Genomic DNA, 144,179 nt, shown 5'->3' with positions numbered 1-144,179 from the left:
GTGGAACTGACCTGCTCGTTAACTCTTTTGCAGAAGATGGCAAGAGTAAAGACAGCGGCGATGGGCGGAGCTAAGTAACTCGTTACGGACTGAATGTAGTCGAAGAGCTGGCCGCTCTGAGCTGACTGGACGATGGGAATCCATGCAATGCTGATGCCAATGAGGACCAAAATGAACAACCTACGCACACACACACACACACACACACACATACCCAAATATACTCAAATCTCTTTGAAAGGAAGTGCATCACACATTATTAATCCACAAAATACACTCAGACAAACAGCAGGGTTTCTTTAGACGATTTTATTTTACAAACATATTGACATTTTCAACGTTGTTTACCTGCCAGCGATCATGAGCTCCTTCTCGGAGGCTTTGCGGCGGACCTTGGCGTAGATGTCCATGGTGAAGAGTGTGCTGGAGCTGTTAAAGATGGAGGTGAGCGAGCTCATGAGGGACGCCAACATGACAGACAGCATCAGACCCCTGAGACCTACACACTCGAACACACACATTATCAGGAATGACAGTTTAACACTGCTCTGGTATAAACAACAGTAAAGCTTTTCACTGAATCATGATGGCCTTAAAGTGGAAATCTGGCCCATCTGATGCTTACCGTTAGGCATGAGATCCACCACCATCTTGGGGTAGGCAATGTTGGTGCAGCCCACCTCAGCATCGCAGTACGCTTTACACAACTCAGGAACCACACACGCCACTTCGTCTGCAGCGGGAAGGACAGAAAATCACACAATCACACAATCGTTGTATGCAGAAGAGGTGGTATCAAAAAGTTTTAAGACTAGTTTTCTAACATGCCAACAGATGGTAGCACAGAAAAGTAAATATTTCATTTAAATATAATATTGTAAACAGCATCTATAGAAATAATCAGTATTAAAAAATAATTCCTAAAAAAAACATGACATTGTTTTATAACTAAAAATATAAACCAGGCTAGTCATGCTACCTCAACTGAATACTGTAGCTAGCTAGCATAGGAGTAGTTAGCTAACAGCTATTATGGTACTGCATAAATAATACTCGTTACTTTATACACATTGACACATTATATATAATTCTTTACAAAGTAACGTTGGTACTGACTTAAAAGGCACACATAAAGTGCAGTGTTATTAGCTGCTGTGAAATAAGCTAGTTAGCTAAACTAAACGTAGCATAAGTGGATAAGCAGGGTAAAAAAAGCCTTAAATATACACTGAAACACACAACAGGTGAGGCCACGTGCTAATAATAGTAATAATATAATGCCTAGACAAATCACTCTATTTTAAAAAACAATATTCTTTTACTTATATACAGTATAGATAAATGTTTTAGTTTTTTTCTAATGATGCGAGTTGTATTTTTAGAATTAAAATATATGTTATAACAGCGTATACAATATACAGTATATATATATATATTTTTTTAAAAACCTATTTAGCTAGCAAGACATGGATAGCCAGGCTTATTCAAGTGACTAGCTCGCTAGTCTTCTAATATGGAGATCTACAGCATGAGTGTTTAGTAGTTATATGACGTTAGCATATTGATGACTAGCCAGGTCTTGCTAGCTTCATACAGTGTATTTAAGTTTCAGACATGGATAGGGAGCGATACCTGGCTAGTCATGCTAACTCACATAGCTAGCTAGCTTATTATTAGTTATTACCAAACACATTTGGTACATTTCAAACCCTAGTTGGTCTGTCATTTTAGCTAGCCTGACTAGCCTGATGCTAGCTATGAAGGTCTCGAACATAGATATTATGTATGAGGAGTTTTGTACGGACAACAAGGCTGTACACTTCCATGCCATATAAGTTAATATCTAATGCTACAACAGATTAAATTAGAAACCTAGCTGGCTAGCAATTTATTATGTTTTGTTTATTATGTCACTTTATAAATTATCATAAAATGTTCTAATTAAGAGGTTGAAACCTAAACCTATAAAGGGTAAGTTAATAAGAATCTGATCTGATATAGTCTCTCTTGGGGACGGACCTGTGTAGAGCACTCTGCTGATCATGCCGGGGAGCACCATGAGGAACATGGGCAGGAGTTTGAGGTAGCCACACAGGATGCAGCCGGCCTTCACGTGGGACATGTTCTTGGCGGAGAGACAACGCTGGACGATCACCTGCGAGCACAGATGTGATGTTTATCTCTAAATTCCTCATATATATATATATAAACTTATAAATACATCTAAATACGTTGTAAAAAATAACACTAGGTAACACCTGAGACCTACATAAGCCTTACATGAGAGCTGATTTAACTAAAGGATTAATCCAACAGGCAAGAGAGTCAATAAAGATTGTTTTAGCAATATTCATGTTAAATTGAGATTACATTAATTTCGAGTTACGTCTTGTAGTTTTTATTGACATGAGGTTGTTAGGACACTTTATGGGCTACAATGTAATGACAAGTAACTTTCAGTTTTAGTATCTGCTGTTCTGGTTTTTATGCAGCTAAAAAAAATAGCAAATAAAAAAAAAAGACAATAAACTACACTATAAACTCCCTCCAGCGAACTTTCAGCTAAATCTTTTTTAATTTTTTAATTAAAAGTATTTTTAATGACAGAAGAAAAAAAAGGTATGTATGTCTATTAAATTCATTTTTATTAATATGTTCATTTTTTTACTGTTTTGAAATTAGCACAACCAATTTATACAGCAATTTTCATTAATGAAGCGGCCAAAGAACTAGTTGATGATTGTAGCTTTTGATCGTAGCGCATATGGGTAATTAGCGGATCTGTTCATCCTTAGACTGATGCACGGCGTAACTGATTTAGTTACAGTTCTGAGAACAGTTTAGATTTGTTTAGAACTGGTTAAACCTAATAATTTCTGTTCTAGTACTGTTTTCAAAAAATACATCCGGAGACTTGCGGTTTTAGAATTTGCATCCAATCAGATGCCCTCTGTGTCTGTTTGAGGAATTTGCATTTATTCTATAAAATTATTTTTTACATGTTCAGGAAGCATTAACATGATAGCACTAATAAATTATTACTTTTTTTAAAGAGCAAAACCCCAGAAAAACAAACCCTTAAATTAACTGAACTTGTAAAAAAAAAATTATAAATAAATAAATACATAAAAATCTCATATTAGTGAGAAACTAAAAACTCATCAGACAGGACGGAAAACTTGCAGCTTAACTCAACACCTTTTGGCCGATCAGAACACAGAATTCAACAATATGGAGCGTGTGCTGTTTACCATAGTGTACTGTGTCAAAGATGAGCAGAGCGAATGTGTGTGTGTGTGTGTGTGTGGTGTAAGTGATTGAGTATTTTGTCCTTTCCTTGAGACAGGTCCTGTCACAACTGGCTGTTTATCTAATCTTCTTCATGAGTGTTCCAGAAGGCGTGACTGTCTAAGTTTAGGCCAAGTTAAAACCAGAAGCACGAAGCTCTACTTAGGTTTAGAGTCCAATGATAAGGAATTTGTGTGGTGTGTGGTGTGTGTGTGTGTGTGTGTACGTGAGGAGCACCTGGTCCGTGCACCAGTACCAGGCTGCCTGGATGGTGAGGCCGAAAATGAGGCCGGGCCACGGCATGTCCCCGGTCAGCGCGTCTCTGAAGATGTGAAAGGAGTCTGCTCGAGGAGTGTAACACGCCGCGCTGTAGTTCCCCTTTTCAGTGGGAATGGCCTGCATGTACTTCTCCTGCAGACCCTCGTAGCCTCCCACTTTATCAAATGCTGGGGACACAGAGAGAGAGAGATGGGTTCAGACAGGATGAAAAATAACTAAATGTAGAAAATGAAAAGACAGACAGAAGGAAAGGAAGAGCATGAAAGAGAAGCGAGAGAGAAACAGATTGAGTGATGGCCAAAAATGAGAGGTTTAGACAGGCAGAAAAAAAGAGTTTAGGAAAAGTCAAGTATTAAAAGAAAGATGAAAAGATGGACAGCAACAGAGAGAAGGAGAGAGGTTAGAGGACGAGACAGACTAGAGGAGAGAACATAACAGAAGCAAAGCCGTTAGATAATGGACTCAGAGATAAATTATGGAAGAGGTCATTAGAGGATGGATGAGGAAGATAAGGGGAGAAAGACAGGAAGAGATGGAGAGGAACAGCAACGGAACAAACAATAAGGATGAAGAGAAAAGACTGACTGGACAATAAACAAAAAAACAGGTACAGTGTGTGTGTGTGTGTGTGTGTGTTGTTTGCTCACCGAAGCCCATGAGGATGAAGGATCCCACCACCATTATGATGGTCTGTAGTGTGTCAGTGTAAATAACTGCAGCAAGACCACCTGCACACACACACACACACACACACACAGTCATAAACACATGCTCATTATCACTCAACACAGGGCCAGGAAGACATGCTTATTAAAACAAGCTCATTAATGCACACCCATTACCACATGTTTATGTTCAACACACTCTCCAGCGCAGCTTAACACACACATATGTGGTTGAGCAATATCAAACGAGGACGAGAGAGGGCGCTGTACTGCGAAATATAACATTTCATCACAGATGTGCTGATATCCAGCAATACAGCACAACTTCAAGTGTGAATTTTTTTTTTATACAACAGTTTCACAAACACTGTTTGTGAACGAACTAACCGCGACTGGTAGAGCTGGTGATAGAGTAACGGGGGGAAAGTGGTTTTAAATTCTATATTATATTTCTACTTATTCCACTTTAGAACATAAGCTTTATAAGCTACTGTAATGTACTGTGTAGATCAGGAGTTAGAGGGCGATTTGGGATTCAGCCCTGTTTTTCGAAGCTAGTTAGCTTTGTAGCCGTATATAAAAGAACATGGACGGGTCGGATGCAACTCAGTATGACTTTTTAGCGATTAAAAATGACATGATGTTATCAGATGTGTGTGTTCTTGCGGAAGGTACTCCTGTGACTGGTTGTGAATGTGGGTTTTGTCAGGCAGCTGCTCTCTCCTCAGTACCGCGGATCGTACAGACCCACTTTCCCCCACACTGAGACCCACAGTTAACGATTGTAGAACACCTGTAAAGCGGAGTGATACATATAGGTAAATGTCCCAGTGCAGTTACTGTCCAATATCACCCATCCTGGAATGCCTCTCGTCCAATCAGATTACTTAGTCGGAACTAACTGTTGAATAATAGAACTTGTAAAACCTAGCTTATTTGCATACATTCATTATCAGGCTCATTAACACTCACTGACACACTCACTAATAGCTGCCATTGATACACACGGCTGATGTACGTTTCACTCAATCACTCATCGTCTATACCACTTTAACCTGTATACAGGGTCACAGGGGCCTGGATCCTATCCCAGAAGACTTAGGGCATGAGGCTAGATACACCCTGGACAGGGTGCCAATCCTTTGCACGGCACACACACACACATACAAAAGGAGAACATGCAAACTCCATGCACACAGATGCCGAGACGGGAATCGAACCCAGACCCTGAGAGTGCAAGGCGACAGTGCTAACCACTACACCACTGTGCGAACTGATGTACATCTTTAACTTAGATTACTGAGCGAATGCTCTTAAAAAACAAACATACCCAAAATTATTTGGATATTTGCACCCCAGTGACTCCTGTAAATTCTCTGTTTCTATGGAAACTTGTACAAGTGTGAGTTCTGTAGTGGAGAAGGTCCCTGTGATGGAGGAGATGTTTATTTAGCACTTTTGGAAAGAGTCTCCAGTGTTAGATTAGAGGCAAAGATGGGACTTTATGCTTAAGGGTTTAGTCTTAGCAGTTTGAGGGAACAACCGCTATTGTAAGTGATTTGATTTGGCATTACACAACATTAAGTTAAACAATAAATGGATATAAAGAACAATGTCAGGATGTGCTGTTTGTTCATAAACGTGGTCAGTAACAACAACTCTGTTTCATTCCACTCTGCATGATTGATCTTTTCCCTCTAACAGAACCACCATCAAGGGTTTTATTTCTTGTTTTGGTGACCTATTCCTGTAGGTTGTCTTACACCAAAAGCAAAAGCTTAGATCACATGGGGTTCCAGCTTATCAGAGCGCATGGGCAATTAGGCCTAATGCCTCAGATATGAAGCACTAACAGACTCACATCCTCCTGGTGAAAAGCTCTTCTTCTGAAAACAATCTAAATAACAACTGCTGGACTTTACTCTCTGCACGCTGTGCATTTTCACTCAGGAGATAAGAAAGTACATTACTCTGATCTCGAAATCTCCAGAGGACACGCCTAATGCACCTTCCTCGACTTGTTCTCTAATCATCAGCCCCTCAATCATTAGGGGTGAGAGAGCAAGAGCGCAGGCAGGCCAAGAGTTAATTTTCAGACAGACTGTGTACGAGAGACGCACCTGTGACGGTGTAAAGCGCTGTGATGATGAGCAGCATGATAACAGCCAAGTAGATGTTCATTTTCAAAGCTTGGTTAATGAAGATGGCGCCAGAGAACATGTCCGCCTGGTGGAGAGAGACGTTACACACTTATTTGTGAGGAGGTTCAAATGCAGTCACTTAGATAAGACCTAGTGATTAGTGATGCTTGCTTTTTTAGGGCTGCACTAGAGCTAGGAAGCTAAATCAGCTCCATTAACTTCTTGGTTCCAGAATTACATTCCAAATTGCATTATATAGAAACATAGTGTGCTATGTAGGGTGTACAATCCCTTGTTCCACACACCAAGTAGTGCCCTTGATCAGGGGTTAAAGGATTTATCCCAGGGATTTGGGATACAGCCCTGTGTTAGAAGCTAATTAGCTTTGTAGCTTGGCTTAAGCCAAAATAAAACAACACAAAGGCAATTAAGAATGATTTAGAAGTGATTACTAAGGAGACAAATTGTTGCTTAAGATGATGATATGAAAATGCTGAAAGTGCTTCTGTGACTGGTTGTGGATGGGGGTTTTGGCAGGCAGCTGCTCTCTCCTCAGTACTGCGGACCGTACAGGCTTACTTTCACCCATGCTGCGACTGACAGTTAGTGTAATGAATGATCATGAGAACACCTGGGACGTGGAGTGATACATACAGTTAAATGTCTGTTACTGTTAATACTTGAGTAAGAGTTAACTCTCCTGTAGTAATGATGAATGATAAGTCGCTCTGAGCGGCTGCCAAATGCCATGAATATAAATGGAGTCCATTTGATATACGTGAGGCTGGAATCCACTGTACTTAGCCTGCAGTAAAACCTGATCTCAGCACAATGAAATGCTTATTCAACTCAGAACCAGGAACTCTGGCAACATCCACGTCCAGCTCCACCTGTCACTGATACATCATCAGTTAATATGAAAAGTTTGTGTTGGGTTTTTTTGTTGTTTGGGGGTTGTTTGTACTTTTGTAAATGAATTTTGTTGATTTCAGGACAATTTTATGTGACCTCTTATCATTAAATTGTATGCAGAAGTTCTTTATGCAGTATGCTTATGAAATTCAGAGACTATTTGTTTAACTAAGACCAATCTGAAGCACAGAAGAAACCTTGTTTATTCTGACTACAACAAGCTGCAGCATTAGTCTGTTTCCTTTAATGAGTCTCGGGCTTTGTCCTTTTTCTACTAGGAACCCCACATCAGTTTGTTTGATACACAAGGACAGGTTTTTACGCCGGGTGCACTTTGTGCCACAGCCTGCCTATTTTCTACCCAGGCTTGGGATCAAGCATTGCACGGCTGGGTTGTATGATGCATAGGGTCAATGGTCTGCTCACGGACCCAACAGTAGCAACCTGGTAGTAACAGCGCTTACACCCCGTCTTGAACCCCGACTTTCCAAATTAACAACACAGAGCCTCTGCTGGCCTGAGCCACTGCTCCCTTAACATATTTTTAACTACGCAACAATAATAATTCCAATAATAATTCCTTAACTTATCATTTATTACTTATCTAGTAAAGTACTACTTTGTATTATGAATCATCATTTTAAATGAAAGTGTTAGCAATATTTCAAGATAAACCCTTTTAAGAAGTTGGGGACCACTATGCATTCGAAGGACCCTTGAGAAACTTGTTTTTCAAGGTGAAGCATTTTAGATCTTTAAGTTATACACATTACTTGTTACCTTGGTACTTTATCATTAAAGCTGCAGCGTAAAACTGAAGAAGCAATCATCAGACAGCCAAAAAAGAAAAGAACAACATGGCAGCTAAATAAATACATCTGTGGGAAGGTTAAAGTTACTTAAAAATTGATTATTGAAGTCCATTTCCATTTATTGCTCCAGTAAAGCACTCACAGAGATCTTAGTGAAGATGTAGAGGCACAGTGAGAGAACGGAGAGATAGATTCGGATACGCTGTCCTCCGAAACGCTTCTTCAGATACTCGGGCATGGTGACCACCTACACACGGAACAGAGACAGTAGATAGTGTGAGATAAGAGATAACCTCCGTACCAGACATAGAAAGTTATCCGGGGTTATAAGCGTCATCTAACTCAGAGCAGAACTGAGGACGAATTGATCGCTGACCCAATGCTCTGGAAAGGCTTTATATGGTCATGTGGTACAGCTGACAGTCTATGCATATATTATACATAACTTACAGTACATCCAGTTTTAAAGATAATTATGAAAGCAGACTCCTACCCCTGCCTTGATGTAGATTGGGACGAAGATCCATCCGAGAATAAGGACCACAATAAGAGCCTAACAAAGGAGAAAGAAGGACAAAGAGTTTCATTTTGTTTTATACTGTAGGTTCCAGATGTAGGAATTATCATTATCATGTAGATGAATGGTGTATGTTATGGAGGCAGCCATCTTGGACAATGAGAATCAATGTATTTCTTTATGTAGTGTATTTAGGTATCATTTTATTATAAGTTTTAAAATTTTTACATTTTACTGGAAAGTTAGTTGTGATGTGAATAATAATTGAGCCTAATTCCACTTTGAACCACCATTCATATATAATTGAGATTATCAATATTTTAAGCAATTCTCTATGGAAATTTCGGGTGAAATAGACCTTCAGTGCTTGCCCTTACATTCCATTCGAATCCTCCGATGGCGATTCCTGCAGCGGCTCCCGTTCCTGCCAGACCCACGAAATGCCCGCTCCCGATGTTACTGGCGAACAGAGATGCTCCGATCTGAAGAAGGAAATAAGTAAGTGATTATTGAAAAACTGGTGCTTTATACATCCAGCAAGAAGCACCAATGTGTTCACTTAGCAAATCCATCACTCAAGCGTGTCTACACAAGATCAAGGTCACAATTAAGTCAATACAGTATGTACAACCTTTTATGCATATCTGCAATTTAATCATCGAATGGTTGTAATTATGTTGTAAGTTCTGTTTAAATGTTATCATAGAACTGAATTATTAACAGAAAGCTGATGTGCGTGAACAAGGGATATCAAAGGTCACATGTTGAATCAAAAGAATGCATGGGCAAGAACAAATGAACACAGCTTTACCAAGAGAGGTCTAACTCAGGCTGTTTATAGCTCCAATAATACAAGTGATAACGCGGACTAACTAGTGGGTGCTCCAAAACATTAAACATTAGCAATAAACTGATACAATGCCATAAAGTTTTATTTTATTTCTTAATAATCAGATTAATTCTGATTAGAAAATCAGCAATATCGGATGAAAAGAATCATAGATGAAGTGCATAGCATTGATTATCAATTATATAATTAGTAAACTAGAGACAGGATAATGGGCATCCAAGGCTCACGATTGCCAAAAGCCCATCTGGTGCTATCCTAAAGAAAAGCCAATGCAGCCCAAATGCCTAAAAAAATAAATGCTGCCCATCATAGGAAGGTATAAGACCTCCTGATGTATCTCTAAACACTGACTTAACTTGCAAAGACTTTAAAGTAGTTGATCCAGCCTCCAAATTGACCAGATCCAATCCAATCAAACATACACGCAATCAAGTCCAACCCATGGAGTCGCCACCATGCAACCCACAACACCCAAAGGATACGAAAAGGTTGTCCCAAAGGTAGATAGGGTGGATTGGATACCATAGTGAATATGCTAAAGTCATAGCGAAACAATAACAGTGAACTAAAGAATCAACTGAGATTAAGACTGATCATGTTGATGGTAGCTGGGCTTTAGCATTGACCCGTTTTTAGACCAATCCCACCTTCTGTATTATATTTGGTTACAAGAATATGGTCTGCTATATGATTGGTTAGCTTTTCACCAAAATACATCCCAATGGTAATACAATCCAGTGGTCGAGGTACAGTACATAGAGCACTCCTAAGTTAACTGTGATCCCGACCCCTTGTGCCATCAGGACCTGTCTGACACATGATGGCCTTGCACTGTGCTGTTGCAGGCAGGTTTCTGTGGTGGCTTCTTACTGCAGTCTCACATTGCCATGAACAGATATACCATCTGCAAAAGTGTGCTGTTATGGGAAAATAATCAGTTTCTGAGTGATAGCAGTAACTCCGCCCCATTCTGCGGCGCATCACCTCACCCCATCGCTAGAAATAATGTTTCTTAAATCTGATGGAAATCATTCCTCTTAGGTTAGATTTCCCAACTTTTCTGATAAATCCCGCCTTCTGCATTATGATTGCTTACAAGTCTCATCTATGATTGGTTAGATGCTTTACTATGTATAAAATGTGAGTCAATTGGTGCTCCTTCCACAATCAGAGACCCAGTGGACAGTTGAAAGAGAGTTGCCTATTTCTCATTGAGTTTACTGATCAGAAACTAAAGCAGAACTTCCTTCTTGGAAAATCATCCCTTAAACTAATGTTACCCCCACATGGGGCAAACATGCCAAGAAATAATGGATTTATTTCAAAAAGACAGAAGCGATCAGATCGAGTGTTTACATGTCTAGCATTTACTCACTGATGGATTATTATAATTATAAATTCATTCAGTTCGGCTAGGATCGGTTCAGACTGTTTGGATTGAAGTGTTAACATTGTGCATTTTGTTTCCTATTGATTTTTTCCTATAACAGCATACCCCTAAGAGTTTTATTACTTACAGGTTTATAGCCTAATGAAAGCTGTAAAGTCACTTGAGTCTGAAGCTGATCCTGCCTGTGAACTCAGAAAGACCGCGATCATTATGGCCTCATAAAATCCTCCCTTCCCGCCATTTGGCTCAGGGACCATCGGGACTGAAGAATAGTTGTAAACTGTGACGCATTCTCCTCACGAAGCTCTGATTTGTTTTGAGCAGCGATATGAATGGCGGATCCACTCACCAGTTGTTTTCTTTTACTCACACAAAGATAAGCTTGTCCATTTAATGCATGCATAAATGATTTATACACCTGGTCAAAGTTAATGTATATAAGCCAAACCGGGACTTTTGATTATGCAGGACACAGGCATGAGATTAAAAACTGGCTTTATTTCTCTATGTAATCTCCTGCTACACTAATGCACTTATCCCAGCGGTTCGCTAGTGCTTGGATACCATCAAGGTCGAGCCATGATCAGACTTCACGTCTGAAACGCTGGCCTTCCAGGAACTCCTTTAATGACCAAACATGTGGAAATGCCCTGGAGCGAGGTCAGGACTGTACAGGGAATGTCGGGGTAACTTCCAGCCGAGTTCCCGTGATGTGCAAGCGGTGTTGGTGAATGATGTGTGTATAGTTCCTACAGGCAGACGCATCTCTCCTGCAAGTTGGTGATAAGTTAATCTTTGATTTATATTGGGCTCACTGAATGTTCACAGGGATGACTGCAGTGGGCTCCGAGATCGTCATTCACAGATGTTCAGCCTTTTTTAAAATGTTTGCACAATTGACTGCAAGAGTTTCATCTCTGTACTGTGCTTGAAGTCTTTCTCTAAATATTAATACCTTTGATTCAAAAGTCTCGGTTTGATTTGAACTCACCTTGTATATAGCGTGTTCATAAAATGTTAGGAATATTCTATGTGTTTTTGTTAGACTTATATTGTAATTCAGACATTTTATATGATAGTTTGGTGAATTGAGCTTATACCATAAACATGATTCTGCTTATCTGATGTCATTATACAAGCAAAGGGCCAAGGGTAACTATGATGAAGCTGAAGAGATCGATATCTCAGATGGGATAGATTGTTCACAGGACAATCTTAGTCCAAACACATTATAGTAGATCGGTAAGTAAACCGATAATGGGAAAAATATATTATTTAAAAACTAAAAACATTTCTCCAAGCCTGGCACAAAGTGCTCCACTTTACTCATCACGCGGAGAACACCAGCTACATGTGGGTGGTATCACCAGATGAAGGGGAATGATTTTCATCTACAGGGACAGGGGAAAATAGTCACTGTTTTATACTTATCAACCTGTGTCCTTGTCTGAGTTCCTTAGTTAAGTGGACATAATTTGGAAAGATACTGAACATCATGACAGCTTATTGTTATTGAGTTGTGAAATAATCATCAGTCTTTATAATAAACCTACCGGCCACCACACCATGCTGCGTCCAGCCAGGAAGAATCCACCGACTGTGGAGCGATTCGTCCTCACCATGGCCTGCAGAAAGCGACATTCAGTAACAAAAACGTTAAATTAATTCAATTTTTGTGTAGGCACTGAGAAATGACAATGTAAAACTGATATTATTCACTGAATGTTAATGATTAAAGGAGTGTGTTTCTACGGTATATTTGCACATCCTCACTGTGCTGAAAATAATGTCAGGGATTTCTGATACTTCCTGGTAGTGCTTTTGATATGAATGTTAAATCTCCCATGATCCTGTCTTCTCTCTCTTCGAACAAAAGGCAAGTCTTCTTATGGCTTACTGTTGGTTGTTCATAAAAACCTTTCCTTGGTATTGACATGTATTCTGTATTTACATAGGAAATGACTTAAATACCTCTTTTTTCTGTGTGTGTGTGTGTGTGTCCTGTATCTCATGCAGTTCTTCTAATCTTTTTATTAGTTTTAAAAATAAGAACTTACAAAACCAAATTAGCCTGGAACTGAAATATAAATGATGTAATTAAAGAATAACAGTTTTTGAAAAATGAGTTTTACAGTCACTTGCTTAAAGTAAAGGAACATCAACGTAGGACCTTCTCAAATGTAACCCTAATCTCAGCCCTGTCTTAATTTTAATCTGATCACCATGTAGACCAGAACACCTAAACCTGCTGGATGGATGGATGGATGGATAGATATTATTGGGTTATTGTTTTATTATGATGATGAAGATGATGATGATGATGATTATTATTATTATTATTATTATTATTATTGAGGCTCTAATGCAGTCCTTTACTGCTTCCAATCATTATTTATTCAAACACACATCATCATGGACTCCCAATCAGCACAACAGAAAGTTTCTTCCCTGTGGTCCGGATATCCCTGGGAGTCCAAGGTCCAAACCCAGGTATGTTTTCAGGATGGGAGGGGCTTTCTCTTTCTCCTAGCCAGTTATGGCATCTTTGAGCTCATGCATGTGGAAGTGGGTGGATAGCACTTTCCTCCAAACGTCTTATGGCCGTCCCATGATGCCACGTGAGCAGCAGGTCTGAAGGCTGCAGTTGGATTTGCTGCAGAGCTACGTAGTGGTTAGGACATACAGTAGCTGTGACTAAACTGGGAAGAAAAAAAAATTTCTTTTGGGAAAAAAAGGGTTACGGGATAAGGAAAACTGATAAACAGAAAACAAAGTTGATGGAAAATGACAGTTGATTATCCAGAGTTACCCCACGATTGAGGGCAGGGACTGAAGGAGTGATCCGATTGCTGTCCAGGGAGATCATAAGGTCTTGACAGGGGAATAAATTACCTGGGATTAACAGCAGTTCGGTTTTACTGAGATTGAGATTTAGCTGATGAGCTGTCATCCAGTGTGAGATGTCTATTAATAATATTATTATTATTATATTATATTATATTTAATATTAACTGTCATCCAGGATGAAATGTCTATTAATAATATTTAAATGTTCAGTGAAAGTCCTTACTGCTACACACTGCAACATGTAATGTAATGTGGCATGATTAATATAAATTGTTATTTAATTGTTAGATTTGAGCATTCTCCATTTGTAGAAATGAAATGTACTCTAATAACCCCATAAACTCCCAGAATTTATATCATTTCTACAATCAAATGCTATCTTAAAATATGTTAGAATCATTTTAATCTATTACGCAGAATAATACTATAAGCTCGACTAGTGTTGTTCTAGTGTAAACCCAGATTTTCTTCTTAGCACTATCGTGTCATGCTGTGACTACACCGTAACAACACAGTAAAGCATTCAGTATCGCTAACTTAACACTGTTAAACCAGGTGCTAAAACATTTACACGATGCAGGGAATGAAACTCATGGCTAATCTTTTACTATTTTTTTATATAATATTTTTCTATCCTGAGTATTGACTGTGAAAAACAAGAGCTTCAAGTTGGTTTTATGAAGCAGGGTCAATGCAAAAACTGTGCAAAAAAAAAAAGGGAAATAAAACCAAATAATGCTAGATAATGTTAGATTAGCCAGGGAGACTGCAGAATAAAGAGTATCGCATTGTTTAAGTCCCATGGCATTGTTTTATTAGTTCAAAAACATTAACCTCTAGCCGCAGAAAAATCTCATATGGTTAGTTTTATTAATTTGTTCATAACTGTTTTTATTTTATTATTCTTTTTTTATTGTAAGTCTTATAACTTTTTTAGACATATAGCCAATATTTTCTTGGTTATAATTTTTTAAAAAAAAAAGATTATTGTATAATTATCACCTTATGATAATTAGATAACAAATTATTTCCTTTTAATTTAAACACAATTTTAATTAAATTAAGTAAAATTAATTTTTATTGTTAAGATTTATTAAAATGCACATTCCCCGTACACGTTTTTAGGGACACTACATTAATAAAGGACGGGGCTTTTCCTTAAGATCTGGACTCCACAAAATGCTGTAAAGATTCCTTTGACAATTTGGTCCATGCCGAACTGATCACATCACACAGGTGCATTCTGGTGCTGCAACGCTTTCACTCTGCTACATCTCGAGGTTGCTAAATTCTGTCGAATTCGGATCTGGTTACTGAAAAGGCCACTGAAGAACACTGAGCTCATTGTTATGTTTAACAAAGGCATCTTCATGCACAGGACTACTGCACCACCATTCTGAGAAAACTCTGAAAGACCAGAAATACATTTAAAACTGACTAAGATGACGTTTGGTCCCCATTGTGATGGTTGATTGGACCAAGACCCAAACTCCCTTGGACGTATCATGATTGGCTGATTAAATAACTGTGCGAATGATTAGTTGTGTACAGTAATTTATCACAGCATTGTGTTCTCTGGCTGCTGAAATAAGGTTAACAATTCACAAGTGTCAGTCAATCGTTGTTGAAAGATAAATACTGTGATTAAATACATCACTTGTGCACAAACAGACTCACCCATATTCCAACAGCCAGGACCACCACGAAGTAGATGACAATAACGGAAATATCCGCCGGATTGTTGATGGCGATGACCGTCTCATTGTTCTGGGCGCTGCGGACCCTGGAGAAGCCGAAATAATCCCAAGTCATGGTGGCGGAGCTTGTGATACCCGACAACTCGTCCTCACACTGACACACACCTGCTCACACACTCAGCTTCAAATACTGGTTTGTGCTTGAGCGCATGCGTATTGTACACACCTCACACCTTACCTTGTGCACCTGACCTGAGAAAGAGAGAGAGAGAGAGAGAGAGAGAGAGAGATGCACACTAGGTGATACTCAGGGTTAATTATCGCAGATCGTTCACTCCTTCTAGCTGTCAGAATTCAGGTGAACTGGCAGCAGCTGTTAATGTTCAACTCACACGGAAGAACATTTCAGTAAAAACACCAAAATTCTACCCATTTCCAAAAGGTTTGGAGGATATCTTAGGTGGCAGTAACGTGTACGTGACAGAAACTGAGGAACATTCACAGCAGGAAAAGATCCAGGATTATGTTCATCAGCACGTAGTAGTAAATGACTCAGCCATCGGACGTGGTTCACATATCTTTACTGAAGTTTTTCCTTTGGTTCATGTCATGAGCATCTTAAACTCATGTGTTTATGACTTTACAGTACACACAGTGAGGAAGATCACTTAAGGAAATGTACTTTGCTGTTAAAGTGTAAACTGCTATATAGATTTACAGTGGGGAAAAAAAGTATTTAGTCAGCCGCCAATTGTGCTTTAAGTTCTCCCACTTAAAAAGATGAGAGACGCCGTAATGTTCATCATAGATATACCTCAACTGTGAGAGACAAAATAAGAAGAAAAATCCAGAAAATCACATTGTAGGATTTTTAAAGAATGTATTTGCAAATTATGGTGGAAAATAAGTATTTGATCAATAACAAAATTTCATCTCAATACTTTGTTATCTACCCTTTGGTAAAACGTTTTTCTGTAAGTCTTCACAAGGTTTTCGCACACTGTTGCTGGTATTTTGGCCCATTCCTTCATGCAGATCTCCTCTAGAGCGGTGATGTTTTGGGGCTGTCGCTGGGCAACACGGACTTTCAGCTCCCTCCAAAGATTTCCTATGGGGTTGAGATCTGGAGACTGGCTAGGCCACTCCAGGACCTTGAAATGCTTTTTATGTGTGTTTGGGATCATTGTCATGCTGAAAGACCCAGCCATGTTTCATCTTCAATGCCCTTGCTGATGGAAGGAGGTTTTCACTCAAAATCTCACGATACATGGCCCCATTCGATCTTTTCTTTTACACGGATCAATCGTCCTGGTCCCTTTGCAGAAGAACAGCCCCAAAGCATGATGTTTTCACCCCCATGCTTCACAGAAGGTATGGTGCTCTTTGGATGCAACTCAGCATTCTTTCTCCTCCAAACACAAGTTGAGTTTTTACCAAAAAGTTTTAATTTGGGTTCATCTGACTTCTTTCATATGACATTCTCCCAATCCTCTTTTGGATCATCCAAATGCTCTCTACCAAAGTTCAGACGGGCCTGGACACGTCTGGCACTGCAGGATTTGAGTCCCTGGCGGTGCAGTGTGTTACTGATGGTAGTCTTTTTTACTTTAGTCCCAGCTCTCTGCAGGTCATTCACTAGATCCCCCCGTGTGGTTCTGGGATTTTTGTTCACAGTTCTTGTGATCATTTTGACCCCGCTGGGTGAGATCTTGCGTGGAGCCCCAGATCGAGGGAGATTATTATTATGTTGTGGTGCCTGGCACGAGGATGTTGGCAGCAGATCCTTTGGGTACGGTGGGTGGGGTTGTGGGGCCTCCGTGGAGGAAAGTTTGAAGGCCTGGTCGACAACCATGGGCTCTTTGCCTGTTTCGTGGCCAGCATTGGCTTTTCTGTGGAATTGGACCAAACGGGCTGGCCTTTGGGCTCTGATGGCATATATACATATTCTATATGAATATGCATTTCTATACACAAGGGTAGTTCAAGTAAAACTGGGACTTTTGATTGTGCAGAAAAACTCCCTTTATTTCTCTATATAATCCCCTGCTACACTAATGCACTTATTCCAGTGTTTCATTGGTGCTTAGATACCATCAAGATAGAAGGTTTTCTCAGTATGCTGAAGCCATGATCAGACTGCAGTGAGCCGGGATCGTCATTTACAGACATACATCCTAGTTTATAATGTCAGTTAAGGACAATCCTGGCCCACTGCAGTCGTCCCGTGGACATTCAGCAAGGGGGACGTGTCTGATCCTTGAAAATTGATGGATAACATCATCTTGTGGAAGAGACGCACCTTCACGATTGCATGTCAGTATTTTAATATATTGAACGTTGTAATTGCTGTAAAATACTCCAGATCATGTGGTTATATGAAAATAATGCATATATTTCTTTTAGTTTTGTGGCACTCCACTGCGCTCTGGGCTTTTATTATTGATAACTAGCATGCTTAGTTTTATTGTTCTGTTAAAATTGATAAATGTATTTTATATAAATGAGAATGTGTTGGAAGATGAGCTTTAATAAAAAACCTCTGATTTTATGCTGCTTTTAATGTGATGAAGGCTGAATCTGAATAAATCTGTAAGAAATCTGAAGGGAAAAAAATGAAAATGAAAAAATGTTTAAATCTTACACTTACGCGAATTAAAGCGACAAACACCACAGCAACCAAAAAACAAAAACATGCCTTGGCTTTTTTTTTTTTTAGAAAAAGAGAGGGAAATCAAGTCACAATAAAAGCATTCCTTTTCTTGCTACACAACTGAACCATGAAGTGTTCTCGTGAAGGGTGCATGATGCTAATAAAAATCCACACTGCTTAAGCATGATTATTTCTCACATCCCTTGACTGTACAGTTATGTAATGTAATCTGGATTATACAATCTTATTATAGAAATCATAAACCTGCAATTAAAGTAGGCTGAGTCACATTTGTTATTGTGAGCGTTATCAGACCACAGTTAATATGTGATTGTGTTTCGAACAACAATATTGTATAATTAAATTGTATAATAATAATTTGGATTTTACCAAATGATCATAAAACTGTGACTGAGCCAAGGTCAAGCTGGAATGTTTGATCTGCTTATTTCAGACACCAGCAAAGCGACTGTTAGCTTAACCAGTGCAAATGTGCAAATGTGGTGTAACTAATGTTTTACTGAAATTACACAAAACACTAAATAAGTGTACATTTTCTCAAGGGAATTCTGTAGAAATAACCCACATACCTTGTGAATTACTAAGAAGATCATCATCAATTCATGAGGATATTGGTGTTGGATTAAAACAGCATGTCCCCAAGTCTTTTGTCCCTACTTTGGGGTATTAAGGAGACCAAAAATTCTACCCCATAACACTTCCCTCCACTCTCAATACCCTGATCCAAACCCAAAACTCACACACAGCAGGTGGCCTTATACTGTACATACTGTATCAGACAACCTTCTCTTTTACCCTGTACCATTACATTTTAACTCATAATTATTAATCTCCAATAGTTTCATAAAACACATGAAGAGAAGAGTCTCGGACAGAAGTTTCTCACAAGGAGATGACGTACCTCATTTCTCATCTCTTTTTGGTGATGAAGATGTTCACAGATGGTGGCTCTATAGATGACCAAAAATCATCTAAGTAGGTAGCACAGACGGCTTTTGTGAACAATAGGAGTTTGTTGAACAATTGGGTGACCCATCATCTTTGAGGAAGAAAAGTGGTTGGAAAAACATTCTGAATGAGAGTGATAGTACAGTAGATCACTTAAACATTTATGTAATAAAACAGTAAAATTCACAGCTTAGTTAATAGTGAAAGAAGGAGCAGGTTTGTTCCATTAATGGATATATATATATATATTTTTTTTACTTAAGGCATGGCCATATTCCAAGATGACGATGCCAGGGTTCATCGAGCTTAAATTGTGAAAATTTGGTTCAGCATGTGGAATCATTTTCACACACCACCACAGAGTCCAGATCTTTGGGATCTGCTAGAGAAGCCATTATATAGCCATCTGACCTTTCTTTCATCAATACAATAACTCTTGATGGAAATAAATGTTGTGGCATTGCATAAGCTTATCTAAACAATGCCTTGGTCAATGTTTGGCATAATCAAAGCAAAAGGAGGTTCAACAAAATATATACCTCTCCGTAGTTTTGTAGTTCTCCATGTCATCTCTCGGCTGGAACTGGGACATTTTGGAGCTTTTCTCTACCTATTCTCTCATCTGCAAGCTGGGACAGGCAGGTCAAAGATAGGGCTCTCAGCAGATCTGCCTGAAGCTCTGAACAGCTCTTTGGGCATCTGAGAGAGGTTTATGTGATGCTAAAATTCAGCATGTGTTTTTATCCCGGAACACTCATCAAGATTTGTGCTTTACATTTAATTACAATCATAAGGTGAGCAGTTTTGTTCCTTAATGAGAAATAACTTGTAGAGCTTGCGCTCAATTATGACATACACACCCCATACCATTATAATAAATAAATAATAAATACTATTATTAAGGTTAGAACATGATTGTGGCTTAACAAGGAATTATTTATGACACAACTTTACCTTCATTATTAAAGGTTATAAAATGCTTACAAATGATCATCATCCACTTACAGAGAATTACCTATAGATATGATTCATAATTATGATCTTCCTGAAACGTGTTACATAACATATTTCCTGTTATAGGTTTAGCTTCTTCTACTGTAATATGGACGAGAGAAAATAAAGAACTGGTTAAAAATGCTTTTACACTTTTTTCTACTACAAATAATGCAAAATTTTTCAAATGCAGAACAACACAAAGTGTTTTTTCTTCTTCCAATAGCATGGTATTTTTTTTTTGTCAATTACATTATTTTTATTAAAACAACATACTTCACATTTTTGTTCTATTTATACTGTATTTATTTTGTACTGTATGTTGTGGGATATCTGCAAAACAACTTATTTCCTGTTCACACTTACTTTGGCTATATGTTCCTATAATCGTTCCCTCATTAGCCTTTCTTTTGTTGTGTTTCACAAAGACTTCTTTCATATGCATTAATTAAGTTTCCTCCTACAGAAATTTAAACCAGGACTTGTAATAAAATGTCTTGAGAGTGAAGCTGTAAAACACTTCAGACTTCATGCTGAGACTTTTAGCTGCAGTAAAACATTGGAACGGTGCAAAGGCTGCACATCCGTGAATGACGATGCCAGCCGAGGTGGCTCAGAGCCCACTGCAGTTCTTCACATGAATATTTAGCGAGTGGAACGCCTGATTCTTGAAAATTGGTATATAACTTGTCACCAACTTGTGAAAGAGAGGCGTCAGTCTGTGGAAACTGTACACACACTTATTCAGCAACACCACTTGCACATTACAGGAACTCAGCTAGGAGTTATTGCCACAACTCCTGTACAGTCCTGACCTCACTCCAATCATTTGGGCCATTAAGGAGTTCCTGGGAGGCCAGTGTTTCAGACATGAAGCAGGCAGTCCGATCATGGCTCCGGCGTACTGAGAAAACTTTCTACCTCGATAGTGTCCAAGCACTAGTAAAACCCTGGGATAAGTGTGTTAGTGTAGCTGGAAATTATAAAGAAAAATAAAGGAAGTTATTAACTTTCATAACTGTGTTCTGCAGAATCAAAAGTCCTTTTCTATGCAATTCTACACCAAACAAAAACCTTCTATACAACTGTGTGCTTATAACTTTGTGGCAACAGTTTGGGAAAGAACCACCTTTGGGTGTGATGGACAGGTGTGCACATACTTTTGGCAATACAGCTTATGTAACACCTGAGGGAGGTTTATGTACCGCTATAATTCAATGTTTTCATCTCCGTACACTCATTGAGGTTTCTGCTTTACATTAATTTGCAAACATAAGGTGGGCAGTTTTGTTCCTTAATGAGGAATAACGTGTAGAGCCTGCACTCTGTTATGACAGACACACCACATACCATTATAATAAATACCATTATTTAGATTACAACATGATTGTGATTTACCAAGGAATTATTTATGACATCTTGTTGTCACAACTTTATTATTAGAGGTAATAAAATGCTTACAAATTATCATTATCCACTTACAAAGAATTACCTATAGCTATATACTGTAGTGATTCATAATTATGGTCCTCCTAGAACATGTTACAGACCAGTTCAGTAAGATTTTCACTGCACGATAAATACAGTCCACTACGTATCTGAGGAACATCCAGAATTCATTTTAACAACCTGTACAGACCATGCATGCTTAACATTTACTTTTAGTTTTAGCTTCCTTCCACTGTAATTAGATTATAGGGGATTATATAGCGAAATACAGGGAGTTTTTAACTCTCATAACTCTTGAAAGCCCTTCGTACATATTTCTTTGTTATACAAACCCCCTGTCTCACACTTGTTGTGGACATGACTGTCAGATCTGCTGTGGTAGAAAATTCTACAATACAATTGAAAACTCTAAATAATTTAACTTAAGGATGAAAAGTAGCTCTTCTTCTCGTCGTGCTTTGAGGTTTGTTCAGTGGAAAATTACTCTTAATTATAAAATTGTTTAAGTGTCATGTTTTAATATTAACTTTGAACATGACTGAATGGCATTTCTAAAATCTTTTGGCACCCAACCAGGTAACTACAGTACATTGAAGTATGTGGAATTCCCCACTAAACATCAATACATCACTGAGTAGATTAAAGATGAGGTCAGTGCTTTTTGTTTTAAAGTCATTTTTACTTACCACATTTTAATTGCTTAAATAATAAAACATTATTCTGCATAGAATATTTGATCTCTGTCACTGCGCTGCGTAAACAGAATGAATAAAAAAAACAATATGTATCTTGCACCAACATTGAAAAAGTACTAATTTTTTATTCCTATGTAATTTATATCAGCTAATTAATACTGCATTTTTGCACTACTTTCTATTCTACACCTGTTTTTGTCTATTCATCTTTCATTCTATTATATATATTTAAAAAAACAACTCCTTTTTAATTTTATACCTTTTTTTTGTTTTGCTTTAGAACAATTGTTAATACAGACAATATAATAAAGCACACTTACTCCTAAGCCTAAGTGTTTTAAAGATGTGGCTTTGTAAATGGTTGTGTTTGTTTAGCTTAAGGTAACACCCACTAAAATACACCTGAGTACACCTTTAATTTTAAGCGACATGCCTAGTTGTGCATGAAGACCACGTGTCAGAATGCATGGTGAGAGATACGGCTGTCAGTCACCTCTTACACATATTGTACTAAGCATGTAACATGACCCTGAACTTTACCTGTTCTTCAATTCACGCTTATAAAAGTCGGCTACCTGCCAACAGATTAAATGGCCTGATCCTTGGAGGCACCACCTCATAACTTACAGGACTTAAACGTATCTGCTGTTAATGTCTTAATAAAATAAATCCCAGCACGTCTTCAGAGGTGTTATGGCGTCCAGGCCTCGATGTGTCAGGGCTAAACAATGTTAAGCAGGTGTTTTTAATGGGTATGCATAGTAACACAGGACGAATTACTTTCTTGATTTCCTTTCCCATGTTTAGATAACTGCAATGTGAATTTATTAAACACATCTGTCAATATACTGTGGCATAAATACAGAATTAATCCATTGAATCTACCTTATAAAAGGCAAATATTTAATGATGCATGTGGTGTGATGCAGTCAAAATGGATTCTTGTTCTTTTTTTGATAAACGCGGAAAGCTAAGCTTTTATTTATTTAAAGAGTACATCTAATCCATGAACAAGTTGTTAGTTCCTGTTATAAGACATCATCTCTTCAGCACACCGCTTTCTTTAAATGAATAAATACAAAACTGTTGGGTTATAATTTCTAGATTAATCACGTGTTAATATTGACAGCCCTATATCACACCACTTTTACATAATAAAAAACAATTTGCGGACAAGAAATTAAAACCAGAACGAATTGGACATGCTTAGAACGTAGCTTTGTATCGGAGACGTGTTTGCATTCCAGCTGTGGCCTACAAATAGCTTTCAATTGCATGTCTTACCTTAAAATGATAACATCCAATCAAAAAAACAAAAAGGAAAAATTCCCCTGGACTTGAAATTACTAATCGTAACCTCAGATTGGTTTCCTTAACTGATGTCAAATCAACATGGCTGGCTTCAGCATTAGCAGTAAACAAAGTATCACTTTTTTATTTTGATCTACTGTATATAGACAAATAGTTTTTTTTTTTTTTTAGATCAAGCAACATACAGATTGCTCGTTAAGTTTTTAATATAGGATACAGTTTGCTGTTTTGAGATGTACACTGTACATCACTCATTTGTTTAGCAGGTTGTCTTGATGATAACTAATCAACTGATGAACCTGATTGTATGATTTTAAATAACATCACTCCATGCTCGGACTACCTCCTCTCAGCACTAGATTCAGATGACGGTGCAGAGGTAATGTTCGACTAAAAATTTTATAGCAAACTTGTTTTAACATTTAAATTAACCCTCGTCGTGTAACCTGCGTATCAGCAGTGTCATATTAACTCTTCCTTAACTGCGAAAAGCCAAAAAAAAAGTGTCAATAATTAAACGTACACATTTCCCCCTGTTGTGATGTACCTGTGAGGCTCGAATCCAACACCAAACTGTGAGTCAGAACAGATCCTGTATTAGAAACCAGATCAGCACTATATCTGTCTAAAATAGTGAAGTAGACAACGTTTAACTGGTAAAGTGGACGTTCTCAAACCGATAAAAGTGGACAACGCCAAACTTGTCGTGTGCACAATCCTAAATCGATAGTGTGGACACTAAGTAACTCTGGGCTTTTAGTTTTGATTTATTTTACTGCTTGTGAAAAAGAGATAAAGAAAGATAAAGAAAAGATACACAGAGAAATAGACAGGAGTAGAGAAGGAAAGAGTCGCAGATCAAAATGAAAAGAGCGAAAAAAAAAAAAAAGAACAAAGAGGCAGAGAAAAAGAGAGGAAACACAGGAGAACATTTAACCAGACTGACCTAAGTGGACTCTATAATGAAGCAGTACACATTCAGCTCGAGTTCCTGTGGTAATGAATGTCTTTAATGGTGTTCTATCTCTCACACTCTCAATACACACACACACTTACACACACACACACACACACACACACGCTTGCACAATCTCATAATTCAGTGTTAATGAAGAGAGCTCTACAGAGAGCAAGTCTTTAAGAGGGAACACACTGTCACTCACACAGCAGAATGCTAATCAGCAGCGAGTGAAGACACGGGACATGATGGATGGCATGAGCTAATTTTCCATCCAAACGTTTCGCAAATGTTAAGCAAATTTCCACAAAGAAGCAAATATTCATCACCTTATCATGTGTTTAATAAATATTCACACAGTTTTATCATAATTTACTTCATCTTTGCTAGCTAGCTATCTTTTATACAGAATAAGATGCTTTTTTTTTTAAAGGTTGGCTAGCTTGCTAACAAACTCAGCTTCGGCTTCACACAACTGTTATGGCCTTTTAATTTAAATCACACAAATAATAGCTTCTCTAATCCTATCTATCTTGCTGTCCAACCTAGCTTCAAATTTAAAATGCACATTTATTAGTTAACTTTTTATTTTAAAAAAAATTAACCAAATGTTAGCAACTTTGCTACTGGTATCTTTTGCAGAATTTACAGTTTATTTAAATTTGATGCTAGCTTGCTTGCTAGAGACCCTGGTTATTCATTTAAATCACACAATTAATGGTTAACCTGGTCTTAGCTAGCATTCTACCAAAATACTGGTACAATTTATAGTTATGCTAGCTTTCTACCAAGCTTTGCAAATGGCTTATATTCTTGAAAATAAAGTTAACCCAGTGCTAGCTTGCTTATAAAATGCAGCTTTTAGTTTAATTAAATGATTCTGGGATAATTAATAATATAGTAAGACTGATTAACCAGCTAGTATTAATACTTTCCATTAAACTAGCCTTTCCCTAGCCTTAGCCAGCAAAACTGGTAACTGTTTTAAGTTACAGATTTAATAATTAATAGGTAATCTTATGCTAGCACTATAGAAAGTCACATGGCATTTGCTAACATTTGCTATCATTTTTTTTCTTTTAATTATGGGTTTTATGTTACCTTGATGCTACCTTACTAGCAAACTTTGAACTCGGCTACTGGTTTTAATTACACTATAGTTCTTAGATTAAAATAAGCTAATTAACAGACTTGACTGGTTGTTAATGTTGAATACCGCTGAATAAAATACAAAATAGTATCCAATAATTTGACATGCTAACATGATCCGACAAAGTAGGCAGGTAAATGGTGCTCAGTGAATGCTAACAAGCAGCGAATCAGGTCCTCAGATGTAATTAAAGCTAGTTAGCTAGTAAATTATTATCAAAATAGTGCAACATTTATTGCCTATTGGCTATAGTCTGGTGAAAATCGAAGAATTGGTTAGCTAATGCTAGCTCAAATCACAATAGCTAGCAACTTGAGTGTGGTGATAAAATGTCGAAGACACCTTAGTGTTACACCTGTGGAAGATAGAGGATGTTAAATAGACCTGATTATTGTGTGAAACCAATCATTAAAGCTTAATAGCTAACTAACACCTCTGGCTAAAGTGTAGGCTAATACAATTAAGGTAAAAAATTTTTTGAATGTTTCATTATGTAAGAAACATTAAAATTTCCTGCTTTGTCAAATGCTAACAGCTTACATTTTTAGGCAGGTATTTTAATTAGCTAGGACATGTTTTAGCTGGTTTGAAAAGTCCAAATAAATTTAGATTAGCTTAACAACCTCTAATAGGTCAATAACAATAAATAGAGGGTGTTAAAGTAGACGTGAATATTCTGTAAAAACAATCAGAAGAAACTAATTGCTAGCTAAGGTTAGCTAATTTTTTGGATAAAATTCTGGTTAAGGTGTAGTCTAATACCACAAAAGCAAAAATAAAAATAAAAAAATTAGTATGTAAGTAACATTAAATTTTTCTGCTGTGTCAAAAAAATTCTTTAGCATTCTAGCTGAAGAAGCTAGCTAGGACATGGTCTAGCTATAACATTAGTTTAAATGAGAAGTCCAAATAAATTTAAATTAGTTTAACAATCTCTACTAGATCATCAACAATAACTTGTACAACAACATGGAGTTAGTTAATTTTAGCTATGTTAGCTAGAAACGTTACAGCTAAAGCACAGCTAATGTTAGCTAACAGGTCAATCGGCTAATATAACATTAAAAGTTTGCTAGTGGAAACTGTGAGTCAAAGAAGCCGCTGTAATAAAATTTTATTTCAAGCAACAAAATTAGTGTTAGATGCTAGCTAGCTAAGATTATCCAGCATAAGAAGTTTTAAAGCTAGCTACTATCCCACATCATCTTGGTGTCATGATAGTGTCATAAATACTCCGTACCCGCTCACTTTAAGTCACGAGTACCAAAACAGTACCATGTACAGTATAACGAATAAGATGCACTCATTTAAATTAAATTTGCATATCTTTGCATAAAACCAATGGATGGAAATGGACACTATAGAAATAGAAGAGAAGAGAAAAGACAGGAGAAGACATTTATTCGAAGGAAATTTAAGTCAACTACATCTAGCTAGAGCGCTAACAGAGAGAGAGAGAGAGAGGATGGCTCAGTTGTTGGCGTCCCCTCCTTCACTGTCCTGCTGGTCGCTGGTCCACAGGGTCAGGTTGTCTCTGAGCAGCTGCATGATGAGCGTGGAGTCCTTGTACGAGTCCTCGTTGAGATTGTCCAGGTGTCCGATGGCCTCGTCGAATGCCTCCTTGGCTAGCTGGCACGCCTGCTCCGGGGAGTTCTGGATTTCGTAGTAGAAGACGGAGAAGTTGAGGGCCAGGCCAAGGCGGATGGGATGCGTAGGCGCCATGTTCTTGGCGATGTCGAACGCCTCCTTGTAGGCGGCCTCAGAGGCGCTGACAGCAGTGGCGCGCTTCTCTCCGGTGCCCACTTCGGCCAGATAGCGCTGATAGTCGCCCTTCATCTTCAGGTAGAAGACTTTACTCTCCAGTTGGCTTTCGTCACAGCTCTTGATGAGGTAGCTGTCGAGCAGCGAGAGAACGTCTTGGCACACGCCCTCCAGCTCCTTCTCGATGGTCTCACGGTAGGCGCGCACCAGCTCCAGCTTCTTCTCGCTGCCATCCTGCGCCGCAGTCTTCTGCTCAATGCTCGAGGTGACACGCCACGACGAGCGCCGTGCACCCACCACATTCTTATACGCCACTGAGAGCAGGTTGCGGTCCTCGTTCGACAGCGGCTCATTCAGCTCGGTCACCTGAGGGAAGGAAAGAAAAAGGGTCTGAATGTGAGACATGGCCTATTAAAAAAATCTCCATGTACACTCCCTGTGCAACCTTTCAACAGTAATGTTCTGGTCTTTATCGGACTTTATGTTTTTTTTTTTTTTTTTTTTGGGGGGGAGGGGGGCTGGTGACCTTTTATGTTTCTATCACCCTGCGCCCACATGAGCAAGCAATTAGGTATGAATCGACAAAATGACAAAGCCATATAACTGCCTTGAACGATTTCATGAATCCTGCGCCAACATTTCCTTCAGTTCACCACTAGGGGCACTCTTGTCAGTATAATAACTAAGAATAATAAAATAAGACCCATTTTTCATTTTTTCTTTTCCCTGAATTCCTCCCAAAATTAGAAATATTTAAAAAAGAATTAGGATTTTTTTAAAACACTAAAAAAAAAAAAAAAATTGTGTAAACGAATAGATCTAGTTAGCCTACACGTGTGGTTTAGGTTACTTAGCCAAATCCTATCCATGCTCTGATTGAGAACCTCTCGATAGGAGTAGATAGAAATGCATTTTAATCTGTATTGTTTTTTACAGTTAATCCATTAACAATTATGATATAAATAAATGATCCAGCAATTAAGCTAGTATAAATTTAAACAATAAACCTTTACAATGATTAGCAAGTAATTTAATTTGTGCTTAGCTAGCTTTAATACATCTGCCTATAAATTAATAAACGTTGAGCAGCCCACGCCCACAAGCAATGAGTAGCAGGACACAAGCTAAAAGTGACACGAACTACTTGTCAGCTAAAAAAATAAATTATAATTAATATATGCTGCAGTTCCTCTATAATCCTAATCTGGTGCTCCTGTGTGGCAGAAGCAAATTATAAGTAAAGTTTCTTATGGAAATCTGATAAAAAAAATAAATTAAAAAAACCTGATATTTCTAAAAATGTGTGCTTATAGAATTGCAATGCAAATCGAAACGGCACCTGGGTATCATGATAATATCGTAACGGGTCGTCCTTCATGATAACCCCTCGATATCTATCTATCTATCTATCTCAGCATCTGTGTCATTGCATAAGAGGCTGTATGACCCCTGCACCCTGATCATTTTCAGTTACCTCAATGCAGCAGTGTATAAAACCGACAGAAGGTTATCCCGGAGGAAAAGGAAGACGTGCTCGTGTGTCGGTGAGCTGACTGCACGATTTAAATGCGACAAGGTGTTTCTGATGCAACACCACGTTTATTCACACATTAAAACCATCACTACTTCTGTGTTTCCATTTAGGACGAGTCTCTCTATTTACGCAGCATTTTTGTGCTGCGGTTGTAATCATGATATAGCAATTTGTGCAGTGTAATTCTCCTTATTGCAGGCAAATCACTGTGATCTTAGTCTCCTTTGCCCACAGGAGGTCAACAGATGTGTCAAGGATCATTTTCTGAAATCAAATTCAGCACAAAACGTATTAAGAAAGACACTAATATTATTAACAATATTAGATAAGATTATATGCCAGTTAGATGAATATATAATCGTTTTGATATATACAGTAGATGCCTATGTTTTAATTCTGATTCCATCATCGTCCCGACCTTGTGTCCAATGTCAAGGGAGCGTCTGCACACTTGGTGCATCAGGATGAGATTACACTATAAAAAAAATAATTTCTATATTTTAAAATCTGACTTTAAGACAGACATCACTAAGGACTGTAGATCACAGCATAGGCTTTGGGCATCCTTTTATACAATTAGCTTTACCGCTGATGGACGGATGCTTAAATCTCTTCATCATCACTCAGCTGACCAAGAACCCAAGAAAATACCTTAATTGTTAATGATAAAATTCCAAAAAACAAACGAAAAAGATTGGAAAATGAAATTGCATACTAATAATACAGTATGTCAATTTTTTTTAAATCTATAATTCATAGAAACAAAGCATTATATATATGCTTATATATATTAAAGATATTTTATAATCCTTTTATCATACATTTTCTATCACAAAGAGATGCTCCAGCAGTGACAAAAGACAAAAAGGTTGCCAGATTGAACCATTATCCTTTTTATTTTAAAGTATTTCTCACCTTTATCCCATCATTTTAATGTCTTTCTTGTAATCGATTTTATTCTTAAAACATTAGTCTGTACTATTTAACTTAACACCTCGGGTATAATTTTATCCTAATCCATAGTAGAAATTATACGAATCTGGCAACCCTGGATACAGAAGCAGCAGCGGTGGATTTGTGCCGCTGCACGGAATTACACTGCATGATGATGGTGACAGGTTCGATGCCTGCACACACGAGGATTAAACATCCCGTACTGCAATTCTAAAAATAAAAATGTTAAAAAGATCACACAATTCTTCCAGAGTCTCTGTCTCTCACCAGCTTCATGGCGGCGGCCATGTCATCGTAGCGCTCCGCCTGTTCGGCCAGCCGAGCCCTCTGGATGAGCTGCTCTCTGTCTGCCATCTTTCAGCGCTTGTCCTTTTTATTTTTTAGATATTATATATAAATCTGGTCAACACAAGTTTGTCTTTTTATTCCTGTTCTTTTATTCAGCCTTTCTCGCTCTCTGCTGCAGCGTCCTGCTGTCAATCCTGCTCACACAAGGGCTGGGAAAGGGGGCGGGGTCTGAGCTCGGTCTATTTCAAGGGTGACGTCATGCACTAAAAATAGCCAGGACGGCGGATCAGGATTGCGCATGCGCAGTGGTGCTGCCGTTGCAGCGTTCAGGCGGATGTGCTGTAGTAGTAAATTGATGCTGTTCTGAATGCAGTGTGTGGGTTTCTGTCTTTCTTTCTTTCATTTCCCTTCACATCACTACACTGTATGAACAGTAAACTGGCTGTGTACTGTAATATTCTCACTATATTACCTCCCAAACTATAGTCTGTTTCTTAGACTGATCAATAGAAAAATGAATATACTTCACTAATTTACACACACAATAAAAAATATGTTAATATAATCATGAGTTCATCATGCATGAAACAAATGATGCTGAATCCGGATAAGAGCATTCACCAAATGCTACCAGGCGGTATCTAAAAGTTTCACAAGGCTGCACACGCAGTCACAAGGGGGCGCCAACCTCCATAAGTCAGTGTGCCAAAAGACATCATCAGGAAGATCTTCGAGTTTAACCCCAGGAAATGTAGAAACCATCTGGATACTTTGGAGAACCAACAAGACCCACAACATTGCTGCCGTTGTGTCATACGTGACATGACGTGTTGATGCCAAGTTTGCCTCCAGGCTGCTGACCCAGGAGCAGAAGGAACATTGCGTCAATGTCTTCCAAGAACTCACTGGATCATTACCAGTGACGAAACTTGGGTGTAGGGGTACGACCATGAGACAATGTTTGTCTTCACAGTGGAAGAGCCCATCATCTCCATAACTGAAAAAAGTCAGACTGGTCCGCAGCTCGACATCGTCTTTTTCAACATTCGTGGCATTGTGCATCGAGAAGTCGTCCCCAGGGGCCAGGCCATTAATAGTGAATTTTGCTGCCAAGTTTTAAGGCATCTGAGAAAGGACGTGCGGCATAAGTGACCGGATCTGTGGCACGCAAATCTCAAAACCTTTTGATCCCCCCCTCGCATAAATCTTAATGTAAAGTTTGTGCCTCCGAGTGGCGCAGTGGTAGAATGCTCGCCCTATCATACGAAGATCGCGGGTTTGATTCCCGGGTGATGCTGTAACGTCTCGCAGCCGGAGGTCTAGAGAGAGCTGATTGGCCGAGCTCTCTCAGAGGGGAGGGATGAGAGGTACCTTGTGCTCCCACATTAATCACGGCTTTACAGCCAGTCAGGGGCGTCTGTGAGCTCACGCAAGCAGTAGGAGCGGATAGCGCTGTCCCCTGAGTGTGTTACGCCACCCCCGAAACAGTGTGCGAGCAAGCAATTTGAAAAGATGCGCTCGGCTGGCGTCATGTGGTTCGGAGGAAACACATAATAGTCTTCGGCCCTACCGACTGAGCAGTAGTAGTAGCCCTAATGTGGAGCCCCCTAGTGACGGGGAGGAATTGGACACGACTAAATTAGGGAGAAAATCTGGAAAAAACAAAAAAAAGGGGATTTTGTGACTACCAGACCTGTTCCAGCATGACATTGCTTCTATACACAAAGCAAGCTCCATGATGTTATGTGGTAAGGTTGATTAAATTGGAAGAACTCGAATGTACCTCACAGATCCCTGAACACCTTCTTTTCGACATCCCAGTAGCGCTGCCTGACCTCACGAATGCCCTTTTAGCTGAATGAACAACAAAGAGCTGGTCTAAATCTGTAACCAGATATTTAATGTTAAAGTTACTACAATGTAAATGATGGACATTTTGCCATATGGTGGACCTTTTGTCCACTTTGATGGGTTTGAATTAATTCTTCAGTAAGCGCTTTATTCTAGCCAGGAGTCTATTTCAAGAAGAGCAGCAAGGCGAGAGATTTCATCCCATATGGAAGGCAAGTAGTTCAACTCCACACACACATTCACACCTAGGGGCAATTCGCAATGTCCAAACCACCTTGTGTAAAGAGGAAATGAATCCAGAACGTGTTTAAATCTTTGTTGTGATGAATCAAAAATCTCCACATAAAGGCAGAGCTTTGGGGAGAAACTGATGTAACTGATTCATACACACATTGTTCTCTTTTTTTTTTTGGAAAATGCAATTTTAAAAAATAAACCGCAGTCCACATAAACAGAAGCTCTCCATCTTTGTGATATTTTTCTATTTTTTGTCTCAAAAGGTTCCTTTGGTTAGCACTGTTGCCTCGCGCCTCCAGGTTCCAAGTTCGATTTTCACCTCAGATAGTTTGCATGTTCTCCTCGTGCCTGGTGGAAAAAAAATCCTGGGAAACATGTAGCATGTTCTTGCGTCTCTGATCAAAAAATGTGCGAACTCCTCCTATATGAGTAAATAAAATATACAGAGACTTTTGAAGATTTTTTTACGGAAACAGCATTAGGTTAAAATAACTACATTTCATGCTTTCTACATCACTCCGTATCTGTATCACTTGTGCGGACACTAAAAACTCCAAACATGTTGACTTAGTCCTTTATTTGGTCTCTTGTCTCGTCTGTTACATTAAAGCACCGATTAGGGCTTTTTATAAATACAGTGCGACAACACAAGTCCGTCGTCAAACCCTCTGGAGTGTGTGTCTCTCAGGGGGCGCTGGAGTTCATTTTCTCCACACAGTTCTCCCAGAAGCTCACAAGCCGGTTGTCCTTGTTGGAGCAGAAGTCCGTGAAGTCTCGGAGGAGCCGCTCGGCGAGCTTTTCGTCTCCCAGGACGCCGGTGCGCCATGCTTTGGTCAGCATGGTGTTGTAGGCCCAGTTGTAACCGACACGCTCTTCGGGGCCAAACAGACCCTGACTGGCTGAGGAGGCTGAGTTACGGCGGCGCCTCTGCTGACCGCCCTGGTACTTCCTCTTCGAGTAGGGCAGCTGCATGAACACGGTGCCTGAACAAACAGAAAGAGATTATTTAACATATGTGACATACAGTATCAGAGACCAGGCAGAAAAGTGACTTGGAAAAACTTGATACTGTACATACCGTTTCCATTCCATTGCCAAATATACGCCATAAATAAACGTATTAGTTTCAGTTTAGTCTAGTCAAACGTTGTTTGACCAGAAATCTAGTTAACATAATGTTCACAATGTCCACTAGGAGGCACATCAGACCCAAAACACCCCTGAATTCAAAGTTACTTTGAGCATTTTGCGATTTTAAAGCACAAGCTTTGGTTTTCTCTACAACTTTCCACCTTTAGTGTGATTGACAACTTGACTGTTTTACTAAACATTAAGTCACTTAATTATTAATCTTGAAAATCCAAAAACATGTATAAACTCAACACAATGCTTTTGCTACAACAATACTTAAAAACAACCTGGATTAGTGGACAATGTAAGTAAGTAAGACATGATGTCATTTGGTATAAGTTGCAGAGGCGACAGTGTGACATGACGACAGACTGGACATAGTATTACTTTTACTACAGAAATTTCTTGCAGTAATTTCTGACGTGAACAAGCAACACTCTGAATTAGCGCACCATGAATTCAGTGGCAACTTTGCTTTTCACTGGAAAACCTGACAGCGAGACCTGACGATCTCATACCTCCCCTCTGAGAGACCTCGGCCAATCAGCACACTCCAGACCTCCGGCTGCGGGAGGTTACAGCATCACCCAGGAACCGAACTTGCAATCTCCGTATAGGATAGGGCGTGCACTTTAAATTGAATTTATAAACTGATTCAGCGTTACCATCAGGTCGAGTCCACACAGTGTCTCCCCAGCCTTAAACACTTTAAGCTTTTAAACGTGAACATCTTTATATTTTACCTGTGACGTGGATGTACTGCGGCTTGTTCTCCGCAGGAAAGCTGAAAGCCGAGGCTGAAAATTTATCCTGAACGAAGCCGAACCTGACAGACAGAGAAAGTCATTTCAGTGCTACACAAACATAAACCACGTCTGCGCTTTAAACAGGTTTGTTCCAGGTTACCTGTAAAGGATGGCTTCCTGGAAGAGCTGCATCCGGTCCCAATACGTTTCTGGTTCGAACCCTGACGGAGACACAGTGATATCAGGATCATTAAGGCCAAAACATGTCACAGTTGAGGGCAAAAGATGCGCACGACACTTTAATGGAAGCTGCCAGCTATTGCAGTAGACAGAAAGTAAAAATTACGAGAGCGTAATTCATGAGTCTGTCTCCAAACTCCTTTTTCATCTTACATTAAGCGTGTAATGATTTTGAACTTGCACACTGGTGGCTATAACAAAAGTCCGATCAAAGATCCAGTGTAAACCTCTCACCGTCGAACAGGTTGTCGTTGGCGTCTTTGAGCAGGCACTGGATGTTCAGGGGGATGAAGAGCTGAGCACGCAGCGGGTCTCCGTACAGATTCGAGGGCAAAGCGAATGGCACCTCCAGCACTGGGACCAACAGAAAACCGCACGACGCCGCCTTCCTGTGCCAGCCTTGCACCTGACAGGACAACATCACGCACATTTTATAGCACCTCGAACACACGGACATACACACAGCTCGGTTGGGAAAGGAGAGGAATCCGATCACTGACCATCTCGAAGAGCACCGCCGCCGTCACGGCCATCCAGTGCAGCTTGATCTCGAAGGCCGTGTTGGGCGAGAAAGTGCCGTGGTAGTAGCAGCTACACCACTCGGTACGATCACTGCGGTTGTTCACGTCCACGTTCAGAGTGACCGTCTTCTGATCCGGTACTGTTGCAGCTGAGAGGAACAGAGAGAGAAAAGCCAAGAACGAAGGAGAAAGGCAAAAAAGAAACGCGGACGGTCAAAGGAAGACAGGAGAAGAGATAATGAAGCGAATGAAAGAAAAAGAAAAGCTGACTTGAAAGGAGTTTTAAGTGGGCGGGGCCATATGTGAGGTAACATGCACCTAGCAGGGCGGCTTGGCTGCGTCCCCCGAAGCTGCGGCTAAACGAGCTGTGTCGGCTGGCGTACGAGGCGGGTCGGCTGGGCAGCCACGGCAGCAGGAAGGCCGGCAGGTCACACGCCCGACGCTCCTCCAGCGCCAGCGCCACCTCGAACCACTTCCTCTGGAACAGCGCAAAGTCGTCGGCCGCCGTAGAGAAAGCACCGCTACACAGAGCTGAGGGGCGGGAACGGGCGTTAGTAACGTCAAAATATATATATATTTTAAATAGAACATTTTTTGGCACATGACCCTGACGTAACGCTCACCTTTCTCAGCGTCCTTGTCCACAATTCTGTAAAAGCAGAAGCCGTAGACGAACGGGCGCATGGCCTCACCGGACGCGTGTGCGATCAGGCCTTCGTCTAGCATTTTCTAAAGAAACAGTAGTACAGAGAGAGTAGTGCACTGCTTTCGTACTTAGTCTCTGGTGATCTGTTTTCTTCACCTTCATTAAATCCTAATCAAACCTGCGAGTTCTTACTGCGTACCTGCATGATCTCTACAGCGATGCCCTGCGTGGCCACGTTCTCCACCGTGTTCATCAGCCAGTGCACCACCTCAGCGCTGATGAAGCAGTTAGGGGGCAAACCCTTCTGCTCAGGCAGCAGCTGCACCCCTGTACTGCATACACACGCCACGTACGAACGTCACGTCATTAATGCAACATTGATCAACGATATTAACACAAAGACCACCTAGTGGTGTTAGTGCACTTACTTCGGTTGTTTGATGGCCTCCAGTATCTCCAGCATGGTGGAAGAGGAGGACAGGATGCCCTGCTGAGCCCTAAGTGGAGAAGAAAGTCATCAGAACATCATCAGCATGAACACTTATCAACTTTTCATGACAGTTAAACAGTCGAAAATTATTCATCTTTAAACAGTGAGTGTTTTAAGTGTTTTATTAGAGGTGTGTAAAGTACACAAATCCTGTACATCAGTAAAGGTAGAGATTCCCCTTGGGGAAATATTACTTAAGTAAAAGTAGACTATTTACTTATGCACTTGAGTAAAAGTACAGAAGAACTTACCTTCAAATTTACTTAAGTATTAAAAATACAGGGGTTGTATTGCGAGTGTTGCGTAAGTAGGTATTAAAGAAAAGACAGGGCACTTAATACACTTTAATATTTTATACTGCACACCTCTGCCGTTATGTAACGCAACTCCGTGCAGAAACGTGGTGAAGTAAAAGTAGAAATTTGCTGTACTTGATTGGAGTAAAAGTAAAAAGTATCACCTAAAATCTACTCAAGTCAAGTAGAAATACGTGAAATATTTATTATTTAAGTACAGTAATGAAATAAGAGTACTCGGTTACCCCTGGTTCTTTTAGAGACCAAATAAATCTTTTAAACTATGTTTATATTTATATATACGACGTCTGGATTTACCCCGGTTCAGGCCCTGAAGCACCAGTCTCTGAAGCTCCGCCCACCACCATCTTGTCATTCGAGAGGTTCCCTGCTTTCTCTGTTGACCCAGTATCAGCAGGATTGGCTGCAGGAGGCTCAGTGGGCATCTTCAGGACGTTAACACAGAGTTAATTACTTTTTGATAAATGTTAGTTATATCTACATCAAACATCCACCATTACATCTACTGACATGCAAAGAATCTAAATCTACAAGTTTTAATATGGAATAAATAAATAAATAAATAAGGACATGCAGGTTAGGGCTGGATGATGCAACCATATAAATGTTGATATTATGTAAACTTAAAATTTTTATATTAGATATTGCAGGTATCACGATATCTCATTAGAAAATGAATTCAGAATTAGTACAAGCAATTTAGTTTAGTGAGCCTTATATAAAACGTGATCATATCTCTACACTGAAGCTGCACTACGGGCTGATGGTCAGGTTAAACCCTTACTCACCCACTTTATGTTGTTGTTTTGTTTTTGTTTTTTTCATTTGAAAGCCATTTAGAGACACACACACATGCACACACACATGAGCATGAAAGACAAACACGGAGAACAAAGTGGTCATGCCTAATTCGTGCAAGGAGGTAACGAGAGCCCGAGGACATTACTGACCTGAGAGTGAGACAGGTAGGACGAGCGAGGGCTACGAATAAAATCCAAAATGAACGCGGCGTCCTGTCAGCACACAGGAGAAAGAAAAGACAAAGACATAGAGAGAGAGAGAGACGGAGAGACAGAAGAACCCATGAAGGTGAAGGTAAACGCTCGGCAAGAAAACCCTGCAGGACTTCAGCACTGTACACTTTCAATTCCGCATCCATACGTTCAATAAAAGGGTTTATGTGACTATTAAATAATTCCTCATAAATGCTTAATTGATGCAAAAATAAATTGTTAATGATGTTATTATTTAATGCTGTTATAAATCCTTATATTTTTTTATCTACATTAAAGTTACCTATTCATATTATGTTATAATGCATTAATAAGGCATTGAACATGTAATTATTTATGAAAATGCAATACACTCTATGTATTATGAATTCAATGAGGGGCGTTCAAGTCAAACAGGGACTTTTGATTGCACTTATTATTATTAATATTAGTATTAGTCACTGCCACGTCGCCTGTACAGTCCTGACATCGCATTTAGCAATTTTCACATTAAAACCTTTAATGAAGCACTCATACTCGAGACTCATAGATTTATAGCAGCAACACTGGCACTGGTGCTGGTACAGAAAGTAAACCTGGCACACACAGTACAGCAGCACTCTGGCTTGTGCAACATTACTTAATCAACATCGAACCAATCAGAACTAAAAACCTCAACAGCGCTACAGGACAAAAGTTACCAGATTAGTCATTAACCTTTATGGGTCTGTGCTGGGTTTCATTTCCGCCTGCTCTCGTACACCTGGTTTAGTTGATAAGCAGAACGTAAACTGTGCAGTTCTGATTTCCTGCTGTTTGAAAATTTAAAGGTAAAAAAAAAAAAAAAATCAAGGAAGAGAAAAAGCAAAAATCACCAAACCACCACTCAGGCACACACACACACACACATTGAATGATCAACATGTGACATGATTAAGGAAAAAAGGGCTTACGAAATGTGAAGAGATCTTAAAAAAACAAACTCTGCTACACATAGTAATAATAAGGGGGAACAAGACGGCTGTGGGGGAGGTGAGGTGGGGTGAGGTACAGGGAGGAGTTAATAAAAAAAAAAATCATTATTAAATAAATGTTTAAGTGCTCAGAGTTGTTTTTTATATAAACATATGATTTAAAAGTAAACTATAATGGAAAACGATTTTAAAAAATAGTTTAAACACTCTAAAGTGTATTTATATATATATATATATATATATATATATATATATGTGTGTGTGTGTGTGTGTGTGTGTGTGTGTGTGTATATATATATACACACACACACACACAGTGGAACCTTGGATTACAAGTTACACGGTTTACGAGTGTTCTGCAAGACGAGCAAAGATTTTTAAGAAATTTTACTTGAAAAACGAGCATTGTCTTGGACATTGTATCATGTATCACGCATGCGCTTCTTGTTTTGACGCCGAGTGTCATGTCATCACAACTGAGCCAACGTTTTTTCTCTCTCTTGCGCTGCGGAATTGTGTTTACAGAGTGTAGTCCAGTGTGGGAGATGCATTGTGGGTAATGCAGTCCGGTGTGTGTAAATGCAAATGCGAGATGTAAACTAGGATATAGAGCGTAAATTTTTTTCTTCAGTAGTTTTTTAGTTAGATTTAGGTGAAGGATCCACCCGAAAGTTTGTACTATAACCTAACAATGTAGCAAATAATAGAACGGGCCATCATCATTACACGAGCATAAATTAACGGGCTGTTACGCTGTTGCGAGCAACATTAAAATGAAGCTTTAATAATTTAGAAGTGAACAACAGTCTTTTCATTAAAGTGGGTGTGTGTTTAATTCAGACGAAAGGAGAAAGTTTTACTGTGTAAGATGAGAAGTGGGAGACAGAAGGGGCTAAAAGCAAGAGTCTCCACTTACTCTAGCCTCACACACACACACACACACACACACAGCGCCTGCAAGTCAAGTCAAGTCGCTTTTATTGTCACGTCACGTTACTGGTACACTGGTACCGTACACGTGAGTGAAATTCTTACGTGCAAGCTACACAAGCAATAGTGGTGTACAATAATAAGAATAAATATACTTGGAAACACTTATCTGCCGGGATTTATTTTTTACTTTTTTGAAAGGTAACATGCAGGTTAATTTGTTTTATTTTAACTTTATATTTTGTATTAATTATTTTTATGTATTTATTTTTTGGGCTGTAGAACGAATAATTAATGTTTCCATTATTTCTTATAGGAAAATTAAATTTGATTTACAAGTGTTTTGGAATACGAGCCAACTTTCGGAACGAATTATGCTCGTAATCCGAGATTCCACTGTATATATATATATATATATATATATATATATATATATATACTGTACACACACACATAATACCATTCAAAAGTTTGGGGTCACTTGCACATTTCTTTGTTTTTGTTTAGTGATTTATTTTCTACATTCTTCAACAATACTGGGGATTTCAAAACTATAAATTAACACATATGAAATTAAGTATTTACGTAACAACAACAGAAACAACAGTTAGTTGTTATATTAAGACACAGAGGTCAGCCTTTCTGTAATAGTTCTTGCAAGAACAGTATTGTCAAGTGCATTTGCAAAATCCGTCAAGCACCATAATGAACCTGAGGACTTGGCTGCGGTTGCTCGATAGTTCAAGACTGCAATTGTCTCCAATAACTACCTGGATTCCATATTAACTATTATAGCTGAACTGCCTGCCACCTAACACACTGTATTAATGCGGATCAATTCCTGCTCTCTGTTTCACCCAGATGAGGATGGGTTCCCTGTTGAGTCTGGTTCCTCTCAAGGTTTCTTCCTTTTACCATCTCAGGGAGTTTTTCCTTGCCACTGACGCCCGCGGCTTGCTCACCAGGGACAATCTGCTCATCTTGATTCATTCACACTTACATCCCATACAGACTTAAATAATTCTTTTGATTGTGTAAAGCTGCTTTGCGACAAAGACAATTGTTAAAAGAGCTATACAAATAAAATTGAATTGAATTGTTAAAGAAACAGTAAAACATGAGACCTTTAAACAAACATAAGGCTGCTTAAAAAAAAAAAAAAAAAAGTAAAGAAAAGAAAGCGAGGGTCTCTTGAGTCACTTGGTGCTTGACACCCTATAAACAAATCCAGACAGAAGCTCGAGAGAAACAGAGCGCAGACGAACGTGTAAAGACGTGTGCGTGTGTGTGTGTGTGTGTGTGTGTGCATGTGTGTTTCACTCCAACTTGATCCTTAGGGTCACGTTGGAGTGAAACACACACAAAAACGCGGCTCTCTTCACATTTTAAACACTCTGTCACCTTTCTAGGGCTGTCAACGTAGGGAGTTGCCATGGCAACACCAGCAGCATCATTGAGTGAGGTGTTGGTTTTAACCACCGCATGCTGAGCGGCAGCCTGCTGCTCTTCCAGAGTCCTGTGGAGAGAAATAAAGTGTGTGAGCATGTGTGTGTGTTTCACTCTAACATGGCCCTGAAGATGCGCTTTTAATTACGGAAATTAAATTAGTTTAATTAATTAATTATAATTAATAAGTGTATTAAATGTTGCGTTAAAGGTGCAGTGAGCGAGACTCAGTTTAGACTTTTCCACGCACATCAGACTTCACACTTGATGCTATTACCATGGCAACATGCGGAGTAAGACTTACTTGTGAGTCTGATCCAGTTCGAGCAGTGTAGAGAGAGCCGAAGCGCCCTTCTTTCCCAGCGGGGGCGCTAGAGGCTCTGGGGTGTAAGCGGAGATCGGAGACGTCACCTGGATCCCCTTGATGGCCGCACCTTTCTGTCAACAACAAGGGCAAAGAAACCTTATACTTTACACCCTCTGTGTCTGTGAAGGAGGCGTGGCTTCTATGCCATCAGAAGGCGGAGCCTTAACATCCCAGCCGCCTCCTCGTCCACTCACCCGGATGATCCGATCCGAGCGATGTCGCCGCCGGATTCTGTTCAGCCCCTCCAGAAGGCGTATGAAGCCATCGAGCAGAGCCCAGTCTCCGGTCCCCGCCGCCGCCCCCGGGCCCTCCCCGTAAACGTCCCAGTGGCCCTCGCCGTCCGCGACCCGTCTGGCCCCGCCCGCCGGGAGCAACAGGAAGCGTGTGCGCCAGAACTTCAGCGAGTCGATGAGGCTGTGGAGAAGAGCGAGTGGTGAACATCAGGACCGGGTGTGTCGTAGAACAGAGGAGGAGAAGGGAATCCGTGAGCTCTGTAACGACCCACCTGAAGTCCTCCGAGCCGGCTGAGCAGATGTACTGGTCCAGGTAGTTCCACTTGTACTCCTCCAGTCTCTCGTGACTGAACTCCACCCAGCAGGGGACAAAATGGCCGTCGGCATGAGGGGGGCAGAGACTGTAGCTGTACTGGATCTGAGTCGATTCATACGGGTACCTACAAGCCACACACACACACACACACACACACACACAGTATGCATTTAAAGTGTGTTTTATGGTTATGGACTGTGTATATATACACGTGTGTGTGTGTGTGTGTGTGTGTGAGAGAGAGTGAGGGAGGGAGACGCTGACTTGGGCAGGTAGCGTGTAACGGTGATGATTTTGTCTTTCAGACAGACTTTATGGAAAGTTCGTCCCATACTGAGCCAAAACTGACACTCCTCATCCTCAGCCTTCCTCCGAGACACCAGACCTGACAGTGAGACAGATACGAACTAAAAATATATATCATTTATATTTTGTTCACACTAAAAGGAAATGTATCTAATTTATATTTTAAACTATGAGGCAACACTCAGCAATACAGGAGCAACGAGCAAAGAAATGCAGGAACTGATTAAAAAAAGAGGAAGAAAAAGAGACGGAAAAAGGATGAGAGAGAGAAAGATTTTTGTTGCTTACTATTTTTTATTGTAGTTGTTTTTGTTTATTATACCTATTGTAAGGCAGACGTTACTTATAATGTAATTAACCATCTATAACTGCTTTTGCACTGATGAACTGAACTAAGAGAGAGAGAAAAAAAGATCACAAGAAAGAGCAATGGAGAGAGTGCATGCAAGAGAGAGAGAGAGACAGAGAGAGAGAGCAGAAAATGAGGGATGGAGAGAGAGAGAGAGATTGAAAGTAAGAGGGGCTCAAAAGAGTGATAAAAAAAGAAGTCAAAGAGAAAAAACAAAAAGAGAAAGCAGAAAAAAAGGCAAGACAGAGAAAAGGACAGAAAGGCAGAGGAGACAGAAAGAGAGAGAGAGAGAGAGAGAGAGAGAGAGAGATGGAAAACAATATGGAGAAAAGGAGATAAACAGAGCAAGAGGGTAATCAAAACTGAAGAGACACAAAGAGAAAGGCGTCAGTAAGAGAGAGAAAGAGAGAGAGAGACAGACAGATGCAGGTGATGCAAGAGAAATAGACAGAAGGAGAGAGCGAGTGACTTAAGAGTTTTGGAAAAAAAATAAACAAAAGATAAACAAAATCAGACAAAAGGAAAAGGCAGAGGACAAGAGAAATGTAGAGAGAAACACGGTGGGACCGTAGGAGAGTGAGAGAGAGAAAAAAAAGAGATAGGACATACTGAGGGACAGAGAGACTGTAGGATTGAGAGAGACAGAGAGAGAGACAGAGAGAGAGGGGGGGGGGGTTAAAGAGTGCTGGAAAAAAAAGAAAGGAGAAAAAAACAGGACAGCATGGAAAAGAAGAAAGAGAGAAATGATTACTAGCATGACGTGTGATCTGTGTACTCTGCCCCCTGCTGGTGTGCACTGTATTTACCGCGGGAGTAAAGAGGGCTGCTGCTGAGGGGCGGAGCCACAGTGGGCGGAGCTTTTCTGGTGTTGGTCTGGACGATGATCTGGTAGCCCTGCATCAGCCTCTGGCAGATAAACTCCTCAAACACACGAGGTGCACTCATCACAGGGGCGTCGTCCTCACGCCTGATGTGCAACCACACACACACACACACACACACACACACACACAATTACTTAAAGTGCTTGCTTGGTTAACTAATTATGTAAAAATGTATAAACTTTTAGGGAATATAATCAGCAGGGTTAAAGTCAGGAACGCCAGCAAGACCAACAAGTGTGAAGGTGACCGAGGAGGTGTGTGTGTGTGTTTGTGTGTGTGTGTGTGTACCGGTCCAGGTCAGTGTGTGGCAGCAGGTCATAGCAGCCCTCAGTGTAGTCGTTCTGCAGTGACTGGCGCTCGGGGTTATAGTCGGTGGTAAGAGGGAGACACGCCGGCGTGGTCAGAGACTTCCAGTCCACACCGACGGTACAGCAGAATGAAGGCACTGTGGGCGGGGCAGAGAGCTGCAGGGCTTCAGGGGCGCACACACACACACACACACACACAAACCAGAGTACACACATACAGTGCCCCAGCGTAGACACACACACACACACACAAAGCCCCAAGTGGAGCAAGTATTTAAAAAAAAAAAAAAAAAAAAGAAGAAGAAGAAGAAAAAAAGCACACTCACACAAAGTGCCCAACATGAAGACAGAGGGGAAAAAAGAGACAGATGGAGGGAAGAACAGATTCATCAAGACACACAAGGAAAAAGAAAGAGAGAGAGAAAGAGAGAGGGAGGGAGGGAGGAGAAAAAGGAGACAGTGGGTTACTCAGGTGCTCTTCATTGTGTCTGATGCTGCTGGTGCAGTTTATAGCGTGTTCAATTAATCACATGCACTGTGGGGTTAGAGGGAAACTCGGTCAGTTTTACACACACACACACACACACACACACACACACACACACAGCAACGCAACACACAACACAGATTACAAAATGAATTTTGACTAAATTTTCCAGAGTGTACAGTACAGTGGTGTAAAGCGCAACATTAAAAACCTCGTGAAAAGCAGGCAAAAGTTTTCGCCCCATCATGAACTTTATATATATATATATATATATATATATATATATATAATTTTTTTTTCTTTTTTTGGACTGCTCTTTTTCTGGGAAAGAATGATTTTTACAACATATTTAATACAAAAAAACTCCAATAATTTATTGTTGAGGTTTAATTTGCTTTCTAAAATAGATTAATTATCGGGGCTAAAAGTTCCATAATGCGTCCTAAGCTCAAAGCTTCTTAACTTCCTCTTAGTGATAATAATGATGGTGATGGACTCTAACATTAAAAGGGATTGTTTGACAGTTTGAACTCATTTGATTGACACATAAGAAAACCCAAGGAGCTCAGAGGAAGAGGACGATAGATTTACAGAAGTCAGGAACATCCCAGGAACCGTCAAACCACTGGAGCATTGAACAATTAAATGGAATGATGAAGATGGAGAACTATCTCAGAATCATTCAGCTAGAAGTTTCCAACAGGACAATGACTCCAAAACAGTCATAAAAATTGGTTGTGTAATGGATAAAGCAGGATAACTTCAAGTTTTTAGAGCCACAACCCTATGAAAAACTCAACTGAACACAACTTTATCAGGAAATAAGAGATGGGAAAAAAATGTCAAATGTCAGAAGGTCCATTGAGGGTTGCTATGCTAAAGGTGAAATTTGCTAAGCGACCTTCATCCAAATATAAGGTGAGCTTTATGTCTATTTCTGACTTTGCTGATTACAGAAAACTCAAAATAAAGAATGAACCAAATTCTTGGGATTTTCCGTGATTAAAGATGGATGTTTTACCCTGTGTCCCTGAAAAAGACCAGTTCATAGAAACCATTGTAAGCCCAATATTGCCATGTTCATGACAAGTGTGTGTAAACTTCTGACTGCAACTCAACACGTGTTGCTTTGCTTTAACATTTTTTAAAAGGTAAAGAGGCACAAATCCTGTTCTTCATGAAAATAAACCTGCTGATTTCATACTTGCAGCATATGAATGATTTTGGAGTAACACATACTCTACTGTAAAACACGTTCCCATGATGGTCACACTGGGATTAAAGACTGACCTAGTACAGTCTGGAAAATATGATAAATTACAACACACACACACACACACACACACACACCTGCAACTGGATAAGGAAGGTTAACACTGCATGCAGCACATGCATATAGTAAATCACTCTGAAAGCGCAGCGTGGTGATTAACTCCTAATTAACGATGAAAAAAGCCGCCCAAGAAGTTAAAATTCCCAAAAAGAGAACCAGATTCCAAAAGAAGGATGAAGCAGGCAACTGGAGGCAGTGGAAGCAGATCGTGGGTGTGTCCCAAATGTTGTAATTCCCGCCTCAATTTGTTTTTCTTTCTTGTTTACAACGAAACAAAATACGTTCCAACTGCTAAAACAGACGACTACGCTGCAGACGCAGTCGTACGAATGTTTAACGCGCCAGGCTTTCTCGAGAGCCGGGAATTTCCCATAATGCACCTGACGACCCAACATTTAGGACACAGCCATGATCCGAGAGTGGGTTATACTGACTACTCATCACACTTTCACCCAAAAAAACAGCACCCAAAGGTTCCACAGATTCCTGAAGAACCTTACAACCATCTAGAACCTTCTGGACAGAAACAGAGTAAAACCCTCAGAATCAGACACGGCTTCTTCATCAGAGATGGAATCAGACTCGGCAGATCACATGACCACCGTTTACATTCACCTGATCTCTTGACAAGCCCAGGAAACAAAGTTTTACATGAGTGAATTTTTGTTTTGCTAAAAAGTAAAAAAAGATGCTTCGTTCTGCGATGTAACCATAGCAACAATCACCCAATGGCGGCCCATTGATCTGCAAGTTAGAAAGCCTCCCTTCGTCTCATCGAGTCCATGTGACATTGGAGTGCAAAAGTTTCTATTCCCCTTAGGACCAAACGTGCAGGAGAAATACATTTGATTTAATAGTGTGAGTGTCTTAAGATAATAATAATAATAATGAGAATCTCAGTTCAATAATAATAAACAGGATCCTGTGACTATAATAGAATATTGGTATACATGGTGTGCACTCTCTGTCCACTTTAATAGGAACACCTGCTAATTTAAACAGCTATTTATTAGCCATCAGCTAAGAGTTGTTGCACTGCACGCTCGATTTGTCTTCAAATTCGATTTAAAATTATTCCAATTACAGATTCCAGCCTGATTGTTTACATGAAAGTTGACTGTCTTTATAGTTTGCATATGTAACATGCGAAGGATTTTTTTTCCCTACAACTTTAAGGTTAAGTTAGTCTCTACACTCCATATTGTCCATAAATCCCGCCTTCTGCGTGATGATTGATTACAAGTGATCAATTACATCTTTGATTGGTTAGTTGCTTTACTATCAGTGTTGGGGGGGGGCGTTACTTTTTAAATTAACTAATTACATGACACAATTACCGTATTAAAAAAGTAATCAGTTACATTACAGTGTTACTTTTTAATAAAAGTAACTAGTTCGAGTACTTTTCCATGGCAGAAAATGAAAACTCCTTTGGGATTCCTCATTATATTTAATAATATTGAATGTAGACGTCAACTGAAGTTCTGCAGTCCCATGATTAGCTGATTAGATAACTGCGTAATCGATTGGGGTACAGGTGTTTCTGTTAAAGTGAACCCATGGGGGTGCAAAGTTTTGCACCGAGCAGTTTTAAGCTTAATACAAATGCCTATGTGTTTCCATATCAAAAATAACACATTCCACTTAGTATAGTGCTCATCTTTACCTCAATTTTGACAAACATTTAAAATTTACATTCAATATGTTATAAAAACTAATTGAAAAGTTACCACAAGGATGTAAATATACAAAATGCATGTCGAAATACATTAAACATGTGAATATCGATCACAACTTCACAAACACATGCAGGATGGACCCTGGTGAGATATTAAAGTAAAGGCCGTGTGTTTTGGTGTCTGTATGTCAGACTCACTTGGCTCCGAAGCGCCGGAGCCCTCGTCGAAAGAGCCGCGGTTGACGGGTGTACCTGCACGAAACATTTACAAATATGAAGACGGGTCATGAAGGTGTGGTGTAGCGTATCTGACGGAGGTGCAGGTGCAGTGTAATTGTGTGATGTGTGTGTGGCGTACCTGTGCTGTTACTGCTGGCTGGACTACCAGAAAAATCATCTGTTCCTGCACTGATGTACAGCCCACTCTCTGTATTCTGAGGGAGTCCTGTTCGCCTACGCACACACACACACACACACATGAACACACACACATGAACACACCATGCTCCCAGAGTTGTGGGATATACCCCGTGCCAATCAAGGAAAAAAATCTCTATAGATGTAATACCCTGGTGATTCAGTACATTCAGGTCATCAGCTGACTTCATTTTATTGCCCCATAACGTCGCGGAGTCTCGACCTGAGCGACTTAAACACCCCAGATCATAACACTGTCTCCAGAGGCTTGTACAGTGGACCCTTCTTACCCTGACACGCCCATCACACATACTGGAATAGGGTCAGTCTGGACTCATCAGGTCACATGAGCTCTTAGCGTCACTCCTAAATCGTAGCCTTAGCTCACTAGCAGCTCGCTAAACAGCTGTTTCGTTCTCATCACATTGTGTGTGTGTGTGTGTGTAAACTATTAAACATAGCTCTGATTTCCAATGCCTTTTTTTTTTTTTACAATGCGACTTCTCCAAGCGTTTAAATGACATCTAAATGACTATCCTTTCAGGTTTTAATAATATTCCAGTAATTTTGAGTCTCCTTATTTGTTTTCTTTGCTTGATGTAGGCCAATACTTTTACCATTTTTAAATATGACTTTTTTTCCCCTTTTTTTCAGTCCTGGACTGTATAACACAGCCTTATGGTGTAAAAACCATAAAAAAAAAGGTTTCTTATTAAAATGCTGATACTTTTATAATTGTATCACCCTGTTATTTTGTTGTGTACAGTGGGCGTGTCTAACCTGCCCATTGCCTCGTGATAGGCCAGTTCCAGCAGCTCAGCGGAGGTGTGGGCGGGGTCACTCTGCTCACTGCCCTGCAGTTCAGCCATGTTCTGCCTCGTCTGATGGTGGATCTGGATGGCTTCTCCAGAGGGACCTGAAACACAGGAAACACAATCACGTCTATCTGGAGAGTGTTCCAGTACAAGGACTTCCATATAATGCCTTAAAAAGCTCTTATCACGTGGACATCTTACTTTCTTACAGCTGTGACATTAACGTCTGGGATTCATTCCTTCCTGGACGAGCTCCTGGTGTGCGAGAGTGTGAGTGTGTTGTTTTGTTTGTGTTACACTCACCCACGGGGAAGGTGTGCATCCAGCGGCGGCGGTTGGAGGTGAGCTTCATGGGCATGCGTGAAGGAGCGAAGGGGTTGATGAGGGCTCTCTGGGGCGTGTACCCGCCCGGGCGGACGTGTAGCGTCGACTCAGCACTGCCCACAGTGAAGCGGCCCGGCGCGCTCGATTCCCGCTGAGACTCCACAAGCTTCTCAAGGAGCTCTGACACACACACACACACACACACAGAGAAAGTAAGAAAATCTGATACAACTGGATCCAAATCCAAACCAGTTGAACCATCAATGCATCTACACATCAATCCATTTGACTATTCTATATTTCTTTCGCATACCCCTCGCATCCAACTATTTAAAACAGGTACTTATTTATATTGTGTTGGACAAATCTTTCACAGTTTCCCGCTAAACGACAGAGTTGTGTGTATTGGCCGTGGTTTGCTCGCCCGTACCTCTGGCACAGCTGGTGTAGCCGAGTGAGCTGCTGACTTCGTACTGAAGGGGCTGCCGAGGAATCAGAAGGATGTTTGAGATCTGGCCCAGACTGTCATCGGACGCGAGGCTGCGCTGCTCATCGGTACCTCCTACAGGACGGGAGGGGGGAGAGCAGCCCCCATAGTGTCCTCCACCCATCTCTGATGAGCACCAGCTCTTCCTAACGCTCGTGTCCTTCTCCCTACTAGAGCTAACATAGCACAATGATAATAATAATTCTAATGAGCATTTTTTTATTATTATATGATAATTGTTATAAACCATAATAACTTGATGCCTCTATGGAGCCTGTACTGAATTTTTGAGCGCTACCGGAGGTTGCTGCCCCGCTGTGCTCTCACGGGTCCTGGAAGTCTAAAGACCTGAGCATCATAAGCATCGTAGTCCACCTGGATGGGAAGACTGTTCTCCGAGTCCTTAGGAGAACCAAGAGCTAAAAAAAAAAAGGAGAATAAAATGACTTGTAAGCTAAAGAAATTAGAGCAGAAAAAAATAAGCATATTCACATAAAAAATAAACATACAGGTAGTCCCCGAATTACAAACGAGTTCCGTTCCGTGACCACGCTCGTAGGTCCGATTTGTTCTTAAGTCCGACAAAATGACTTTGACACAAATATACACTGTAGAGCATATTAATCCACTTGACTAAATCTGTCCCCTTGCTCCAACCTATCCTCATGTGGCCAAAAACCATAATCGAGCCTGAGGAAATGAATCCCACACGTGAAATAAACCAGTGTTGTCTCTGCACCTTTAAATCGTCTGGGAAATCTCGCCCATTTTGTCTCATAGCTGTTTTCCACTGTATTAAACTGTGAACTTGTTGAGGATTTTCCGAAACTAGGATTATTCACCATCAGGACAGCTTTAAGGGACTGACATTTTCTATCATCATGCTCCTGGACTGATTCAATGAAACCGGTGAGACCGACTCATTTCTCTCGGACACACACACACACACGATATATCGGACTTTAGACATTTTATACATTCACTTACACACTGAAAATATTGTATATAATTGTAAATATTGGTATCTGGTGCACTGCAGCATCTATGTTTTGTGTAATTTATGTGTGATACTTCTGTGATGAAACCGGATCTGTGGAATTTCGTAACCCAAATGTTTGTAAGTCGGGGATGACCTTTATTCTAAATTAAGTATAAGTTTGAACTTACAGTGCTCTTTGCAGTTCTTTAATTTCTCAGCATGGAGCTTGGAAAAGAAACATAATTACAATAAAAATAAATGTTTACAGATATATAAAACATTAAATTGTATGCATTTCTACCCTGGAATGAAATAAAAAAAAAAATCACAATTACTTTTATAAAAATAAAAAGTGTGACAGTATTTCAGTATGTGTCTTAATTAAAATTCACAAATAGATTAAATCTGGTGATGATATTCACACTGTGTTTAAATATTAAAAACAACATTTTTAAAGCAGCTAAAAATTCCAGACATTCATCATACTTTTAAGTTTTACTTCTTTACTGAAGCACCTTTAAAGCGTTTTAAATTTAAACACTAAAAACATTACATATTATATACAATATATACATGTATTATACAATATTTAATTAAGTATATACCCTGCCTCCAGTTATTAATTACACAAACACATCCTGAACTGACGTGGTAAGTAAGAAGTGCCCCCTAGTGCCAAGTAAAATGTTTACATGTTAAATGTGGCATCACTTTCATAAACCTTATAAAAAATACCAAAACCTTATAAAAAAATACATCACGCTTGACCCGACTAGCCCCGTTTATCTAACACCATTCATCTGAATTAAATGATGAGACGTGATCCCTCACCTTCTGACCAGCGAGTTTAATCCTGGGAGTAAATGAGCTGCATGAGCCTTGACTCTTAGACGTGTAGAAGCTGTGAAACGATAAATACAGTATAATCATTACTATACAGTACAGGATGTTTACAGAATGTTTACTATGGCCATTTTTAAAACCGTTTTTCACTTCCTTTCCTGTATATTTCGTCTAGTCATCACAAAAACCTGGACAAGAGCACTGTGAGACTAGTGAGACCAAAACCAAACAGGAACTTGAGGCTATTTCTCATTAACTGCAAGCCTTGATGGTTCCAGTGGGTTCTGGTCTTCCTCCATCTAAACTGCACTCTCACCTGTGATTGATCCAGTGAGGCAGACTGTAGTCATCCAGTCGGGAGTCTCCTGGTACTGTTCGGTTGTGTAACTGTGGAAGAGTCAGAGTCGTTATCTTACACCCTCAGGTTAGATTTCAATACAGGAAAGAACACAGTCACATGTTAGAGTGGTTAGAGTAAAAAAAACAACAACAATAGGGTTCAATTCAAACTGGGACTTTTGGCACCTCTGAGCCCCCTGCAGTCCTTCCCATAAACATTCAGCGAGTAGAATGCCTTGATCCTTAAAAATTGACGAATAACTTGTCACAACTTGCAGAAAAAAAAGAGACGCATGTCTGTGCGAACTGTACACACAATCATTCACCAACACTTACACATTACAGGAACTCGCCTAGAAGTTATTGCCACATCCCTCATACAGTCCTGACCTCACCTTAAAGGAGTTCCTGAGAAGCCAGCGTTTCAGACCTTAATCTGACATTGCTCTGGCGTACTGAGAAAACTTTCTACCTTGATGGTGTCCAAGCACAAGTGAAACACTGGGATTAGTGCATTAGTGTAGTGGAGGATTATATAGCGACATAAAGGGAGTTTTTACTCTCAGACCTGTGTTGTTGTTTTGTGCAAATAAAAAAGTCCCGGTTTGACTTGAACATCCCTCGTAAGAATAGTTTTTCACACTTACAAAAAAAAAACTTGCTGAGCAAATCCCTGCCATGAAAGACAAACCTTAAACAGAGGCACGGCATGAAGGGGCTGCTCTCCCATACACACCAGGTCGACTCCAATACCTGCCATTCAAAACCACACAGCAACTCAACAACACAGATCAGCTCCGTGTCACGCAGTTCAATCAATAAACTGCACAAACTCTGTAATATACAACATGTTACAACTGAAAAAATATATATAACGTATTATATATTCTTATAATGGAAAATAGCATTTTCTCTTTTTCATTTTATTATCTAGGGTGTCCGATAAGACTCGGCTCCGACATGTTTCACTGTTACATTATGTGTTCGGCCTCACCGTTGTCGATCATGCGCTGTTTGGTGAGGATCATGAGGAGCCGGTCCACCTCGAACACGCCCACTCCCGGCGTGATCACCACCGACATCTGACCAGTGCGGTCAAAGTTACGGTTGATGTAATGTTTATCAAAAACTGCAACACAACCAGAGACATGTTCAGACTCGGAGACAGTTCAAATGTAAACGCACTAACTATGATGTTATTACTATGTTGATCAGCATCAGATATCGCAAACCGTTAAAGGACAAGTTGATGGCTTCGAGGTAATTCCCCTGAGCGGCCGTGGAGTTCTGTCCGCACGGAAACCCGTCTGTCAGACACAGCAAAGTTAATACATCGAGTTATCCTGATCCAAATGTGAGGTAAAATCAAGAAATTACTGTTATGTGCTGGGAAAGTAAAGTGTGTGTGTATACCTGCTCCTTTGAGGCGCACCAGCACTGGATACTGGATAAACAGCTTCTTAATGGTGACCAGCAGAGACGTCCACTCGTCTCTCCTCTCGTTCTGAGCCACCACTCTGCACCGAAGCACAGCAACTTATGGAATTGATCATCACAGACTCGACGTACTTGATCATACAAGATATAAAGATATAACACTGTGCAAAAGTCTTGATTTAGCTTTTCAAAAGAGATAGACCATTTTAATTTAAAGTAGTCCTCCAGATGTCCTGAGCATTTTCAGAATGTTTTGAGAATTTTTGTTAAAATTTTGAGTTTCAGAATGTTTGTTTTTATTTATTAAGCCACACAGTGACCTATAAATCATTTAAGAATAAAAAAACAAAACAAAAAAACATTCAAGTTAAGACACGAACCAGTGAGAAACAGGTGCAGATGATCAGGCTGGTGATTTGTATATACATAATTCTGAATGAACACTAAGAGGTTGGAACAGACGAGAGGGGAAACGAGGCTGCTGATTGGATGTTATATAAAAAACTTTGGTTTTCAAATGATAAATTTAGGCACTGTGCAGTCTGTTGCAGTAAAACATTTTGTTCCTGTTACTTTTATTCAATCTATATCAGTAAATTTGATATTAAATGAAGCGGGGCACAAGACTTCTGCACAGTACTTTACAGCCAACGTTGTCATTTTAAAGTGGTAAAGTTCTGAATGAGACCTGTAGAAATCCTCGTAGAAGCGTCCCTCGTGATCCTGCCTGATGGCTCCTCTCTGGCTCTCGGGAAACTCATCTGATGATAAAAAAAAAATGGCATTACTTAATTCTAAATCATTTATAGTTATAATGAATAACGTTACAAAAAATGTAACTTAAAATAATTCAATTACAAGTCACAATTTTTTTTTTTTTTCACCAGAAAGATCTGTAAAAGCATGAGAAGTGAGACTTCTGGTCACTTTTTGTGTACATCTTTTAATAAAAAAAAAAAAAAAAGAAAAGAAAAAAAAAGCTGCTTATTCACTAGTTCTGACCACTTGATGTGATTAGTAAAGCACACCACGATGTGAAGACCTGTGTGTGGTGTGTGTAGACCTTTACGTCACCTGGGGTCTTGGCGGCGTAGAAGGTACGGGAGAACAACACCACTGTGACCTCATGGCTGCAGTTTTTCTCCTAAAAACATTAACAATGACCTTATCTGTTAATATATATTTCAGTATATAATAATAATAATAATAATAAAAACATTGGATGAAAAGTGGATACTTGCTTTCCATTTGGTGAAGAGGTCAGACAGGAAACCATTAACTGCCTTTTCAAAATAGAGATCACCTAAAGAAAAAAAAAATCAATAAATAAATATATGATGCTGTAAAGTAGGATAATAAATGCACTGAAACTGGGCTGTAGATGTTCTGATCCGATTTCTCTTTCAACTTGTTAGAGACCAGAACAGTTTTGCTGGATTCCACTGATATTCACATGTCCATACAGAATTACAGTATTTAGAATACCAAAACTATAAGAAATATATACATTTTACACCCAAATTTTGTGCAAAGATATTTGATGGATATATTTTGAGCTTTAAAAATCCGAACTTTATATTTCAGCCTCATCTCTGATCTGGAAGCATGCTACACTGATCATAAATCAGCCCGGTTTAATGCTGTTTAAACACTGAACGAGTGAGGACATTCAGAGGAGACCCGAGTTACCGTAGATGTCGAAGTCCCACATCTCACAGCTCATCTGGATGAAGATGTACACCATGGCAGAGCTGGAGCGGAACACCACCTACAGCACAGAGCGACACTCATCACACAGACTTTTACACAATCCTGTGTTTGTCTCATCACAATACACTGACATGAGGAAAAAATATTTTGTTTTTAAAATTAAAAACAATATCACACTGTTTACATCCTATGGCTTTGTTTCATTATGCCCTAATTCTCCTAGCACAGGCTCCAGGCCCCCCACAACAGGATAAACAATATAAATTATGAAAATTAACATGAGAGGAAAATTAAAAGCTTTTTATTTATTTGTTAAGAATAATATCTCTCAGCCCACCTGCAGTACTCCTGGGGACGTTTATGAGGAAACACTGGTTAAGAGATTGTTTGTAAAACTCACCAACAGATTATTTGTTACTGGAAACATGTTTGAAAATTGCCTGTATGTAATAAAATATAATATGTTGAGTAATTTGCAAATGGTGTGAACATTTTACTTTGCAATCATAGAAATGTGTATGCATGCTTTGTGCTTCATTTCTTTGCAAACACATCGTTCTTATTGAAGAAAATTTGTTTGTGTTCATCAGATTTGGGTTTGAAAATTGCAGATTTGGGATTTTGTTTTGTCCCCCGCATGTATGTTTGCAAATATTATGCCGCTTATAAGATATCGATATTTAAAATATGATCATCACAGTTTTGATGATCCTGTGTACTTTTTATTACTGTACTACCAAAAGCCCCCTAGTGAAGGCACTGCAGGTGGCACAGGAGATCATTTACAATAAATAAATACTTTTTCCAAATTTAAATACTTAAAAAAATAAATATATATATATATATATATACACACTACTGTTCAAAAATTTGGGGTCACTTTCTAACTCCATGATGGTTCCTGATTTTTCTTTCTTTCTACATTGTAAAGGAATGCTGAAGGCGTCCAAAAAATGCATTAATCTCCTTTAAACAGTTAATGGTGAGATGTTTCTGCTACTTCTGCTCTGTAAAGACTTCATAACGCCTTTAATCTGAGGTGCTGTTAATTGGTCATTTTTCAGGCTGATGACTCTAAATGAACGTCTCGTGGTAGGTTTTGGTCTCGCCCTCCTGGGACGGCCTTCATGAGAGCCAGTTTCATTATGGTGCTTGACAGATTTTGCAAATGCACTTGACAATACTGTTCTTGCAAGAACTATTACAGAAAGGCTGACCTCTGTGTCTTAAAATAACAACTAACTGTTATTTTTGTTGTTGTTACGTAATTAGTTTTGAAATCCCCAGTATTGTTGTAGAATGTAGAAAATAAATCACTAAACAAAAACAAAGAAATTAGCAAGTGACCCCAAACTTTTGAACGGTAGTGTGTGCGTATATATATATATATATATATATATATTAAAGTATTTACATTTAAAATGACCATAAGATGGATTATAGTTGAATATTTATATATTAAAATTAATAATACAATATTAATTATATATATTTAAATAAGTAATCAAAAATGATAAAGCAAAGCCTGGAAACACTTTATTCTCATCTCGTGTGATTAAAGGTTCGAGTGAGCTGCAGACGAACATCATCAGATTTCAGACTCTTGTGTTTCAGAACGTCTGCTTTAAAGTGTGTGAAGATCAGCCTCACCCGCGTGTCTCCACTGATGTAACCGCATGTGACCTTCTCGCCTTTTACCCACAGCTCACTCGCCTGAGCCCTGGAGCGTACCAAACACAGATTGAGATTTTAAGAAAACTCAAGTCTAAGTCGTATACAAAAGAGACAACACAAAGTATACGTGCAAATGTGCAAACAGTGACAACCTGACATTTCAATACTTAAAATGAGATGTACAAACACACACATGATAAAACCTGTGTCTGGGACTGACCTGATCCCTGCGAACTCCACTTTTTGGGTCACGTACGCACACGTGCTCACCTGCAGGAGAACACAAACCTGTATGAGGTTTACTTTACAGGCAGTAAATCAAAAACCTCATGTAGTTAATGTTGGGTGTATTTTGTGTGCGTGTGTGTGAATTAATCACCAGACTTTTCTTGAGTCTCCACATGTCTCCTCGGCCGATGTACTGGTCTTTAAAGGTGAGCTCCACTAGGTCCAGTGTCACCTCCTTTCAAACACACACACACACAATCTCATTTACACTACAGCACTACTGCTGGAGTAAAACCTCTACTTGTTTAATTTTATCCTAAATAAAATCAGAGGGTTTAACTATTTGTCTCTTGTGAATGTGGCGTCTGAACACCTTGGGATCGACGATGTTAATAATGACATCCTGATACGCGCGAAGCTTGAAGGCCTGAGCGACGGTCTGGTCCACGCTGACCGTCTCTAAAAGAAAGAAAAACACAGAGAACGCTAGGATTGGCGTCACGTGCCGCATCTATCACTCAGTTTATTCCCTAGAAGCTCAGCTCTGACAGCGCTGCAGCTCCTAATCGCAGGTTTATATTAACCTGCTCCTTTTAATACGTTATGGTTTCTCTAGCAACAGGACGTCCTTGTGTGCGTTCATGACGCTTCACAGACACAGGCTGAAAAATATCTGCAACCGTGAACATATAAACTACTGTAATGTCATTGTTAATACTTTACAACTTATTAAAGTTAATGACTTATGCACTAATTAGGAGTTAACAGACCAGAAACTATTATAAAATAATGTTTTAGTAAAAAGTGATGTAATTAAAAAGATGTTAACGTTAAATAGACCACTTAAAACCCTTTCAGTAAGTAAAATTTAATCAGCGTCCCTGAGAACGAGCAGAACGAGCGTCCCTGCCTCGACAGAAGGTCGTTCTGTTCAGTCAAATAGTTGCTCGTGAGTTCATACCTTTCTGTAGATCTTCTTTCAGGCTTTTCACCTGCAGGAGGAGCGGGCTAGAGAGGCAAGGCAGCACAGAAACACCATCATCACCATCGGTACAAACTGCAGCTTTCAGTCTACTACTACTACTACTAATAATATTTCTTCTAGTTGATGCCTCTTTCACACACTGTACAGAAATCTTTGTAAAGATGGACTCTGAACATCATGTAACAAGTTCCTAAGCTTTTAGAGAAGCTCTGCTCATCCGTTATAACATTCAGCACCTGATACATGCTTTTTAAATTTTGTCGTACAGATCTGATGAAACGTTCCACCTCTCTCTCTCTCTCTCTCTCTCTCTCTCACCTGTACTCATCATTCGGGTGTGCGATCTCGACAATGTCCCCCAGCTTAACCTGAGGAAACACCTTCGGGTTCATCATCAGCTCATCATCTGAAAGAGGAGACAGGTAACAGTCAGTCACACCGGGAAATAAAATCCGTTTGGTGATTTGTTCAAGAAAATTAAAAATAAAGCCCAGAAAAAGGGCAAAATGCACAACAGTTGTTTGTTTTAGAATCCAGATAAAATGTATGTACTGGAGCAGTATGAACTGACTCGAGTTATTCCAATTAGCATTATTTTTTTCTCTTTTATTTTTGTTGTATGCTTCCGAGCAGCGGGCATTTTCATGGCCATGGTGTGGGCCGTGATAATTAGTGATAATCAGAAATTTAGTTAAGTGCATTGGTACGCTTTATATTGTATATTCGTGTCAAAAGCTTAAAAGACTCACTGCACTTCTTACGAATGTGCTCCTGGAACAAAACTCGTTCATAAGTCAGGGACTGTATTTGTTTTTTTTTTTGTAAAAAACACTGCAAGTTAGTTGTTTAGTAGTATTATGGCTACACTGTAATGCAAAATATCACCACAAGGTTGTCCTTGTGTCCTTCCTTTTTGCTGTGGTAGATTAGAGTTGAATGTGTGTACAGTAGGAGCACTTCTGATTACCAGTAAGGACCAGTGCAGGGTGTGATTGTTATAATTTACAGTTCATGTAGAACTTGTTGTCGTGTTGTGGAGACGTGTAGAAACTCACCGCTTCCTCCGAAGCCCTTCTTATGGACTACCAGCTTGTAGGTTTTGGTTCTCGTAGTGACAGTCATTTTGTCAGCAGCACACACACACTCAGAAGACACAGAACATTTATTGACCACCACTGAGCTCCAGGTTGAGGTCTTTAAACCTAAAAACACACTCACAGAAAGACACAATGTTTACAAACACACACTGTTGAACTGTGACTGAATGCTGCTTTAACTGATAAACTCTGACATGACGAAAATCTACAGTTAAAAAAACAGCTGATGTAGGAATTCCTTTATTCTTGATTGTATCTAAACTCCTTCACAGGTTCCTTTTTATTGATGTCTTGGGGCTTTTCAAGGCCAACGTTTTTTCATTCCTGAGAACTTGTCATGCAGTCTCTAGTGTGCTCTCATGGTCACTTCAAATAATTTCCAGATAAGGAAAAACCTATTATATTCTGATATTCTGTAAATCATTATGTATATACTGTATATGTACGTATATCTCTGTTCCCAACCTCACCTATGGGCATGAGCAGTGAGTCATGACCGAAAGGACAAGATCGCGGACATGGGTTTTCTCAAGAGGGTAGCTGACGTCTCCTTTAGAGACAGAGTAAGGAGGTCAGTCTTCCATGAAAGACACAGAGTAAAAACGCTGCTCCTTCGCGTGTAAATTATTTTTTTTTTTTTGCATTTTGTGCAAGATTTAGGGACCTGTAGAAATAATTTGTAATAAATGTAAATACTTAAAAAGGCCAGTAGTACGCAAAAAAACAAAAAACTTCCAGCTTGATATTCTTTTTTTTTCTTTTCGTTTTCTCCTTTTTTTTTTTTTAATGCCTGGCATCTAGCCTTTAGTATGCATGTAAAACTGGCTTGGAGTCAGGGAGGGGCGGGGTGGGTGCTATAGGGTTTATAAGGGGGTTATAAAATCTGTATAACTGTATTACACGTTTCCCTGGTATATTCCTGTTTAAAATCAATAAAAATATTGTTGGAAATAAAAAAGGCCAGTAGCAAGAAGAAAGGCAGGCACTTTCAGGAATCATAAATAAAGGTTAAGTGAGGTTTAATACCTATTTATTTCACATTTTACTTAATTTACATATCATTTCTAAATACTTTGACTGATTTATATACAAAAATATGACTATAGTGTCGGAAATTGGTAATATTGGGTGACTGGAATGGAATATTTTTATATACATTATTTCCTATGGGAAAATGCGTTTCACAATACGAAATTTTGCCTCCGGAACGCATTAAATTCGTATGCCAAAGTAGCGCTGTGCATTTGTTTGCATTGATGGTAAAATGTTGCAGTTCCTCTATAATCCTGCAGGTGGTGCTCTAAACGGTTCACACCAGGCAGCACAACGTACACAGTCCTGTGTGATAGAAGCAAATTATTTACTTAATTTATTTTATATTTTAAATAATTTTATTTTAAATAAGGATAGAATCAGGATATTTATAAAATCGTGATACTTATAGGATCGATATATAAATCGAATCACCACCCGAGTATCGTGATAATATCTGATAATATCGTATCGCGTGCTCCCTGGTAAATCCCATCAGAAGAAGTGTTTGTATTTATCTCTATAAATAATGCAACTGACGTTACACTGTTCGTTTATTTGAATCTTTAACTCGATCATGAGTTCACTTTGAGCATTAAAACCTCACACTGGTATAAAGAAATCACCCAAAAGCTGATCTAATGTAAGGCTGTATTACAAATTACTCCGCGTTCACTCTGTAGTGCATACGTCACGCGCACGAGCCCACTACGACAGACCCTAAGTAGTGCACGTGGAAGCAACCTATTTACCCGTTTGTAATACAGCCCTATATGGTTAACGCGGGTTTGTCTGGAAATTAGCTTTTTTTTTTTACTGTTAAAAAAAAACTCACCACGCACTTAGTCCAAACGACATGTACGGTTAATGTCGAAACTCATACCGCATTCTCAGCACCTCCGTTCCACCATTTTACAGTTTATAAAGCTCCTCTGCTCACTTGCTACTTCCCACAATAACAAACTGCGCTCTTCCTCTCGGCTGAGGCAGCGACTTAGGGTAAAGTTTAGCCTCGCCATCTATCGGTCAGGAGCAGAACTGCAGCGTTGACAGTGTATAGGCGTTTGATACTTCTTTGATATGTATTATTTGTATATTATTAATATTTATAGTTTATTATTATAGTCATGACTATAAATACAATAATTTCTGCACTAATGCATTTTTAGATTCTGACATTTTTTAATTTGTTCATCTTCTATACCATTTATTCTGTACATGGTGGCCCCTCTAATTGCAATATTTATTCACCATGTATTTGCTACAACATTTTAAAATATTTTTCACGTTAATTGAGTTTCTTTTCCATTTTTTTGAAAATGTTAATATTTTTTATTTTATTCTTATTATAAAATAGTAGATTGGACATAAATGAGTATGATAATTTCTTTAGTCCATTTGTAAGAATTGAAAGTGTACTAATTTAATCATTTGATATATGGACAGTATGTGTACAGTGTTTTTAATGTTACAATGTTTAACACCTCATTTATAATAAACATATTTAAAATAAATGAGAAAATCATACACTGAAAGAGTAACAGCATTTTATTTAATGTTGTAAAAAAAGGATTGGTAAAAATAATAAAATAATGCAAATTCATGTTAATAACTGTGATTTTAATATGCAAGCTTTCACACAGGTGCTCGGTTCCAGCGATGGATCACAATTAAATACTGAATAACATTTCTGTTCTGTTAAACAGGCAGTCAGGTTTACACTCCTCTGCTCCAAACCATCTACGTTTTTACTTTATATCTATAAGGCAGTGGGTAAAGCAGCACAATACTGAGAGTATAAACACCGTGATGGAGCTCGAATAGTAAAAGTCCTTTCACTCAGAGCAGGTGCTGGTGAGGATCACTCGACTGCGCTGTTTCTTCCCTTTCCGATGCAGAATGTTACGACCAGATCAGCAGCAGCTCTTCCTCGATTTTCCCTGCTCAGCATCTGCTTGGGTTTCATCTACTTCTGCAAAAAGGCACAAAAATGATTTTCCATCCCATTCTGGGGCATGTTATTATTATTGTCTGAAAAAAATGTGAACATGACGACATGACATGAAATGACATTATTATCTTCCATTCCATTCTGGGTTAGGGTTAGTCGAGTCCAATTCCTCCCCATCACTAGAGGGCTTCCACATTAAGCTACGACTACCACTTAGTCGGAAGGGCCTATCACGTGTGTCCTCCGACCACATGGACGCCAGCCGACCGCATCTTTTCAAACTGACGCCGTAACACAGTCAGAGGACAGCGCTATCTGCTTCTTTCCCTTGTATGAGCTTAAAGCCCCTGATTGGCTGTAGAGCCGTGATTAATGTGGGAGCACTAAGTACCTCTTAACCCTCGCCTCTGAGAGAGCTCGGCCAATCAGCTCTCTCTTATCCTCCGGCTGCGAGAGGTTACAGCATCACCCGGGAATCAAACCAGCGATTCCCGGATGATAGGGTGAGCACTTTATTACTGCGTCACTCGGAGGAGACGAGAGCATATGTTAAAAATTTTTATAAATTAGAATTTTGGAATCACTTACAAAAAATATTACAAATAATTTTTTTAAAAACAATAATCAAAAACTACACTTAAAGTGAAACCAAAAAAAAAATGGACTTAACAAAAGAAAATCACATAAAACACCAAAAACAAACAAGACAAACAAAACAAAAACTATTAAACAAAAACAAAAAAAGAAACAAATAAAACAAGGCAAACATAAAAGCCTTTTTAAACAACACTAAGACAAAACAAAAACAAACCAAAGTAAAACTAGATTAAACAAAAAAGTAAAAGTAAAGTAAACAAAGCATCAACTAACAATCAAATAAAACAGCAACATAAAAACTAGCAAACAAAAACAAAACAAACAGCAGTATTATTGTTTTCATTTACAACAAGATAAAACAACAGACTTAACAAATAAAACAATAAAACAAAATAAAAACAAAACAAACTAAGAAACTAAAACCCAAAACAAAACAAAAACATATAGCATATAAAGTAACAAAAACATCATCTTACTGAGAACGTCTCCGTCTCCGATGCGTCCCGTGCTGTAGCCGAGCTCAGTGTCCTTCAGGACGGAGTCTTCGAAAGCTAGAGCAGCAACACGGAAAAAGAACTGCTGCACGTTCTCTCCTGTAGCACACACACACACACACACACACACACACACACACACACTTTATCTTGTGTCTGCATTCCACACATTTACTTTAGATGTCTTGTGAGTTCAGCGTCATTTTACCTGTTTTGGATGAAACAGACCAGAACTCAGCGTTCATCTCCGTTGCCATTTTTACCGCATCTCTCTCGGTCCTCTGACATTCCTCTGGAGACTAATGAACAAACACACTAATGGAAGCAGCTCAGACTGCATGATTTCTCAACATATTTAAAATGATAATTATAATATATTGTTTATTACAACTGCAGTAATGTAAGTGATATGTTGCTGCTTAATTAATGTTTTATTAAAGAGACAATAACTTTATGATGTGCCGGTAAAGAACATCAGCTTAACTTTTCCTCAAGTATTTGAGTTTCTTATTATTATTATTATTATTATTATTATTATTATGAATCTAAATGAATAAAAAATGATAAAGAGAAAATAAATTCTCACCAGCAGATCTCTTTTGGTTCCAATCAAGAAAATAAAGCAGGAATTTGGCTCATTTTCACTCAGAGCGTCCACCAGCCACTGCCTGCGAGAGAACTTTACACTTTAGAGACACAAAGACACACTTGCACATTCTTACATTCTCACACACTTACATACTGATTGTTTTTTTTCTAACTGCAGGGACGAGGAGTTCGTTCCATGTTTTATGACATCATCACGCTCTCAGCGACGTTTACCGGCAGCCAGTAAAGCGATTCGACAAGTACTTGTTCAAAATATGATGGAGTTTCTCACAAACTATTAAAATTATTGGTACGATTGTCCGAACACAGGGAAAAATCCCCAATTGGCACAAAGGCCCTACAAACTGGCACAAGCGCTTTAAAAATAGAAAAAGCCCCTAAAAAGGGCACAAAGCATCTAAAAATACTACAAAGCTTCTAAAACTGGCAGTAAACCTTCATAACTGGCATGCAGGCTGGAAAGCTTTTAGCAGAAAACCTCAAAAAATGACACGAATCCACCAAAAACTTGCAGGAAACCTCCACAAATGGCACAAGAACTGGTATGAAAATGTCTAAAACCTGAACAAAATCTTGTCTATAAACAGGCAAATAACAAAATTTATTAATAAAAATAACAGAAAGTCCTTAAACCTTGAAGAAAGACTACAAAGCTGGCATGAAACCTCTACAAATCACAGAAAGCATTTCTAAATTGTAGAAATTATCTAGAAATATTCAAAACGTTTTTTTTTTTCAAAATCTATAACAAATCCCCTGAAGATCGAACAAACCTTGTAAAACTGGCACAAATCTCCTTAAGGGTGGCACAAAGCCTTTAAAACTGGCAAAAGACCCAACACTGGCACAAAAAAACCCTGGAGATGGCACAAATCCTTAAAAAACTGGCTCAAAATCTTCGAAACTGGCACAGAGCCACTGAAAATTGTAAAAGGCCTTTAAAACTAGCACAAAGCCCCCTGATGATGGCACAAAGGATTTCAAACTGGCCCAAAGCCACTGAAGTTGGTATATACTGTAGCCTTAAAACCAGGCCATTAAAACTTGCATAGAAGCTCCAACACTGGTACAAAGCCCCTAATAATGGCACAAAGCCTTGAAGACTGGCATAAGGACTCAACCACTGGCACAAAGTCTCCAAAACTGGCAAAACGCTAGTAAATATGGCACAAAACCTTTACATTAGTGGCATAAACCCTGGCACAAATGGGCATTACTCAATGGCAGACCAGACGACATTTTCACCAGTAAGTTTCACCAGGTGCCTTGAGTGAGAAGACGACGCTGAAGTTTGTCCTGGAGATGTTTCCCTGCAGCTCGGTTTACAGTCGGCTTCTCTTTCATCATTAAAACCTCCAGCTCGCTGACATTTTGTGTTGTCTGCACTCCACGATAGAGTCATGTGACTCTGGGGCGTTTGTACAAGTATGCGTACGACTGGTGCGCCAATGGAGGACAAATCTGAACCAGTCACAAAAATATACGACTTACTTGGTGTTTTCCAGCGTCTTAATGTCCGTCATGTCGAACACCGTGACGATCACTGTGAACAAAACACACACAGAACTGATGTCGGTTATGTCGAGGTGGCGACTGTGTATCAGATGTGTGTGTGTGTGTGTGTGTGTGTGTGTGTGTGTGTGTGTGTGTGTGAGTGATGAGGATGGTACCCTGAGCTCCTCGGTAATACGCTGCAGCAATGCATTTAAACTTCTCCTGGCCTGCGGTGTCCCAGCTACAAGGTGAAGAAAGTATTTACACCACTGTGTTTATTCAGCTAAACAAGTCGGAGCGAAAAGAAGGGAATGACGCGGATATGACTTATGACTGGAACAGATCTAGACTAAAGAAAATATGCATTTGATAAAAAAATTATTAAGTCCTTTAGTTATCTGTCGAGTTTGATCCCTTCTTGTTATAACAATATCAGACAATATAAAAGTCACCACCTGATACAATATGATTGATGGATGCTAATTCTATTAATATTGCAATTTTGTAAGTATTACGATTTTATAAATATCCCAGTTTTTGTTTTCTAATTTTGTTATTATTTTAGAGCCTTGAACCTTTTATTCCCTAACTTTTATACGTAACAGCTTTACAACTGAATTAAACATGACCAATTAATTGTAGCGCGTTCCTTATAGCATTAGTTTTCTTCAAAAACAAGCACAGGATTTAAACAATACAGCAAATTAAATGAAACAAAAAGCTACATCGTTACTGAGCAGCGCGTATCTCTGTCCTCCGCCTTAATTGTTATTTCTAAACAAATGTAGTAAATAATTCACTCCTACCACACGGGATGCCGGTGTGTGAATAGTTTACAGTGAACCACCTGTAGGATTATAAAGAAGCGACAAAGTTTTACCGCCTCAAGTGTCGAGCGCGTGTTGAGCAGTTGTGAGCATGCAGGCACACGGAACTTCTATTGCAGGCAGACGATTAAGCTTTTGACAAGACGAGTTTAGAGCGAATCACTCTATGCTCTCGGTACAGAATAGGTTCAAGGCTGATCATCAATCACTGGCTGATCGACTGGTGCATCTCTATTGTAAATGTAATAAAACATCTTGGACTCAATACATGAATCAGCAGACAAAAGAATCGCGTTTCATAAGTGAACCGATCTTTCCTCCATCTCTAGCACTTCCTGATCATGTGCTAAACTGAAAGATCTGACCACTTTAACTATTTAAAGGCACACATTTAATGTGATTTCCCTTAAAATCCTAGTAGATAATAACAGACTCTCTGTTTAATGTTAAATGTTTTTACACAACCTTAAATTTTACCGAATGCATTTTATTATCAAATCATTCAGCTCAAAATCTTTCATTCGATGGTAATGAAGCGAAAAAAATAAATGCAAAAAAACCTAATTGGGAACAATTTTAACCCTTTCAACTAACCCGATTATAAAAATTATAATCCATAAAAAGAAATTGTCATTCTCCACTTTTTTCATTTATATATTTATTTTTTTCTTTCATTTTAAAGATGTGTCTAAACTTCAGGAATTTAGTCAATACACAAGGATCTAAACTGGATCTAGTGATGGGAAGTTTGAGTCATTTTAGTGACTCGGTTCTTTGAATCTCGTTTATAAAAATGAACATCATTTAGTTTATTTTGTTCTTTTGAATAAAATGTTACATTAACAATAAACAGACCCCCAACACGTCTATATACACAAGAAACAGAACTGAGCGGTTCTTCTCATGAGTCTTCTAGTCTGAGTCGTTCGTTCTTTTGATTCTATTGCACTGCATAACGTCTGTGGGAGTCACATGACAAAAGAACGAACGATTTGGACCAAAAGACTCAAAGGTAACTACTAATTTCTGTTTCCTGTACATAACCTACAGGGGTTTTGCGATGCTTTGCGCTTGCAGTAGATAATGAAGGAATCACTCTCTGTGACGACTCGTTCTTCTGAGTCACGTTAAAGACTTGTTTAAAAAGAATGAATCGTTCATGAACAACCCATCACTAATTGGATCCAGTTCTACATGAGCAGTATAAACATACAGCATCGCTCTCCAGGTGATGAAGAAGCAGCACTCACATCTGAAGGGAGAACGGAAGCCCGGACAGTTCAAACCTCTCGATTTCAAAGTCGACCCCGATGGTGGCCTTGTAGTCGCGATCGAAAGCATCTTTACAGAACCTGGAGTGCAAGACCGTCTCGGATTATAATCCAGAAAACACTGTCTCATAAGCTTTCTCTGATTTCTCATCAGATTTCTTTTTTATGTTCACATACCTGTTAATTAAGCAGGTCTTTCCTACGTTCAGGTCTCCAACCACGACAACTTTCGACATCTTTAGTCGGTCCAGACTGAAAAAGTTACACAGGAAATGAAAGATTAAGAGTTTATTTAAACCACAGATGCCCTTTAAATGAGTTTGAGTATTTTCAGTTCGTTTGTTTTTATCCAAACACTCACTCTGATGTCAAAACTGAAACTACAGTCTACAGTTAAATCAATACCTTGAGTATATATTAATTTTTAAAAAATCCGTTCTTGTGTGCAATGGAAAAAGACAAAAGAATGATTTTAGAAAAAGACAGCTGATTATTATTATTAATGCTGCTCAGTAATAAAAGTCAGTGTTATTTATATATTAATAAATAAAACACACGTAAAAAAAAAAAAAGTCTGAGCGTTTTTTACATTAGGCACAATTGATTTGTACCGTGCCCAGGAACGACTGCACCATCCCCATATACACACATATACGTTTAACACTAATATGAGGGGCGTTCAAGTCAAGCCAGGACTTGAGCTAATAACATTTCTGGTGATTATATAGAGAAATAAGGAGAGTTTTTACTTGAGTCCCGGTTTGACTTGAACGTTCTTTGTACATACTGTATGGACGTAACACTCTAAGATTCTGACCAGACTGCAGAGTTCTCTGCGTAAAAATAACAGTGGGGTGGTTTGTCTTGGCGTGACACAGGAAGTGATGCGCGTGTCTGCCGCCACACTCGCTAAAACAAACATCAATCAACATAATGACAAGAGGCGGCTCTCACCCCTGCTGCCTGGAGACCCGGTCTTTAAAAGCCAGTTTAGCTTTAGGGCTCCAGTCTTTCTTTATCTGCAGACATGCTTGTGGGTTGTAACACTGCCACAAACACACACACACACACACACACACACAAACACACACAATTATAATAGATATTTAGTCAGTTAATCATTCAGTTTAGAGAGCAAAATGCATGAACGCACATATTTTTATATTATATTCAATGTTAATTTGTAAATGTGAACAAATTTTTTAACAACAAATAAGTGATATTAATAAAGAATCTTTACTTAATACAAAAAAACTAATCTTTTGTGAAAATTGTAACGCGTGTTTCGTGTTTACAAGAAAGAAACCGTATATCGTATGTATTGTATAACTGTCGATAAGATACGGATTACACGCTGGAATTTAAACTGCTTATTTATTTTTACTTAAACATCAGATTAATTAACTTTTTTTTCTGAATCCATAAATATTTCATTTACCCATCAGATTGCAGAAGCACTAATCAGTTTTCACAATAACAAAACACAACCTGATCTGCGCCATGACGAAACTAATCTTTAATTTAATCCTCTTCCATATCCTGTACAGGGTCGAGGGGGGCGGGTTTACATCCTGAACAGGGTGCCAATCCATCGCGGGGCAATTTGGGAACAGCAATTAATCTAATCTAATTCATGTGTTTGATCGGCGGGATGAAACCAGGGTACCTGGAGAAAACCCACCAAGCGCGGGGAGAACAGGCAAACTGCATGTACACAGACCCGAGGCGGGAATCAAACCCTCAACCCTCGAGGTGTGAGAATACAGTGCCCCCCCACCAACACCCCCTAATTATGATTCCAAAACATATTAGTGCTAAGATTCTGTGCTGGTGAATCCGTCTCTGATGCTTCACCTTGGGAAACGTGGATATGATCCTGTTCCTGCTAACAGGAGGAGCGAACTGCATTCTGCTCTCTCACAGCAGACTCGAGTCTCACCTGCGGGGGAAACACGGGACACGTTTATTACAGATGCAGTACAGCAGCGATAAGCAGCGATAACGCATCGATCATCCTGTCCATTACACAGTGTTGCTTTATGGCATGTTGTGGTTGACTGTAATCACACTGCAACAGTGGAAATGTTAGTTCAGCACAGCACAGTGTGTTTCTTTGCCTTCTCAGCTGTTTGCTAGGAGACGAAACCCGACTCTGGCACCTGGAATGCGTGAACTGATAGGCATTCAGGTGTTTATGATGGAAGGAGCCATGAAGACTCGTTGGTTATGGATTAAAGTCTGAGTGAAGACATTGCTCTCATCATTTTAAAAGATTTATTGCATTTGAGATGATTTGAAGCTTCTTCCTGTCCTGCAGAAACATCACACCTGGGGTGATAGAGCCTTCTGTATCGCAGCCCTTATCCTCTGGACGTCTCTTCAAAGAAATCGTAAAATCATTCTGTAACCAATGCCAGCTTAAAAAAAATAAAAGAATTCAAAACATATCTCTTTTTTCCAGCCTGTTTTAAATCATATAGAGTACTTAGCAAATGTCTTATCACATTTCATCACATTTAGCTTCAAAAGGTTGTCAATTCTTGTATTTTTTTTATGTAATCTTGAGGAATAGTTGTCCAGGTTTTCCAGATTTTCTGTCTCTCATTATTTTCAGTCTAGTCCCTGTACCGGTTAGGCCACACAGTGATCTATGAATCATTTAAGCATAAAAGAACCAGTGAGAAACAGGTGCAGATGATGATGGATGATCAGGCCTGTGATTAGTTTACTGCTGATGCTGAATGCTGAGTGGTTGGAACTGACAAGACGGGAAATGAGGTCGCTGCTGAGGTTATAAAATGATCAATTACCAATTTTTTTAAATTGTATCTTTAGGCACTTTGCAGCCTGTTGCAGTAAAACATTTGTTCCTATTTGTTTTATTCAATCATTAATTTACTATACAAAAGACAGTCAAAAATATCTGCACTCTGGCTGTACAATTTATTTTAATTAACGTTTAGGAAAGACAAATAAAAAAATTTTTTCAACATAATCTCCTTGCTTTTTAATACACTTTCATCTGTCAGCAAGCTTTTGTATTCCCTCGATGAGAATGTTTACGGCTGAGCTAAAAGGCCACACATGATCTGCTCTCTTCACTTCTTCATCAAAAGTGAATCTTCGTCCCCGTAGGGCTGCTTACAGGGAATCAAACAGGTGAAAGTCAGATGGAGCGAGATCAGGACTATAGGGAAGATGCTTTAACACCTCAGAACTAATGTTTTGTTGACAGTCTGAGCAGAAGTGTCACAGTGTACTTGGATATCAGTCCTCTGCGTTTAATCTGAAGTTTAGTTTTCAGCTCTTCTATAAGCGTCTCACTGTAACGAACACTGTTGATTGTTCAACCTTTTTCCTGATAATGGTCCAATACTGGCCCTTGAGAATCCCAGAAAACTGTAAGCATGAATCCGTGTCTCATCACTTGTAATGATTCTCCTTAAGAAACTTTCATCTTCCTTGGGGTATTTTGTTTGCAGACATCAAAACGCTTCTGTTTATGATCCTCAGCACCAGGTTCACCCAAATCGCCCCAGAAATCACCATCAGGGCATTTCGCTCGCACCGTAGTCACAGATGAACTGATGTAGTGAGTGACTGGGGAGACAGTAGCCTTGAGCAGAATGCGCTGATAAGAAATAAGGGGTGTCAAGACTTTTGCACAATACATTATCAATCAATCAACGCTCAGTGCTTTTATACAAGCTAATCTTTTTTTTAAAACTTGTACCTAATAGACATTTTTAAAGCAGTTCTATAAATATTTCCAGCAGGTATAAAGTAGTTCTGCCCCTGTGTGTAAAAGTTTGTGAACCCCTGCCATCCAACAGACACTAAGATGAATCAGCAGCTCTGCGCCCGTTTTCACGCAATAAATCTTTAACACATCATCCATTTCCCAGCGACACGGCGCTCTCTACTCACCGATCCTGGCGGTAATTTCGTGGCGTTACTTACTCTTTTAACGCGGTTACGTTTCAATAATAAAGCCGTCCTGTCGCTGATCCGCTCTGTGCATCATCAGTCAACCCAAATCTCCATGGTAACAACTCCGCCTGAGAAATCACGTGACTCGTCCTTCCCCGATAACGGCGGTGTGGGAGAAGTCACGTGACTGAACATGAAATCCCGCGATACTTTAGAAAATGCAGACTTAATAAATGAATTGCTTGTTGTTGTTGTTGTGGTGGTGGTGGTGGTGTTTTGCGGTGTGAATATCAATGTGACTGTAGTGTAAAAAACAAATAACTGAGGTTTACGTTTTAAAATACAAACCTCAACAGTTCTGAACTATCGCGAGATCTCGTAGGGCAGGCTCTCTGGTGGTTGCCAGGACGACACTGGATCGCTGAAGGGCCTTTTGGTCTTCTCCAGACACAAGGCTTAGCGTTACAAAAACTCAAATAAAAATAATATTCCACAGTATCCAAAATGTTTTTCCCCAGAAAAATACAACACTAAAACACACAGTCCTTCTAATAATATGCATTTTTGGCTATAATTTGCCAAATTATTATGTATACAAATGTATTAAAATAAATGAAAGCATTATGTGGACATTAACTCTAATATAGATTATCTTAAAAAAAATTTAAAAATAAATAAATACATTATCCTGTTAGTTTTATGTTGTGGTACAACAACTAGTTTTGTAACAGGCCAGCAGATGGCAGCACAAGGCTGCAGGCACAGTCACAGGGCCCTTCATAAGTCAGTGTGCCAAAAGACATTGTCATGTGTACATCGGGAGCTGTGCAACTGGTGCTATTCTGTTATTCTGTTCTCTGATGATCGTCAGAGAACAATCCATAACATTGCTGCCGTTGGAACCATCTAGTCCATGCTCACGTGTGATTAGAACATGCATCGTGTGGCTGCTGAGTTCGTCCCCAGGCTGCTGGCACAGGAACAGAAGGAACATCGCGTCTAAGTCTGCCAAGAACTCGTCAGAGTGCTGTGAATGACCCGCCCTTAATGTCGAGGACATTCCCGGTTATAAACTTTCAGTGTATGGGTACGGTCCTAAGACGAAGCTAGAGTCTTTACAGTGGAGGAGCCAGTCAACTGAAAAAGGCGAAGCAGGTGCGCTGCTCGACCGAGTGCATGTCGTTTGTCTTTTTTGACATTTACGGCATTGTGCATTGAGAATTTGTCCCCAGGGGCCAGAGCGTCAAAACCACACAAACACCAAAAAAAAAAAAAAAACACTAAACACGCTCCAATACAACACCCACACACCTGCACAAATACACCACTCAAAAAGACACCAAGCATCCACAAACACCTTAAAAAATCCATTAGCACAAATATACACAACAATCTACACAAACATTCTCAAATGTCTGTAAATACATCAAATATTTAAACACCCCAATCTTTACACACGCTGCAAATATACACAATACTTCCCAATACTTAACCTAATATTCAACAAACGCAAACAAAATGATTATGGTTATTAAAATAAATGTATAATAATAATAATAATAATAATAATAATATAAAATAGAATAAAAAGTAACATTTATTTAAAAACTATATTAAAAATAAAACGTCATGTAGTGGATTTTAGCATAAAACAGGAGTGTACTTACATTTAGTATCACTTAATCCTCAATTAATTACTTAGACTTTAAAATATATTAATAATTAATTTAGCACTTGTCTATTAATTATAGAAGACTAACAATAATTGGATCTGTACAAACAGGCCTAAGGTTACAGCAGATACGGTCGATGAAGCTAATGAACTCAGTTTCATACCTTTATGTGACAGTGACCTTGAAACAAAGTTCACTAGATGGCAGCAGAAGGTCCTTTTTAATAGTGTGGAACAGCGTCTACATCGCAGACCGCACACTTACATACTATATACAGTAAAATACAATATTATCTATAGCTTTAAATTGTCATAGGACATAGGACAGGGTCCTTGAAATGGCTTTGACGGATTATTGCAATACTGTCCGAAACACACACACACACACACACAATTATGTATTTTATTATTGTGAACCAGGTTTCCCATGGAGCTGCTGCTGCCTAATTTCTAAAACCATCTGTCAGTTTGAAGCGCACATAAGGTTTAAAGAGTGCATTCATTTTTATATGGTGCATGAACCTTTGGAAGTCTGTCAGAGAGAGAGAGAGAGAGAGAGAGAGAGAGATCCTGCCAGGGTTTGGACTGCACCTAAGCCAACTATCACTCTTCTAATGAGCACTCAAGTCAAATGTGCATGAAATAACCACAGCGAATGGGTGTGATTGCATTTTCTTTTAGATCAATAATGACAGATGCTTATTCTCTTGCATTTGCCCCTAATTGCCAGAGTCAGTGGCCTGCTCAGTGATTAGGATCCTACTCTGAAAAGATGTTTCACAGAGGCAGATTCGTGATTGTTGAAGCCTATTTGTGTGCCAGGCTCTCGTCTGCTCTTGAAGAAAATGCTGAGTCTGGGAGTCAGCTGCACAGACGGGGAGTACACTCGGCCATAAAGCAAGCTGATCTGAACCTAGGGGTAAATTTAGGACTGCACATTTAGGACCAAGCAACTGGTCATAAACTGGATTCTTCTGAGATGAAGAATAAAACATCCAGGACCAGGAATAACGTCAAGATCTAGAGCGTTTCTATGTTTAATCAGTGTGATAATACTGTAAGCCAGCAGTGGTTGCTTTCAGACAATTATTGACTCTCGTAGGGTCGAATTTTTCACTGCATTACTGTCTTGACTTCACTACTGACTGATGACTTTACTGTTGCTGACTCATGTACAGTATTATTCACTGTATAATGATCGTTTTTGGTGACAATGGCTTACGCAATGCTGACTTATGTACCTCGGATGCTGATCTGACACAAACGTGCGTTTACGTCCTCATTGCATTTAAGCAGGTCGTAACTTTTCAGAGAGGCACGAAATAATCACACCTGCTGGGAAGCGCTTAATGGTATTACTGTCTATGTTTACACTTCCCATATATTCCAGACAAATCCCGCCTACTGCGTCGTGAGTACGTGGTTGCACGAGTTCAGGCCTCACGTGCATGAAATGCGAGCCAATCAGTGCACCTTTCTGATATAAAAAATCCAAAGTAAAGACTGGGTAAGAGAAAGTTTTTCTCTACCGGTTAGGCATTGAATGCAGGAAAAGTATATTCATTCCAGCAAGAGTGGAACTATCAGATCAATATCACTAATAGCTACTGTATGTTTCTGATGATGAAGAGGTGAAAAGAATTAGTAACGAGATGACTGTGAGTTGTCTAGAGACTGTTTATGGATCCTGTTGCTGTTCGTACTGTAGTTCATAGTGCTACGATATAAACAATACTGTTCATGGAATAGGGAAGTAAGGCATCAGTGATTGACATCGAAGGAAGCATGGCTACTGCGGTCCTCACATGGATAGTAAGACAAGCATGTCTGTGTAAGAGAGAGAATAATTTCCCCTCTGCCTGTTTTTGTTGTTCCTATTTCATCACTGCTTGTGATAGTCACAAGGCCTCACGCCAGCCAGAGCGGCTCAACCCTGCCTGGCATTTTAATTCATTTATTTTTTCTTATCGTCACTGTAAACAGCCATCCTCTTTCCCCTCGGAGAGGTTTCGGTTGTATATCAGTGCACACCAGGTCTCCTTTATGATAGGGGAAATAACAGAAGGTGGGTGGAACCGCGTTCACCAATATACCTCGGCAGTGTTAAACTGGCTATGTCCATTTCCTGTGACTCAGACCATCTCTGGCGAGTCTTCTAATATTGCGGAAGATGTTAAAGGCCAGATGAAACCAGGTAGTTTTAGTCATTTGATGCAGCAGGAAAGCACTGGCAGTAAATCAACTCTCCTATTCTGAAGGCATTACACAGTCTGTAACATCGCAAGTCTTGTGGATCCTGAATAGAGAGGACAAACTTTGTTTACATGATCAGATATTAAACCACCCGCGAGAGTTATGCAATGTTCTGCTCTGCCATTTCTGGATCATCATGCCTTTTAAAGTATCAGCGTCCTATAGACGTCGCATGTAACCTGCAAGACATTAATGGCATTAATAATGAAACACAAAACAGTAAACCCTTGAAAAAATGATAGAGTTGAGACCAATTCCCCAGCCAGGATCAGCATCAGTCCGACAACAGAGGAAGAAAATCTATCTAAACATTTTATCTTAAAAATACGTAATTATTTATTAAAAGTAAGGGGATTTGATATCTAAAAAAAATACCAACATTGATCCGATCCTGTAACAAATGAAAATGATTGGAAATTACACAACATTATTGATTAGCATAAAAAGAAACATGAATGTACAGAAGGACGTTCAAGTCAAACTGGGACTTGTGATTAGACTGATTGACGTTTACAGAAACGCATTACGGTGATCAAACTTTTAGCAGGAAAAAAAATTGTGAACGGTGCAGACATTTTAAAGAACGCTGTACGTCCTGGCCGAGCCGGCTCGGAGCCCACTGCGGTCATTCCTGTCGCTCCAAGACATGTTTGGGCCGTTAAGGGAGTTCCTGAGAGGCCAGTGTTTCTAAGAAATCTTTCTACCTTGATGGTGTCCAAGCACTAGTGAAACGCTGGGATGAGTGCATTAGTGTAGGAGGGGATTATATAGAGAAATAAAGCGAATTTTTACTCTCGTAAGTGTGTTCTGTTATTCTGCACAAAAGTCCTGATTTGTCTTCATATTTGTTGCGTTTATTTTAATGTATTTATACTTTATACTTTGTTATATTTAATAGATTTGCCAAATAAGTGAGTTTTGTACTTCATGTTTATGGTAATGTATTTTTCCCTGCATTGCATAATTTGATTTAGCTTAATTTTAGTTTAAAAAAACAACAACGATATCTTTCACTATAAACCATTTATGAAAAAGGAATGCATTGTTATAAAGATTATTTTCATTAAATGTATATCTAAAGGTGATGTAGAGCGCTCTATAATGCCTCCAAAGATGTTAGTTTGACATTTTGTCTCAATCTTATCCAGGAAAAATAGATTTCTGAGGCTGGTGACTCTAAATAACCTTCTCCTCTGCAGCAGAGGTAACGTTTTGGTCTTTAACGCTTTTCTTCGTTTAAAGTATTCTAAAGTTTAGTGTGCAATATTTATTACTTTTCTTTCTTCAACAGTGAGCAACTGTAACCAAGAATAAGCAATTTCCCTCTGGGATAATAAAGTTCTTTGAATCTTGAATCTTTCATCATGGTGCTTGATGGGTTTTTCAAATGCACTTGACAATACTGTTCTTGAAAGAACGGCTGATCTTCACTGTTGAAGTTCCTTATTCACCTAATTCCATGTCTTATTTCAGTAGTTTTCAAATCTCCAGGTATGTTCTAGAATGTAGAGAATAAACGACTAAACTTAAGTAGGTGTGTCCCACCCTATGGTGAGCTGGAGTCAGTTGGATGGTCAACCCAAAGCGAAGCCTACAGTAGGGCTTTACAATCATGTAGCTTCTCAGACATTACCTAAAGAAAGAAATGTCCAAAATGGCCGCTCCCGTTTTATATACACGTCTCAGCCATGTTAAACTTTAAGCGACGCCAGTGTTTTGTCCTTGATCTTCATGGAGGTTGACCTTAAACAGGGCAAATAAGCTCTACAACAAGGGGTTTGTTGTGAGATTCTGTAAAGAACATTAAGTCTCTGCTTAAATGGAACATCTGATGATTTAAATTCTTAACATCTACTAATCTCATGTTTCTTTATGTTTTGCATCTTTCTAAAGACATCATTTGTCAGTGACACTGAAAGGCCAGCGTTGTTCGAACATAGAGTAGTGAGAGGTGGACAGACATTTCGCTCATAGAGATCGACTCAACACACAAGTTTCACAACACGTCGGATTCTTTTTGCTCCCCGGGTGCAAACAATGAGGCTTCTGTAAACAGCGAAGGGGGTCGAGCCAAGGATCGGACGCTAATTGGGATGGAATGTGTAACTGTCCCAAATGTCTCCTTTACCTAATGAAAAGCCCTTTCTGTTGAATGCATACATGCTTGTGAACAAATAGACAGATTTTTATGGTTTCCCGGATTACTCTATGAGAGACCTGTGCAGGAACACCAAGGCTAGCGGATAATCATGCTCTGCCATTTAAAGATTGAGACTGGGTTTTATAGATGAAAGAGTATGCATGTTCTCAGATGGCAAAAAGGGATCGTCACGTCACATCAGTCACGTTTTAAAGACGTTTTAAAGAAGGCGGAACGTTCGTGGCCAACGATCCCATCTGTGGTGGCTCGGAGCCCGCTGCTGTCGTTCCCATGAATATTCAGCGTCGAAACGCTGATCCTTCAAAATCGACAGATAACTTATCGCCAACTTGAGGGAAAAAAAAGAGACGCATCTGTCTGTGGGAACTGTACACACAATCATTCACCAACACCACTTGTACACTTGCACATGTGGACTCGGATGGAAGTTATTGCAACATCCGCTGTGCAGTCCTGACCTCACTCAAAGCCATCCACACATGTTTGGGCAGTTAAAGGAGTTCCTGGGAGGCAGGGGTTTCAGACGTGAATCATGCAGTCCAATCATGACTCCGGCACTGAGAAATCGTTCTACCTTGATGGTGTCCAAGCACTTGTGAAACACTGGGATAAGTGCATTAGTGTATTGGGGGATTATATAGAGAAATTAAAAAATATTTAAGTTTTTAACTCTCATAACCATGTTTTGTTATGCTGCACAATAAAAAAGTCAAGGTTTGATTTAAACGACCAATAGTTTGAGAGACAGTCCGCATGAGATTGTTAACCTCATAACAAAGCCAATGTTGCTAAGACTTCCTAGGTTGGTGGTTGGGTTTAAAGTTCCAAATAAGACGCCAAATGTGATCGCCAGTTTAACTTCTAACTTAGTAATAGTAGTCCGCTAGTCTGCCTTTATGGGATCCAGGAGCTGGAATGATACCAGTTTATGTTGAAGATAATAAGTGTCCAGCTACATGATGAGTTTCAAAGCTCTACTTTGCTCTATACCACGTCAGGACTTGTGTGTTAGATGACTGAACAGTTAGAAGTGGTTTGTGGCAGGAATTCGCAAAAAATGATTTGTGATAAGATAAGCTTATTCGCAAACATCAGGCGTCAGACGTGCGTGTCTTGGTCGACCGACTACATTTGATCTAATCCCAATATGCATGCGTTTTCCTCAGTACATGATAAGGAGCAATTTAGTTTGATTTGTGTACAAATGTTACCTGAAAATCTCCGTCCTCTGTATCCGGGATCACCTCGCAAAGAAAACATGGCACAGAAAGACATTTGCATAATCATTTTTTTTAATTATTTATTGTTGTTCTTTTATACTTTGATTTAAATATTGGTCTGTTTGTTTTCAGTGGACATCGTGTAAAGTCAAGCCTCAAGCCCTTAGCATGGGATGGTTGCACATCATCGTAGCTGAAGAGGAGAAGAAGAAGAAGAAGAAGAAGTGGAGAAGAAAAGGCGCGTGGTCCTGTTTTTCCGCCGATCACGCCTACAAATGTAGGATTATTTTCTTTTTTTTCTCACAAACAATGCACCTCACATACTATTTACACACCATACCGAGAAACAACGTCCACTCAAAATGACGGCAGAACGAAGAGGAAGGTTTCCATATATAAGACTCTCTCACTTTTTTTTTCTTTTTTTTTTTTTTGGTCATATACTTTTTGTAAAATCCTTTTTTGGTTTCATTTTGTTTTTTCTTTTTGTTTGTATTAATTTTTTTCCTGTTGCAATTGACAGTGTATCATTTACTAATAGTCACTCATTGGATCCCGTATGAACCAGATCCAAGTTACCGTCTCTGCTTATAGTCCTCTTTACAATAAATACCTCTTGAAAAACAGCTGTACACATGTACACAGTGTTTTTGATTTTGATATATATATATATATATATATATATATATATATATATATATATATATATATATATATATTCTTTTTTAAATATATATATGGGAGTATATTTGTAAAATAAAAAATATAAGTAAACAATTCAAACTATAATTTATCAAAATTACAAAGTAACAAAATCATGCATATTTGAACTTTTTTGACATTTTTAAGTAAAAACCGAAATGGTTTTGGGATGGGTCTGTCATTTCTTTAACTTTACATTGGCACTATTTATGTCTCTTTTTAAAGGTGGAATGATATTTACGAAACACTTAATACTCAACTTAGACGTAACACTCTTGGAAAATCAGACATTTTCGCTTAAAGAGGAATCAAATTACAAACCACAAACAAAAAAATTTATGAAAACCAAAACAGCATTTTGTGTTGTGTGGTGTGAGTGTTAACGTATAAAGCTGCATTATGTGAGCGTTTTACATTGGCAGTTTTCATCTTTGGAAGGAAACAAATGGAAATTTTTTTACTGATAATTTCTCTTCACTTTTGTCACCTCACTTGGGAACAGTCCTGTGCAAAAGTCTAGAGCCCCCGAGCACCCCCCCCCCCCACCCCTTATTTCATCATTTTAAATTAAATGAAAAGATGTAGATTAATTGTAAGAAATAAAAATATGTCTTTCACTGCGAAAGGCTATAAAAAGTTGCCTAAAGATACAATTAAAAAAACTGGTTGTTCCTCAGCAGCGACCTCATTTCCCCTCTCATCTGTTCCAACAGCTCAGCATTCCGCATCGGCAGTACAGTATACTAATCACCCTTCTGATCACCTGTCATCACCTACAACTGTTTCTCACTGGTTCATGCATTAAGTTTTTGAAATGCTTGAATGATTCATAGATCACTGTGGAGCTTAACAAACTCAAAACCTTCCTCTGAAACTGCGCAGGTACAGGGACTGGCCTAAAAATAACGAGAGACGGAAAAAGTCCTTCAGAAAAAGCCTGGAGAACTATCCCTCAAGATGTCTACAAGAAAGTCTGGCTCTTTCGAAGCAAAACATGAAGACATGAGTTGAGGGGGTGGGGCTCAAGGTTTTTACACAGAACTGTAGGTTGTGCATGCTCTATTTAAAAAAGGAACACTTTCAAAGACTTGGTAAAAACCATATTCCAAAGAAGCATTACTCGATTCAACCCAAACAGCCTACAATCAGCCTACCTAAAAGGACAAAAAAAAAAACAGAACTGTGAGGACGGTGAGGTCTGAAAGGTTTGGAAAGCCAGAAAGAAATTGTTTTGGGGTGACGGTCTTGTTAAGTTACCAGTGTTTCCATATCAAACAGGAAATTGACAATAGATTCCAAGTTTTCTGTGAGTAAACAAAAACAAATGTGTGTGTGTTTTCATGAATTCAGTGCAAACACATGTGTACCAAGGTTGCAAAATTCTTAACTATTAACTTTTCATGGGTAATAATTTGAGCAAGGTGGCAACACCTATCCTGTCCCCATTCTCATCATGGTTCCATGGCACTATAACAATCAATTGAGGGAGGCCACATACTGTATATAGATACTGTCTCTCTCTCCCCTCCCCATCCACCCAACCCCATCCCCTGGTCCTAGCACAGACCGATGTACTTAAGGTTATTCTGGATAATCACGTCCGTGACAGCATCGAACACGAACTGGATGTTGCTGGTGTCGGTGGCGCAGGTGAAGTGTGAGTAGATCTCCTTTGTCTCTTTGTTGCGGTTCAGGTCCTCAAACTGGCGCTGCACGTACACGGCCGCTTCCTCGTAGGTGTTCTGGCCCTTGTAGTCGGCAAAGCAGACGGTCAGCGGAATGCGCTTGATCTTCTCCGCCAGCAGGTCCTTCTTGTTGAGGAAGAGGATGAGCGAAGTGTTGGTGAACCAGTTGTTATTGCAGATGGAGTCGAACAGACGCAAACTCTCTGCCATGCGACTCTGTATAGGAGGTGTAAAGAGACGGAAAAGATAAGAAAACTTGAAACAAACACACAGGACATTAATTGAAAAAAACTCTACTTATGCCCCTAGCTCCACCTATGATCGTTCAGATCTTACACCCATTAGCCATAACATTGATTGATATTGAGAACTCCCAATCCCCTTTTGCCACAGAAACAGTCATGTCCTATCAGTCCAGACACCTTTCTACTAAAACCATCATTACCCTTTTTAGCAGCTTGAGCTACAGTGGCGCTACAAGGACCAGCTGCCACTCCCCTCGTGTATCAAACAGCCTTGGCTGCCCATAACCTTCTTACCAGTTCACTGCTTTTCCCAGGGTGCAGTCGTCAGGGCCTCCAAAGAAGTGCTCCAAGTTTAGGAAACTGGTGATGAGTGACCGGGTCATGGGTGGCCAAGGCTCAGGGCTCACTAAACAAAATCTTGTCCTGGGATTCACTACTTAAAGTCTTGTTCTGGAGCTTACTACACAAAATCTTGCCCTTGGGATCACTACTTAAAATCTTGTTCTGGAGGTGAAACCATTATTACCCTTTTCAGCAGCTTAACCTACTGTACAGTAGCACTTCTTTTGGATCAAACTATGAGGACCAGCCATCACTCTCCTCGTGTATCAATCAGCCTTGGCTGCCCATGACCCTTTCACCAGTTCACTGCTTTTCCTTCTCTGGATCATTTCGTTGGAGGTCCTGACCACTGACCAGGAACATCACACACATTACAGTTATTCAATCCTTACGATTGCCCATTTTTCTTTTTCCAACACTTCAACTTCAGGAAGAAAGGTTCACTTGCTGCCTAATACACCCACCCACTTCCAGGTGACTTTGGCATAATATATTGTAACTGTATCTACTATGCCAAAGCCAAACTGTGATGGCTAGACAACTGGGTGAGAGCAACTCCAAATCTTCAGCTCTTGTGGGATGTTTCCAGGCAGTCGTCAGACCCTCAAAAGAAGTGTTGCAAGGAAAGGAAAACGGTGATGGTTGACCGGGTCATGGGTGGCCAAGGCTCAGTGATGCATGTTGGTAGTGAAGGTTGGCCCGCGTAGTCCGATCCAATAGAAGAGCTACAGTAGCTCGAATTGAGCAAAAGGTTAATGCTGGTTCTGACAGAAGGTTATCAGAATACACATGGAAATTATTGTGTTGTTTGCGAAAGGGAGGCCCAATTCAATATTAGGTGGTGGTCATGTTATGGCTGGATGAAGTATAATACTATTTTGCTAAATAAAATAAAAAAATCTAGTCTGCTAAGCCACACTTTTTTGCAGGATGTCCTTTTTTAATACTCATGATTTAACTTGTCACTTAATTAACAAGTTGGATCTAGGGCGAGATAGAACGGTGAGTTGCAAAAACAATACAGAGCTGTGGACTCTCCAGGTTTCGGAAAAAGGAAATATGATACCATAATTGGACTCTTGAATCTGTTTTTTTTGGTCCTAAGGCCTCTTTAGACTAAAGAAACATAGACTTAGTCATGATCTGGGTCTCATTAGACAGATTTTTCGTCTGGTTTTCGATACTCAAGGTCTGAAGCTCATTAGTTAAAGTCTCATTATTTAGTGTCTACTCAGATATCACACACACACACACACACGCACAAACACACACTCACATACACAATACTAATCAATGTCGACAGAATTGGCATCTTAGCAATGTCATATGCCGTTTGTACGCTGAATAGAAGACCATTGGCTTTTGTGTTCTTTATACTAAGGGTTTTAGTTTTAAGCAAGTTGAAATATTGGTTCAGAAGCTGTCTGTTGCCTAACTAAACATGCAAAAAATAGGTTATGTTTAAACACAAGAGGAAAGTTGTGTGAAAGGAACTTTCCGCTAAATCTGATTATCACATTGCAAGAGTGTGGTGATAATGTAAATCTTCAGTATGAGGGGGTGTTGTCTTACAATACTGAAGAAATGAACTGACTGAAAGAAGCAGATGGTCAAAAACAATTATGTACCACCATTTTCCCAATTATTAAATTTGCTGCATGTGGCAACCTAACATAAAATGCTCATCTAGTTTCATAGTCAATGTTTGCAGTTTATTATGTAAACTTTTAATCTGGGGCTCACTACATGACATTTTGGTCTGGGGAGCACTGTTCAAAGTCTTAAAACCTGGATTTTGGTCATGGGTTTACTAAACACAGGTTTATTCTAGTCTTGGACTTCAGGTGGGGGAGCATTGCTGAAAGTCTTAAACTATATTTTGGTCTAGGGTTCACTACTCAAAGTGTTGTTCTCATTGCTTAAAGTCTTGGTCTGACCCCCACTAGTCGTAGTCTTGGATGGGGGTTCAGCATAAAATTTTGGGTTTTGGGCTTGAGCTTAAAATCTTGGTCTGGGCTTTACTACTTAAACTCTTGGTCTGGGGCTCAACACAATCATAATCTGAAGATTTTTTATCATTACCCAAAGCCTTGGTCTGGCTTTTGGTCTGAGCCAAATTATCAGTCCAGGGCTCACTACTCAAAATACTGGTCTGGAGCTCACTACTCAAAATCTTGGTTGAAGTTCACTACTTAAAATCTTGTGGGGCTCACTACTCAAAGTCTTGTTCTGGAGCTCACTACACAAAATCTTGCTCTAGGGCTCACTACTTCAAATCCTGTTCTGGGGGTGACTACACAAAATCTTGGTCGAGTGCTCACTGTTCAGTCATTTTTTCTGGGGATGACTACATAAAAGCTTAGCCTGTGGTTTACTCTTCAAAGTCTTGGACTGAGACTCACAATTTAAAGTCTTGGTCTAAGGCTCACTGTCCAAAGTCTTTTTCTGGGGCTTACTACTCAAAATCATGGTCTGGGGGTCACTACTTTAAGTCTTGGACTTAAGTATTAGTAGACTTTTTCTGGAGCTCCAGGCCTTGGTCTAAGTTTGCGGCTCCTTACTTAAAGCGATGTTCTGAGGATCATTATTCAGGAATGAAGACCTGATCTGGGGACTATTATTCAGAGTCTTGGTTGGCTGGCTTCATGAAAATTAGGTTCTGATTCGGTGTTTACTACTCAAGATCTTGGTCTGGTGCTCATTACTCAGGTCCATGAGTCAATAATCTGGGACTTATACTTAGGAATCTTGCTCTCATTATTCAATTTAAAGTTTGTGGTTGTTTCTAATTAAAGTCTTGGTCTGAGTTTCATTCATCAGAGTCCTGGTCTAGGTTTAAATCTTTTTCCTAAAAGCCTTAATCTAGGGTTAATTATTAATAGTGTTGGTCTCATTAATCAGGTCTGGGTTTATGGTTTATGTTTTGGCATTCGGTCTTGGTTTGTAAAGCCTTGCTCTCAGTCTCGTTACGCAGCATTTTGGTTTGTGTCTCTTCACTGAAAGTCTTGGTCTTGTTATTGGTATCACTACTTACTATTCTTTCTCATCTGAAAGACATGCATCAAGACATTTCTCTGTCCTCCTACCAAAGTGGTGGAATTAAGCTCACCTTGCCGTGTGAATAGCTTTAAATGGAGGCCAAAGACCTATGTCTTCAACCAAGCACTTGAATTAACACTTCTGTTGTAAAGGATCTCTTGCTCTGGGCGTTTTTCTTTTATATTGTACTAACCTACTCAACCTGCTGCAGCTCAGTGGTATTCTTAGACCCTGATCTAATGAATGGGAATAGGGATGCATTTTGATAGATACTTATAAGCACTTCTGTAAGTCAGGGGGCATCTGGTAAAGGCTCTAAATTTAAATGTACTCAGGGGTGAGTATCTGGTCTGGGTCTCGTTATACAAAGTCATGGTTTGAGGCAAATTGATAAGAGCCTTAGTACTTAATAAGATTGGTGTTGGTACTATCTTGCAGAGACTTATTGCCCTTGGTCTTTGGCTGCATATCATTGGTCTGGATCTCACTGCTTGAGACTTCTGTTCTTAAAAATCCCTTGGAGACAACATAAATGTGTTTTAAGTCTTAGTATGGGTCTTATGTCCAGGGTCTTGGTCTAAATTTTTAAAACCTGGAATCATAATTTTTTAAGAGGTCTCACTATCAATGTCTCAATTTCTGTATCCTTATGGACGGACATGATCATGTCTAGATCTCATTTTGTTCTAAGACCTAGTAGCCCAACATTTCAAGCCTGATTCTTTATTTATTAAATCAAAAATAGATAGAAATATCTCTTTACAGGGTTTTGAAAATGATACTGGGTGAATTGATATGCATAAAGGTTCATTTGCAATTTACTTCCCCTCTAACCAGCCTGTTTTTTGAGGATTGTTACAAGGTTCTGTTTCAGCTTGTTGTTTATTCTGGAATATCTGAGCCTCAGATATGATAAATGCACATTAATAATAATGAAAAGAAACATAGCTATATTTTAGACTTTCTGTATCTGGTGCAACATCAAATTTTGGAAGTTAATTTATCCTTGTGATGTTTCTCTGACACTGACGGAGTGCCCTGTGCTTTGTAGAGAGAAATCTTAGGCACTGATTTTTAAGTTTTCACTTAAATCATGCATAAACCTGAATGTTTATTCACTAAATCCTCTCGCTGACATTGGCTGACTGATTCTGTAATGACTCGAATACATCAGATTGTGCTGAATAACTCAGAAAGATGCATAAGTGGGATTAGACAAGCTGTTGAAATAGTCTGAATTTTGCAGCTGACTTGTCACGTTCTGGGGTCAATGTTATCAAAACTGTTAATACAGCTATCAAGGCTATTTTGGACAATGCCAAATGAGAAATGAGTTGAGATTTGAAAAACTGTTTAACTATAATTTGACAGGAATTAAAAGTTGATGATATGAAGAATGTCAATAGTGAAAGACAGGCTACACACACTGCATGATATATTACTTTCTATAACCACTCTAAAAGTAGAGATGGGGGAAAAAAATTAGTCAGTTACTGAATGCATTGTAATTCTCTTCTGCATCAATTCCAGAAATCTAAAGCAAAATCTAAAAGATAAAATAAATATAGATATCTACAATTAGATATTTATAGAATCGCAATTAAATCGAATCGGCACCCGGGTATTGTGGTAATAGATCAGGCAGAGTTCAGGTATGATCAGGTAGTCCCTGGTGATTCCCATCCCTAATGGATATAGTGTAGCTTTTTGTAAATTTATTTAACGCTTTGGAAAACACTCTTTATCCATCACTAAGTTTACGGCAATTTTGCAACTTCGTAGCTGCTTTAACTTTAATCACGATTCCTAAAAGTTTATTCTCTGCAAGAATTTTTGGATGTTGAAACATTATGGCATTGTTAATATATCAAAGTTATGAATGTTGGAATAATGTTGGTATTATGTTGTTAGAATTACTTTGATAAAACAACGTCAGAACGATGTTTGCTACATGGCGGTGGGATTACGTTGAACGAACGGCCCTGACACGATGTAGCAAAAACGACTTCAAAACAATATCCATACCAAATCAATGGACTGAGCGGGATTCAAACGGAGCGAGGTCACTAAGCTGAGAGCACTGCGTGCGTACCACTGCTCCACTAGGGGGCATGCTGTTGATTTTTTAAGTTAAGCCTTTATTTGTCACATATACATTCCAGCACAGTGAAATTCCTTCTTCGCATATCCCAGCGTAACTGGGGTCAGAGCGCAGGGTCAGCCATGATACAGCGCCCCTGGAGCAGATAGGGTTAAGGGCCTTGCTCAAGGGCCCAACAGTGGCAACCTGGTGGAGCTGGGGATCAAACCCCTGACCTTCCAATCAGTAACCCAGTAATCCACAGCCTTAACCGACTGAGCCACCACTGCCCATGATGTTAGCAAATGCACATATATAACAACAATCACTACAAACTCACTACAAACAAATTTATACAACAGCAATTTTCAAAAGCATTAAATTAAATTAAAAGCAAAAAAAAATATTAATAATAATAAATGAGCCAAGATGCATGTCATGGTTATCTTTTTTTGAAAAAAAATAAAATGGAAAGGTAACATTGCAGCACTAATAAGGTCTTGTTTACTCGGGCGTTAAAATCGAGCGTTTTTCTTGCGTTCATAGCGTCCGGTGAGCGCGGATCAGGCGCCGAGTGCGCCGAGTGCGAAAATGCTTCTAGTGCGTTTTCTTTGCGTTCATTTTACGCTTCGGAGGACCGGATATATCCCATGATTCTACATGCTATACATAGGGAAATGCGGAAAAGGCAAAATAAAATAAAATAAATTGTTGAAAAACGTATGCGCATTTTTTCATTAACCACAAAAAAAACTTCAATTTGGGCTGCAGGCTGGCGTTAGACAGAGACAAACGAACGCCGGTGTAGAAGTCAATCGATCGCCACTACAAAACGCAACATAAACGTCGTTTAGAGCAAGTTCGTTTATCCAAAAAGAAGATGCATGACATGAGATACATTCAGCTGTACACTCAGCTGTCCGTCAGGATCGCCGATCTGAATTCTAAACAATGCTAGAAACTTAAGGAACCATGGGTGTAGTCGGACGTTGTGTGGATGGATGTTAAACTGCATAAACGCTCCAAATAAATGCTAACGTTGCATTGTTTTAAAGATACACCTGCATTACGTTGTGTCTGGGTCGTTCATTCAGCGTTATCTAAAAGTCATTTTATCAAAATCATTCTAACTTATTCTTAGAACCTGCCCTGTCCTGATGGTGAACGTCACCGCAACGGTGTTACAGCTATTGTATGTCACGATCCTCATCCGATGTTATGGGTTCCTGCTGAGTTTGTACTTTTCCTAAAACGTTTTTGCAAAAAGGGTGATAAATTACAGACGTCAAAGTTTTTTAATGATGCTGCTGATCTCTGTGTCAAGATTTTTCATGGTTCAATGGAAAACTGACCCTGAGCATGGTGTAAAGATTAACACCAACCAAAATAATGTCAAAATTATATGCAGAGAGAAAGACAGAGAGAGAGAAAGAGAGAAAGAGATGCATAAATCACTCAGTTATCAGAATAATGTTTTATAAGTGATCTCCGTTTATAATATTTTATCACATTTACCTTTAAAGCAGCAAAAGTCTTTGCTGCTTAGTTCTGTCAGGCCAAATCGCACCAAAACAACATAAATAAAAAGCAGAAAAACACCATCCACAGTGACTGCGTGTCTAACGAGGGGCAATTTGGCTGCTGATTCGTTTAGATTTCAACACGGCACTGTATCTCCAGTCAGGATATTAACCTGTGTTTCTCCTGCCCCGCTCAGAGCCTTATCTAATTCAATTAGTCACCTGTACACGTGCAATTATCATGCCGCATCTCCAGAGTTAATGGCCACAATAACAGTGAGGTGGAACAGGACGCCGATAATTTCTGCAAATCGCAGAGATTCACCATAACTCCGGATGGTTTCAGTGTCGCAAAAACACAACCGAGCAGAGTGTGAGTCATTATACAGCTGCAGCACAATAATCAACATCCCAGGGGTGTTTTACTCAGGTCCGTGCTCAGGCTTAAACATGAGACGCCGTTATTTTTCATACATAATACACCGGTTTTATTAAGCCATTCAAGGTTTCATGTCTGATTTTAGAGCTCAAGCCTTGCTGTCCAGATGTTTTTGCTGATTGAAAGAACGAGTGTAAGTACAGTGTTGGCTGCTGGTGTGGCGTCATCCTTAAAATTGCAGTAATAGCAAAAAAAAAAAAAAAAGGCAGATTGATGCAGACTCATGGATTTAAGTGTATACGGTTGATTCTGAATGGAAGCAGTGTAATATACGTACACAACATGCGTACACAAAAACTTCAATCCTAAATGAGAGACACAAGTGAGCATGGCATGAAGCTGGGGCTGGTTTTGATTCCTCTGCAACAAGATTCTCTTTCAGCAATTTTTTTTTTCCCCTCTCTTTTTCCAGAAGCTTCTGGTACTACATTTTATATTTATTTTTTTGTTCTTTTGCTCTCTTTCTTTCATGCACTTTTTTAAAAACTACAGCCTAAATAATCGCCTCATATAAATAACTAGCTCGGATTCCATTATCCATATTTCACTGTTGCCCGGATGAAGTTTGAGTGAGTGGCCTTTTGAGTCTACTCCTGTTGTAAACACCAAAACTCAAACCACATCGCATCACGCTCGGTTGATTCGTGCACTCGAATTGCTTTCTTGATGCAATCAAGGCACCAAAAACCACTTCGCTCAAACCCTTGGGTGCTTTCGCATATACTACGTTTAGACTACTTAAATGGAACCTCACAATCGCATCCAGGTTCTTGGTGCATTTCTGACTGAGACCTGCAAGTCCAAAAATGTGCTGTCCAGGCTGATTGGAATGTTTATGCTTGTGCCCCTTACATAGGTTGGCACTCCATACAAGGAGTACCCTGCCATGGGTTTTTTAATTTTTTTTTTGCTTTCCATTTTTTTTTATTCATCATTTCCATGTTCACACCCCTCATACAAACCATTAGAGTTCAAGCTGTGTATCATATGTAGACTCTCAATTAGAATAAATTCAATTTGATTCTTTCAATTCAATTTAATTCAAATCAATAGCACTAATGTGAATTATGTCTCCAAAAATATGGTTTATACCCCTTTAGAAGTCATGTCCTCTTTGGGCAACCAAACCTTTTACACTCTCCTTTTCACAAAAATAAATAAATAAATAAGTGCCTGAGTTTCATTTCCAGAACATTTTTCACTTTTTTTCAATTGTTCATCATAAAATGTTAAATTCTGCATGTACCATTCTTGAACATTTTTAATACAGGGTAAACATGACATTAGGTCAAATTTGAAATTGCACATGAGCACGGGAACAACAGTAACCCAGTGTGATCATGGTGCTCGTTGTAAAACACAATGTCGACACTGCTGAGTTCTGACTTTAATTAACGCTTGGATTCTATTAATAAATCTTGGAGCATGAACCTGCATCATTCATTCATTTATTCATTCATTTAAATAAATGAACGTAATATACTTAAATGATTATTTTGATTTATTTCGTAAATGAGAATTATGAATGACATTACCAGTATCAGCTACTCTATTAAGCCATGATCTCTTAAATTACAAAAAAAAACTAATTTACATACAAACCAAACACTTTTTTCTAAAATAAAAATCATTTGGGTAGCTCAAATATTATTCTTTATAAATAACATGTAATCTCGCAGGATTTCAGAGTTCTATATTAAGCTATTCTTATTGACCTTGGTTAACAGTTTCCTGTTACCCACAATTCCATTTGACTGCCACATTATCTCCATCCCAAGGCAGCGATGCTTTACACCCTCTGTCTCAGTTCTACCTATATACACTTAAACATACCAGTTTACAAAAAGTTAATTTTTTATGCCAATACTACATTCTGTGTCATCGCAAACGCTGTCTTGCTAACTACAATGGGTGTTTAAGTCAAAATAACAGAACACAGTTATAAGTTATTTCTTTATATAATCCCCCTGTGCCTTGCTCCAAGCCATTTCAACTCGTTTAACGATTAAAAGAGTTCCTGGGAGGCTAGGGTTTTAGACGTGGAGTGGACAGTCCAATCATGGCACCGGTGTACTAGGAAAACTTTCTACCCTGATGGTATCCAAGCACTAGTCTAGTGCATTCGTGTAGCAGGGGATTATATATTGTAAAGACCTAAAGTGAGTTTTTCTTTTCTCATAACTGTGTTCTGTTATTCTGCACAATCAAAAGTCCTGGTTCGAATCGAACACCCCTCATATTTCAAATCCAGTGAAAAATGCATCATCCCACTTGTATCCTGGAAGCGTTGTCTGCTGATTTACTATGTCGATCTCATGGTAAATCAGTGAGCACCGGTCTCTTGGATAAAGCTCCATATTTAAGACAGATGTCTGTGCAGTAGCGTGAGAGTATGTTTAGCGTATAAGGGTGTATTTGTATATGCATGCAGTGTATGTGTGTGCTGTTAAAACTGTAGTGTTAAGAGTGTGTAACACATTGGCTCAAGGCATGTGGTGAGCCAGAGCAACCTGTGACTCTAGGAATGTTCAGCGAGGGAAAGACTGTGCTGCTGTTCAAAAGGTTAAGCAAAACATCATGGCTCTGAGCAAATCACAAGATCTACTGCTGTTTGAGTGTGAGGGTGTATATGCCAAAGAGAGAGCGAGAGAGTGCGCACACACATACACACTGAGATGATGATGATGATGATGATGATGAGTAAGAGATCTATTCTCTAATACCGAGTCAGAACAGGGCTGATGGTTAAATTGATAGCATTTTAAGGACATTTTAGCGTAAATGCAGCCAGTAATTAGATACACACCAGAGCAACGCTTTTTCACAGCGTGTTCCGGGCATTTCTAATATGATTTGGCATTTAAAGTAATGATGTGTTGTTGTGCATGACTGTGATGTTGGCTTGAGTTTGAGTTTTACCAAACAAAAATACATCATACTATCTATAGAACAGGCCATGCGCATATAGCTAGGTCTATATATGTACATTTCACCCACCTATAATAATCATAAGCATTCTTTTTAGCAGCTACAGTGTTGATAATAATTTTAAACTGAGACCTTCTTACGTTCAAATGTCTCCAGATCATTTATACTATATCGCAGTAATTTTATCTCCTTATAAACACTATACCATCAAACCCTTTAGCCACAGTAATTACATCAGTGGCCCCTCAACATTCACCAACCTTCAGGGTTAATATAATTACATATGGCTAAGTAACTGATACCCACTGGTTTAGATGTCCAAAAATAGGATGTAAATCTACTACAGCATTGCTTGGGGTCTATAACTATATGTCCTCTTCTTTGTAATTTTATACTAATGCGACACACAAGGGCGGCACGGTGGTGTAGTGGTTAGCACTGTTACCTTGCACTTCCAGGGTCCGGGTTCGATTACCGTCTCTGTGTGCATGGAGTTTGCAACGTTCTCCTTGGTCTGCTTGGTGGGTTTTCTTCTGGGTACTCCGGTTTCCTCCCACAGTTCAAAGACATGTAGGTTAAGCTAATTGGAGTTCCCAAATTGCCTGTAATGAGTGTGTGTGCTCTGCGAATGGATTGGCTCCCTGTCCAGGGTGTAGTCCAAATGGTGGCATACTTCTCCTGTCGTTTACAATGTATTCCTAATTACCAAACTTGTAAAAGGTTCTCCAGCTGGAAAATAATTGCATCTTTATAGGCTGTTTGGCACCAAATCATGGACACTCATTACTTCTGTCAGTAAACTGCCTCCTTTATTAAGCCTGACAGACAGAAACAGAGACTCACAAAGGCCATGCCTTTTTACAAAGAAAACATGCCTCTTTCACCCTTCCTTCGCTAACGCTAACAGATAGACACAACGCCTCCTTCACGGAGCCTAGCAGACAGAGACACCATACCTCCTTCACTAACACTAACAGACACAACGCCTCCTCAACTGATACTTACAGACTCAGAGGCCCTCACCAAGAATTACAAACTCAAAAGCCACTCCTCCTTCACTGAGACTAACAGACAGACACCACGCCTCCTTCACTGACACTAACAGACAGACACCACGCCTCCTTCACTGACACTAACAGACAGACACCACGGCTCCTTCTCTGAGAATAACAGACTCGAAGGCCACGCCTCTTTTACTGATACTCAAAGACTTAGAGGCCAGGCCTCTTTCACAGACACTAACAGACAGAGACGCCATGTCTTTTTTTAGTAAGACTGACAGCAATATGGAATTATATCTCATATAAACAATATACACTATGATGCAGCGTTCAATTTAGCTGGGGAGAACTTTATCTCATATGAGGTAGTCTTGCCAAATCTCAACGGTCTTATGTGAAACCTATCAGAGAAGCGTAATGATTATAATCTCTAAAAATCAGATCGACCTTCTCACTGGTGTTCTTCTCGAAAGAGCAAATCATACACTTCTGGGAAAATGGGTTAAGTTACTTTTGGTAAAGGGAAAGAGGGAGGGCTACTGTAGCACACAGAGATGTGTGCTAGGCTATGTGTGTGTGTGTGTGTGTGTGTGTGTGTTTGTGTGTGTTGTCATGGCTGAGCTGGTGAGAGACCCACCCAGTAGAAGGAGGCCCTCAGAGAGAGTTCAGCTCCACATCATACCACCCCATACCAAATCCTGGGCTGTCTAGGGGACTTGTTAGGTTCCCTACAAATCAGCAAAGGGATTTCTGTAATTTCAGTCTCTTTAAAGTTACAACAGCAGAAACACAGGAGGTAATGGGGTGGAGAGAGAGAAAGAGACAGAAAGAGAGAGAAATGAGAGAAAGGAGGAAAGGATGTTGTAAGGATGAGATGGAAGCAGACCCCCTGGGAAGCTTTCTGTCCCCCCACCAGCACTCCACACACACACCCAGGTGTTAATTAAGAAATAATGAAGCGCTTCAGCAGCACGCTCAATCTCTGCTTCCAAAAACGAAGAGTATCCTGTGTGAGGCGACGCCCCAGCTGTCGGAAAAATCCAATCGTCTTACGTTCAATAGAAGGACTCGAGGGAATTTTTAGAAAGACTGTGTGTCTTACACTGCACCTGTTAATGATCGAACTATTCGTGATGTCTTAATCTCCGTCTGCTCATTCAATGGCCTTTACCCTCCTTCTCGAGAACCCTGTTACTTAAAGATCACATTCTAATAAAACTAATGAAACTAACATTGTGTAAATCATTTATCCTTCTAAATTCCAAGAAACTGTGTGTCGTCCCACACTTACAGTATACCCCTTGCCCTAGTAATGCAATATTAACTTGATCTTTTGCACAGTTTTCCATGATGTTACTGGATAAAAGGTCCATGGGTTGGAAAAATTACTGGAGCAAAAGTCTTAAAAGCAGAAAAGGTCAATGCTAAACTACACTTCTACAAATATACTAATCTTATAGCCTTTAAAAGCACTGCTAGTTACAAGCTAACCTGATATAAGGTCAAATTTTGTAGGGTTTTTTTTTATTTATAGTCGAGGTTTTTATTCATGATATTAACTAGTTGAAATGCGCTGAACAGAATTTCTGTGAAAGTTATTTTAAACCTAACCTAAGGTCATTTCATTTGTAGAAACATACTTATCCATGGTTATTGCTGACAGTTGCTATCTGGCTAACATATGCTAACATGACAGGATTTCTGAAAGTGTTTTTGAGTAATTCTCCTACATTTTCATCTCCATGGCTAACACAGGAAACAGACTGTACCGTCGAAACACTACTGCTAAATGTTGAAAAACTTCATACTAGCTAGTTAGCTAACTGGCTAGCATAAGCTAACTTGATACATGTTTTATGCATTAAAACCCTCATGACTAATGTTTGTTCAATATTGAAAATAAACTGATATTTTCTTTTGTGAGAATCTAAAATGTAAATTGAAAAAATAAACAAATGCATTAAAAAAAGCTAAATAGTCTAGTTTGGTAAAAGGTATGTATATAAAAAAGAATTGTACAATACTTTCCTCCAAAGCTATGTAGCACACTAAAATGACATTTTTATGGTTTCTGCAAGGATTTGTAATTCATATTAACAGATGTCACCTGCTAAGGTTTAGCTAACTGAACAGGATTTTTGAGATAAGCTTTAATTCATAAACATAAATATGAACTTTATCTTCAGCTCTAACACCATCTGGCATGCTAAAAAAAATTAGCTAGCACTGTGTGTTTCTGAGAGGGATTTTAATTAATATTAATATTTTTTTACTAGCTTTAGCACTAGTGTATGTCACAGACTAAGATTTAGCTAACCTAAAATTATTTCTGACGGAAGCTTTAATTCATAATCCTAAATATATATATAAAAATATTTAGCTTTAACAATACCAAGCATGCTTAAAAAATGTAGCTAGCGTAGCAGGATTTCAGAGAGGGGTTTTAATTCATATCCAAAATATGTTAACTAGCTTTAGCTTTAGCACTCTCCTGCAAATGTTTAGCTAACCTAACATTATTTCTGAGAGGATTTTTAATTCATAAACTTATACAATATTTTACTTCAACACTTTCTAGAATGCTAAAACCACAATCCTAACTAGCTAGCCAACAATGCAACTATATTTACATTCATTGATTCATTTAGCCCGAATCCAGGCACTAAATTTCTTCTCTAGTATGATGAGGTTTTTTTTTTTGTCTAATAGTCTGATACACTAAATGCCAAATGTCTTTTTTCAACTCTCTTGGTCTCTATTCAAAAATCCGGTCGTGTTTGCGAGTCCATTCATGCAACGTAAATCTAGTAACTGTTTGTTAAAAGAGTCCTGTCCTGCTGATTACGTGCCTCCAACGATGATGTGGATTATCTTTGCCTTAAAAGGACAGGGAGTCATAAGCAGTCTGTCTGACTCGCCCGATATCCCTTTACAGCACACACCGAGCCGTTCTCTCACTCCTCACTATTGACATTAATGTGAATTTTGTGATAACTTTGTCTACAAAACGCACGTAGATTTCTCTTTAAATGTTTTAGAAATTGTCAAATGCATTAAAAGAAAAACTATATATATTCCTCTGTAACATGTGTTCAAAAAGGTTTTGTGTGCCTTTTTATAGCAAAATATTGTCAAAATGATCTTAATGTATTTAGGTTTTTTTTTTGCTGTGATATAATTGCTGTACTCAGTATCACCAGTTTGTGTAATTTCTCTCAACGCAAAAATATTTAGCTGACTAACAGCACAGCAGCATTAAATGGCTTGTGTTGTATTGTTTTTTTCTACAACTGCTTTTGACCCCATTTTTTATGCAAAATAAACCATAACCCACTTCAGCACTTCAGCTCGGTCTGCTTTTGCAATCAAAAAATCAAGTGGCCTGACAAAGTTAGTGCAGCACTGCCCTGAGCTACTGTACATCTTGAACTTTCTCCACAGATTGTCAAGTCTCGGCCACGTGTAAATCAAAATAGGAAATTATAGCCGACAGCGTATATTACATAAGCATCATTACCGCAAATCTTTGAATGTAGGTCAGGAGTTTGAGGTCTAGCCATCATTCTGAAACCGAGACAGGACAAACAGAAAAAAACAACCAAGGCCTGAGTTTGGAAAACTCGTCCTGACTGAAGATGAGCATAAGCAGCTGTCGTTTATTAGGTAAGAAGAGAAAAGATGCTTTGTAGCCAGTGGTTTTCCGTGACTAAAGCGAGTACCAAAGCCAAACGCGGCCTCCTGAGGTGCCTGCTTGCTTTTCTCCCATGACCCAGATCCGTGAGTCTCTCTCTCTCTCCCTTGTTCCCTCCCTCTCTCTCTATCTCTCGCTCTTACTGCTTGGGTTGCGCAATGCAGCTCCCTCTTGGCCCTGCCCAAGTCCACACGGGCACATGCTGCCTGCCTGCCTGTCATTCAAACACACACATACACACACACTCATTATCTCGCTTCCACCCCGTACTACATCCTTTCCTCCTCATCTCTCTCTCTCTCTCTCTCTCAGCCCATCCTCCCTCTCTCCACTTGTCTCTCCGTAACAGCTCATTGTCAACAGCCTGAGATTAAAAGCGTTGGACTAACCTGTTGCTAGGCAACAGTTGCTGTGACAACCCGCTCCTCTTTTTTTGTATAGGAGGGATGGGTCAACAAAAAGAAGGGGATCGAAGAAAGGATGTGTGGTGTGACAGAGACAGACAAGTACATGCGTCATTAAATTATAATTACTGTCCCAGTGGAAAGGCTCCACCAGACATTCAACTCAACTACAGCTTCAGCTTATGTAGAGTATTTTTTTCTTTTTTTCTTTGCGACTTGAAGACAGGTCTCATTGTATCAGTTTACACCTGCCAGGTCTCTGACCATGACATTTCTTTTATTTACAATGCCGGTTTTACTCAAACCTCTTCTCTGGCTTAACACTAGTAATGAAGTGTTGATCCACTAGCCTACAACGAATAACAGGTCCAGAAGTCCTACAATAATCTCATTATTTCTATGTTAGGAAGATTTATGTTAGCCTGCAACAAATGTTAGGAAGCTATTACTGAGTTTTAATCTTTAAATGGTTGAACAACGCCATTATCAACCCTTCACAATAAACTTGAACATTTAAATGATTATATTGAGTGTGCAGCAACCATTCTCCAACTATCCCTAATAAGCAACCCAAACTACCCTGATAAGGACACCATTTTGGCTTACAGCATTATCATGGGCTTAATCCGTCCCCCTGCCACGCCTCAGACATCACACCACCTTGCCAAAACTCAGTCAGTATCCACAAATTTTATTTAAATAGCGCTTTTAACAGTTGTCGCAAAGCAGCTTTTACACAACCAAAAGAATTATGGAAGTTTATATGAACTGTGAATGTGCATGAATCAAAATGATAAGATTGTCCCTGATGAGCAAGCCAAGGGCGACGGCGACACTGGCGAGGAAAACCCCCTGAGATGGCAATAGGAAACCCAAACCTCATGAAGGAAACCTGTGAGAACACATGCAGTGGTCAAGGCACAGTGCTGATTGGAAAGGTTGAAGCTCAAATCCCAGCACTACCAGGCTTGAACAAAGAACCCTAATTGTTGTTGTGCTGTTTGTTATAAGCAAAATAAACTAAATGATATATAAATCCTCACTCTGAAAATAACCCAGAACACCCTGGTGCTTTGAGATTACCCTGGACACCAGTGTTGTGGCTGTAAATATAAAGATTTAATTTTATTACTATAAAAAAAGCTAGTTTTCTTGATTTGTTGTCATTAGTAAACTAAGTTGTGATTGCTTGCTCACTACCAAAGTCAAAGACAGAGCAACCGAATGCTTGAGAAACAATTGGTCAATTATCAGTACATGGGTTCAGGCTCTAAAACACTCTCATCTAGATGCTTGCTTCGGGATTTATGAAGTGGAGAATATGAATAGGGGAGGTTGCATGTTCGTTGCATGCTTGGTTGATTTTCTCTAAGTGCTCTGGTTTCCTTCCACAATCCAAAGGCATGCAGTGTAGGCTGAATAGCATTTCCAAATTGCCCCTAGTGTATAACTTGGTCTATGTGAGTGTGTGTCCCCAGTGATGTGTTGGCACCCTATCCAGGCTGTACCCTGTATTGTGCCCCAAGTTCCCTGGGATAGACTCCAGACCCTGCTTGACCCTACACAGGATAAGCAGTATGACAATGAATGGATCTTCCAATGAGTTTATTTGTCTACACAAATTTAGATGCGTATGGACTGTATCATTTCATATTCCTTCTTAAACAATCCAGATATTCACAAGACAGTGCAATCCATTTTAACAGCTCATGCTCCACTTCCATCTTAAAAGAGGTGATGAATCATTTGTGTTAATATACTCGTGAAAAAGACTGTAGCTACACCATGCACTCGTTGCCCAGATTTAGATTAACACTTATGACTCACGTTCGAAGACAGTCTGAACCATCATTTAACTGCGTGCGAAAGAACTTCTGAAGGAGAACCGCCGGCCATCCCACCAGCCCTTTCTTTCTGCCTGTCGAATTTCATTTCCGGCTGTCTCTCAACCTGCATTCTCAAACAGGGCCGGGCACTGAAAACTTTTCAAATTTGCAATTTCCCCACGGCGCCAAAGCTGCCATGTCTCGCAGGTACACCCTAACACTTTGCACTGTGAACTCAATTATCACTCTTGTACATATTCCCCCCTGTGTGACTCACAAAAGACTTATTTTTAACTCCCAAACACTAATTGATATCCAGGATAACAAGATACTTTGCATGTCTTGTCAAGAAACAAAGAAATCTCGGGATGGCAGTCAGGCCATCCTCAAGCACACCTTTGTTTAACCGCAAAGTAAACCCACCGTTATCAGATTCGGCATGGCCAATGTAAACATCATCTGCAAATTATTAGCAGAGACCGGAGCTCATAAGAGTCTTGAGCGTGAGAGCAGAATGCTGCGAACAGGAAATATGAAATAAAGAAGATAAAAAAAAAACTGGGGCATTGTGGGCAAGCGGCAGGATGGATTTACCATGATGATAACACATCAGAGTGATGATAATGTCTGAAACGTGTGTTTGCTTTATCTTGTGTTTGCTTTATCTTGTGTACCCTCTCTACTCCTCCCCCCCATGTGGTTCAACCCGGATCTATTTGTAATGCTAGAATTTAACTTAACGTAATTTGTACATGTCCTTACCGTCTGGTTGTCTTCATAAAGCTTGAGGTCGTAGCCACTAAGCTCTACGCAGAATATAATAGCAGTTACGCCCTCGAAGCAGTGGATCCACTTCTTTCTTTCTGAGCGCTGCCCACCCACATCTACCATCTTAAAGGTGAGCTCTTTAAAGGTAAACTTGTTTTCCACGATGCCGGTGGTCATGTCACGGGAACGCAAGATGTCCTCCACAGTCGGGATGTACTCGGGTGCTGAGATTCTGTCCAGGTCATTCAGGTAGTAGGCAGTGTTGTCCTCAAGGTGATACTCGTTGGAGCGCTGGAAACACTCTTGGACTCCTGAATCGCCCCACAATCGTTTCATCACGCCCAGAAGCTCAGGCGTGATCTCCCCTTTGCTCTCAGCAGGACCCGTGAGGGCGAAAAGTTGGACAGCGTCATAAGCCCGGTCAGGGTTGTGGAAGTCAATCTTGAGCGTGGCGAGAGCTCGGATGATGCGCGTGAGCGAATCGATGGCATTGTAAAGGATCAACGGTTTGTATTCCTTGCAAGCTTCGAGGTTGAACCCACCACTGTGGATGATTTTCATTTGCTTGACAATGGTGCTCTTGCCTGAGTTGCTGGTACCAAGGAGAAGAAGTTTGATCTCGCGTCGCTGTCGCTGGCTCTCCGAGCGAAGGTGCCGGTCAATGCGCCTCGAGCGCCTGGCTGCCTCTTTTTCCTCCGAACTCTGCCGACACCCCATGGTCAGAAACACACTCCACAACACGGAGAAAGTACAGGCCGCAAACACAAAGCAAAAGTTTGACAACACGCGGCCCGAGGTGAGGTTGGGAGAGAAGTGTAAATCAAGGAAATCAAGATGGTGCCGAAGAGAAGAGGCAGGACTAATAACTTGTCAAGTATTACTTAGGATACTTGATGGTCCTAGTCCAACAGTTTGTGCGTTGTTGTTTTTTTTGTTTGTTTTTGTGATCTATTACAAAACTGTCATTTCTTGCCACCAGAACATTCTAAAAAGAAGACCACGTCCAAGCCTGGTTCACTAACTTGGTTTCCTTTTTTTTTGTATCCAGTCAACTTGGGGGGTTATACCAGGGGACACCCCCCCAGAAAGCGACCGGTGAATTGAGTCTGTCAGTGTTGAAGGAAAGAGTGTAGCTCTAGCTAAAGCACCTCTACGTCCACCCACGTGTTATAAAGCCAGTGATCCTCGGTATTCCACCAGGCACGATCATCTGATCTTCAATTCACTTTGTAAATGTCTTTTCTCCTAGTGCTGGTCAGACCTCATCCTTTGTACACACATCTACACACTTTTCAGACTTCTGGGCACCAGATTGTCCCACTGTTTCCTCGTTGCATAAGCCAACACTTCTCACGCAGCCAAAGGCATGGGTTCCTGAAGGATAAATAAGAAGCAGACATTAGGTTTCATGACAGGCAAATGGACGTGTGGAGTAAAATCAGTGGTTAAAATAACAAAGATGAGTGAGCATGGACCTCTCGTGGTTTAGTGGGTCTGTGTGTCTAAGTGTGTGTGTGTGTCCATTTGACATGCTTGGCTTTGAACATGGATAATCTTGTGAGATTGGTGTAAGTCTGAATTTCTGTTTTTAAACACTTTTTTCTCCAAACAACCACTGATTTATTCCCCTTGCTGATTCAAATTATCTCTGAATTTTCTGTCGTATGCCATAATTGAGAGATCATCAGATTCTTTTCGTTGAAAAAAAATTACCTCCTGCTGTTTGATCATATCTGTTTTTTTTTCCTTTTTCAAACATGTGACAGGCAGATTATAATTAGACTATTAATTCTGTTTAAGCTTTCTTTCCCTGAATACTAAAGCAAATTTCCAGAAATCAATGCAGTTTAAAACCTGTTAAGAACCTGTATGCAAATCTAAATAACACACACACACACACACACTTTGTTCAGGGTTCTCTCTCAGCAAACAATGACACTTGAATTACACAAGTAGAATAAACAGGCAGATACTAGATACACCTTTGTGGCTGTGAAAGTGGCCCATTCAAATCCAGGATAGACACACACACACACATACACACACACACACATACACACACATTTTTCAATGTTCTCATTCGGTCCAGACCTAGCTACCATGCTATTTGTTTTTCAGCTTTGACTGTGTATTCTCTTCTTACGTGTTTACTTATTCCCCTTGATTTCTGCATTCTTGTGTTGCCCCAAAGCAAATCAGTGCACCCAGACACACACACACACACACACCCACACACACACACACACACCCAGACAGGGTGCGAAACGAAAACAGATGCAGAATGGATGTCCTTGCCTGTAGACATCACTTTTCCAGCCTGTTGGCTGCTCCCATTACCGATAGAAAACTACATAAGATAAGAAAACTTGACGATTTCCCTCAAATAGTTAGATTATTGATAAAAGAAATATAATGATAACACATCGCTCATATCCTGCTGTAGGAGGCAAATGTTTTCAGACATACAAAGACTTTTAAACAGGTTTAAAACATGTCCTGGGTAAGGGTTAAGCTTAGGAATGTGTTTACATTTCAGTTTAGCACGACTGCAACGCGTGACTGAAAGTGGAATTATTTTCACTTTTATTTTTTAATATTCAGGTTTTAATCCTTACAAAACCAAAGCACAGGGAAGATTTTGTGCTCATGTTATAAATGATCGCTCGTGATGCACTGATAATTGACACACACACACACACAAACCTTTTTGTAACTTTTCTTCAATTGGAAATTAAATTGTATATTCATGAAAACAAAAATAAACATGGACTTTAAAATTTTTTTCAACTGCACCGTATTACAAGACTTATTACTAATCTTAAATCTTAAAGAGCTTTTTAGTCGTGTTTGGTCATTTGCGTGGGTCTCCAATGTACACACAAAAAATAGAGAGAAAAAACATATTCTCACCTTTTTGTGCTTTTTATTTATTAATTTTCTTTTTTTGTATTGTCTAGGGTTTAAACAAGCCAGTTATATTTTTTTCTCCAAATATGATGTCATATACAGTAAGTGGTGCCCGTCCTCTGGCTTTTTGCTCGGCCCTGCTGTTCTCTGTTGGGGCTCAGCAGTAACTCATTACCATAGACACTGAAACAGTGCATTTGGAGGAGGAGTGAAAAAAAGGAGTATAAGGTATGAAAATAATGCATTATATGACCTGTTTTCACTCGTTAAAGAAATACTGTAGTTAGAGGGCTGTACCAAAAGTAATGCAAAAGTCAAATCTGCTCTTTAGACTCCCGGTTACGTAGAGCTGTAGCGGGGTCCAAACAAATGAACGCTTTTCTATTGTACCACTCAGGAGCACATGCACGATCACTGATCGGTGATCGTTCACTGGACCGATCCATCTGTACATCTTTAATTTGATCCCTTATACACATAGCTTGTGTATACTTGTCATACTATGCTTTCTGACAATAACAATTGTTAAAAACACTATACAAACAAAACTGAATTAAATTCAATAGAATTTCACTTTTAAATCTTTTTAAAATGTTGTTTTTTGTCCCTATCATGACCTTGGATCATTTTCTTACCCTAACCTTTTCCCACATGCAAAATTATCTACAGTGTTCTTGGTCAGATGGTGTTGATTCGTTTCCTATAACCGCAGCTCCGACTGTAGTGTGACTGCTCTATAACCACAGGATGATGTTAATGCCCATTACTATACAGAACTACAGTATCACTATAATAGTAACAGCTTACTAAGGGATTTATTTTAATTATAGGATTATAAGAACAAATTTTGACATGGTAACATTTTTTTGGAGGAGACATTTATTTAATATTTAGGGAAGGAGTCTCCAGTGTCATGAGTTTATAATAAGGTACACTTTTGAAGAGAAAGATAGGGAATGTGTGTTTGTAACCCTGGCTGCTGTAATGTAAGAGAAACTAACTTATTTCACTGATGTGCTATAACATTACCTTACCTTAATAAAAAGAATGTTAAAAAAATAGATGTCATTAATAAAAATAAAAAAGCTTGTAATTGTTCTTAGATTTCTGTAGTATAAAAAGAATAACTCACTTGCATCGCACTGCTCCATTACTGATTAATTTCCTATAACTCCATACCACAATATATTATAGCTGTGACTCTGGTGCAAAGAGGATATATATGTATATATATATATATATATATATATATATATATATATATATACCTGTGTAGAAATACACCAGAATAGGATTTGCAAGTAAATTTGACAGCGTTAATAATAATCCGCCATCCTATTTAAGACCAACCCCTTTCAACCACCCCCTCTGTATCTGTAGCATTAAATCATGTTCTTGTTCAAACTGCCAAGACAATGACCTTATAAATGATTGACTGCGTACAGCTGTGGCGGTGAGCTCTGTTCAGACTGAAACATGCACGCTGGAGTGGAACGGATGGATGTTAAGGCGAAGCGTTCGTAGAGAAGCGTGTGCCTGTGGGACTGCGGGGTAAATGGAGGATCTTTGTAACAGGGTGTGTGTTGTTGGCTGTGGAACAAATGGGAAGTCTTGCCCTGGAATAAGTGCACGTCAGGGTTCTGTCTTGATGTTCTGTCATGACTGGTGATGATGTATACAGTACACACTTGTACGAAGTGTTATACTTCAGGGAAAAGTGGGTTGTTCTAAATGAACTATTTTATGGCTGAGATTGTGTGAACAAGTCCAAAATATTTCCTGAGATCAGCCATAACATTAAAACCACGTAGGGTTTAGGTTTCCCTTGTGCTGCTGTAGGTTGTGGGTTGGGGCCTCCATGGATCAGACTTGTTTGTCCGGATGCGCGCTCGACCGGATGGAGATCTGGGAAATTTGGTGGCCAGATCAATTTGTCAGTGCATTGGTGCATCAGTTTGGGGTGCATTGGCTTTTCTGGTCAGCTCTTTGGTCCCTGTGGATGTAGGTGAGCCTCGGGTGCCCATGATCCTGTCACCACTTCACTGCTGTATCATTGATGATCAATGTTATCCAATTCACCTGGCTGTGGTGTTAATGTTACGGCCGATCTGTACACATTATTTCATTTCATATTGTTCATACATTCCTTCTCATCGTTCCACCTGTACTCTGTGCAGCCTGAAAGAAAGCAAAAACAAAGTAAAAGCAATCGTGTGTTATGAAAGTAAAAGCAAAAAGTGTGTTATGAAGTTAGTTCTGTAAGAAACACAGGGCACCTGAGGAAGAAGGAAAAAAACAACAACATCTGTTCAAACAGGTGCTCAAATCAGCCCTTTTGGGTCTCCGGTACGCACTGTGACAACAATTTCACTGCAAGTGCACGTCTTCTCGTTTAATTAGTGCGGAGAAAATGGTTTATTTAAACATTTCTCTTTTGATTTATTGCATGAGAGGCGTTCAAGTCAAACCGGGACTTTTAATTGCACAAAATAACAGAACAGTTATGAGAGTAAAAACTCCCTTTGGTGAAAAGTGTATTTGCAGTCTAAGCACTTGTATCTCTAAGGGTAGAAAGATGGATGATGGGAACAGCAGACCTTCATATAAAAATCTAATTGCGTATATAAATCTTATTGGTAAATGTAGCAAAAAATGGCAGTGTTGCAGAGAATATTTCCTGGAAATGTGGCAGGGTAAGAAAACCTTACAGATTAAAGCATAGTCCGAATTGAAAAAGGTTTACAGACATAAATATTTTTCACCATAAATCTTTATTTATTTAAAAGTTGCATGCACTTTTTAAATGTTTACTTTTTTTGCACATTTAATGTTGCGAGAGGTTATAACTTACATTACAGCAACCGTTCCCTCACTCTCTCTCTCTCTTTGCTGACATAAAACATCTTTCATGTTAATGAATAACAAAAAATGAAAAAAAAAAAAAACTGCAGAGTACACTGAAGGTGTCGGGAAAGTTTTAGCACCTCCTCTGATCATTAAACTGGAGACTCCTTCTGTCCAGTGTTTATGTGTAGCAGGCGCCGTGCAAATTACAATATATATAATTTAACAAAAGGTTAACACACTGTAGGTCTTGATGGTCTTAAGTCCTTAGATAAAAGATTTTTCTCATGACACAAACTCCCTCTGTGTCACTCCTCCTCCGAACGCACTGTTTCAGTGTCCATGTAAATGAGTTACTGCTGAGCCACGCCCCAGCCAATACCAAAACAGAGAAAGGACTAAAAGCATGGGATGTATTTGTTTTTCCTTACATGCACACTGAAAAGCCAGCTGAATGTCTAAAAATGTCAACAAATTCATTTTGCATAATAGGTCCCCCTTTAGCTTTGCCAGAGAGCTTGGACAGAATTCCACCTCCCATGTAAGTCACTTTAAATAAAAGCATCTCCAAGTTGAATAACATCTGATGTCGATGGCGATAAAAACCAGGCTGTGTTTGACCATGCGCCAGAACACCGTGCTCTTCTCTCCAGAACATGATTCATGAATACACTAGGTTAATACATACATCCCAATCAGAGCATTACAGCACTGTCTCATTGATATACGAGTTATATCTCAGCAGCTTGCTGTAATTTAGTCCTGTCTCGTATCTTTTAGGTTTGACAAATGTTACACAAAAACAGAGAAATTGTGTGGGTACCTAATTTAATAAGTGACAAACAATCAGCGAAGCATGAAATCAAAAGCATAGATCCGCGGTTAGGCAGCGACGCACAGAGTGGCTTCAGACCCTTACGTCGACGTCTTTGAATGTTCACGATACCAATTATCCTGCAGTCGCAATGAAATAAAATACCCATGATACTCAGTAAGGCTGCACGATGCGATTATTTTGCAACTGCGATTAAATCATCTTCGATATGTACAGTATTAAATGTAGCATTTTGTAATGAACTGTGTACAGTATATATACAGTATACATACATATATAGTATATATAAATACTATATTTTTGTTTTTTTAGTTGCAAAACAAAAAAGAAGAACTCCTTTATTAGATAACTGTTTGTCCACAATTCGAGGGGCGTTAAAGTCATAGCAGGACTGTTTTTCTGGAAGGTTTTTGCAGGAAGGCCATGATTGGACTGTCTGCTTCACATCTGAAATGCTGGCCTCCCAGGAACTCCTTTTATGGCCCAATCAAGTAAAAATGGCTTGGAGCGAGGGTCAGGACTGTACGGGAGTTGTGGCAGTAATTTCCAGCTGAGTTGCTGTAATGTGCAAGTGGTGCTGGGGGCAGTATAAGGTTTTTTCCAGGACATTGGAAGGACAGCGTTTCAGATGTGAAGCAGGCAGTCCGATCATGGCTTCGATCTGGTGTAACTGTGTTCTGTCATTTTGCACAATCAAAAGTCCTGCTATGACTTGAACGCTTCTTGTATCATGGGCAAACAATTATCTAATAAAGGACTAATTTAAAGGAATCTTCTTTTTTTTTTTGTAACTGGAAAGCCAAAAGTGTCAACTTACTGAGAAAACTTACTACCTTGACGGTATTTCCAGTGAAACGCTGGGATAAATGGATTAGTGTATCAGGGGATTATATAGAGAAATAAAGCCAGTTTTTAATCTCATAACCGTGTTCTGGTTAATCAAAGGTGCCGGTTGGACTTGCCCCTTGTATATCGACTACATTCAATACTTATCTCTAACAGGCAACAGTGCAGCGAATTTTTCTTCTCCATTAATGCACATTAATTAAATTGCAATGTAAGTGTAACTGCATTGTGTCTATTGATTTAAAACAAATGAATTAGTCATGTTTCTTTATTAACCTCACAGTTACTTACTTTTACTCTTTGCTTGTTGCTAGGAATCATCCTATGTGTGTACATCCTACTGTACGTGAATGCTCTGAAATTAACATTCCCTACTCAGTAAAGCTTATTTATTCAGTATTGTGTATATACAGTGTCTATTTATGCTGCACGTATTTATCCATTTAAACAGCAAAATTGGATCCTGCCTTACGCTTAAGATGCTGTTTATATTCAGAGTCTATATAAAAAGCTGATCATTTCACCATGTACACACACACACACACACACACACACTCTCTCGCTCTCTCAAACTGAAGATTAAACAGAAGGCTCTGTCCCGACCCACCTTTCATTTCCCCTCTGTTTGCCTAAACCTTTCATTTCCTTTAACCCACAGGTGTAATAATCATCACATGGCAAAAAAAAAACGTTGCACTCAAACTAAATCTCAGTTCCTCTTACATACAGAAGTAGAGGAACTGTCACACAATTCACACTTTGTTACTCAGACTGAACATGCCTGTCTCGGAGGTGAGATCACACCTGCTAATCTGAAAGCAGTTTTTTTTTTTTTCCCCAGCACACACAATGTTGAGATTGACTCTCGCTTGAGTGCTCGATGAGAAGACAATACTTTAATTCTGTTTCAAGGAAAAAAGTGAAACAGAAGTGTCTTTAATACTTGAGTCTTTAAATTTCAGTACAATATGATTGTTTGTTTGCAAAATGAGTTATGAGATGAGCTTGTTATCTTTGAGTCACAAGTGTTAAATAGCACACGACTACATATTATGTTGGTTTGTTTCAGTTCACTATGAATCACTATGAATTCTATATGATTTTGCAAAACGCTATAAATCCGACTAACATAATCGTGCCGTAACGTATCAGATTGCAAAGTTGTGTTTGTCGCCATGATAATTTTAGCATCAATTCTGTATCAAATAAATAATACATCGAACACGTGGTTTGATTGCATTTTGTATAAGAGAGCAAATTGCAGGAAGCAAATTGGAGCATGGATAAAGGTGTTGAGTTTTGTTACACAGAAAACTTTTTAATTACAAAGATTGTTGAAGATCCTGGAAAACACTTTGAAAAAAACAATACAGAAAGTTTAGTTTAAAACGCATCAGCATCCTCCTCTAGCACGTCACTTCATGAAAGAGGTTTTATTTATTTTATTTTTTAGAGAAGTCCGTGACTGCTGGGTAAACTATGGCACTAAACTAAATAACAGTATCAGAATGTAAACTTCCTTTTACTCAGCTTTTATACTTTTAAACAGTCCATCAAATGCATTCAGTTCATTCACAGAAATTCCTATATCCAGGAAAAAAATGATGCGATTGGTTACTCTTTGCTCATTTCGCTACGCAACGCATCCATTCACTATCGTGCTTTGACAAGATTTTAAATTTTGAAGCTTCCATAGGAAGACTATACAATTTTTTTTTAGATTTATGCTTTTATCGCATTTTGCAGTGAAGTCTATCATGTTGACAAAATAAGAAATGTGACAATACCATAAATTACACGACGACATAACATTCACATAAGTCTAGGATATAGCCATCAATCATTTTCACTATAAAAATATCCACACTTACACACGCATTTACAATATGGGCAATTAGGAAACGCTGGTCAGCCTCCAGCGCATGTCTTAGGACTGTAGGAGAAAACCAGCAAGAAACAAGCATAAAGGAAAATAACAGTTAATTCTGTAATAAATAAAATATTCAAATGTTTAAAGTGTGCTATAATAGAAAAATAAGCAGAGTTACTGTAACTATGGCTAAGTGTACTGCACTTTTTCCTAAAGTATAACAGCATGTCCTGGGGTGTTTTATTCCTCTTATACCACAGCAATTGACTAGTTATTAATTTTTTTTTTTTTTAAACTTTAACATTGTCTGTACCAAACATTTATACACAAATCTACATATACTGTATCGATTCTTTTAATTTAAGCAGAAAACAATCAAACAAACAGGAATGTTTAAATTTTTTAATCAGGAATGGATTTGGTAAGAATTAAACATTATGTCCTAAAAAACTATATATATTTTTATTTATTTATTTATTTATTTAGATATAAATCACTTGATTTATTTCATTAAAAATATTATTTTGTCATGTTTATAGACCGATAAATCAAGCTAATAAAGAGGCATTGTTTGGGAGATGTTAACCCTCAATAAAACCAGAATAATGATACGGCAGCTTTTATCGTCTTTAAACACATGCTGAGTGCTCTGAGAGGAAATCTTACAACATCTTAATACATCTGTGTGTTTATACTGTGTGTGTCGTGGGCGGCGCTGCTGTTTTGTTTGCATGACGCCTCGGCTGGAAACCACCTATTACACTGCGAGGATGAAATTTTATCTCTGTCCCACATAATTAGGCAAAGTCTTCATACTGTAATGCAAGCTGCTGCAGCTTAACCCTAACAGTTCTCACCCTGCTTTCGTCCACCTGATCTCCCACCAGCTATTATTGTGTTTCAAGACAAACATTCACACTGTCTCCAGATGTCTCCTCTATGTCCCGAGCACACTAAACTCTACACCCTTCTGGAGCTGCCTGGCCAAACGAAGAGGCAAAGCCAAGTGCTCGGAGTTCACATAGAGTTTAGGGCCTGCCATCTGCAGTGCTTTCCGTGCACCGCTGACGTCAAAGCACCATCCCCCAACCCTGGCCTTTAATATATTCTGGTAAACTATTGGGGTGGGAGAAGGGAGGAAGGGTTCCTGTGTCTGTCACATTAACACTCGCTTTCACCTCCACGTGACTCATGGCCCAGAAACAGACAGACATTGATTACTGTGCTCAGCAGTTTGAGTTTTGGTGCACTGTGTATACCGGATCGTCACAATGAGAACGCACGTGTTAGTAGTTCTGGGTGGTATACCGGTGATAGAGAGCTGAACAGGGCGTGCCTTAAACCATGCATCAATCACTGAAGCAAGAAAATACAGATATATCAGAGTGAGTCTGTAAAAAAAAAAAAAAAAAAGCTTTCTTTGACAGTGAAGGAGACATGAACTCTGTGCCTGTCAATGTCGGAGAAGGAGGCGTGGCCTGTCAGTGACAAAAAAGGAGGCGTGGCCTCTATGGCTGTCAATGTCAGATGAGACGTGACCTCTGTGCCTGTCAGTGTCAGAGAAGGAGGCGTGGCCTCTGTGGATGTCAGTGTGACTGAAGGAGGCGTGACCTCTGTGCCTGAAGGTTGCATGCGTTCTGTCTGTAAAAAGGGGCTAAAAATGAATCTCTATCTCTATAGAGATATTTGGTCCCGGCCATTCTCAATGATGGAGGCGTGGCCTGTCAGGTTTACTGAAAGAGGCGTGGCCTGTGTCTTATGTTTTACTCAAAATAAAGGTGGCCTCAGTGCGTGTCAATCACGATAAAGGACTCACTCAAAAAAAGAGGCATGGTCTATGTACCTGTTTTTCACTGAAGGAGTTCAGTGCCCTCTCTGCTCGTCATGTCACAGTAAAAGAAATGCTGTGCCTGACAGTCCCAGTAAAGAAGCACTGGACCGCATAAACTAGTTATTTTAGGTAGTAGGGCATTTATACTAAACTATAAATAAAGTTTTGTGTTCTCCGTGTTTCTCCCATGTTGATAAATGATGAACTGATAAATTCAAACGCTCGGCATGTGTATGAGTTCGAACATGCATAGTAAATAGCATCTTATCTCATATGGTTCTAAGTAATATAACTGTTTATTAGGTGGCATGGAGGCTCTCCACATTATGTGTGAGAAGCATAGTCCAAAAATATGCAGTGTAGGTTGATTGGCGTTTCCAAATTGCTGATAATGTGAATGGGTGCGAGTTTGTGCCCTGTGATAGGCTGGCACACCATCCAGGCGTCGTGCCCTGAGTTTCCTGGGAGACGATCCAGGTCCTCCTGTCCCTATATAGGATACATGGAACTTAATCCTGAAACTAATATTACCATCAGACAAGACTGTGTAAGGGTGAAACAGTTGTGTGGCTATTAAAGTAATAAACAGCAAGCTTCACTCCAAACTCAAACTCACAGTATAATAAGAGAAGGTCGGATGACCGTCACACACCAGCCGGCACGTGATTGGCCCCTTTAATCACACTGAAAGCCATAAACTGTAAAAAAAAAAAAAAAAAAAAACAATCTGTAGTTGCACACAAACCCCTTTTGTTTCTCTTCTTGGAAATCAAAGGACAAACACTGGTTGCTCCTAAGCGTGGTTTGGTAGAGGAAGTGGCCCAAAGGGAAAAAAAAGAAAAACATTCTCATGTCATTGTATTAAATTTCTCAAAAATGTTGCTTTCAGTTAATTATTGCTCCTTCCCATTTTCCCTTAAAAACGTTCTGTTGTTAAAGACAAAGGTTTTCAATCTGACTGCATTGGAAATGGATTGTGGCATCGGAAACTTTAATGGATGACACATGACTCCAAACAGCCATTTAACTGTTCTAGTGAATTCCAGCTCTCAGGATCATGAGTCTTTTTGGCAGATAGGGACGAGAGAGGAAAAATGGAAGATAATCAAATAAAGACAAAGTTCAATTCTAAGAGTGCTTGATTTTTCAAACATCAAACAAATCTTTCTAGAATGACCAAGGAACCAATGTCTTATTACTGGTTACAAAAAAACAGTCTAGGGATATCTCTAAACCTTCAATTTCTTTAAAATGTCAGGATTTATGGATAGACATGATATGCAAATTAGAAAAACATTAGCATTATCCTGATATTAACTAAAAAAAAACTCACAAATCACGTATCCAGCTGCTAGTAAGCTAGCTCACATTTGTCCCAGGTCTAATTCAGTATCTATATAATATTATCAAAGATTTAAAAGGTGTAACATTATATACAAAAGTAATAAACCATGTTAGCTAATGCTAAAAGTTTTTGTGACTAAGAATCACCCTTCAGTCTCTGATATGTTAGATTTAAAGTCTAAGAAAGTTGGTAAGAATGACTAAATGTGACCTTAGTGCTAAGTAAGTGTATTAGCATGATTTATCCCACTTTACAACATAACTGTTTTGATTTCAGCTTCCTACATGAAACAGCATCCGCTCTTTTTCCCACTTAATGCTGTGCCAGTGAAATGCTTACGGAAGGTTCTGGTAAAAACAAACAACACCCAAACCCTGACAATTTAGGGTGTTAGCCACGTTAGCTTGTATGAGGAAAATTTGATTCTAATTTGCAAGTGATTACAAAAATAAAAGCTAGACATGGAACATTTAGCTTATTGTGTAAACGCTTTTGTTAACTTTGTAAATGACATGCAGTGTTAATTATGCTAGCTTTCATTTTTATAAACATTTGCTTAGGATTAGACACTATAGTGATGAGTATCAAAGTTCTGTCACGATGTAAAAGTACCATGGTAATACTATGGTATATTACGGTATGTGCTCTAATTACCATAGTATAACGTTAATTAGTTACAGTATAGTACATTCTGTAACCAACATAACTAAGTAGCATTTCCTATGGGTAATAGCAACCATATAAAAAGGCTACACGTAAGCGTTCATTGTTTTGACGACTTCCACTTTTCAGTGTTAGCCACGTTAGATTTCTGGTAATATATGCTCACAAGTGCTCTTGGATAACTTCTCAGTCAATAATAGCTAACACAAGCTCGGTTCTCAATTTTGTAAATGAACAGAGCGGAAAACAACATGTCACACCATCACAAAAAGCCCATTATATCAAAGACTCATGCAAAGACATGTACCGAAATTCCAACCGAAGATGCCTTGTCATATCGTTGCGATATTTCATCAATCACAGCTATGACAACTTAATAATATGCTGGTAGTATTTAGCAGTTTATACTGACCCCAAAACGTGATTAGATGAAAGAACTGGTGTTGTGCAACGATATCTCCACATCCCCATTAAAACTGTAAAGGTACAAGCCGGAACACTGCGCTGTTCTGACAGTAAGATGTAAACGCTGCTCATTTGCTCGCATAAGTGATGAGATATTAGCATAGCAGCAGTGCTTTATTAATTAATGTCCTTTTTTTTATCCCAGTGACTGTGAATCATTAAAATAGTCAGACCTGAGAGATGAGGACCAAACTTACCTACAAAACTTTTTACAACTGTTTAAACTTTAATGTATAGGATCTTTGTTTGAGAGGTGTTCAACTCAAACCCGCGACTTTTAATGATGTAAAATAAGTAATAAAATAAATAAAGTAAATGGTAAAATAAGGCATAAAAGACGTTTACAAAAGGCTTCAAGCACAGCACGGAGATGAGACACTTAGTCGCAGTAAAAAATTTGAATGGTGCAAAGGTTTAAAAAAAAAAAGTCATTGGTGGTTTGGAGCCCACTGTAGTCGTTCCCATGAACGATCTGCGACAGATCCTTAAAAATTTATGGATAATTTATCGGCAACTTATGAAAGGTGTACACACAATCAACACCACTTGCAGGAACTCAGCTGGAAATTATTGCCACATTCCCGTTACAGTCTCGACCTTACTCAAAGCAATTTCTACATGTTGAAGCCATTCCTGGGAGGCCAGCGTTTCAGACGTGAAGTAGGCAGTCCGATCATGGCTCTGGCCTACTGAGAAAACTTTCTAATTTAATGGTATCTAAGCACTAGTGAAACACTGAGATAAGTGCATTACTGTAGAGGATTATATACTGTAGAGAAATAAAGGTAGATTTTGTCATATGAGTTTGTCATAACTGTCTTCTGTTATTCAGCACAATCAAAAGTCCCAGTTTGACATGAACGCCCCTCGTATTTAGTTCCTAAACATTCTTTTCGAATGCACTTCCAAAGAGAACTGGACTTGAATAAGATTTTATAAATTTGTTCTTTATTCTGTCTTCTACTGAATTGTTGAAATGTTTCTCTTACTTTATGATGAGTCAAATACTGTTTTAAAATCATTGCGTCTGAATTTTTTAGCATCCTACACTGAAAACCCCAAATAAAGAGTAAACTACTTAGCAGGATTAAAAGTAAAAAAAAAAATAAAAAAAAAGCATAGTGAAAGGAAAAAATCCTGGAGTAAGATTAACTCAAGAAAATCATTTTATACACACACACAAAAAAAAAAAAAAAACAGATGACACACAAACACACGCACATCCACCTGACTGAGAAATACAACACAGGGAACTAAGAAAACTGTACTGAAAGTCTCGATCTTTTAAAACATTTCATGATAGAACATTCTCAGGCGTTAAAGTCGATACACAAAACAAGAAATATTAAAAATAAAGCCCGTCCACACAGTTCATAAATAGACCAGGGTAAAGTTTGCAAACACATACTATATGCAAATCGAGTTTTAAGACCTTGCCCCAATTTAGTGCAAAGTCAGTTCAAGTAACACAACTTTTTTTTTTTTTCTCTGGCAAATTGTTAAATTTATCCTGGTAAAGAAAGTACAATATAGATTTTTGTTTTTTTATAGATCTTAAAGCATTTTCCTTCTGGTATTAAAAAAACTGAAATGAGTATATCCAGTATACTGAAGCACTAAATACAGTGGGTGCCAAAGGTATTAAGACAACATATGCCATGTATTATAGTTCTCTCTGTGCACAAAACAGCTGATGTCACCAATTAGTTCTTGCTGATCTGCCTGAAGAGTTGTACCAATTAAAATAAGCTGGGTTAGTTAATGGATGGAACAAATATGTGGCACAACTTTTACTTTTTAAAGCCAATTTGACTTTTTACTTTCTAAAGGCAATTTTTTTTGGGAGCTTCAAATAATTTAATCTTAATCCTAATTTTTTTTTTTATATTCTTTTCAATTCATATTATTGCATTGCTTTGTTTGATTTTATGTTGTTTGATGCATTGTAGCTTTTTTAAACCTATAAGGTGTGTCCTTGAGTGCTTTGAAGGTAAAAGTATTTATTATTATTTTCATTTAGGCATTTGGCAGACGAACTCATGCAGAGCGACTTAAATGTTTATGTCATTCTACAGCTGAGCAGTTGAGGGTCCAGGGCCTTGCTCAAGGGCCCAACAGTGGTAACTTGGTGGTCATGGGGTTTGAACTTTAAGTCTCAACCACTGAGATACCCCTGACCCTATTATTATTAATATAGTGTTGGTAGAAAGCATAAACATAAAATAAACAGCAAATCAGGGAAGTACGAGTGCCATGGAAACCTCAGAACCTGTCATGTGATGACTAAACACCATAGAAACCTTGCTGACTCTGCCTTCCCTTTTCTGATCAACACGACTGGTCAGATATGCACAAACAACCCACAGGATTAATCATATTTAAACAAGTCGATAATGAACAGAATGTTCCAGATTAGATACAGACTCTGAAATATTACAAAGGAAGTCTGAATAGATAACTTTAAAACATGCAGTACATTACATATCCAAAGACAGGTTTAGCGTCTTGCTAAAGTACAGTAGCTAAGTAATGAGCATCTATCTCACATGAAAGCTTTTGATGGTATAACAAAATTCTTATGTGTTTGTTTCAGATGTCCTCATGTCTTGTATAAGCGGTATTAAACACGTCTTTGCTAAAGAAGACAGCACAAGACAGAACGACTGTCTATATTTTATTTTGTTTTTTGGATCCCTCATAAATTATAATTATGAATCTCATCATTTTTGTTGTTGTTGTTATTGCTCTTATTCTTCTATTCTTTATTATTATCATTATTTATTTTATTTTGTGTTAGTTTTAATAGACCAGACAGAAGAAATATTTCTGTTTAGGACATCCTCTTTCTGCCCTTTTGAATCACTGGTGTTGCACTGGAGCTCATTTGCGTCATGAACTCGGGGGAAGATTGCAGGTTTCGGAGAGACGGCCCCGCTCGTGCTATTCACGCTGTTCCATTATGCAAGATCACGCTGCTGTGGCCTTAATGGAGTTATATTAATCCATTAATATGCACACTGGACAACAAACAGTAAAAAACATGAAATATGGTATATGACACACTACAGCATACCCTTTAACTACTAATAGATCAACTTGTTGGAGTTCATTTAAACAAAAAAACAAAAAGCTCATGGATTTGACACTAAATGGTGCACTTTATTGGTTTATATCAGCCCCTAGACTTGCGAGCATAGAGAATCGGAGATGGTGGAACAAGGCGATTGTGCAGGCTAGAAAAACATCCAGTGATTAAGCCTGGTCTCAAGTTCCAACTGCAGCTGGAGAAGCTCCAAGCCTGTGTTTAATATGAGCGCAGAGAGTAATCTTATAACACACCAGGCCTCTACGGTCAGAAAAGAGCCAGAGAGAAACGGTCGGGGTTCTCCAGAAGCCCCTTTGCTGCATGTAAAGACGCTTAAATCACAGAGCAAAGTTCAAGAGTGAAAAACGGCCTTAAACTCGAGTTTAGACAAGGCTCAAGATTATCAGGATGAAGTCATTTGGATTTTCCGTTAATTCCTTAAAGTGAGCCGCGTAATGTTCTTATCTCAGACGCGAGATACCCACTGGTGTGAAAGTTTGAGGAGGCTGGAGCCCTGTGGCTGTTTGGTGGAGTCTTTGCTGTTGCAGCACTAAAATGCACACAATACAGCTTCATATGAGTCATCTCTCAATCGCTGTCTTGAGATTAGTGTCATTGCTGTGAAAGAATCCAGGTTTTAAGCTGTTTTCTGGCTAATACGTCAGGTTATCATATTAAGTTCTTTTTAGATTAGCGGACTTTGGCATCAAATCAAATTGACACAAATATTAGAATGTTATTGCGAGATTGCGTGTGGTTATGTTTGCTTTGATTTGTGTTTTAGTTCTGTATTCACCCTGTTCTGTTATTTGTTTGTTGTTCCTGATTGTGTTCTGTGATACATCTTGATTAGTGTGCTTTTTTTTAATTCAAAGCTGTGCAATTAAATCGATTTTATGTTTGATTAATTCGACTCATTTAAATTTAAATTTAACATGCAAATGTTAAATGCTTCAAATGAAAAAATTCCCTTTAAAGAAAATACTAATTGTTTGCATCTTTTGCAAAGAACATTATGTCATTGCTTCTTCTTCGTCTTCTTCTGGAGAACAGAGCAGAAGATGGAAACATTGGTTATGTTTCAAGTCAACTTGAAATTCACAATACGCAAAGATCATGTTTAATCGAATTAATGTGAGCTTAATTAAGGAAAAAATGTCATTAATTGTTTTTCGCCATAATACTCCTTTACAGCTATTTCAACCGAGATTTTTTTTATAAATAATTTTAGAAATATGTTTGTGCAATAGACATAAAATTTGCCCATATCATTTTTAAACAGGACACTATGAATGAAAAATCAAACTACCCGAGTCAGTCGATCCAGAAAGATAAATTCAACATTTGACCATTTTAACAACAAAATTCACCTCTAGAAAATGATGAGCGACTATATTTTCCTACCAAATCTACATGCTAATTTGGTCTGGATGTAAAGAATGTTCAATACTCTAGATTTTTACTGTAGTCCAATGCATATATATGTGAAGAATAAAGACTGTGCTTTTCTTGCTTCTTCTAAATCTGGCTAATCAGAAAGAGTCGATTGTGTATCTTCCCTCACAGCAAAGTGCTTACTATAAGTCACATCAGTATTTCCTATTATCTTATTATCAAGAATGATACGTCTCCATCTCTATCTTCATTTCTATCTCCATCCAAATATTTGGACGGATCCTGAGAGCAACAAATGACAAACCCACAAGAATCACATTTGTCCAAGACTTTATGTCCTCAGGGCTGACCCTAGATATTTCACTGAACTCCGCCTGCTCAGGCAGCCTCGCCGAACAATAAGAGTCAGTATTTAGTGTGTTGGCGTAAACACGTCACTGTAGAGTGTGTCGGCACTGAACAGCTCCAGTACATAGTGAGCTTTTTTGTAACTCCAAGTTAAGGCAGAAGACACATTTGTCCCTTATACTGTATGCCTGTGGTAGTGAGCAGTCTGGCGACGGAGCACATCATGACAGTTGTATGACTTTGTGTCTTTGTGTGTCTAAGCAAGTCAACGTCCCAAATTCAAAAACAACTTGTTTCAATAGGGGTATTTTGGTGGTAGCTCAGTGGTTAAGGCATTGGCCTACAGTCCAAAAGGTTTAAACCCTAGCACAAATGTAACGATTTGCTTTCATTTTCCTAGTACATGTACAATTTGTTTCAATGGATTTGTATTAGAAATATAAATTTATTACCTACTTTTAATGCCCAGTTACTTTTCAGCCACACTGTATAATGACACTCTGGATAAGACCATTTGCCAAATACTGTAAATGTAAATTCAAAAGGCACGTTTTTTTTTTTTTGAGGTGCCAAAACTTCTAGTAATCGTTGGATTGGGAGAAATGCTGAGTAATGTACTGTAATTTTCATATTCAGACTAATGAGACGCCAGTCTGGTATTGGGCAGTCGCAGCAGCGTGTCTCCGTGGGGAAGAGCCCTGTTCGTTTCAGCTCTCACACTTAATGTTGCACTCGGCCGGGGGTGCGATTTCATTACTCGCTCTAGATGCCATCGCACAGAGCGAGAGAGAGAGCGAGAGCGAGAGAGAGAGTGTTAGAAAAACAGTGCATGGTCTCGGGCAGAAAAAGGGGGCAGACGCTTCAGCTCTCACCTACGGCCTTCACACGGAGCTCCGCTCTATTTATGGTAACCAGCGTGAATCTGTGATCCGATCGTACTCTAGTGCATGTGTTGATTAGCAGTGATCTATAACAACACACAGGCTTTACTTCTTTAGGAGTAAAAGCTTTATTTTAGTCCTGATAATGGCTCAGTGTATAGTGCTAATCATTTTATCGAGGGGCATTAGAGAGGGAAAACCGCTAACGGGACACAACTGATGTTAGCAAAGAAGAGTACACACAAAAATCTCACTCTTGTGTTACTGACAACTTAAGACGCTAAAATTTTCAGCTAAACTTTGTTGTTAACTGTCATATAATGTTTACTTTTCTCCATATAAGACTGATGCTAAGTGTAGTAAATGCTAAAAAACTTAGCCATGCTAAGACTTCACTTAGCACTCTGAGGTAAAAACCTGTTTTTTGTTCAGTTTTATTTCCATTTAAGTATGATATCTCTCTCATTTCCACACTGTCCAAAAAAACCCCCTAACGGTTATGAGGTAATTTATTTGTTAGCTTTGGTTATCAGCTAGTTTATCTTGGAAACTACGGCAAGGTTGATACTCGAACGGGTAAATCCGAGTTTATGTGACTTTTTGTCTCTGTGCACGCGTGGGACGCTCGCTGACGTCATCAGTGAGCACAGGCAGCGTGGGGATTTCATAGCAGTGCTAGCAATAGCTGCTAAAACAGGATCTAGCTTTCTTTCTTCTTCTGGACCTCAAAAAATATAGTCGACTTACTGCTCACCATCCTCCAGAGCAAAACCCCAAGCACATTGTTGCTAAAATCCTGTCCACTGTTTGAAATGCTTGATGCTTGACTTATGATGTATTTTAGCGCGGATGACGTGAGCAAAGACATACAGTGAGGTCTATAAGTATTTGATCACCCTGTGATTTTGCAAGTTCTCTTACTTAGAAATCATGGAGGGGTCTACAATTTTCAGTATAGGTGCATTTCCACTGTGAGAGACAGAATCTAAAAAGAAAAATCTGGAAATCACATTGTATGATTTTTTAACAATTTATTTGTGAATACTGTGTCAAATAAGTATTTGAACACTTGCTTATCAGCCAGATTTCTGACCCTCAAAGACCTGTTATTTTGCTTTTAAATAGTCTACACTCTGCTCATGATTCTAAATTAGTAGCACCTGTTTGAGGTCGTTAGCTGTCATAAAGACACCTGTGCACCCCACAATCAGCCAAACTCTAAGTAGATACATGGGGTCTCAGACCACCATTTCCAAGGCTACTATCAGTAATACACTAAGACGTCATGGTTTAAAATCTTGCATCGCACGGAAGGTTCCCCTGCCCATGTCCAGGCCCGTCTGAAGTTTGCCAGGGACCATCTGGATGATCCAGAGAAGTCATGGGAGACAGTCCTGTGGTCAGATGAGACCAAAGTAGAACTTTTTAGTCTTAACTCCATTTGCCGTGTTTGAAGGAAGAAGAATGATAAGTATCATCCCAACAATACTATACCTACAGTAAAGCATGGGGCTGGAAGCATCATGCTATGGGGGTGTTTTTCTGCACAGGGAACAGGACGACTGCACTGTATTAAGGAGAGGATGAACGGGGCCATGTATTGTGACATATTGGGCAAAAACCTCCTTCCCTCATTCAGAGCATTAAAGATGGGTCGTAGCTGGGTCTTCCAACATGACAATGACCCAAAGCACACAGCCAGGAAAACCAAGGAGTGGCTCTGTAAGAAGCATATGGACTATTTAAAAGCAAAATAACAGGTCTTTAAGGGTCAGAAATCTGGCTGATAAGCAAGTGATCAAATACTTATTGGACACAGTAATTCACAAATAAATTGTTCAAAACAGTGGAAATGCACCTATGCTGAAAATTGTAGATCCCTCCATGATTTCTAAGTAAGAGAACTTGCAAAATCACAGAGTGATCAAATACGTATTGACCTCACTGTATCAATATGTAGATGTGTGCTGTTTCAGAGGACAGACATGTCCATTTTAGAGTCAGATAAAAATCATTTGTACTTAAGAACATTAACCAACATGACATACAAATCTGATCTGATAAAAAAAAAAAAATTATAAATAAAAAAAATCGGAATCGTCCTCGTTTCTTTCCTTCATGATTCTAAAAGAAGGTTATATGCTGTAGGTTGTGTCTGCGTGTGGCTAATGAAGCTAACAATAAAAACTCATGCGCCTAAAAATAACCGAACTCACATTATCACGAATTTAGGTGAGACAACAGAACACGAAAATCCTCCTGGTTAGGAGTCGATATTTAGACATTTTTAAACTATGATTTGTGCGACGATGTTTATGCTTCACAATATGAAAGACGTCTGTCTACAGGATGATGCTTAGCATAATAAATGTGCAGTTTTGCTATGTTATGTCTTTTCTCACTTATTCAAGGGGTGTTCAAGTCAAACCGGGACTTGTGATGAAATTTTGTGTGAATGCATGTGTAAAAGCGATTGACATTATGCTGACGGTATGGTGAACACCTGATCCTTAAAAATCAAGAGGATGGGATGGAAAAGACTCATCTGTCCAAGGCGAACTTTACACACAATCATTCACCAATACCACTGGCACATTGCCACATCCCCCATACTGTCCTGACTTCGCTCTAGATCAACTCCACATGTTTGCGACATAAAGGAGTTCTTGGGAGGCCAGGGTTTTAAACATGATCATGGCTCTGGTGTACTAAGAAAACTGTCTAACTTGCTGGTATCCAAGCGCTAGTGAAACACTGTTTGTAACAGGTGATTATTTAGGGACATAAAAGAAGTTTGGTTCTGTTATTATGCACAATCAAAAGTCCCAGTTTTACTCGAACGCCTCTCGTATCTTAAGATATCGGACTATGACTTATAATAATGCTCATATCATAAGGACTTTAAACTGCTTTTACACCGCACAGTATATTTTTTGATTGCTGTAAATTCTTTGTTCATGACTTGCGAGTTGATATTGGCGGTTTTGGAGCGTATCATGATGATTTAGTGTCATTGCACCCAAAGTTCTGGCAGTGACCCAACCGTTTTATTAAAATCTCTGCATGTAAGCGCTGCTACGGCAATCCGATCTAAAATCCACAGACAGAGGGACGGCCAAAAATACAGTAGTGTTGATGAAGATACATTTATGAAACATGTTCACAGACAGAAAATTAACTTCAGCTTTACCGCTTCATGGATTTCGTGTTTACACGAGCCTGTTTTCGACACAAGCAGATTTCCAAACCATGCTGATTAATAACATGGGATGTCATTTTATTTCATCGAGGTTCATTTAGAAATAATCATTATCACATAATCTATCTTGGAAGACACACGTTGTTCCACGATCGGCTACGGAATTCGGCCCGGGATTTTATCAGGTTCATCGTAAGTGATCGGGTTTGACGAGAAACAATCTGCTGTAATCACACAGTGTAAATCCAGCTTTAATGGTTACGCACCATAAGATACATTACAGACGTTACACCTCCTTCACTGAGAGGCAGGAGGGATGGCGGAGAAGAAACAAGCTCCTCTAGAACAAGCTGTCACACACACACACATACACACACATACAGTACATGCACGCACAGAAAAACCTCCCACCCCCTATGCACCCTTTTCAGTCATATGACTGTGCATAGAGCTGTGCTAAGGAATACAAAGATTCTCTGTATGGATGTGAGGATTGAGTCCTGGGGAGGGGAGGATGGTCTGTTTGTCTCCCACACATACACAGATATGAATGTGTGCACACACAGAAACACACACACTTGCTTAGTGTTGCAGCGGTAGGGTTTTATAGCACTTTTCCAGATCAGGCCCAGGAAAGGCGAGACTCTGCAGATTAAAATAATTTCCTATAAATCTGAACTATGAAACGGTTTCTTTTAAACAACAGCATGTGCAACTTCCTGCACGTCACAACAAAAAAAGTATTTTTAATTAAATAAAAGTATATTAATTATTTACCATGTTTGCACAAAGCTACTTAAAGACACTTTACATGTTATTAAATATGCAAGTCCACAAAGCAAAGGTTTGCTGTACTGTGCTTAACGGGCGGCCAATTTTCATATCGTTTTTTTATACACGCCATATATTTCAGAACTGCTGTTCCAAATTTCATGCGACTGCCAGAAAAATTGATGTAACCTTATGCAAGAGTTCATAAAACTATGGAAGTTATTTATTTCACTGTCTGGCTTTCATAGTATTACTAGAATATAATTATTGCTATCTGTACTGGCCATCACATTTCACATCACTGGTTGCTATGGTGATGGGAACGACTTCCCAAACGTCTGATTGATGCACTGTGGTCGGGCGATGTCAGGTAGCTCAGTTAGGATCGATATTTCCAGCTTCATCATTAGCTGAAAGGAATAAGCGACAAATATATTTTCATCGCTACACCTGCTGACCTACAGTATATAGGACTGTATATAAGAGAAGAAGGAGAAATGTAAGACACTGAAATGAAGCGATAGAATAAAAGAGAGAGAGAGAGAGAGAGAGATATCCCATGGCTGAATGCGGAACAGGAACGGTTCCTGAGAGAAAAAAATATATATAAATAAATCACGCGGGCCGAGTGAGCTAGTGATGCAAGTGTTGAGAAAATATTCCGGATGTTGTAAGAAAAGGATGTTCAGTGCTCAGCTTGTGTTGGTTTACACATTTTGATATACAGCCACCGAAGTAGGCCAAGGGTTTATACCAGGAACAAACCTATCGCTGTTTTTTAATTAATACTGATATCAGAGCTGTGAATAACTGCACAATAGAGTCGTGCGATTTAACCGATCTTTTGTTGGTCGCTTCAATTAATTAAATCTATAGTGTAGGTCAGTCTTCATTAAATGCTGTAAAATTGACAAGTTCAATTCTGACTATAAAGATTAAGGCTTTGGAATTGAATATATTGTCATTTACGATGCCCAAAAATCTAATTAAACTGACAGTCTGTTTGTGATTCACAGCTTTCCTGGACGGCGCTGATAGTTATTACCAAATATTTTTAAAACGTGTCAGGACATTCCGCTTGGAGATTTTTTTTTTTTTTTCAGCTCTAATGCTAATGGTGTCCATAAATTTGCTTAAATAATATTACTTGTGTTCATGCAATTTCCAAACAAATACTTTTAAGATAAACCAGATATCCTAACCTGGCTAATACGGTTCAATCAATCCATTTTGGTTGAATTTCAAATAAACGAAAAGCACGAAAGAGGGCCTGTGCGCCTAAACACACTTACACTTGACATGATTTCTTACATCTGGCGATCGTTCATACAGATACCCATAAACATGAAACCGAGATGTCAGACTCAAGGCCTAAGCTGTAGTTTTAACTCTTATTTAAACCAGGACTGATTTTATAATTAAAAACACAAAGCACTTCCAAGACTCATCCTGGACAACACAATGAATCGCAAAGTGGAAGATGAGGTACCAGATGAAAGTCCAAACGGAATATTGGAATAATTCACTTTTGCTCAGCGATTTCACGAGCAGCCCAACGGAGCAATCAAGAGACGCCAGCACGGTGACAGAGATGAAGGTGAACAGGGTTTAATAATTTAGATCGGCTGGAGAGAGAGAGTCACCGTCTCTGCACTTCATTACTGCTTTTAAAGCATTCTCGCTCAGAGGCCCTTAGCAGTTCAAATAAGGAAACGCTCCCATCTCAAGTGCCGTCCAACCTTTTTGTTGTTTGTTTGTTTACATTTTTACCTGATTCTCTCCTTTTATTTAATCAAAGCCGATACACATCTCTGTGTTAGGGCATTCTCCTAAGGTTATTCTCTTAATCTAAGTGACAACTACTAACCAGCTGAATCTTAATCGTTTTAAACTGCTTGCTTACGCAGATCAGAAACGGCATGGCGTAACACACTCGGAGAGATGTGCTATCCCCCCCTTCTGCTTGCAGATGCCCATGATTGTCCAGTGTTGCCATGATTGTTGTTTAAGCGGGGTTAACCTTATAAAACTAGACGAAAAAATGCAGCAGCAACATTTCAGAAATGTTTTAATGTTTATAGTTACATTTGTTTCAGTATGTGATGAACACTTGCTCACTAGGAACCAAAATTGTTTTCATTTTTTAATGATTTTTTGGCTTCCAGTTCCTAAAGCCTGTTTTAATGTTTTGGAAAGATAAATAAAATTGCACTAATGTAAAAAAATTAATAGCTATTTCTGAGCATTATATTTCCAAGACCTCAGGGTCAGGAAAATCTAAGTCATCACTTCAAATAGATTATTTTTTTACTGTTGAATGCAAGTGCAGTCCTGTTACAATAAACCACACCCTTGTCCTCCATCCTAAAATCAACAAGCGTGTGGTTAGAAACAGTGTTTGTTCCTTTAGTTTTAGAGAACAGCCAGGGCTCAGTTTCTCGTCTCAAACAAATGCATAGTCAAAACGGTGAACGTGATTTCCTCAAGCAAGATGTGTTCTAGCTGAGGTCTTCAGTTTGCACTTTTTAGTCATGCCTCTCTATCAAAACAAGGAAGCTATTGTTTTGCTGTTTGTTTTAGGTCATAAACTAAAGCTTTACTCTTTATTGCGGTTAATCAGCTGATCAAATGAATGAAACAAATTCTTGTTAATTTTATCGTTACAGTTTCTATAAATAATCGTTCCCACTCAGGCTATTTTTTCTCTCACTTGAAGCTAATAACTCAAATTAAACCCCAGCTTGTAATATTCATAAAAACCCACAAAGATATATATATAAGGGCCTTCTGAAGGTTATACCCTGAAATGCTCACACTGGAGACTCCTTCTTATAAATGTAATTTCTTTTTGCCTTCATTAGATTGCAAAGAAAAAAAGTAGTTTGCTTTTGCCTCTAACTTTTTCCAGGCTTCAACATGCATGTGTTAAAAGAGAATTTTTTTTAAAAATTCTTCTCTCAGAAGCTTCACCTCAAATAGATGCATCTAATCTCAACAGCAAACCTACGTGTCCGTGCAACCCAACACTGAATACGAGCAACTTTCCACACACAGAACCTGAGTTCATGAACATAAACTGCAAAAAAAAAAAAATTAAATGATCAATGAAGACTACACAAACTAAAGGCGGGGCTTAAGTAAGTATTGTAATTACTGCTAGTTTATACTCAGGTCAGAAATTAAGCTCAGCATTTTAAAACCGCTTAATCAAACCTCAAAGTTTGGTTAATAATCCAAACGGTCGATGTCTGTCGATGTTGGTGTGATTGTATGCAGATTGCTGAGTGTTACCACCCAGACCACCCGGTACAATTCTAGTGAACTTTCATCAACATGACATTAACATTGGTGGCATATTTTCCTTGTGTTTAACGTCACTCTGTTGAAGGACTGGAATCCAAACACTTAGCGTCCTTTTAAATTCCCTTTGGATTCCGTCCAACCTAATAGTGCTGTGAAGACCTGTTGCCCCACTGCTCTGTCTTCTACAACTAGTGTGTGTGTGTGTGTGTGACTATGTTCTAGCTCACTGGAACAGGTTGCTTGATTACACCTAACAAATTCACTTTGCATTGGCCTACATTAGCTAGACAGATGCTGTCTGTCTGCTGGCTGACCTCCATGACCTATGAACTTAACAGAATTTGAATTCTAGGAATTTTTCTTCAGCTAGAAATCTTCAGCTAGAAATCTTTAGCTAGCGGTTATAAGACTTTGGCAAGAGAATAACATACCCATTCAATACCTGCAACCGTAAACTACTCCTCCAACAATGTTGCCACTTAACACCAAAAGAAATACTGAGCAAAAGTCTTGGCACATGCAAGAAAAAGTAAATAATTGGTGTGATGTCCCTTTGCTAGAATATAGGTTCAAGTACAATTAGTGTAGTTTTATAAGAACCTTAGCTGCTAAGTTTTACTGAACATCCTGCAGGACCAGGCACAGACATCCTGAGGACTTTGAAATCACTGCTTCTTTTTTATGCATGCAAAATCTAAAAGCTTTCTTTTGATTTTTATTTTGTTTTGTTTTGTTTTTTGTCTGAAAAACAATCTTTTACAGAATACGATGCTTTCATTTCTGCCCTACGCATATTTTCCTTCGATGTAATAATATTGTTTAGAAATCTGTTTTTGTACTGACTCAATAATGAAGTCATTAAATACACATGTATAACAAAGCCTAAGACTTTTAAACAGCACTGTTTAAAAAAGAAAAATTATATGTAATTTTAGAATTATTATAACAGACTTACCATGCTACATTTTCAAGCTATTTGCATGCTTTTACAGCATTTAGGTTCGCTACTTTTTCAAACTTCTCTTTGAGTTTTGAGGCACTTTTTAGCTAATGAATTAGTAAACCATTTTATTACTAGCATTATAAAACTCACAGTTTTAGACATAAGCTAGTATTATTGAGCTAAATAGTTTAGCTATTTTTTTAAACATCCCACCAGATTGTTATGATAAAGGAACAAATTGCTCAAACTATCGAGATGCGTAAGATCCTTGAGCTAATATAACATAAGAATTGTATCAAGCATTTAGCGGGCTTAAGATAACACATTTCAAAAATTCGCTAGTTTGTAAACATCTTGAAACTGGTCGCTTTGCCCGTGTGGCAGCCTTGCGTTGTTACAGTCCTAGTCCTCCTTAACCAATCTTTTGGCAAAACATGAAAAATGCACGTTTCCTTCCAAATACTGTGCAAAAGATTCTTTTGTGTCCATAATTGGTTTCTTTCATTTTGGAATGAAGCTTTAAATGAGGTTAAGCATCATGCAAATAACACAAATTCATCCTTCAAAGGACATTAAGCAGTTCATGTTCTATCAATTCAAAGAATGCATTCTTTTAAAAAAAAAAAAAAAAAATCATATTAAAGGTACTATGTATTATCATCAAAATCCCTGTAAATAACCCTTGAAGAACCTTGAAGTACACAAAGTACCAAAGCAGTTTAGCTCGATTTGAAATACTTGACTTATTCTAAGTACTAAGAACAAACTAACCTGGAGTTTATAATGGCCAAGTAATACATAACCTCTTGGAAAAAAGACAATTGAAGGTTCCAAAGTTTTTTTGTTTTTTTAAAGACTTGTTAGTGCAGCGAAAAAACAAACAAAGCAAATTTCAGACAGTAAATATGTCTCGACTGATCGATTACCCGCAGGTAGGAACTTAGGTTGTATGCATTTTATGTTCCTGTAGTTAAGGTAAAAAGCATCAAACACACACACCAGCCTTATGAATCACTGTAAAAACTCAGCACTCTTTGGCGGACAAAGGCTTTTTGTAGCAGTTGGCTGTTCCAGGTTTCTTTAGGACCCTGATAAGGTGCTTGGCCAAAACAGGCCCCATTGTTGAGCCAAAAACAATTAGAGCCACTCAAGCACTGGCCCTGATATAATTTGTGTAAATGTTGACATTTCCCTTCGCGAGAAAATTTCCCTTTACAGAGTCGCACGGAGACTATTTATTTAAAAAAATATGTTGAAACACATAGAACTTCCCCAGTCTCCAGACTACGCTGTAATGGATGGCATTGCTTTAATGACCACTTTTTTATTTATTTAATATACTGCATGTATAAACTGAAAGTAGTGCTTTGGTCACCAAGATATTGTTCATATACTGTACAGATGACTCACAGTCCCTCTGGGACATTGAAATACGTAAAAGTCAAAAGCTAGTGACCCACTCTTAATGTTATTTTCTTAACAACATGAATCAATATGTATAATTAGCCAGGGGTCAAAGCATGGGTGACCTTTTAATTTTAGAGTCAGGTAGGAATAAAATTCTTATTCTATGGCCAGAGGTCAGGAGGTCTATAACAAGGGAAAAAAGTAAATAACAGTGATACATATTCAGGATGTGATTAAACATCTGCCATTATATAGTAACTACTGTAGCTACTGTAGATAATATAAGCTGCACGACCGGACGAAACAAAGGGTCTGATGCATTGCTATTTTGTAAATGACGTATTGTATGCAGTAAAATGTATCAGAGCAATTGATTATCAGTATAAATGGAAATCAATCATCTTAACAAAGCAGGCTCTAATACTGATAAAGTCAGCCTCTTTATTCTGTTCTCAAAATGGAGCGTGAAGTCCAATGGCAAGGATTTTTTGGACAATAATACCCATTTTTAGATGATGTAATGTTTTGTTCTGTTACCAAAATGTAAGTAGTTGTTATGACTATTATTATTTTTTACGTATTTATTTATTGCAAATTTAAGCCAAAACAGCTACTCATATTCACTGCAGCTAATAAACCGTCCCGCATATAAAATCAGTGATTGTTTTCATATCTGCATTCATACCACAGAGTCAGCCAAAAAAAAAACATTTATACACGGTTCGTGAAGTGTGTATTAATTAATTTAATTTTATTCATATAGCGCTTTTAACAATGGTCATTGGTGCAAAGCAGCTTTAGAGAATCAAAAAAAAAATTAAGGAAATGTATATGAAATGTGTGAGAAAATATTAATAATCAAAATGATCAGACAAGAAGCTTGTGCTTTTGATAATGAGGTTATTAAATCATGAAATCCTGTCATCATGTGACCCCACATGCTGTAATAACATCCACGCTACATGAGAAATGACCACAAGTCATGCCAGGTAAAACAACGTGTTTTTATGAAAAAAGGTGCTTTTTTTTCCTCTCACTGATACTTTTGCACTACCTTTTGTGCTATATTGGTATCTGTATCAGGCTAATGCATCTGCCGTGTGTGTATTTTTCTTAGTTCAAGAGCTCATGCAATGTATTAAGCTTATCCTGTTAATTATTTCAGTAAGGTGAGATGAGATCAGCCTGAAGTAGCTGAAGTAGGCATGGCACATACGGTAAAAATGACAGAGTTTGGGCCATTTAGGCTTCACATTTCAAGTCAATTCATGGTGATATCTCGGTAATTAATACAAAGTGTTAGAAATAATCTCTGTGTTCTTAACACTGAGCAAAACATAAAGACGACTGCTGAGAACAAAGAAAATCGATAATACAACTAAACTTTTTGAATTATTAAATGTTTGAATAATGTAATTTTCTTGGTTTTGTCTTCAAACAGAATGTAGTGTTGTAGACGATTCCCGTCTCTGTGTGCATGGAGTTTACATGTTCTCCCCGTGCTTGGAGGGTTTCCTCCCACAGTCTAAAGATATGCCGGTTAGGCTAATTGGCGTTCCCAAATTGCCCGTAGTGTGTGAGTGTGTGTGAGTGTGTGTGCCTTGCGATGGATTGGCACCCTGTCCAGGGTGTACCCTGCCTCGTGTCCTAAGCCTCCTGGGATAGGCTCCAGGTCCCCGTGACCCTGAATACAGGATAAAGCGGTATAGAAGATGAGTGAGTGAGCGAGTGTATTCGCTATGCAGCCATCAATACCTTTTCACAGTATCCTTGCTGTAGCTGTGTGCATTGGGGCTTTAGTGTCAATTACACAATAGAACTTTTTTCTTTATTGTTTCCCTCTTTCGTTTTCTTCTTCTCATGTGACCACCAAGAAAAAAAGGGCCAAAAAAAGATAATTATTGGTTTTATTTTTCTGTAAGCATTGTTGAGATGTATTCCTTAAATGAAATTACTATCTACACATATTTCTCCAAAAACATCATTTTTGTCTGGAGAATGGTATATAGTGTAACCTTAGGATACAAATACCTTCTCTTACGAATTTAAAAACTTTACACAAAATTTGTAAAATTACAAACAAACAAACCAAACGAAAGTTGAGAGCTGTTCAAAACGTCGGTGAAAAGCCAAGTGACGCGAGTTTACATATTTTATGGATTTTTTACAGTCAGCGAAAGCTATTCAGAAAGAGTCAACTCACAATACCAGCGTTGCCTTCAGCATGCATTTAAAAGCTACATGAATTTTCGCACAGTACCTGGAATGAATTATCTGCATTTACATTATCACTTATGAGAAAATTCATATCGCAATATGAAGTTTCACCTTAACCTGCTTCCAGAATGAATAAAATTCATATGCTGATGTTCCGCTGTAGTATTACATTAACCAGAAAAAAAGCGTTTTATTAAAAGCTTTTAATATAAATCTGGTCCTTCTTCAGTTTTTGGACTAATCCCAATGCCCCTTAAAAAATCCCCTTCCCAACTGTGTTTGACTGATGGCACTTAGTTAGTAACTTATTAACCCAGTGTAAGGATCTATCCAATGACGAAAACTTTAAAGCACTACATGCCTAAATGTAAATGTCCAGAATATGGAAATTTTCAGTAATTATCTAGCAAACGGATCATTCTAGCTGGCAAACAGAACATGCTAACTGCTTTTAGCTAGCTAGCAAACCGATAATTCCATATACCTGTTTTGGCTAGCTAGCAAAACAGACAATACTATACTGTATATCGTTTTTAGCAGGCTAGATAAAAACAGATAATGTTATTTATGTTCTGCCATGATGGCACAAAACAGAAAATGTCAGTCACATAATGTCATAAATCTGCTGCCATATTTTATGTCCGGGTAAATATCTCAAACAAATGTAAAAATATTTTCAAAAACCTACTGTAACTAGCAAGATGGTTCGTTTTTAGACTTAATTGCAGAAATCATTCATGGCAAGTAATCAAGCATTGTTAGTTATTATTGGGCTATGCGTTAAACTGTTTGGGGGATTTTGATCAAATATTACATATCGCTATGTTTAAAAAAAAATGGGCACAATCAATGATCAGGCCACACCAAGCCAGTATTAGCCAGATAGTTAGCAAACAAATAACGCTATCTACTCAAAAGGGAAATGCAAGTTAGCTTGCTAATCTTCTGCCTTTAAAAAAAAAATCAACTTTAATCTGTCAAACAAATATGTTTTATTATTAAGATCACACAGTTCAGCAACAATGCAGCTAGCTTTTAGATGTAATTACAGGAAAGGTCAGGTCACGTCAAATCCCATCTCTTCTGAGAGAAGTAAAAATCTAACTAGTTAAAATACAAGTTCCCTTAGAGTATTTTTAATTCAAATATGATATGTATTTATACACAAACCAATAATTATTCCTTTCACCCAGTTAATCGATACTAAAAACGAAATGCTGCAGAGTATTTAGAAGGAATCTGTTACCTAGTTCAGCAAGTGTATTATCATAATGTACATCATGTGCTGCTTTATTTATGTCAGGGTTAAATAGGTTATATAACTGTGTTTGTTTTTTGAGATTTTGTTGTTTGAAGGGTTGCCACTTTTAACTTACAAAAGAATAAAAAATTAATCTTGAAACAACCATCTGACCGCCCCATAGAGATCTTATTTTTCGAGGCCTTGGGGGCTTTCTTTTGTTTGTTGTCATGGCAACCAGTTCTGGATTTTGTCTAGAATATAGCTGTATATAAAATCAATTAAATAAAAAAACAGAAATATACTGTATTTTCAGATTTATATATATACGGTTACGGTCCTGGTAAAATTGAGACATGTGGAAACGCTCATTTTAAGTCAAGTTTCTTTTAGTATATGTTATATACATTCTAAAACTGTTTAGGCAGTTTTAAGATGTACAGTATATAACAATAGCTAGCTTAAAGATACCAATAAACAGCAAGTCATTATCATGTGGCAAATCCAAATGAGCTTTTATTTATCATTAAGGTACTATCGCGCGTAATGTTATATTATAACATTATAGCTAGCAATGCAGCTAGTTTTAAGGTGCCAATAAACAGAAAGTGTTCATGTGGCTAATCCACTGCTTTTAAATATTCAATTAGATATTTGACACAAGTTTGTTTTATGACGGAGATAATAAAATATTCATAATTCAACATTATGTGATGGTATTATACTGTAGCTAGCAATACAGCTAGATTTTAGACTTAATTACAGGAAAATTGATTACTCAGGGTGTCGTAAAAATTTCTCGATTAGGAGAAAAAACCTTCTGCTATCTTGAACATGGGTGGATATTTAACTATTGATAATTTAATCAGCGTTAAGGTTTTAATCAAATATCACATGCAGTTAAAAAAAAATTTAAAATACCATGACGGATCGATGATTATCGGCAGGCCTTCAGCTCAGTTTACTGTATGAAAGCCTCACGAAGCTGTGATAATGCTGCAGAGTATCAAAACAACCATTTACACTAATGTTACCCTGCGTCCTGTGATGTAGCTGATAACGGAGCGGAGCAGTCGCTCGACATCTCCCCGTCTGTTCGACTGCTGACTGGCAGCAACGACTTTCAGGAAGACGAGGGCAACATTTGGGTGCAAGTCATGTCCATGTGTGTGTGAGTGTATGTGTGTGTGAGAGAGACAGAGAGTCAGAAAGAGAGAGAGAGAGAGAGAGAGAGAGAGAGAGAGAGAGAGAGAAGACGTGTCCATGTTTTGTCAGTGATATTGTACTTTGTCTCCTCTTGCCTGACCTTCTGGAGCAGAGCGGTGGATTTAGACTCAGCTCAGGCATCCAAATTTGGACTAAATGATCTTCTAAAGATATTATTTAGAATGTTATATTTTCCACATATACTGTCTACAAAAATCCATACCTTTCTTTGTTCATATTCATGTATCAAAATCATTAAAATGTTGTGTTTTTAAGCTTTTTCCACACTGACAGCATTCCCCTGAACTTTCCCCACATTAGACTTAGGAAAACATATCAGCTAAATGCATATAATAATTTGTATATTAAGAACAGCTGTTGTAGATACTGTGGGAATGGTTATTAAAAAATAAAACCAATTCAAATAGATTAAAAACCAAAGAAACTTTCTTCAAATTTAAAAAATGACGTCGCTTCATTAATCCTAATTAATACAAATTTCTAACAAGATTAAGTCGCAACTGTTGAGGAGAGAACGTAACCACCGATCAATATTTTCCTTGTATTCTGTTTCTTAGCGTTGTGCTGTTTGCCGTATATGTTCGGCAAGGATGAGAATATTTCGGTTTACGCCAAAAAAACAACAACATTATTGCAGCAAATGAAAATATCTTTAGGCAATATTTCCATTATTAACCAATTGTATAATTATTAATCCTATTGGTAGACATTTTGTCAAATGTTAATTTTTTTAAGCTTAAAATACTTGTTCTTGTAAATTGTCTAAATTTACAATCTGAAAAGATTATTTTCTTTTCTCAATAAGTATTATATTATATTTTACTTCTAACAACTTCAATAAAAACTATAGATAAATAAGATAAATTTGTCCATGTTTAAGACATACTGTATTCATGTGCTAAGATGTCATTCATGTACTCAATGACCTAAAATGTCTATTTAATTAGGTACATAATATATATAAAGTTGAATTTATTAACAAAGTTAATGATCAAACAAATGACATTTTAATTTATTTCCAGCTTTAAATGTTCTTATTCTTTTGGCAGATCTTTAAGCTTTTTTCTACAAATGCCTCGCTGGAAAACCATGACATCTTAGCTTGTGTGGAGAACATTTAATATTCTCATATATTCTATGTATAAACTATGCATATTAGATGCATTAATTTATTAAAAATTTATTTAAAAATAAAAACTTTTTTTACTTTATTTATTTATTTATTTATTTTTGCACATGCAATTCAATTTATCTTATAACTAGTCACATTTCCCTACTGTTTCTTCTCATAGGAAAAAATGTAACTAAATTTTAGATTTTTAAACTTTATAGTTTTCTATGGTGGATAATTTTGCTAATTGTATTCATTTGCATGGAATCTGCATGTATTCATGAAAAAATAAAATAAATTATTTGGCAGAATAAGAAAAGTTAAATACACATATAAAGTATATAAAGTAAAATATGTTGGGAAATTCACTTAATAATCTTATATTTCATTTGCCGTTCTATTATAATAATCTTATGAGATACATTTGTCGAAATTCAAGATACTTAGAAAGATGTAATCCGTGTGTTAGTGCAACAGTACAAGACAATTTTAGGCTTACATTTAGCTAAACCACTATGCTTATTGTGAGTATACTTGTTATAATATCACAATGAGAGGTAGCGGATGTGTAAATACTATTACTTTGAGCTGAATGCATGTCAGATGCCCTTCCTGCTTCTAAACAAATCAGTACAAAGTCAAAGTTACAGAAGTTTGGTTTAGGATTAGGGTCAGGATTGGGAAAAAAGAATAGAAAAAAAAAGAAAAAGGCGGGAATCTTTCCTTACACCATCAGTACTTCATTTAGTTTAAACAGTGCCAGCTTCTAACCAGATCAAGTTGCAACTTTTCAGCAGAGAATGCAACAATGAACTTATTAAAATTGACCTAAATTGTCTTTCTGAATCAGATTAGAAATTATTAAAGACATTTCAGGATTCTTCAGATTGAACAAGACATTTCAGTTTCCTCGTTTACTTATTTTTCACTGCAGTGCCAGAGTTCTGCTCCAATAGTACTTTTGTGTCTTCTTTCACTCTCTCTGTCTCTCTCTCTCTCTTACTAATGCACAGACCTCCGCCCCTCTGGTGTCTCTATTTCCCTAACGCGTCCTCATGCAGGTGCGCGCAGGCACACACTCATACAAAGATAGAAGGAGAGAAAGAGAGAGAGAGAGAGAGAGAGAGAGAGAGGTTGGTTTGGCTTGGCAGATGACTAGTCCTCCACCCACACACTGGCTAGTTAAACAATTCTAGTTCATTTTAAGTATGGAGAAATGTTATTGATAAGATGTGCTGTTCGAGCACAGAAAGAGAGAGAGAGAGAGAGAGAGAATCAAAAAGGTGTGCTGATGGAAGTGCATGAATCTCTCTCTCTCTCTCTCTCTCTCTCTCTCTCTTTATGATAGGATTGGATGGACATATGCCATACAAAAAGCTTTGATCTTTGCTCAGCATCTAATCCAGGCCCGGGAGGACAAAAGCGAGGGATAGAGAGAGAGAGAGAGAGAGAGAGAGAGAGGGAGGAAGGGATAAAAGACTCCTCCAACAACCATCGCTCTACATCACCTCCTTCGCCATGGAGGAAAAACAGCATCCTTCTTCCATAGATGCTGCGCCGAGCTCCATCAATCCAAACGCTAAAAGCAACTGAAGAGGTGATAAGACGTGTGTGTGTGTGTGTGTGTGTGTGTATGTGTGTGTGTGAAAAAAGAATAAGAGCTGTCTCACCGTTTGTCCATTCGGTACCACCGCAGATGATCCTTCAGAGACAGACAGGGAGTGCACGAGCCTTCCTGTGAATCTCAAACATCCTCACATCTGTGTGTATCTCACAGTCCCTCTCGCTCCCCCTGGCACTCTCACACACACACACACACACACACACACGCCTTGATGAAGCGTTCGTCTTTTTTTCCGTCCCCCTTCTTGTTACAGTCGGTGTGTCGTTTCCTCTCTTGTTAGCTCCGAGGCGGTTGAGAGACACTGCAGAGATGGGGGGAGGAGGGCGCGTGTGTGCGCACGCATGAACTGTGCTCTGTGTGTGTGTGTGTGTTTGAGAAAGGGCGTGCAAGCTGAGGGAGGAGTCAGGCAAGGATAGGAAGGAGAGGAAGGGAGAATGTACGGAATTAAATAATGAGAGAGAAAAAAACAGAGAAAGGAGAAGAATTGATGGAAAGAGAGAAGAGAATGCAAATGGAATGAAATCAGAAGGGAGGGAAGATAGAAGGGTGTATGTTTGCGTAAGAGAGAAAAAGAGAGAGAGAGAGAGAGAGAGAGAGAGAGAGAGCTAGATGGCAGTGTTTATAGATATACTACAAACCTGCTGCTCCTCGGTTGTGATTTCATTGATGGCTGCACGAGCATGTCATAGAAATAAAGAGAGAGCGAAATAGAGAGAGAGAGAGGGAGGGTGGGAGAAAGGAAAAAGGGAGAGTAGCTGGTGGAGGAGAGGAGAGGGGAGGGGAGGGGAGCATTCTGTTTCTGTGCCAACTGCTTGTGCGTATGAAGTGCCACTTCCTTTCCAGGCAATGCTCCTGTCTGCGAGTAATAAATAACACGGTACATCCCGAAAAAGGAAGGAGGAAGAGGAGGAGGAGAAGGAGGGAAAAGAGATGAGGAAGAGGAAGACCGGTTGGAGAAAGTCGAGGAAGAGGAAGGAATAGAATAAGGAAGAGAAGAAGGAGGTGAATGAGAAGGAAGGAAGAAAGAAAGGAGCAATGATGAGAAAAGTAAGAAAAGAAAGTAGAGAGGAGAGAGTAAGGAGAAGAGGAGCAGTGAGAGAAGGACTGTAAAGGAAGGGGAAAGTGAGGCAGAAGATAAGAAGTGTGAAAGGAGGGAAGAGAAGGGGAAAAAATAGCAGGATAATAAGGAGTAAGGTGGAAGGAGATGTGAAAATGAACAAGAGGAAAAGAAAGAGGAGGAGAGAGTAAGGAAATACGAAGAATGAGGAAATGGAAAAGAAGATACAGAGGAGAGGTGGAGGAGAAACAAGTAAGAAAGAGAAAGAGTTAAGGAGAAGGAGTTAAAAAATAACGAGGTGGAAAGGAATACAAGGGATAAGAGGAGAGCAAAAAAAAACAAGGTAGAAAGGTGAAGAGGAAGGTACGAAGAAAGTAAACAAATGAAAGGAAGGAGCGAGTGAGAATAAAAAGGAGGAGAAGCCTGATGGAGTTGGGGAGAAAGAGGGCAAAGAAAAAAAGTATAAGGAGCAAGAGGAAGAGAAAAAACAAGATGTACATTAGTGAATGAAGAGGAAGAAGAAAAAGAGAAGAAGGAATAGGAGAAGGTGAAAATGAGAAGGGAGGGAATTAGAAAAGGTGATGGTAACAAGAAGATGACTAGAGGATAGAAGATGAAGAAAGTGAATGAGTTTGTAAAGAAGAAATGCGGAGGAAAGACGGAGTCTAAGAAAGACAAAAAGTGAGGGGGAAAGAAAGAAAAGTACTAGAAGAGGGAGAAAGAGGACAAGAAAAAGAAAAGTGAAAGATAATGGAAAGCAAATGAAAAGAAAGGAGGAGTAACAAAAAGGGTGCCATTTGAGAAAGAGGAGAAGAGGGATTGGAAGTGGCAGGGAAAGAAGGAGGAGGAGGAATATGAGAAGCAGGAAGAGGAGGAAAAGGAGGTGTCGTAAAGGGGTGAGAGGATTAAAATAACAGAGTGAAGGAGGAGGAATACCAGAAGGAATATTGAGATGATAGAGCAGAGGAAATGCGAGAATCTGGGAACAGATGAGGTGTGAGAAGGGTTGGAAGAAGAGCAAGAATCGGAAAACGAGAGGAAATGAAGCACAGGGTGGTGAAGAGGGGACAGGATGAGAAAGAAGAGGAGGAGAAAAGTGGACATTTAAGAGTTGAGCATGAGGACAGGAACTGAGAGCCGCAATGAGACATGTCCGTGAAACATGCTGTCATTAAGCATAAAGTTTAATCATCTACGAAAACGCCTTTATCAGCAGAACGGTTTTCTAAAACTAAATAAACAACAGAAACACTCTGTTTTCACCTGGCTCTTCTTCTCAAATCCAGGATTTGTCCCAAGTGGCGCCTTGGCAAGTTGCTAAATCAGCATGTGGCCACGTGTAAAGAATATTTCACACAAGCATCGTCCATATGCTGCACTTTCTGAGCCAAATTTTGTGCAGACGGGGCGGGCACATCTCCAGAGGGTTTCCGTAACCTTTTAGGGAGTTCCGGAGGGCTCCTAAAGGAGAACAGTACAGCGCGTCCTGGATCACTGCATTGTCTGTGATTGTTATAGAACAGTTAATATCAAATATCAAAAGCGATGAAAATATTAACACTGATGTGAAAAATAACTAGACTATAAGGACTATGAATGGCCTAGACTATAAGGACTATGAATGGCCTATACTATAAGGACTATGATTGGGCTAGACTATAAGGACTATGATTGGGCTAGACTATAAGAACTATATATGGCCTAGACTATAAGGACTATGATTGGGCTAGACTATAAGGACTATGATTGGGCTAGACTATAAGGACTATGATTGGGCTAGACTATAAGGACTATATATGGCCTGGACTATAAGGACTATGATTGGGCTAAACTATAAGGACTATGATTGGGCTAGACTATAAGGACTATATATGGCCTAGACTATAAGGACTATGATTGAGCTAGACTATAAGGACTATGAATGGCCTAGACTATAAGGACTATGAATGGCCTAGACTATAAGGACTATGATTGGGCTAGACTATAAGGACTATGATTGGCCTAGACTATAAGGACTATGATTGGCCTAGACTATAAGGACTATGATTGGGCTAGACTATAAAGACTATGATTGGGCTAGACTATAAGGACTATGATTGGCCTAGACTATAAGGACTATGATTGGCCTAGACTATAAGGACTATGATTGGGCTAGACTATAAGGACTATAAGTGGGCTAGACTAATGTTTTCCAAACATTTTTTTCCAGGGATAGAAAAAAAACGCATGAAAGAATGTTGGGGCCATTTTTATTGTCATTTACACAATTCTCTATTACCTTGTACAGTAAACAAGCAACTACTGAGAGGCTACATATGATAAATCACAATTCATATGCATGTGTTACTGAAAACATGTTAATTTTTAAAGTCAGTAATAAAGCCAGACTATTGGTGACAAATGATACCAAATAAATTTATGAGGTCAGAGATTTGTTTTTATTTCCTCTACTCTTATTTTAACCGCAGCTGGAGTATTGAAATAAATCATGACAGTGGTAGAAAACTACCTGCAGTAGCTCCCCCTGTGAGACGTAATGGTGTACTGCAGACATAAATCAAAACAACGGCGACACAAACAAAATCTTCTGTGCCCACCTGTGGGTTGTAACCCAATGTTTAGGAACCAGTGGGCTAGATAAGGTTTATACATGGTCTAGACTAATAGGTTTATATATTGGCTGGACTACTAGGTTTATATGTGGGCTAAACTATAAGGATTATACGTGGGCTAGACCACAAGGACTATACATTGGGTAAGCTATAAGGACTATAAGTGGGCTAGACTATAAGTATAATAAATGTACTGTATTAGATCATAACGACTATATATGGACTAAAGTATAAGGACTATGAGTGGACTAGACCATATGGACTATACGTTGGCTAAGCTATAATTACTATATGTAGGCTAAAACATAAGAATTATATGTGGGCTAGACTACAGACTATAGGTGCCTAGACTATGGAGAGCTTGGTTAAATTCACATTGGAACACATACAAAGCCTTCAAGACTTTGATAAGTTGCTATGGACATAATGTGTGGTGTGCCAAATATTTTCGATTTCACATAGAGAAGGTACAGTACAATACATGCAGACGTTATCTCTGTTAGACTGCGTTGTTGGAAAACTGGCGAGGTTGCTAGGATTTCTATAATAATCAGATCTTTCTGTTGACTAGCAGGAAGATTAAGGCTAATCTTTTAGATGACTTTTAAGATGACTAATAACTCTACATTGATTGTTGGGTGGATGGTGTCAGCGACTGCATCTGGTGCAGACGATAAGTCTGTTAGCTCAAGCTAGCAAGAAACAGACACAAAGAGCTATTTCACATTTCATAAAAATGTAAAGTTTTTTTTTTTTTTTTAGAACTCAGGAATTATCCACTGTCTGACTGACCTTTCCTCAAAAAACTTAAATCTGGAATAAACAATTGATTTATTGACTCAGGATTTAACTACTGTCTTAACAACTCTGGGATGAATTTCTGTCTCATTAACGCAGGAATTATTTGCTGTCTTATGAAATCGCACTGTAGTGAATTTACTCTGGATTTAGAATGGCATCTTAGTGTGCTTCATGATAGTTTTATAATACTGTTAAATTTTTATCCCTCGCATGTAAAGTAACAGTAACGGTGGTCAGTTTACCAGGTACACTAGATTACCGGCATAAAACAGTACTTTGTGTCAAGCTGTGAGGATAAGCGCTATCATCCCATCACCATCCATCAACATCTTACTAATGAGTGTAGACTAACGTTTCTGTTGTTATGGTAACACCTTTTTAATAATCAACCAGCTTTATTAGTTTTACACTTAAACAATGTGATGAAATTTTCTGGACTGGTTTTGGGTTCTCCAATGTATGAAATGTACAGACAAAACCTTTCTTTTATACATATACTATATTCTACAACAATACTAAAGATTTCAAAAAAATAAAATAAGACATGGCATTAGGTAATTAAGTAACAACAACAACAAAAACAGTCATTTAGTTCTATTAAGACCTGAAGGCCATCTGTTCTAGATCAGTTCTTGCAAGAACAGTATTGCGTCAAGTGCATTTGCAAAACCCATTAAACACCATGAAGACCTTGAGGGGAAAGCAAGACCAAAACTTATTTCTGCTGCGGAGGAGACGTTCATTTAGAGTCACCAGTCTAAAAAAAAAATCACCAATTAACAACCAGCACCTCAGATTAGAGCCGTTGTGAAGGATTTACAGAGCAGAAGTAGCAGATGCCTTCAGCATCGTTTTACAGTGAAAGAAATAAAAATCATGAAAGACCATGGAAATAGTTGGTGTGTCCAGACTTTTGACTGGTAGCATACTTTAGATCTGTCCTTTTATAATACCTGAGACTCCTTCCATAAATGTTAAATGGGCATCTCCTTGTATGACTAGGTGTGTTTTTGTTTTCAGCAACGTAAGTTTCTGGGCTGTAACTGTAGGAACCTTTTCAGTTCCAGTTGCAGAGTGGGAACTTTTGACTGGAGCTTTCTGTTATAAACAACGGTATAGGTGAAATGTCAGCTTTACAAAACTCCACATTTATTTACCTAAACCTGCATCCAGAGTGATTTACATAAATGCATTTTACTTTTGGTACAGAAATCTGTTATAGCTATAAAACATTTTTTATTTTTATTTTTATTTCACTAGATCAGGGTCCAGGAAGGCATTTGTGCTACAATCTTTTGCATGAAGTTTAAAAAACGGTGAGAAAGCAAACACAATTCTTTTTATTGCTTTAAGCACTAATTCAAGTGTACGGTGCGAATGTTCGAAGGACTAACCTTTTCACGGCCCATACTGTTTTTTTGCGTGGTCTAAAATAAGGTGCTTTTACAAATTTACAGAAGTTTTTGAGGAACTAAGGAGTTTGGGAGCAGTTTCTTGACCAGTTCCTGTTCTGCTCAGGAGAACTGTAACAGTTATGGGGAAGAACAGAAATGGCACATTTGTTCCACTATTGCAGCAAACAAATAAATTATTAAATAAATTAATAAAAAAGAAAAAAAATTGACTATGGCGTTGAATAAGCTGAGGTATGAATATGATGTTAACATTTTTGAGAAGCTAGACTAGATATTGCAGATAGCACGTCACTAAAAATCACACACCAAAAACCATGATGATGTAATAATATCAATGCAACACAATGGCATTAAGAAAGTCATTTGGCTTTCCCAGTTTTTCCAAATAACATCTGATGTAATAAACACTTTGGTAATTACTTATAACATCAAACACGTTTTTACCAAACTGCTCATGTGAAGTGTGTTTGACCAGTGACACTTTGACCAGACACTCAGCATCGCAAACACCACCTTAATACTTCCTGGTCTACAAACAAGTACCAAGTACATCATACTGTAGAAACTGAAACAGACTCTGGTTCCTCTGGTGAAATGTACACCTAAACAATCAAAGTTGTTAAAAATCATCCAATTTTTTTTCATGTGCTTTTGTGGCCTAAAAGGACAATATTGTGAAAAGCACAAGTTATATCAGAACTCGAGTGGGAAAAGTCTCGCTTTCAGTTCTGTGGTTCCCAAACACAGCTGCGTTCAACATCAATGCCATGTTTATCATACAGTCACAACAAACCATAATGTCACTTGTACATGTATACAATCTTAACCACTGTCACTAATAAAAAAAAACTTAACAAAATAAATAAAATTAAAGCATGTCTTCTGACCTACGTACCTCCTCTGCCGTACTTTTCGTAACTCTGAGTACAGAGACTTATCCTCCACAAGGGAACCTTGTGTGCTGGTCAGTTTATACAGCAGATTATCCTTCGGCTTCTGCAGCTTTTTGCACATTTCATTAAGTCACTTTTAGCTTTACAGACACACCACAATGTTGTTGGTCTTTCGGCTGCTCCTGGTAAGGGGTCGCCACAGCGGAATATCCAGTCCGCACTACAACTTGGCACAGACGTGAGGAACTGAATCAACGCCAGATCATAACACTGCCTCAGTGGACACTACAGTATATGCATGATGGGTTCATCACTTCATGCGCTTCCCTTCTTCCCTCAATCAGGACCACATGACCCTTTTCCATTACTCCAAAGTCCAATCTTTATGTTCTCTAGGAAACTGAAGCCTTTTTTTCTCATGAGTCTCACTAACAAGGGTTTTTTCTTATAGACACACAGCTGTTTAGTCCCAATTCTGTAAGTTCTCATCACATCGTTAAACTGGTTTTGTTTTCACTATTAAACGTAGCTTCGATATAATGTCGTTTTTTTATTATGCAATTTTATCAAGTGTTCTCCATGCATGATTTCTTTCCTGATCACATTTCTTCCACGAGGCTGACGGTTCAGCACTATCCGTTCAGGTTTTGATAATGTTTTCTTAAACCAACTTCAGTAATTTAAAATCTCCTTAGTTGTTTTCTTTGCTTGATGCAGCCCAGTTATTGGATCCTTTTGAAATAGAGACTATTTTTTGACCAGACAGTGTATATGAATGTAAAGTGTGTACATACTTTATTAAAATAATTAGGCTTTATAAAGGCCTATTACCATTGCTCTGTGACTCCATAGTGCCAGGATTTGTTGTAATACTGTTTAAAATACTGAACTACTACTTTTCGTATTGACGTTTAATGATGTCTTAATGATGCTAATACAGTATTGACTTTTTGCAGGCACATGACTACTATGACATCAGTCACAACAACAAGACGGCAGAAATACCGTTAACCGCCATTGGGCTATTATAACAAAAATGTTAGAACTATTACCTTATGATTACCTCATGACCTGTTGTATTACCTGATGCTTTGTTACACAGATAAAAGAGTAACCTAGCAACTGGTAGCTTCTGTTCTGCTGATTATTTTCGTATAGTGTACAGTATGTCGTGGAACTTCGTGTGTGAAAATAGATGAAGAACGTAATAAGCATGATAATTTGCACAAGTTTGATTTATCATAATGTGATTACTTTAGACGGTGTACGAATCTGTCTATTTCCCCTGGAATTGATGCCGTTTGTTTGCAGCTAAAAACCTCAGGAATCGCAGTTAAGCAAAGTCTCACTATCAGTAAAGCAAATCAGCCTGACACATCTCATGCAGAGCACGTGCAGGATGAGAGTGCTAATGTGAGGTTTTTATGACAATAATACTGCTCAATTAACAGGAATATTACTATAGAATATAATTTACTTTGAGTAATAATGTTATGAACTATACAGACAGAATACAGTTAGATTATTATCCTGTCATGATACAAACACCATATTGTACATGCATTATATTATACTACTGTAATACTATATATACTATGTAAGTATGCTAATTTGTGTATTTTTATAAGCAATAGCTATACTAATGATATGAATAGGACAGACTTCCATTTTGCCTCACTGTTGTTCAAATTAAAATTTGTACTCAGTACAATATGCAGCAAAATGCTTATACAACCACCCATGATCCATAAAAAATTGCACTAGACAGTACAATTAAATTAAGTAATTTAAGATAATATAAAAAAACAATTAAGTAGAAGATTTTGCAATGTTAACTTAAGTTACCAAAATTAATTGGAATTGAAATAGAAGGATATACATTATACAGGACTTACAGACAATACAGAATGAAATGATGTTTAAAATGTCAGAAAATTAGAAGTGTAAATACACCGTATGTTGACGGCAGCAGTATGACGGAAGCAGTATGGTTGTTACTATTGATATGATATTGTAGTATATTGTGGTTCTTACCACAATAATAACAGGGAACATTTTTTTTGTCATAGTACATTTCAAATTCTAACACATCCTGTCTTCAAAGATCCAGGGACGTTAAAGGCCTCACATCAGTGTCAGCACTGTGGAAATATTTGCAGATGATGCACCCTCAGTAACGAACACATGAATCAGTGTCGAGCTCGTTTGATCAGAAAGCTGACTAGATCTGGTGCTTGAGATAAGCGGAACTCAAATGTGGGCTTTTTTTTAGATATTATACAACCTTCTCTATCTCACACACACACACACACACACACACACACACTCCCTAATCTCCCACCACTCCGTCTCCACTGCTTTCTCTCTCCTCTCTCTTTTTCAAAGTGTCTCTACACTTCCCCTCCTCCTGTCTACCTAATCCATAATCCCGTGGAAATCAGGCAGGAGGAACAGTGCAGCTTTGATCAGACTCATGTCTCAGTGCTGCGTTAGGCGTCGGGCACATCCTGCTGTGCCCAGGAGATCGCAGCATGTCTAACACGGAAGCCAAAACCACAAACGCCTGTTAACCACCAGGATCTCGTGTACACAGACCTATTTAATGATCTGTAGTCAACATCACTAAAGGAACAGAA

General features: G+C 38.8%; 5 protein-coding genes across 8 annotated transcripts in view; all 5 read right to left on the bottom strand.

Moving 5' to 3' along the window:
• Window positions 1–15,632, bottom strand: part of slc5a1 (solute carrier family 5 member 1) — an 18,269-nt gene extending 2,637 nt beyond the window's left edge. The window contains exons 1-12 of the mRNA XM_053476121.1: window positions 15,379–15,632; window positions 12,408–12,479; window positions 8,992–9,096; window positions 8,591–8,650; window positions 8,240–8,344; window positions 6,353–6,458; window positions 4,215–4,295; window positions 3,526–3,734; window positions 2,020–2,155; window positions 626–733; window positions 349–499; window positions 12–180 (exon numbers count right to left, since the gene is read on the bottom strand). Of these exons, the coding sequence (XP_053332096.1) occupies window positions 12–180; window positions 349–499; window positions 626–733; window positions 2,020–2,155; window positions 3,526–3,734; window positions 4,215–4,295; window positions 6,353–6,458; window positions 8,240–8,344; window positions 8,591–8,650; window positions 8,992–9,096; window positions 12,408–12,479; window positions 15,379–15,513 (1,437 nt within the window). The 5' untranslated portion in view covers window positions 15,514–15,632. The remainder of the gene's footprint in view (window positions 1–11; window positions 181–348; window positions 500–625; window positions 734–2,019; window positions 2,156–3,525; window positions 3,735–4,214; window positions 4,296–6,352; window positions 6,459–8,239; window positions 8,345–8,590; window positions 8,651–8,991; window positions 9,097–12,407; window positions 12,480–15,378) is intronic.
• Window positions 15,633–25,165: 9,533 nt separating this feature from the next.
• Window positions 25,166–30,343, bottom strand: ywhah (tyrosine 3-monooxygenase/tryptophan 5-monooxygenase activation protein, eta polypeptide). Its single transcript, XM_053476134.1, has 2 exons — window positions 30,090–30,343; window positions 25,166–27,700 (listed from the first exon to the last, which is right to left on the bottom strand). The coding sequence occupies exons 1-2, from the start codon at window positions 30,174–30,176 to the stop codon at window positions 27,044–27,046; spliced, it is 744 nt and encodes a 247-aa protein (XP_053332109.1). The 5' UTR covers window positions 30,177–30,343; the 3' UTR covers window positions 25,166–27,043.
• A 2,417-nt stretch (window positions 30,344–32,760) lies between these two features.
• depdc5 (DEP domain containing 5, GATOR1 subcomplex subunit) lies at window positions 32,761–60,239 on the bottom strand. 3 transcript variants are annotated; one of them, XM_053476131.1, is made up of 43 exons: window positions 60,095–60,239; window positions 58,186–58,332; window positions 57,449–57,536; window positions 57,107–57,153; window positions 56,519–56,604; window positions 56,297–56,380; window positions 56,138–56,187; window positions 55,894–55,963; window positions 54,223–54,301; window positions 53,775–53,836; window positions 53,608–53,677; window positions 53,222–53,294; window positions 52,510–52,613; window positions 52,329–52,403; window positions 52,091–52,225; window positions 51,788–51,849; window positions 51,074–51,144; window positions 50,746–50,815; window positions 50,103–50,139; window positions 49,234–49,354; window positions 48,879–49,111; window positions 48,428–48,628; window positions 48,090–48,225; window positions 47,251–47,345; window positions 47,091–47,144; window positions 43,375–43,558; window positions 43,009–43,169; window positions 41,812–41,932; window positions 41,504–41,671; window positions 41,193–41,412; window positions 40,936–41,069; window positions 40,587–40,701; window positions 37,240–37,302; window positions 36,587–36,714; window positions 35,911–35,979; window positions 35,682–35,814; window positions 35,460–35,565; window positions 35,155–35,367; window positions 34,816–34,985; window positions 34,550–34,721; window positions 34,236–34,296; window positions 34,073–34,155; window positions 32,761–33,181 (listed from the first exon to the last, which is right to left on the bottom strand). In XM_053476131.1, the coding sequence occupies exons 2-43, from the start codon at window positions 58,250–58,252 to the stop codon at window positions 32,883–32,885; spliced, it is 4,770 nt and encodes a 1,589-aa protein (XP_053332106.1). In that variant the 5' UTR covers window positions 58,253–58,332; window positions 60,095–60,239; the 3' UTR covers window positions 32,761–32,882. The 3 variants fall into 3 exon arrangements, with proteins under 3 accessions (XP_053332106.1, XP_053332107.1, XP_053332108.1); XM_053476132.1 differs by having other exon boundaries at window positions 43,375–43,531; XM_053476133.1 differs by lacking the exon at window positions 37,240–37,302.
• Window positions 60,240–60,784: 545 nt separating this feature from the next.
• rab36 (RAB36, member RAS oncogene family) lies at window positions 60,785–70,557 on the bottom strand. Of its 2 annotated transcripts, none has more exons than XM_053475766.1 (11): window positions 70,463–70,557; window positions 68,357–68,441; window positions 67,457–67,548; window positions 66,680–66,754; window positions 66,482–66,583; window positions 64,581–64,645; window positions 64,402–64,453; window positions 62,888–62,969; window positions 62,510–62,600; window positions 62,284–62,400; window positions 60,785–61,231 (listed from the first exon to the last, which is right to left on the bottom strand). In XM_053475766.1, exons 2-11 carry the CDS (start codon window positions 68,408–68,410, stop codon window positions 61,173–61,175), a joined length of 789 nt encoding a protein of 262 aa, XP_053331741.1. In that variant the 5' UTR covers window positions 68,411–68,441; window positions 70,463–70,557; the 3' UTR covers window positions 60,785–61,172. The 2 variants fall into 2 exon arrangements, with proteins under 2 accessions (XP_053331741.1, XP_053331740.1); XM_053475765.1 differs by having other exon boundaries at window positions 70,430–70,540.
• Window positions 70,558–77,788: 7,231 nt separating this feature from the next.
• Window positions 77,789–136,877, bottom strand: gnaz (guanine nucleotide binding protein (G protein), alpha z polypeptide). The gene is made up of 3 exons (XM_053516036.1): window positions 134,812–136,877; window positions 98,403–99,782; window positions 77,789–80,341 (listed from the first exon to the last, which is right to left on the bottom strand). The coding sequence occupies exons 2-3, from the start codon at window positions 99,123–99,125 to the stop codon at window positions 79,997–79,999; spliced, it is 1,068 nt and encodes a 355-aa protein (XP_053372011.1). The 5' UTR covers window positions 99,126–99,782; window positions 134,812–136,877; the 3' UTR covers window positions 77,789–79,996.
• Window positions 136,878–144,179: the final 7,302 nt, after the last annotated feature.

The sequence above is a fragment of the Clarias gariepinus genome, chromosome 17, assembly GCF_024256425.1.
Source record: "Clarias gariepinus isolate MV-2021 ecotype Netherlands chromosome 17, CGAR_prim_01v2, whole genome shotgun sequence".
Classification (NCBI taxonomy): Eukaryota; Metazoa; Chordata; class Actinopteri; order Siluriformes; family Clariidae; genus Clarias; species Clarias gariepinus.
This window is presented reverse-complemented; position numbering and strand designations above follow the sequence as displayed.

Bases quoted from the DNA above. Each gene is read 5' to 3' on its own strand.
- ywhah (XM_053476134.1), bottom strand. From the start codon at position 30,176: ATGGCAGACAGAGAGCAGCTCATCCAGAGGGCTCGGCTGGCCGAACAG. The intron at 27,701-30,089 runs GTGAGAGACAGA...TCCTTCCCTCAG, and splicing joins TGGCCGCCGCCATGAAGCTG to GTGACCGAGCTGAATGAGCC.
- depdc5 (XM_053476131.1), bottom strand. From the start codon at position 58,252: ATGACTGTCACTACGAGAACCAAAACCTACAAGCTGGTAGTCCATAAG. The intron at 56,605-57,106 runs GTATGAACTCAC...TCTTTCTTTTAG, and splicing joins GAAAGAAGATCTACAGAAAG to AGACGGTCAGCGTGGACCAG. The intron at 35,980-36,586 runs GTAAATCCAGAC...TTCTCCACTTAG, and splicing joins GCTTCAGGGCCTGAACCGGG to GGCTCAGCAGGGCATCCTGT.
- rab36 (XM_053475766.1), bottom strand. From the start codon at position 68,410: ATGCAGTTCGCTCCTCCTGTTAGCAGGAACAGGATCATATCCACGTTT. The intron at 62,401-62,509 runs GTAAAATGACGC...TGTGTGCTACAG, and splicing joins GTCTGTTTCATCCAAAACAG to GAGAGAACGTGCAGCAGTTC. The intron at 61,232-62,283 runs GTAAGATGATGT...GCCTTTTTGCAG, and splicing joins CGGAGACGGAGACGTTCTCA to AAGTAGATGAAACCCAAGCA.
- gnaz (XM_053516036.1), bottom strand. From the start codon at position 99,125: ATGGGGTGTCGGCAGAGTTCGGAGGAAAAAGAGGCAGCCAGGCGCTCG. The intron at 80,342-98,402 runs GTAAGGACATGT...CCTCCTATACAG, and splicing joins TTTATGAAGACAACCAGACG to AGTCGCATGGCAGAGAGTTT.